The following is a 131,933-nucleotide window of genomic DNA, read 5'->3' as shown; positions in this document are numbered from 1 at the left end:
TTTCGCCTTGAATTCAACCAAATGTAGATCCAAACTAGACGTGAAACTGACATCTGTGCCCTGTGTATAGATAACATATATTGAAAATGTATCAAATCATATGTGAATGTGTCTGTAAATACTACATCATCATTCTCCATCAGCCAGTGTGCTTCAATAGGACAAAGTGAAAAGATTCACTCCATGTGCTACCGTTTGGAATTATAGTGTAGTGTACAATGCACTGCTGAAATATCTGGGATGTTCAGTACATAACAATATATTCCACGAATTATCTGAATGTCATTGATACACTGTAAGCTGATGAATTTCAAGCAGATATACTGGATTACTGTATCAGTTGGCACGTCACATAAAAGTGATCTTGTACAATGTTGCATGGGGCAGAAATGGCATACAATACCGCGCTATGTTTTTACAATTAGCCAACTGCTTTACAATACACTATTTCTGATGATTTGTCCTAGGTATGTATTGTATAAGAATAATTCAACTGTAAGACTGACATATTTCTCAACATGCTCACAACCTGCCAGTGGATACAAATGATTAAAAAATGTGTGCATGTCAAGTTATAGTCAAATACTGAATGTAAAGTTATATTTACCATCTACTATTCATTCTATTCAGCACTTCAAAAAGAACAGTTTTGACATGTGTATCTTGTATATTTTTGCTATTGGATTTAATGGTAGTTAAAATGACTAAATGGTGACTAAACTAAATATTGTCATTGTCTAAAACATTGAATTTGCATGAACAACTCAGGGGTGAAAGATGTGTGAAACCCCAATGAATGCACAATCAAAGGTTCTGGATTTGAACATAAGATAGGGGATATTACAAGTGTTATCAGTTTAGAGTTTTGTACTTTGTTTTTCAAATTCACCACATACTTGTGAATATAGCACCAACGCGATTGAACAAAAACTGAACAGATGTAGGATCTTAATTTGATCACTATTTTTGTTGCTGAGAATTTTCCGATACTGCAGGAAATGTAGATGAGCTTTGTAATTTACATGAATTCACAGAAAACACTCACTAACACACAGTTAAATCTCTAATATTAAGAAACTCGCCTGAGTTAGAATACCTCATGATAAGCTGTAGACCATACTATTTACCAAGAGAGTTTTCATCTATATTTTTCGTAACTGTCTATTTCCCACCACAAAACGATGCTGGCACTGAGACAGCACTCAACGAGCTGTATTGGGCCAGAAGCAAACAAGAAAATGCTCACCCAGAGGTGGCACTCCTAGTGGCCGGTGACTTTAATGCAGGAAAACTGAAATCCATTTGACCTCATTTTTAACAAGAGGTGAAAAAAATCTCAAGATCACCTTTACTCTACACACAGAGACGCCTACAAAGCTCTCCCTCGCTGACCATAACTCTATCCTCCTGATTCCTGCTTATAAGCAAAAACTCAAAAAGGAAGTACCAGTGACGCGATCAATACGGAAGTGGTCTGATAAAGCAGATGCTAAGCTACAGGATTGTTTTGCTACCACAGACTGAAATATGTTCCGGGATTCATTCGATGGCATTGCGGAGTTTACCACCTCAGTCACCGGCTTCATCAATAAGTGCATTGACGATGTTTCAAGCAGATCACCCTAGTTCCTGTGCACCAAGTTAACCTCTCTAAATGGCTATTGCCCCGTAGCACTCGCATCTGTAGGCATTAAATGCTTTGAAAGGCTGGTCATGGCTCCCATCAACACCATCATCCCAGGTCAAATAGCCCTTACACAGCATGGAGGTGTGTTTTGGGTCATTGTCCTGTTGAAAAACAAATGATAGTCCCACTAAGAGCAAACCATATGGGATGGCATATGGCTTCAGAATGCTGTGGTAGCCATGCTGGTTAAGTGTGCCTTGAATTCTAAATAAATCACAGACAGTGTCACCAGCAAAGCATCCCACATCATCACACCACCTCCTCCATGCTTCACGGTGGGAACCAAACATGCAGAGATCATCCGTTTACCTACTCTGCATCTCACAAAGACATGGCGATTGGAACCAAAAATCTCATATTTGAACTCATCAGACCAAAGGAAAGATTTCCACCGGTCTAATGTCCATTGCTCGTGTTTCTTGGCCCAAGAAAATCTCTTCTCCTGGTTGGTGTCCTTTAGTAGTGTTTACTTTTCAGCAATTTGACCATAAAGGCCTGATTCTCCTCTGAACAGTTGATGTTTATTTTTTATTTTAATTTAACCTTTATTTAACTAGACAAGTCAGTTAAGAACAAATTCTTATTTACAATGACAGCCCACCTATGTTGAGATGTGTCTGTTATTTGAACTCTGTAAAGCATTTATTTGGGCTGCAATCTGAGTTGTAGTTTACTCTGATTAACTTTTCCTCTGCAGCAGAGGTAACTTGGCCTTCCTTTCCTGTGGCGGTCCTCATGAGAGCCAGTTTCATCATATCGCTTGATGGTTTTTGTAACAGCACTTGAAGAAACTTTCAAAGTTCTTGAAATGTTCCAGATTGACTGACCGTCATGTCTTAAAGTAATGATGGACTGTCATTTCTCTTTGCTTATTTGAGCTGTTCTTGCCATAATATGGACTTGGTCTTTTACCAACTAGGGCTATCTTCTGTATACCACCCCTACCTTGTCACAACACAACTGCTTGGAACAAACACAGTAAGAAGGAAAGAAATTCCACAATATAACTTTTAACAAGGCACACCTGTTAATTGAAATGCATTCCACCTCATGAAGCTGGTTGAGAGAATGCCAAGAGTGTGCAAAGCTGTCATCAAGGCAAATGGTGGCTACTTTGAAGAATCTAATATCTAAAATATATTTTGATTTTTCAACACTTTTTGGGTTACTACACGATTCCATATGTGTTATTTCATAGTTCTGATGTCTTCACTATTATCTATCTATCTATGTAGAAAATAGTTCAAATAAATAAAAACCCTGGAATTAATAGGTGTATACACAGTTGAAGTCAGAAGTTTACATACACCTTAGCCAAATACATTTAAACTCAGTTTTTCACAATTCCTGACATTTAATCCCAGTAAAAATTCCCTGTTTTAGGTCAGTTAGGATCACCACTTTCTGTTAAGATTGTGAAATGTCAGAATAATAGTAGAGAGAATGATTTACTTCAGCAACCCCTTCCGGGTTGGAGCGATCTGGTCGCATCCGCGCTTCGGTCTGCAGGTTGTATAACTTTTTCATTACATTTCATTATAGTACAACGGTCTGATTTGTCTAATCTTAGCAATTTCCTCTTAGCTAGCTACATAGTCGTCGTTGTATCAAAGATAATTGCGTAATTATCGTATTTCGTCGTCTCCTATCTGTCCAACACGTTCACCGTCTACCGTAGCACTGTAGTACTATCACACTCAACTGAACGTCTTGATTAGTGTAGTGTTAGCTAGCTACATAGCTAGCTACATAGTTGTCTTTGCTGTCTTCGTATCCAAGATAATTGTGTAGCTTAGAGTGTGGAGTCTTAGAGTGATAATTGCGTTATTATTGTATTTCGTCGCCCTCCTATCTGCCTAGCAGCTAGCATACGTTCACCGGCTACCGTAGCACTGTAGTAACTATCACACTCAACCGAACGACTTGATTAGTGTAGTATTAGATAGCTACATAGTTGTCTTTGCTGTCTTCGTATCCAAGATAATTGTGTAGTTAGAGTGTGGAGTCTTAGAGTGATTATCTTAATTTACCGAGGTTAGCTAGCCAGCTATTTTGTCGTCCTTAACGTAGGAGACACTCCTAGCTAGCCAATAGCCAGCCAACGTCTACTGAATAGAACTTTCGCATTCGGTCGCATTCCGTCGCTCCACAGGTAGTATCACTTTTTCACTTCATTTCATTACAGTCCCAACGGTGTGATTTGTTTGATCGTAGCTAGCTACATAGCTAGCTACATAGCCGTCTTTGTTTCAAAGATAATTGTGTAGTCTAGAGCGATTTTCTAGGTTAGCTAGCCAGCTATTGTCGTTCTCCTACGCAACGTAACGTAACCAACACTGCTAGCTAGCCAGCTAGCTCCCGATAAGCAGCATTGTAGAAACTTCACACTCAACGGTACGACTTGATTAGGGTAGTGTCAACAACGCAGCTAGCCTACCCCAGCAGTACTCTATCATTTTAATCATTTTAGTCAATTAGATTCTTGCTACGTAAGCTTAACTTTCTGAACATTCGAGACGTGTAGTCCACTTGTCATTCCAATCTCCTCTGCATTAGCGTAGCCTCTTCTCTAGCCTGTCAACTATGTGTCTGTCTATCCCTGTTCTCTCCTCTCTGCACAGACCATACAAACGCTCCACACCGCATGGCCGCAGCCACCCTAATCTGGTGGTCCCAGCGCGCACGACCCGTGGAGTTCCAGGTCTCCGGTAGCCTCTGGAACTGCCGATCTGCGGCCAACAAGGCAGAGTTCATCTCAGCCTATGTCTCCCTCCAGTCCCTCAACTTCTTGGCTCTGACGGAAACATGGATCACCACAGACAACACCGCTACTCCTACTGCTCTCTCTTCGTCCGCCCACGTGCTCTCGCACACCCCGAGAGCTTCTGGTCAGCGGGGTGGTGGCACCGGGATCCTCATCTCTCCCAAGTGGTCATTCTCTCTTTCTCCCCTTACCCATCTGTCTATCGCCTCCTTTGAATTCCATGCTGTCACAGTTACCAGCCCTTTCAAGCTTAACATCCTTATCATTTATCGCCCTCCAGGTTCCCTCGGAGAGTTCATCAATGAGCTTGATGCCTTGATAAGCTCCTTTCCTGAGGACGGCTCACCTCTCACAGTTCTGGGCGACTTTAACCTCCCCACGTCTACCTTTGACTCATTCCTCTCTGCCTCCTTCTTTCCACTCCTCTCCTCTTTGACCTCACCCTCTCACCTTCCCCCCTACTCACAAGGCAGGCAATACGCTCGACCTCATCTTTACTAGATGCTGTTCCTCCACTAACCTCATTGCAACTCCCCTCCAAGTCTCCGACCACTACCTTGTATCCTTTTCCCTCTCGCTCTCATCCAACACTTCCCACACTGCCCCTACTCGGATGGTATCGCGCCGTCCCAACCTTCGCTCTCTCTCCCCGCTACTCTCTCCTCTTCCATCCTATCATCTCTTCCCTCTGCTCAAACCTTCTCCAACCTATCTCCTGATTCTGCCTCCTCAACCCTCCTCTCCTCCCTTTCTGCATCCTTTGACTCTCTATGTCCCCTATCCTCCAGGCCGGCTCGGTCCTCCCCTCCCGCTCCGTGGCTCGACGACTCATTGCGAGCTCACAGAACAGGGCTCCGGGCAGCCGAGCGGAAATGGAGGAAAACTCGCCTCCCTGCAGACCTGGCATCCTTTCACTCCCTCCTCTCTACATTTTCCTCCTCTGTCTCTGCTGCTAAAGCCACTTTCTACCACTCTAAATTCCAAGCATCTGCCTCTAACCCTAGGAAGCTCTTTGCCACCTTCTCCTCCCTCTTGAATCCTCCTCCCCCTCCCCCCCCTCCTCCCTCTCTGCAGATGACTTCGTCAACCATTTTGAAAAGAAGGTCGACGACATCCGATCCTCGTTTGCTAAGTCAAACGACACCGCTGGTTCTGCTCACACTGCCCTACCCTGTGCTCTGACCTCTTTCTCCCTCTCTCTCCAGATGACATCTCGCGTCTTGTGACGGCCGGCCGCCCAACAACCTGCCCGCTTGACCCTATCCCCTCCTCTCTTCTCCAGACCATCTCCGTGACCTTCTCCCTTACCTCACCTCGCTCATCAACTCATCCCTGACCGCTGGCTACGTCCCTCCCGTCTTCAAGAGAGCGAGAGTTGCACCCCTTCTGAAAAAACCTACACTCGATCCCTCCGATGTCAACAACTACAGACCAGTATCCCTTCTTTCTTTTCTCTCCAAAACTCTTGAACGTGCCGTCCTTGGCCAGCTCTCCCGCTATCTCTCTCAGAATGACCTTCTTGATCCAAATCAGTCAGGTTTCAAGACTAGTCATTCAACTGAGACTGCTCTTCTCTGTATCACGGAGGCGCTCCGCACTGCTAAAGCTAACTCTCTCTCCTCTGCTCTCATCCTTCTAGACCTATCGGCTGCCTTCGATACTGTGAACCATCAGATCCTCCTCTCCACCCTCTCCGAGTTGGGCATCTCCGGCGCGGCCCACGCTTGGATTGCGTCCTACCTGACAGGTCGCTCCTACCAGGTGGCGTGGCGAGAATCCGTCTCCTCACCACGTGCTCTCACCACTGGTGTCCCCAGGGCTCTGTTCTAGGCCCTCTCCTATTCTCGCTATACACCAAGTCACTTGGCTCTGTCATAACCTCACATGGTCTCTCCTATCATTGCTATGCAGACGACACACAATTAATCTTCTCCTTTCCCCCTTCTGACGACCAGGTGGCGAATCGCATCTCTGCATGTCTGGCAGACATATCAGTGTGGATGACGGATCATCACCTCAAGCTGAACCTCGGCAAGACGGAGCTGCTCTTCCTCCCGGGAAGGACTGCCCGTTCCATGATCTCGCCATCACGGTTGACAACTCCATTGTGTCCTCGTCCCAGAGCGCTAAGAACCTTGGCGTGATCCTGGACAACACCCTGTCGTTCTCAAATAACATCAAGGCGGTGGCCCGTTCCTGTAGGTTCATGCTCTACAACATCCGCAGAGTACGACCTTGCCTCACACAGGAAGCGGCGCAGGTCCTAATCCAGGCACTTGTCATCTCCCGTCTGGATTACTGCAACTCGCTGTTGGCTGGGCTCCCTGCCTGTGCCATTAAACCCCTACAACTCATCCAGAACGCCGCAGCCCGTCTGGTGTTCAACCTTCCCAAGTTCTCTCACGTCACCCCGCTCCTCCGCTCTCTCCACTGGCTTCCAGTTGAAGCTCGCATCCGCTACAAGACCATGGTGCTTGCCTACGGAGCTGTGAGGGGAACGGCACCTCACTACCTCCAGGCTCTGATCAGGCCCTACACCCAAACAAGGGCACTGCGTTCATCCACCTCTGGCCTGCTCGCCTCCCTACCACTGAGGAAGTACAGTTCCCGCTCAGCCCAGTCAAAACTGTTCGCTGCTCTGGCCCCCCAATGGTGGAACAAACTCCCTCACGACGCCAGGACAGCGGAGTCAATCACCACCTTCCGGAGACACCTGAAACCCCACCTCTTTAAGGAATACCTAGGATAGGATAAAGTAATCCTTCTCCCCCCCCCCTTAAAAGACCTAGATGCACTATTGTAAAGTGGCTGTTCCACTGGATGTCATAAGGTGAAAGCACCAATTTGTAAGTCGCTCTGGATAAGAGCGTCTGCTAAATGACTTAAATGTAAATGTAAATTTCATCACATTCCCAGTGGGTCACAAGTTTAAAAACACTCAATTAGTATTTGGTAGCATTGCCTTTAAATTGTTTAACTTGGGTCAAACGTTTTGGGTAGCCTTCCACAAGCTTCCCACAATAAGTTGAGTAAATTTTGGCCAATTCCTCCTGACAGAGATGGTGTAACTGAGTCAGGTTTGTAGGCCTCCTTGCTCGCCCACACTTTTTCAGTTCTGTCCACAAATGTTCTATGGGATTGAGGTCAGGGCTTTGTGATGGCCACTCCAATACCTTGACTTTGTTGTCCTTAAGCCATTTTAACACAACGTTGGAAGTATGCTTGGGGTCATTGTCCATTTGGAAGACCCATTTGCAACCATTTGCTTCAATATATCCACATAATTTTCCTGCCTCATGATGCCTTCTATTTTGTGAAGTCCACCAGTCCCTCCTGCAGCAAAGCACCCCCACAACATGATGCTGCCACCCCCGTGCTTCAGGGTTGGGATGGTGTTCCTCGGCTTGTAAGCCTCCCCCTTTTCCTCCAAATATAACAATGGTCATTATGGCCAAACAGTTCTATTTTTGTTTCATCAGACTAGGGGAATTTCTCCAAAAAGTACAATCTTTGCCCCGATGTGCAGTTTCAAACCGTAGTCTGGCTTTTTTATGGTGGTTTTGGAGCAGTGGCTTCTTCCTTGCTGAGCGGCCTTTCAGGTTATGTCGATATTGGACTTGTTTTACTGTGGATATAGATACTTTTGTACCTGTTTCCTCCAGCATCTTCACAAGGTCCTTCACAGTTGTTCTGGGATTGATTTGCACTTTTCGCACCAAAGTACGTTAATCTCTAGGAGACAGAACGTGTCTCCTTCCTGAGTGGTAAGACGGCTGCATGGTCCCATGTTGTTTCTACTTGCGTACTATTGTTTGTACAGATAAACATGGTACTTTTAGGCGTTTGGAAATTGCTCCCAATGATGAACCAGACTTGTGGAGCTCTACCTTATTTTGGCTGATTTCTTGGCTGATTTCTTTTGATTTTCCCATGATGTCAAGCAAAGAGGCACTGAGTTTGAAGGTAGGCCTTGAAATACATCCACAGGTACACCTCCAATTGACTCAAATGATGTCAATTGGCCTATCAGAAGCGTCTAAAGCCATGACATCATTTTCTAGAATTTTCCAAGCTGTTTTAAGGCACAGTCAACTTAGTGTATGTAAACTTCTGACCCACTGGAATTGTGATACAGTGAAATATAAGTGAAATAATCTGTCTGTAAACAATTGTTGGAAAAATTACTTGCGTCATACACAAAGTAGATGTCCTAACCGACTTGCCAAAACTATAGTTTGTTAACAAGAAGTTTGTGGAGTGGTTGAAAAGAGAGTTTTAATGACTCCAACCTAAGTGTATGTAAACTTCCAACTTCAACTGTATGTATAATAATGGTGTGTGTAGACAGTATGAACCGTATATGAATAGAAAAGGCATGTACAGCAGTAGTTGTATAGGATGAGCCATTACTAGAATATAGTATCTCTATATATATATATATATAAGTGGGTAAAACAGAATGTAAACATTATTAAAGCGACTAGTGTTCAATTACTCTATAGTGCACAGCAGTCTCTAAGGTGCTGGGTACAGTACAGGGTGGTAGCCGGCTAGTTACAGTGACTAAGGTTCAGGGCAGGGTACTGAGAGGAGGCCGGCTAGTGGTGACTCGTTAACAGTCTGATGGCCTGGAGAAAGAAGCTGTTTATCAACCTCTCGGTCCCAGCTTTGATGTACCTGTATTGTCTCCTCCTTCTAGAGGCTAGGTTGGATGAGGTCCTTGGTGATGCTTTAGATGTTCCCCCCATAATGCGTCGGGCTGACCACACCACCCTCTGGACAGCCCTGCTGTTGTGGATGGTGCAGTTGCCGTACCAGACAGTGATACAGCCCGACAGGATGCTCTCAATTATGCATCTGAAGAAGTTTGTGGGTCTTAGGGGCCAATATTAATTTATTCAGCCCCCTGAGGTTGAAGAGGCACTGTTGCACCTTCTTCACCACACTGTCTGTGTGAAGAGACGATTTCATGTCGTCAGTGACGTGTGCACGCACACACACACACACACAATGTCAAGACCACTCACCATTGCTAATTCAAGATCACACACACCTCTAAACCTCTACTGGGCTGTACTACTGAATTAAAAGTACATCCCACCTAACTCCCATCCCCCAAGAAAATCCCTTTCATACATATGTTCACTCTTTCCAACAAAAAAACCACTCCACACCAATTGGCCCCGCAGACTGGAAAGAGCATGTGGTTTCTGAGGACAGGATCAACAAAAATAGAGCAGCAGCAGCAGCAGCAAGAGAGAGGTAACTCTGCTCTCAATGTTCATGAAGGAGTCTCATAGAGGAGTACAGTATGTGACAAAGCCAGCACTGTGCATTCATAAGGCCATTGTACATGACTATCTATAGCACATAATGTTATGGCTTTGGGACTAAGAGACTGAAAATGGATCTCAAACTAAATTAAATGTTTGTTGATGTAGTGGTTAGCAGGTGGAGTCCGGCGTTTTAGTAACCCAGTGTCACTGCTGCATAGCTTATTAACGTTAAATACTGTATCAGATAAGTTATATTTTAAGTAGTTCAAGGGATTGTGTATGATTCTAACATTACGGCAACGTAATTCATTCCCTCTAATGGGATATTCACATGCAACTCAAACTTTCATGCTTACCTTCCACTGCTTTCAATGCTCTAATCTTGGCTCAAGTACAAGCCATGCATACATATCCCAACAAGGCATTTCTGTCCCTAAACAAACCACTCAAATGAATATATTAGGGAGAGACAACAACCCACAATTTTTCTGTGGCATTGTGCCATGATGCCGAGTACCAGTCAGGGATAACAGGTAACACTAATACCAACCATTCACACTATTGCCCCTGGAACCCAGTTGCTAGGAGACCCTGTCCCACCATCTGCTGCTATGGAGATAGAGTGGGAGGCCCGGGCACAATGGAGAGCCCGGTGATGATAACCAGCTGCGGCTAATATCCTCTTCAGACATCCAATGTTCAAAATGTCTAACCGTATCTACTTTTACACATTATGTACCAGCCTTTTGAGTCAGGCAGATGTTGGAACAAATGCTTTTGCTTCATGGGATAATACATGTATGCATGAACAGTTATCGGTTATGCAGGTTTCTCTGAAATCCATAGTGGTCCAACAGCTGGAAAGTCAAAACATATGTACGATACAATTAACCTGGTTGCCAGATCTGTTTCTGTTTAAGCCAGCTAATTTCTGGTTGTTGTTCATCTCAAAAGCCAAAGTTGGCTCAAGTACAAAACAAGACTGGCAACCAGGTGAGTATAAAACGTACTTTGGCCTTTTTCTTCAGATCAATCAAATAAGAATCTTTATTGAGTCCCATATATTGCCATTAACTTTCCTTCATTTACAAAAGACACACGAAAAATACATTTTCAAATAGTAAAAAAGTAGGAAATCTAACTGTCCCACAAGGTGTCCCAAGACAGACAGCAGAGCATACATAATCATCAATTGAATAAATAAATAAAACATTGAATATGGCTATTTACATGGTGTAATACAGTTTATCGTTATATAATAATAATGCTTATGTTCATAGTGAATATACAAGTATTAACATTGTAATTGTCTCAACCAAACAATGCATTATCTCACAGAGAAAGCCCAGGGTTCGACAGTGGCTCTGGGCCAATCACAATCTTTCATTCTGCAACTTCCTGATACAAGCAATCTAGGCAGGTCCATTGTTTGGTTAATGTATTGTTGATGGGAGAGCCTTTGGTTGTTGTGCTGGGATGTGTGACACCCTCTGATTGGGTATTTCCACTGTCAGTCACATTCTGTTGAATTTCAATTGGTTCTCCTGTTCCAGACTGTAGAAAGTTAATTTTAACTGTTGGTATTTTCTCTAATCTCGTAAAATCAGCAAAACAAATAAGCGAGGAGGCAGTGGAGGAGGCAGAACCAGGTAAACAGAGAACTACCAGTTCACAAACATCAATCTGTGAAGCTCCAGAATTAGCTATAGAAATAGATCTAGAATCAGGTAACCCTCTCCATATCTTCACCTCAACCAATAGGAGGGAAACACAACACTAACTTTAGATCAGTGTCGAGACACAAGGCACTCCACTTGCCTCATTTCATCATCAGTTTGTGTCACCGTTATAATGCCAGCTTTGAGCATTATTTTGAAACCGAAAAGAGCTAAGGGTGCCGTCTCTTTTCCACGGTGACATGAAAACCTCTTGCACTCCGACACTGTTCATTGTACACATCACCATTACTGAAACATTGACAGAGGGTGGTAACAGCACACTCAGAAAGGCAAAAGGACGACAACTTGAGTGACACCTCATTTTTAAGATTGCTACCATTGATTGGAATTGAGGGGTGAGGGAGGAACTAAAAAGCTGCTACCTTTGAACAAAGGGAGTAGAAGGGGAGATTGTCCCCAAACACCAAATAAATTCATAAATAAATCAATACCTTAAACTCATGCTCGAATAAATAAAAAAACAAAGATGAACAGTCAAGCAGTTTTCTGACATTCAGTTTCAATCCCTCAAAGGGAGTTTTGGACGATTTCAGGCTACAAGAAGTCTGGTGATTCTGGTTGATTGTTTGGGTGGTTTGTGTCTTCCATGTGTGTGTGAAGGTGGAAGGATCCACATAGGGCAGTGAGGGTGATCGTAGGTTAAAAAAAACAACAACAACAACCTCATTGTAGTGTTGGTGGGTCTTGGGGGAACATCCTTGTCTGTCCAGTACGATGTTCATTGTCCATCTCATTCACCCCCCAGATAGACCATTACCTATGACCTATAACACTTAGCCTGTGGTCTCCTGTCCACCCTGAGGCCTGGGACAAGCATCAACATGCAGTGTGAATACAAACATGTCTCTGAGCCACTGTGTGTGCAGTTCTGTATATTCTGTACACTGGAAATGATTTATCATTCTTGTAAACACACAAGCACAAACACGCCCTTACACCTATGTATTGTGGGGGTACATGAACTGCATGTCAGGTGGATAGGGTCACGTGGATGAGCTAGCAGTAAACCTTATTGGTGAGTCCAACACTGAGCTGTGCCCTACAGCTAAGCCACGCCTCTCCAACACTCTAGGTCTGCCCACTCAGTCCCAGCCATTGTCCTTGATCATGTGGGCGAGTTCGATAATGAACTTCCCCTCCTTGTACTTCTGACTGCTCTCAAAGGCATGCTCCTGCGGAGATTGGGGGATACAGTGGGGGTAGAAATAAGGGAGGGAGAAGAGGATAGAAAGAGATAGAGAGAGAGACAGGGACCGAGAATGGGAAGGAGGGGAGAGGGACAGTCACAAACATTAGTGAACGGATGAAACAAGCATTTTCATGAATGTAAACAGTGCCTTGATGTTTTCTATCTGGGGTAATCTCTCTTGTTGTTCTATATGTAATCTCAGTGTGAGTGATTGTGTATGTGTGCGCGCGAGAGTCAGTAAGTGAAATTGAATTGTGTGTGTGTGTATTTGAGTGTGTGAGTGATTGTGTGTGGGAGAGTGCAATAGTGTGTTTCTGTGCTGATTATCCCCCCATTGATAAGTGTACTAGGTCAGCAGCAGCACCTTTGGCAGTGTGACAGTGCGGGAACATCAGGCCTCGTGGATGATATTAATAATAATATCACACAGATGGCAGCGCCATAAAACACCACAAGGCTGCGTACCGTCCGGGTTTCTCTCCCTGACCTCCACCCAAGCACGCACACACGCACACACATCTTAACCCACATAGTTAGCCACAAAGCAGAGTCAGGGAACCCAGCAATGTGGAGCATTTATGTCTATAGATGTGTTATACACCTATATGTATACAGAACTGTTTGTAGGGGATTCCTATGTAATTAGCTACTCACGTATTTCCAGCCCAGTGTGGTTTTACAGTTTTCACAGTAGATATCAGCAACCGCATGAAGCCCTGTCAACAGAACCCTCTCTTCTGCTAGTCCACACCCCACGTTCACCCTGAGAGGGGGGGGGGGAATAATGTTATAAATGGAGAGAAAGGCGAAGAAAAGAAAGAATGAGAAATAGAGAAAGAGGGGGAGTCAGAGGAGCGATGAAGTGATAAAATACGTGCTCAGGTACTTACACTGAGTTGAACAGGTACGCTCGGCCTTGACTTCCTTGGAAAGACTGGACGAGAAAGAGAGAGAACAGGATGAGAAAAGCCATACATTACTATCACAGGAGTAGACATTTAGAATGGTTGGTTGTTTTTTTCTTCATTTGTCTTACACAGCTTCAAAGCAGACAGATGGCATAGCACGTTCCTAAAACCAAGGTATCCCATTCTCTATCCCACTCAGAAAAGATTGTTTATATGTTCATTATTGTTAACTCAAGTACAGATAAGTAACTTTTTTCAAATTTGGCACACAGAAACATGAGGCCATGAGTAACTTGGTCAAAAAGATTGGCGCTGCCATAAATAGTCTCACTTAAACCCTAATATTTTTTTCTTTATCAATCTTCACAAAATACCCCATAATGATGAAGTGAAGAAAGGTTTTCAGATTTTTTTGCAAAAAAACTGAAATACCTTATTTACATAAGCATTCGGACCCTTTGCTATGAGACTCGATTGTGCTCAGGTGCATCCTGTTTACATTGATCATCCTTGAGATGTTTCTACAACTTGATTGGAGTCCACCTGTGGTAAATGTAATTGATTGGACATGATATGGAAAGGCACACACCTGTCTATATAAGGTCCCACAGTTGACAGTGCTCGTCAGAGCAAAAACCAAGCCATGAGGTCGAAGGAATTGTCCGTAGAGCTCCGAGCATCTCTTGCATCGAGGTACATATCTGGGGAAGGGCACCAAAACATTTCTGCAGCCTTGAAGGTCCCCAAGAACACAGTGGCCTCCATCATTCTTAAATGGAAGAAGTTTGGAACCACCAAGACTCTTCCTAGAGCTGGCTGCCCTGCCAAACTGAGCAATCGGGGAGAACGGCCTTTGTCAGGGAGGTGACCAAGAACCCGATTGTCACTCTGACAGAACTCCAGAGATACTCTGTGGAGATGGGAGAATCTTCCAGAAAGGCAACCATCTCTGCAGCTCTCCACCAATCAGGCCTTTATGGTAGTGGCCAGACGGAAGCCACTCCTCAGTAAAAGGCGCGACAGCCCGCATGGAGTTTGCCAAAAGGCACTTAAAGGACTCTCCGACCATGAGAAACAAGATTCTCTGGTCTGATGAAGCCAAGATTGATCTCTTTGGCCTGAATGCCAAGTGTAAGGCCTGGAGGAAACCAGGCACCGCTCATCACCTGGCCAATCCCATCCCTACGGTGGAGCATGGTGGTGGAAGCATCATGCTGTGGGGATGTTTTTCAGCAGGAGGGACTGGGAGACTAGTCAGGATCGAGGGAAAGATGACTGGAGAAAAGTACAGAGAGATCCTTGATGAAAACCCACTCACAGCTCTCAGGACCTCAGGCAGGGGAGAAGGTTCACCTTCCAACAGGAAAACGACCCTAAGCACACAGCCAAGACAACACAGGAGTCACTTAGGGACAAGTCTCAGAATGTCCTTGAGTAGCCTAGCCAGAGCCCGGACTTGAACCCGATCGAACATCTCTGGAGAGACCTGAAAATAGCTGTGCAGAGAAGCTCCCCATCCAACCTGACAGAGATTGAGAGGATCTGCAGAGAATAATGGGAGAAACTCCCCAAATACAAGTGTGCCAAGCTTGTAGCATCATACCCAAGCAGCTACATCTGGTAAGACAAGGGGCAGGGGGGGTGTATTTGTCAATAAGTACTGGTGCGCGATGTCTAATATTAAAGAAGTCTCGAGGCATTGCTCGCCTGAGGTAGAATACCTCATGATAAGCTGTAGCCCACACTTTCTACCAAGAGAGTTCTCATCTATATTATTCGTAGCCGTCTATTTACCATCACAAACTAACGCTGGCACTAAGACCGCACTCAACGAGCTGTATAAGGCCATAAGCAAACAAGAAAATGCTCATCCAGAAGAGGTGCTCCTAGTTACCAGGGACTTTAATGCAGGCAAACTTAAATCCGTTCTACATATTTTCTACCAGCATGTGATATGTGCAACCAGAGGAAAAACAAGATCAAGATCACCTTTACTCAACACACAGAGACGCATACAAAGCTCTCTCTCGCCCTCCATTTGTCAAATCTGACCATAATTCTATCCTCCTGATTCAGGCTTACAAGCAAAAACTAAAGCAGGAAGTAACAGTGACTAACTCAATACAGTAAGTGGTCAGATGACGCAGATGCTACGCTACAGGACTGTTTTGCTAGCACAGACTGGAATATGTTCAGGGATTCATCCAATTGCATTGAGGAGTATATCACCTCAGTCACCGGATTCATCAATAAATGCATCGATAACATCACCCCCACATTGACTGTACGTACATTTTCCAACCAGAAGCCCTGGATTACAGGCAACAACTGCACCGAAGGCTTGAGTTGTCGCTTTTCACTAATCCGGACGCTTATAAGAAATTCCGCTATGCCCTCAGATGAACCATCAAACAGGCAAAACGTCGATACAGGACTTAGATTGAATCCTACTACACCGGCTCTGATGCTCGTCGGATGTGGCAGGGCTTGAAAAATATTATGGACTACAAAGGGGAACCCAGCCACAAGCTGCCCAGTAACGCGAGCCTTACCAGACGAGCTAAATGCCTTTTATGCTCGCTTCGAGTCAAACAACACTGAAGCATGCATGAGAGCCGTAGCCAATGTGAGCAAGACCTTTAATCAGGTCAACATTCACAAAGCCGAGGGGCCAGACGGATTACCAGGACATGTACTCAAAGCATGCGCGGTCCAACTGGCAAGTGTCGTCACTGACATTTTCAACCTCTCCCTGACCGAGTCTGTAATACCTACATGTTTCAAACAGACCAACATAGTCCCTGTGCCCAAGAAAGTGAAGGTAACCTGACTAAATTATTACCACCCCATAGCACTCACGTCAGTAGCCATGAAGTGCATTGAAAGGCTGGTCATGGCTCACATCAACACCATAATGCCAGAAGCACTAGACCCACTCCAATTCGCATAACAGATCCACAGATGACACAATCTCAATCACACTCCACACTGCCCTTTCCCATTTGGACAAAAGGAACACCTATGTGAGAATGCCATTCATTGACCACAGCTCAGCATTCAACACCATAGTGCCCACAAAGCTCATCACTAAGCTAAGGACCCTGGGACTAAACACCTCCCTCTGCAACTGGATCCTGATGGGCTGCCCCCAGGTGGTAAGGGTAGGCAGCAACACATCTGCCACGCTGATCCTCAACACTGGGGCCCCTCAGGGGTGCTTGCTTAGTCCCGTCCTGTACTCCATTTTCACCCACGACTGTGTGGCCAAGCACGACTCCAACACCATCATTAAGTTTGCTGACGACACAACAGTGGTAGGCCTGATCACTGATAATGATGAGGCCGCCAATAGGGAGGAGGTCAGAGACCTGGCAATGTGGTGCCAGGACAACAAACCTCTCCCTCAATGTGAGCAAGACAAAGGAGCTGATCATGGACTACAGGAAAAGGAGGGCTGAACAGGCCCCTATTAATATTGACGGGCTGAAGTGGAGGGGGTTGAGAGTTTTAAGTTCCTTGGTGTCCACATCACCAACGAACTATCATGGTCCAAACACACCAAGACAGTTGTGAAGAGGGCACGACAACACATTTCCCCCCCCCATGAGACTGAAAAGATTTGTCACGGGTCCTCAGATCCTCAAAAAGTTATACAGTTGCACCATCGACAGCATCCTGACCGGTTGTATCACCACCTGGTATGGCAACTGCTTGGGCATCTGACCATCAGGCACTACAGAGGGTAGTGTATGTGGCCCAGTACATCACTGGGGCCAAGCTTCCTGACATCCAGGACCTTATATACTAGGCGGTGTTAGACAAAGGCCCCAAAAAATGTGAAAGACTCCAGTCATAGACTGTTATCTCTGCTACCGCACGGCAAGTAGAGCACCACGTCTAGGACCAAAAGGCTCCTCAACAGCTTCTACCCCCAAGCCATAAGACTGCTGAACAATTAATCAAATGGCCACCCAGACTATTTACATTGACGACCACCCCCCTCCCCTTTTGTTTTTACGCTGCTGCTACTCGCTGTTTATTATCTATGCACAGTCACTTTACAAATGATCTCGACTAACCTGTACCCCCGTGTAACAGTGTAGCTTCCGTCCCTCTCCTCGCCCCTACCTGGGCTCGAACCAGGGACCCTCTGCACACATCGACAACAGCCACCCTCGAAGAATCGTTACCCATCGCTCAACAAAAGCCGCGGCCCTTGCAGAGCAAGGGGAACAACTACTTCAAGGTCTCAGAGAGAGTGATGTCACCGATTGAAACGCTATTAGCGCGCACTGCACTAATTAGCTAGCCATTTCACATCGGTTATACCCGCACATTGACTCAATACCAGTAGCCCCTTTATATAGCCTTGTTATTGTTATGTAAATTTCTTGTGTTACATTTTTTCCTCAGATTTTTTAACATTTTGTTTATTTAGTAAATATTTTCTTAGCCTCTTAAGGATCCGCCTCTTCATTCTAATTTTTCACCACAAAATGACCCAAATCTAACTGCTTGTAGCTCAGGCAGTTAGTACCATTGGTACCATTTGAAAGGAAACACTTCGAAGTTTGTGGAAATGTGAAAGGAATGTAGGAGAATATAAATATCTGGTAAAAGATTATACAAAGGAAAAAAACACCATTCTTTTGTAACATCATCTTTGAAATGCAAGATAAAGGCCATAATGTATTTTTCCAGCCCAGGTGCGATTTAGATTTAGGCCACTAGATGGCAGCAGTGTATGTGTAAAGTTTCAGACTGATCCAATAAACCGTTTGCATTTCTGTTCAAAATGTTGTATCAAGACTGCCCAAATGTGCCCAATTTGTTTATTAATAACTTTTCATGTTCAAAATTGTGCACACTCCTCAAACAATGGCATGGTATTCGTTCACTGTAATAGCTACTGTAAATTGGACAGTGCAGTTAGATTAACAAGAATTTAAGCTTTCTGCCAATATCAGATATGTCTATGTCCTGGGAAATGTTCTTGTTAAAATGTTCTTGTTACTTACAACCTGATGCTCACCTTAGCCTAAGTTAGCTCAACCGTCACGTGGATGGGACACTGATGAACTGCATTGTTGGTTAAGGGCTTATAAGTAAGCATTTCACGGTAAGGTTGTATTCGGTGCATGTGACAAATAAAAATTGGATTTCATTTGACTCAAGGCTGTAATCGCTGCCAAAGGTGCTTCAACAAAGTACTGAGTAAAGGGTCTATATATATATTTATTTTTTTAAATTTGCAAACATTTCTAAAAAACAGTTTTTGCTTTGTCATTATGCGGTATTGTGTATAGATTGATGAAGGGAAAAAACAATTTAATTCATTTTAGAACAAGGCTATAATGTAAAACAAATTGGAGGGGGGTCAAGGGGTCTGAATACTTTCTGAATGCACTGTATATATTATATTTTATATTATGTGATGGGATGTATAGACATTATGGACAGTATGAGGATAGAACAAATAGTATATCTGAAGAATTTGTGGATAGAATAGTATATGTACAGAAATTGTTGAATAGGATGGCCTTGACTAGAATACAGTATATACATATGAAATGGGAAAAACACTATGTAAACATGATTAAGATGACCAGTGTTCCATGTCTACAGTATGTACATAGGGCAGCAGCCTCTAAGGTGCAGGGATGAGTAACCGGGTGGTAGCCGGCTAGTGACAGTGACTAAGTTCAGGGCAGGGTACTGGGTGGAGGCCTGCTAGTGATGGCTAATTTAATAGTCTGATGGCCTTGCGATCGAAGCAGTTTTTCGGTCCCAGCTTTGATGCACTTGTAATGACCTCGCCTTTTGGATGATAGCGGGGTGAACAGGCCGTGGCTCGGGTGGCTGAAGTCCTTGACGATCTTCTTGGCCTTCCTGTGACACCGGGTGCTGTAATGTCCTGAACGGCAGGCAGTGTGCTCCCGGGGATGCGTTGGGCTGTCCGCACCACCCTCTGGAGAGCCCTGCGTTTGCGGACGGTGCAGTTGCCATACCAGGCGGTGATACAGCCCGACAGGATGCGCTCAGTGGTGCATCTGCAAAAGTTTGTGAGGGTCTTAGGGGCTGTTCACCACGCTGTCTGTGTGGGTGGACCATTTCACATTGTCAGTGATGTGTACGCAGAGGAACTTGAAGCTTTTCAGCTTCTCTACTGCGGCCTCTTCGATGTGGGTGTGCTCCCTCTGTTGTCTCCTGAAGTCCACGATCAGCTCCTTCATTTTGTTGACATTGAGGGAGAGGTTATTTTCCTGGCACCACTCTGCCAGGGCCCTCACCTCCTCCCTTTAGGTTGTCTTGTTGTTGTTGTAATCAGGCCTACCACTGTTGTGTAATCTGCAAAATTGATGATTGAGTTAGAGGTTTGCGTGGCCATGCGTTCTTGGGGGAACAGGGAGTACAGGAGAGAGCTGAGCACGCACCCTTGTGGGGCCCCTGTGTTGAAGATCAGCGTAGTGGAGGTGTTGTTGCCTACCTTCACCACCTGGGGGCTGCCCGTCAGGCAGTCCAGGACCCAGTTGCACAGGGTGGCGGTTCAGAACCAAGCCCCCCGAGCTTAATGATGAGCTTGGAGGATACAATGGTGTTGAAGGCTGAGCTGTGGTCAATGAACAGCATTCTTACATAGGTATTCCTCTTGTCCAGATGAGATAGGGCAGTGTGCAGTGTGATGGCGATTGCATCTTCTGTGGACCTGTTGGGGCGGTGTGCAAACTGAAGTGGGTCTAGGGTGGCAACTCATTCATAACGTTTGCAGATGACACAACAGTAGTGGGCTTGATCACCAACAATGACCAGACAGCCTACAGGGAGGAGGTGAGGGCAGTCGGAGTGTGGTGTCAGAAAAACAACCTCTCAATCAATGTCAACAAAACAAAGGAGATGATCGTGGACTTCAGGAAAAAGCAGAGGGAGCACCCCCCTATCCACATCGACGGGACAGCAGTGGAAAAAGTGAAAGGTTTTAAGTTCCTCGACATACACATTACAGACAAACTTAAATGGTCCACCCACATAGACAGTGTGGTGAAGAAGGTGCAACAGCGCATCTTCAACCTCAGCAGGCTGAAGAAATTTGTCTTGTCACCCAAAACTCTCACAAATTTTTTACAGATGCACAATTGAGAGCATCCTGTCAGGCTATATCACCGCCTGGTACACCAACTGCACGGTCCTCAACCGCAAGGCTCTCCAGAGGGGGGTGAGGTCTGCACAACGCATCACCGGGGGCAAACTACCTACCCTCCAGGACACCTACAGCACCCGATGTCACAGGAAGGCCAAAAAGATCATCAAGGACAACAACCACCCGAGCCACTGCCTGTTCACCCCGCTATCATCCAGAAGGAGAGGTCAGTACAGGTGCATCAAAGCAGGGACCGAGAGACTGAAAAACAGCTTCTATCTCAAGGCCATCAGACTGTTAAACAGCCATCACTAACACAGAGAGGCTGCTGCCTACATACAGACTCGAATCATTAGCCACTTTAAATAAATGGATCAGTAGTCACTTTAAATAATGCTACTTTAATAATGTTTACATATCTTACATTACTCATCTCATATGTATACCGTAATTTCCGGACTATAAACCGCTACTTTATTCCCACGCTTTGAACCTCGCGGTTTATACAATGACACGGCTAATTTATGGATTTTTCCCGCTTTCACAAGATTCATGCCGCCAAAAAACTGAGCACCGTCACATAATGTGACGTAAATCGAGCGCGCTCAAACTTCCCATCATTCTGATTACGGTAGTAATTTTGTCACCCTCATCATGGCAAAGACACAGAGAAATGCATATGATGCAGCTTTCAAGTTGAAGGCGATCGATCTGGCTGTTGGAAAAGGAAATAGAGCTGCTGCACGGGAGCTTGGCCTTAATGAGTCGATGATAAGACGTTGGAAAGCAGCGTGAGGAACTGACTCAGTGCAAAAAGACAACAACAGCTTTCAGAGGGAAGAAAAGCAGATGGCCCAAAGTATTTGCAGCCACTCGACATCAGTGTAAATCGTGCATTTAAGGTGGCGCTCCTTGTTCAGTGGGAGGCTTGGATGACAAGTGGGGAGAAATCCTTCACTAAAACGGGCCGCATGCGAAGAGCAACTTATGGTCAAGTCTGCCAGTGGGTCCTGACAGCGTGGAGCATTGTCAAAAAATCCACTATCATCAACGGGTTTCGAAAGGCTGGACTGCTGCGTGTTGAAGGGGCAGCATGAGCTCAGCGGGGTATTTGCCTCCGGATGAAAGTGACGAGAGCGATAATGAAAACGATCCAACATTGGATGAAGCAATTCTGAGGCTATTCAACTCCGACACCGAAGGAGATGGCTTCAGTGGTTTCAGTGCACAGGAGGAAGATAGTGACCAATGACTTTCTTGGTAGGCCACTGTTTAATTTTTGTTACAAGCCGTGTTTCGTTTAAAGGCTGTGTAAAGTTAATTTGTTTCAATGTACCGGTAGGCACCTGCGGCTTATAGACATGTGCGGCTTATTTATGTACAAAATACATATTTTTAAATAATTCAGTGGGTGCGGTTTATATTCAGGTGCGCTTAATAGTCCAGCAATTACGGTATACTGTATTTTATACCATCTATTGCATCTTGCCTATGACGCTCGGTCATCGCTCATCCATATAATTATATGACATATTCTTATTCCATCCCTGTAGCTTCGTGTGTATTAGGTAGTTGCTGTGGAATTGTTAGATTACTTGTTAGATATTACTGCACTGTCAGAACTAGAAACACAAGCATTTTGCTACACTCGCATTAACATCTGCTAACCATGTGTATGTGACCAATACAATTTGATTTGATTTGAGCTGTTCTTCCACAAATGAACTTTTAACAAGGCACACCTGTTAATTGAAATGCATTCCAGGTAACTACCTCATGAAGCTGGTTGAGATAATGCCAAGAGTGTGCAAAGCTTTCATCAAGGCAAAGGGTGGCTACTTTGAAGAATCTGAATATGAAATATATTTTGATTTGTTTAACACTTCTTTGGTTACTACATGATTCCATACGTGTTATTTCATAGTTTGATGTCTTCACTACGTAGAAAATAGTCCAAATTAAGAAAAACCCTGGAATGAGTTGCTGTGTCTAAACTTTTGACTGGTACTGTACCTTTAACATATATCAACTCAAGCTTTTGTGTGTATTTTCTTTAACTACAAGGGAACTCCCAGGAGGCACGTAAAATTACAAGCCTCCTTTTGACTGGATGAGCCAGAACTCTGCCCTACAACATGGCCATAATGAAAACAGACTTGAGGGAGGAGGCTTTATGACTGGCTGCTTTTTCTAAGGGTAGTGTGCTCGCACTGTGACATGTGGGAAGCTTTGTAGCCACCAGGTGTCATTCATGAGGGTGATGTACACAGAACAGGTCTGCACTGGGCAACTGCCACATCACAGTCATAGTCAAAGGGAGGGATGGCTGTGCTCCACACCAGAAACTGAACACTAGTCAATCAGGACAGGGCTAGAGGCTAGAGCCCAGACAAAGGAAGTGGGTTGACCCCTGAATGAGACCTAGTGGTGTCTTTAATACCTGCTGGGACAGAGGTTATGATGAGAGAGTGGAGCTGAGAAGTGGCTATCTAATATACTGCAGACAAACCTCTATGGTTTAAAAAGCAGCTGCCTTTAAAAAGTAACAAATCCATGTGAAAAGGGCCTGTGGCATCGATATGAGTCAGAAACAGTTATTCTGGTGTCAAACTTGACTACCAAGTCTAAATAGGACACTTTTGGTCATAAAGTCAGTCTCGTCTAAAACGGAGTTTGGAACATCTTTGCATCACAACAGGTAAATAATGAAGGTTGGGTTTTGATTTGACTATGTCCATTTGCCCAGTCACATGGGGTGAAGCTCTGCGGCGATTGCCCTTGATCCAATTAAATCACATGCGCCAAATATAACAGGTGTAGACCTTAACGTGAAATGCTTACAAGCCCTTAACCAAAAATGCAGTTCAAGAAATAGAGTTAAGAACATATTTACTAAAGTAAAATATTAAATAAAAAGTAACGAGGCCATAATACAGGGGGTACTGGTACCGAGTCAATGTGAGGTGGTACAGTCGAGGTAATTTGCACATGTAGGTAGGGGTAAAGTGACTATGCATAGATAATAAACAGCAAGTAGCAGCAGTGTAAAATCAAAGGGGGGCCAATGTAAATAGTCCGGGTGGCCATTTGATTAATTGTTATGGCTTGGGGGTAAAAGCTGTTGAGACGCCTTTCGGACCTAGACTTGGCGCTCCGGTACCGCTTTCCATGCGGTAGCAGAGAGAACAGTCTATGACTTGGGTGACTGGAGTCTTTGACAATTTTTTGGCCTTCCTCTGACACCGCCTAGTATATAGGTCCTGGATGGCAGGAAGCTTGGCCCCAGTGATGTACTGGGCCGTATGCACAACCCTCTGTAGTGCCTTACGTTTCGAGAATCTGGTGACCCATGACAAATCTTTTCAGTCTCATGAGGGGGAAAAGGTGTTGTCGTGCCATCTTCATGACTGTCTTGGTGTGTTTGGACCATGATAGTTTGTTGGTGATGTGGACACCAAGGAACTTGAAACTCTCGACCCGCTCAACTACAGCCCTATTGATGTGTGGGGGGGTGTGTTCAGCCCTCCTTTTCCTGTAGTCCACGATCAGCTCCTTTATCTTGCTCACATTGAGGGAGAGGTTGTTGTCCTGGCACCACACTGCCGGGTCTCTGACCTCCTCCCTATAGGCTGTCTCATCGTTGTCGGTGATCAGGCCTACCACTGTTGTGTCATCATCAAACTTAATGATGGTGTTAGAGTTGTGCTTGGCCACGCAGTCGTGGGTGAACAGGGAGTACAGGAGGAGACTAAGCACACACCCCTGAAGGGCCCCCAATAGCATAGACAGTGAGACAGACCTGCCCAGCAGCTCCAACTTTCATTACATAAGACAACACGTTGCACCAAACACCTTAGTTTGATGTAAAATTGCGCAACAAAAACATCTTCGGCAAAAACATAGAAAATTAATTACAGATTTCATGAGTTATCTTAGATTCATTCTGGGGATTTTGAGGAAGTGAAATAGGCTTCCGCATCTACAGTGTCTCATGGGGGACAAACATCATTAACCAAATGTGGAATCGGTCAGGAAACACACTTCCAAGACTAAAATATATATTTTGTAATGAGCAACAGAAAAACACGTGTGCCAATAGGCTTGTTCAGTGGCTCTTTAACACGGAAACACACTTTTCCTCCTACATACACACACTAACTCTCATTCCTTCCTTCTTTCTTTCCCTCACTCTCTTTCTCTTTGATTCTCACATACACATACACAAAATCATCCATCCACACATACAGTTGAAGTCGGAGGTTTACATACACTTAGGTTGGAGTCATTAAAAAAAAAATTCAACCACTCCACAAATGTATTGTTAAAAAACTTTAGTTTTGGCAAGTCAGTTAGGACATCTACTTTGTGCATGACACAAGTAATTTTTCCAACAATTGTTTACAGATTATTTCACCTTTAACTCACTGTATCACAATTCCAGTGGGTCAGAAGTTTACATACACTAAGTTGACTGTGCCTTTAAACAAGCTTGAAAAATTCCAGAAAATGATGTCATGGCTTTAGAAGCTTATGATAGGCTAATTGACATAATTTGAGTCAATTGGAGGTGTACCTGTGGATGCATTTCAAGGCCTACCTTCAAACTCAGTGCTTCTTTGCTGGACATCATGGGAAAATCAAAAGAAATCAGCCAAGGTATTGGAGTGGCCATCACAAAACCCTGACCTCAATCATATAGAAAAATTTGTGGGCAGAACTGAAAAAGTGTGTGTGAGCATGTAGGCCTACAACCCTGACTCAGTTACACCAGCTCTGTCAGGAGGAATGGGCCAATATTCACCCAACTTATTGTGGGAAGCTTGTGGAAGGCTACACAAAACATTTGACCCAAGTTAAACAATTTAAAGGCAATGCTACCATATACTAAATGAGTGTGTGTAAACGTCTGACCCACTAGGAATGTGATGGAAGAAATAAAAGCTGAAAAAATCATTCTCTCTAAAATTATTCTGACATTTCACATTCTTAAAATAAAGTGGTGATCCTAACTGACCTAGGACAGGGAAGTCTTGCTAGGATTAAATGTCAGGAATTGTGAAAAACTGAGTTTAAATGTATTTGGCTAAGGTATATGTAAACTTCCGACTTCAACTGTATGCTATCATTGCCCTCTTTATTTTAGTCTGACACAAACATGCTGCTTCCATGGAAACTGTGTGTTTGCAGAGTGAATCTAGTCAATCTGATTTGATGTGCTGCTGGCTTACACTAAAAGCCCACTAGTGTCTATGAAAAGCCGGGAGAGGCCGTGTGTGTGTGTGTGCGTGTGTCTTTGTGTGTGTGTGTGTGTGTGTGTATTAGGGAGCTTTGTAGCCAGGGATATTATCCAGGATGCTCTAGTCTTGAGAGTTCCAGGAGGGGACAGTATGCTGATCTCTCTCGTCCCTCTCTTTTATGGTTTCTTTTTCCTTCTTCATTTCTCACATAGTTGCACACAAAGCTAAATGGACTAAGGGCTATCCCTTGATCCCGCCATGTGGGTTAATTAAGTCAGGGCTATATACTGTGTTTATGACCCAGAGTTTCTGTGCCCTCATAATCACAATTGGAAACAACTGGTGGAATAAAGTGAACCCTGGTCATCCTGGTGCAACACGATGAACATCTGATGTTATGGCAAGCAAAGGAGCAAATGGAAGCAATCACGTTGAGGCAGAATCTACTCTCGGTTGCAACCGTACAGATACAAACACACTGAGGCCCTGCAGTAGATGCTAGGCAGTGTGCCATCAGTAGGATTTACAGCCGTGAAAATATGGAGTATAACTACCACTGGCCTATAGCTTCATACACGACATAAAGCTTCATACACATGACATAGCTTCCCTATTCACAGTTGTATTTCAACTTTTTTTGTCCTTGCAGAAAAAGCCTACCTTGGAGATGAGCTCGTCATGGTTGGCCAGGTGTGCTCGACAGTGGATGCAGCTGTAGGTGCGGTGACAGTTGGGCAGGTAGGCCTGGAAGGTCTTGGAGCGCGTCATGATGATAGTTGCCTGGGAGACGGTGGTAGTTGCAGGGGCAACGGCGTTGCTGTTGCTGGGTGGGGTGGGGGGGCGGTGCAAGAAAGGGCTTCCAGCCCAGGACGGTTCGCAGGGGAAGCACCGCAACACACAGGTGAGGGCCGTGGTGGGGCGTGGGGGCGGGAGGCACACACCTGGGACACACACATAAACACTTTAATATGGATCCATGACGACGGATCATGTTTGTCGTGAAGGCCGCAAAAATAGTTTGTGTATGTTGAGTCTACCAAATATGAACATTTAATGTTGAATTTACCATTTTTGTCATTTAGCATACGCTCTTATCCAGAGCAATTATGGTTAAGTGCCTTGCTCAAGGGCACAGACAGATTTTTCACCTAGTCAGGATTGCGCACACAGACACAACACACGCTAGAAACCCCTACTACTTTAAGATATAGTCTCAAAAGAATTTCATTGAAACTCCCATTTTTGGGAGTTGCTGGATCATTAACTTATCACTCTCTCTCACTCTCTCTCATACATAAAGCATGGTGGAAGGCGTTTATGTGAATCATGACACAATTCAATACAATGCTCTCTATTGTATCATGGTACAACTATGATAGATCCTATGGCAGCAACACACACACAACACAGACAATAAAACGCACACACACACAGGGTCAGTGGGCCAGAATTGGACTATCAGAAGTCTGGAACCCTGCCAACCGTGTGGGCTCCACTAGAAAGACACTACTGACTGACTCAATGTAGCCACACGCACATCTGTGTTTTCGTGAAATGTCAGGAATTTTTGAAGTGTCAAATGTTTTCCATAACCCCTAACCCTAAAACCTAACCCTTAAGCTTAAAATAGCATTTTAACAAATTCAGGACCTGCAAAAGTCAACTTTTCAAAAAAGGTTTTGTTTTCCTACCTTTTCAGGACATTAAGGTGAAATGTTAGTACATTGGGGTCCTGGTCGTGTAGGAAAACAAGTGTACACACGCACAAAGAGTATGAGGGAAGCAAAGGTGTGTAGGACAGGATGTATACGGCAGTAGAGAGTGAGCTAGTAAATGCTTCTGGCCTCAGTGGCCTGCTAGTGAGCCAGCACCAAAATGGTAAACATTGATGTACATTATCATGGTTTTTACGATACCAGTACTGCAATATTTTTTGCATGGCAAAAATGAAAACACAAAGCAGACCCAACTCTTTGGTCCTTTAAAAACATATATGTAAAATATTGTGAGCTATAGCTTGGAAAATAAATCAAATATGACTCTGGATGCAACATTAGGGCTGTTTTCCTAAAGAAATTAAATCCGCTATGTGTTTTGTTTCCTTGCCATGATACTAACGAGTATCGCAATACTGGTATCGTCCGGTCTCTAGTTTTTATGTACACAGTCTCATAACCTAGTTTTTCTTAAATTCTTTCGCTGGTGTTGCACTTTTTCATAGCTCTGGAATGATATCCAGCTGTATAATGTTGGCAGTGTGAGTGCCTTTGAATTCTTCAACAGGCCTAATTAAAACATAACAGGCTGCACAAAAGACTATGCTAACATTTGCCAAAACAGGATATGGCAAGCTATGAAGGCACAATTACATTCACTATTCTGTCATGTGACAGTGAATGCTCTGAACTTAGGCTACGCTCTCTGTCAGCTGTCATGAACTGTCAAACAGTTATGAAAAGTGTTCATGTCAATCCATCCTTCTATCGAGTGTACAGTGGGCAATATACCAAGCATCCAAAACTGTCAGTGAAGCGGAAAGAACATGATAATGAAGCAGAAACAAACTCATGTAAGGTTCCAGATTTGTGCAATTTTGGGGATGACTTTGGATGATTCCATCTTGTGAAGAAGGGCTACCTCATTTGCACCTCTGGCCACATAAACAATGGCCGTGCCCATATATTGTCCAATGACTTCCCTCTACAGGGGCCTATACTGTTAACACACTAGCCATACACAATGCGCACTCCTGTATCCCCACTCAGCAGTTCACGCTAGGTAAGCGGCTCATGCCATGTAAGCTTGCTGTAAAGCCTGCTGACTAAGGACCCAGTGGTCTGGCACAATATGGTGGGGCTACCCACCACCCCCTGAGAGAAGAATGGAAGTGCTGAGCGCTCTATCTCTCTCTGGGCAAGGCGTGTGGGCAAGGTGTGTGTGCACCATTCCAAATGGCCAATCAAACAGACCAGCACAATCTCAAATTATTAGGAGGCACTAGCTGGATCAGTCGAGCCTTTTCAAATAAACAGACATCCCCTCTTGATGCAATAAAGCTTGGGATGACAAATTATAATTTACTTTGTGGTTAGCTGGGCTGTATAAGCCATTCATTGTCAGATTTGTCTATGGGCAACAGCTGCAGCACCTCACGCAGCCTGCAGGTGTGTGTATGTGTGTGTGCCCACCAGTGACACAGTGGGCAGGCATCACTAACTATTCTCTATCCTACCACATGCAAACGACAGACTCCATCTTGGGCAAAACCAATGAAAACAAAAAGCAAGCCTCTCTACACGATTCATTAAACAGAGCCTTAATAACAACTCTGCCTTCACCTCAGCACAAAGGTTAAAAAGAAAGGCAAATATCAATATACAAAAGATTAAACGCAGAAACAACAGCCAGCTCATAAAGATAAGAGACGACAAGCTATCATGGTGGGGTAATTTCAAATAGACCTAAAAGCCGACTCGGCAACTATTTAAATAGATCTTAAAGCCATGAAATGACTGCCTGGCTACCAATGAGCCACAGTCAATCAACCATGCCATGTAGAGAAAGATAGTCAGCTTCCTTCGAACTTCATGTGGCTCAAATTAGTGTCTCGGCCCATCAAAGGAAATTGGAGAGTTCTATCAAAGTATCTGGATTAATCTACTATAGGCCTAGGAGTCACATTTCAATTAGCTTCCATAGCAACTGTGCATAACCCCAGTGGGAAAAGTGTCACCCTCGAAACATGCATCTGCATCTCAACTAACCTGGTATGAACTAGCGTTGTTAGATAAAACCCTCGGATAGTGTCCTTTTCGATATTGGAAGAGAGGAGTCTGAAATTATTTTCAGGGAGTGAGACTGTTTGGCGATATAGCGTTCACCACCAGCGCTTGTGCAGGAGCTCACTGGAGCTGAGTACCGGCACCTCAAAGGTTCTACTGCTTGAGCTCCTGTTCCTCTTATAGAATATTATCTCAAAGTATTGTGGAGCTCCTGCACCTAAATATAAACAGTATCGGCACCCAAAATGAGTACCGGCATCTATTTCAGTCTGAGTCAAGCCCTTTCACAGCTTTTTGGTCTATGTTGTCATTAGCGAACTGACAACGAGTTCAGTTAAGAATACATCTGTTAGTGTTTGTGAAGTTTTGTTCAGCCAACTAGCTAGAACAAAACAGGCATCTGTGCCATGGGGATGGAGATAAGGCTGGCATGAGTGATGGGCATGAGACAGAGAGAACACAGGGGTCAGAGATACTGGAAGAATGAAAGTGGAAGAGAGAGAGATAGGAGAGAAAGAGATCATCTAAAAAAGGGCAGGGAAAATGAGGACAGAGATGCAAAGAGAAATGGCAGCAAGAGCAGGAGGAAGAGAAAGAGAATAACAGAAGGAAAAGAGAGAGAATGAAATAAAGACAATGAAAGACAGCAGTAGCATGAGAGAGAGAGAGAGATACACACATTATAAAAAATTGTAAATTAAGAAGAGTGGGAGAACCAGGTCAGTGGCAGCAGTAGCAGCAGCAGTACTGGTGTGTGTGAGTGTGACAGTATACGTCGAAATGACCAGACTAGGATAGGCTACTAGTACATTTGTATTTATTAAGATGCCCATTAGCTACTGCCAAGCTAAGCTAACTTCTTCAGGTCCAAACAGGATTAAAACAATTACATCACAACAAAATGTAACAACAGCCTGCAAAAATAAAACAATACATCATACAATATATTATGATATTATTACAAATGTACAATATAAAATGAACAACACTACAACAATATTACAATGTTACAATATGTAGGCCAGGGACGTCACCAGATTTCACAAATAGCTCCACTAACTCAGCACCACTTTGCTAACTAGCTACAGTGCCGTGCGGTGAGGTCAGTGGCTGGGGAAGCACTGGTTATTATCAAAGCCAGATTTACTCACAAATAAACCTTGATGAAGCCCAAGTTCACCATACAACATATATCTCCAACATCCAGAGTGACATATGCTATTAACCTAAATTAACAAACAATTTTCACCAAATGTAAATACCAATGTAGCCAAGATACACATGCGATAGCCTCCGATGACAGCATATTTCATATCATCCGACAAAATGACACACTGCTCAACTCAGCCATAGAACGATGTATGATCCACACTAAAATACCAAAATATGGACACATTTCATCCGAATAATTCCCAATATGAACTCCATAGCCTTTAAAAATGGATTTTAGGGGGGCCTCTCGAGTGGTGCAGCGGTCTAAGGCATTGCGTCGCAGTGCTAGAAGCATTACTACAGACCCGGGTTTGATCCCAGGCTGTGTTGCAGCTGGCTGCGACCGTGAGACACATGAGGTGGTGTACAATCGGTGCACAATTGGCCCAGCGTCTTCCGGGTTAGGGAGGGTTTGGCCGGCTGGGATCTCCCTGTCCCACCACGTGCTAGCGACTCTTTGTGGCAGGCCGGGCGCATGCATGCTGACTCGTGTCGCCAGTTGTACGGTGTTTCCTCCGACACATTGGTGCTTCTGGGTTAAGCAAGCAGTGTGTCAAGAAGCAGTGTGGCTTGGCACGGTCGTGTTTCGGAGGATGCATGGCTCTCGACCTTTGCCTCTCCTGAGTCCGTACAGGAGTTGCAGCGATGGGACAAGACTAACTAAATTGGGGAGAACAAGGGGGGTAAAAACAAAGTGTCTTAATAAGGCGTTGGGCCAGAACAGCGTCAATGCACTTTTGCATAGATTCTACAAGTGTCTGGAACTCTACTGGAGGGATGCGACATCGTTCATCCACAAGAAATTCCATAATTTGGTGTTTTGTTGATGGTGGTGGAAAACACTGTTTCAGGCACAGCACCAGAATCTTCCATACGTGTTCAATTGGGTTGAGATCTGGTGACTGAGACAGATATACACATCCTTTAAACCCCCATGCTCCTTTGAGACCCCTCGTTCAAAGGCACGGAGATCTTGTCTTCTAGCAAAGGTAGACCAAATAATGGGCAACTGGGCATTTTTATACATGACCCTAAGCATGATGGGATGTTAATTGCTTAACTCAGAAACCACACCTGTGTGGAAGCACCTGCTATCAACATACAGTGTTACCCTCATTTAAAGTTTTTAAATGTCACATGCACAAGTATAATCAACCAGACAAAAACACAGATAGTACCTGTTTTTCTAAAATGCGTTAAGAGAAGTGCTTTTCAGTTTTGTTTTGGTGAAGAAATTCTGGAGTTTACTAGCAATTATAAATATTTGGGTATTTTTATTGATAAACACATGACCTTTCTATACGGCACATCTGCCCTGGCCGACTCAGCAAGTAGAGCTCTTGGGGGAGTTATAGGAAAAACAAAAACACTCAAAGATATTGGTTATTCTACTTATTCCAAACTGCATCAGACGTGTGTCCTGTTCTGGACTATTCAGCAGGAGTGTGGAGTGTCCATAACAGAGCAGTACGTTACTTTTTAGGTGTCCACAAGTTTGCACCTATACTTGCAATAACTGGGGACATGGGCTGGGAACCCTGTGAGGTGAGATGGAAGCTGTGTATGGTGAGACTTTGGAATAGACTGTTGGATATGCCAACTGCCAGAATAGCTAGTAACGTTTTTCAATGGGATCTATCCAAAGGGGGAGCCTGGGCATCTGAAATGTCTGACCTTTTTCAACAGTCTGACTGTGAACAGCTGCATAATGGCACTGGAAGGGATAGCTGCTACCGTCTCTTATGACCGAAAAGAGCTTCTGGACATCAGAATAGCGATTACTCACCTCGAACTCGACAAAGATTTTTTCTTGAATGAGTCCGACACAAAGGATATACTGCTTCCCGGAGACCAGGTCCAAATCCCTGTCATTCACGTGAGAAAAGACCGAAATACAGGAGGCGGAGGTCTGGGTGCCTTGTGAGAATTCGTTGGCAAATGAGTAAATCATCACTACCCTCTGTATAATTGGCTAACGTGCAAACAAACTGGATCAACGATTAACACTATCCTACCAACGGGACATTACAAACAGTGCTTCTACACCTGCATTGCTTTCTGTTTGGGGTTTTAGGCTGGGTTTCTGTACAGAACTTTGTGACATCAGCTGATGTATGGACTTTATAAATACATTTGATTGATTAATATCTTGTGTTTTACAGAGACTTGGCTGAACGATGACACTAATAATATGGAGATGGCAGGCTTCTCCGTGTTTCGTCAGGACAGAGCAGCTATGTCTGGTAAGACGAGAAGGGGTGTCTATTTGTCAATAACTGCCGGTGCGCAATGTCTAATATTAAAGAATATTCAACGTATTTCTCACCTGAGGTAGAATACCTCATAATAAACTGTCGACCACACTATCTACCAAGATATATTATATTATACTATATTATTCGTAGCCATCTATTTAACACCACAAACCGATGCTACCACTAAAACAGCACTCAACGAGCTGTATAATTGTGAAAAAAATCATATTTAACTAGGCAAGTCAGTTAAGTTCAAATTCTTATTTACAATGACTGCCTACCGGGGAACAGTGGGTTAATTGCCTTGTTCAGGGGCAGAACAACAGATTTTTACCTTGTCTGCTCGGGAATTCGATCCAGCAACCTTTCAGTTACTGGCTCAACGCTCTAACCACAAGGCTACCTGCCGACTTGTATAAGGCCATAAGCAATCAACAAAATGCTTACCCAGAAGCGGCGCTCCTAGTGGCTGGGGTCTTTAATGCAGGCAAACTTAAATCCGATTTACCTCATTTCTACCAGCATGTCACATGTTCAACGAGAGGGGAAAAATCTCTAGACTACCTTTACTCCACACACAGAGATGCATACAAAGCTCTCCCTTGCCCTCCATTTTGCAAATCTGACCATAATTCTATCCTCCTGATTCCTGCTTACAAGCAAAAACTAAAGCAGGAAGTACCAGTGACTCGCTCAATACGGAAGTGGTCAGAGGACGCTGATGCTACGCTACAGGACTGTGATGCGGATGCTACGCTACAGAACTGTTTTGCTAGCACAGACTGGAAAATGTTCTGGGATTCATCCAATGGCAATAAGGAGTATAACACCTCAGTCACCGGCTTCATCAATAAGTGCATCTACGACGTCGTCCCCACAGTGACCGTATGTACATTTCCCAACCAGAAGCCATGGATCACAGGCAACATCCACACCGAGCTAAAGGCTAGAGCTGCTGCTTTCAAGAAGCAGGACACTAATCCGGGTGCTTATAAGAAATCCTGCTATGCCCTCAGACGAACCATCAAACAGGAAAAGCGTCAATACAGGACTAAGATTGAATCCCACTACACCGGCTCTGACTCTCGTTGGATGTGGCAGGGCTTGAAAACTATTACAGACTACAAACAGAAACCCAACTGCGGAGCTGCCCAGTGACACAAGCCTACCAGACGAGCTAAATGCCTTTTATGCTCGCTTTGAGGCAAGCAACACTGAAGCATGCATGAGAGCACCAGCTATTCCGGACGACTGTGTGATCATGCTCTCTGTAGCCGATGTGAACAAAACCTTTATACAGGTCAACATTCACAAAGCCGCGAGGTCACACGGATTACCAGGACGTGTACTCAAAGAATGCGTGGACCAACTGGCAGGTTTTTTCACTGACATTTTCAACCTCTCCCTGTAATACCTACATGTTTCAAGCACGAAGGTAACCTGCCTAAATTAATACAGCCTCGCAGCACTCACGTCGGTAGCCATGAAGTGCTTTGAAAGGCTGGTCATGGCTCACATCAACACCATCATACCGGAAACCCTAGACTCACTCCAATTCACATACCGCCCCAACAGATCCACGGATGACGCAATCTCAATCACATTTCACACTGCCCTTTCCCACCTATGTGAGAATGCTGTTCATTGACTACAGCTCAGCATTCAACACCATAGTGCCCACATAGCTTCCTGACGGGCCGCCCCCAGGTGGTAAGGGTAAGAAAACAACACATATGCCATGCTGTTCCTCAACACGGGGCCCCTCAAGGGTGCGTGTTTAGTCTCCTCCTGTCCTGTATGGCATGGCCAAGCACGACTCCAACACCATCATTAAGTTTGCTGACGACACAACAGTGGTAGGCCTGATCACCGACAACAATGAGACAGCTTACGCGGAGGAGGTCAGAGACCTTGCAGTGTGTTGCCAGGACAACAACACCTTTTGCCCCTCAAGAGACTGAAAAGATTTGGCATGGGTCCCTGGATCCTCAAAAGGTTATACAGCTGCACCATTTAGAGCATCCTGACCGGTTGCATCCCCACCTGGTATGGCAACTGCTTGGCATCCGATCATTAGCCGCTACTGTCTGTAGTGCGTACGGCCCATTACATCTCTGGGGCCAAGCTTCCTGACATCCAGGACCTATATACTAGGCGTGTCAGAGGAAGGCCCAAACAATTAATCAAATGGCCACCCGGATTACTTACATTGACACCCCCCCTGTTTGTTTTTACACTGATGCTACTCACTGTTTATTATCGATGCATAGTCACTTTACCTTTATCTACATGTACAAATTACCCCGACTAACCTGTACCCCCACACACTGACTCGGTACCGGTACCTCCTGTATATAGCCTCGTTATTGTTATTTTATTATGTTACTTTAGTTTATTTAGTAAATATTTTCTTAATTATATTTCTTGAACTGCATTGTTTTGATTTGATTTGAAATTAAAGGAGACATAGATATTATTAAAAAAACACAGTTGATGCAATATGAAAAAATATATAAATCATAATCCCAAATTGAGAACCTTTTAAGGATGAATTCGTGTGCGAGAGATATATTATGTATAACCTACTTAAAAGCAAGAGATCGCTATGTGCACAGTTAAGATCAGGGATATTGACTCTGGGTATTCAAACAGGTAAGATCAGGGATATTGCCTCTGGGTATTCAAACAGGTAAGATCAGGGATATTGCCTCTGGGTATTCAAACAGGTAAGTTCAGTGATATTGACTCTGGGTATTCAAACAGGTAAGATCAGGGATATTGCCTCTGGGTATTCAAACAGGTAAGATCAGGGATATTGACTCTGGGTATTCAAACAGGTACGATCAGGGATATTGACTCTGGGTATTCAAACAGGTAAGATCAGGGATATTGCCTCTGGGTATTCAAACAGGTAAGATCAGGGATATTGACTCTGTGTATTCAAACAGGTAAGATCAGGGATATTGCCTCTGGGTATTCAAACAGGTAAGATCAGTTATATTGACTCTGGGTATTCAAACAGGTAAGATCAGGGATATTGCCTCTGGGTATTCAAACAGGTAAGATCAGGGATATTGCCTCTGGGTATTCAAACAGGTACGATCAGGGATATTGACTCTGGGTATTCAAACAGGTAAGATCAGGGATATTGACTCTGGGTATTCAAACAGGTAAGATCAGGGATATTGCCTCTGGGTATTGAAACAGGTCGGTATTGTGTTGAAATGGAAGAGGAAAGACTATGTAACTATTGTGACCTCAGAGAATGAAACTCATTTGATCCTCTATTGCCCTTTCTACCATGATATACGCTTGCTCTTATTCCAGAAAGCACACCAGATATACTCTGGGATTATATGGATGAGCGATGAGGAGAAATTGAAATGTTTTTTTGTCCATTGTGTATTTCAGTTTGCGGAATATTTAGATAAAGCCTGGAATAGAAGAAAAAGGGCTACCTAAAAATATTTAGCTTCTAAGTGGTAAATGGCACGTGTGTAGACACAGTTGAAGTCGGAAGTTTACATACACATAGGTTGGAGACATTAAAACTCGCTTTTCAACCACTCCACAAATTTCTTGTGAACAAACTATAGTTTTGGCAAGTCGTTTAGGACACCTATTTTGTGCATGACACAAGTAATTTTTCCAACAATTGTTTTACAGACAGATTATTTCACTTACTTTCACTGTATCACAATTCCAGTGGGACAGAAGTTTACATTCACTAAGTTGACTGTGCCTTTAAACAGCTTGGAAAATTCCAGAAAATTGTCATGGCTTTAGAAGCTTCTGATAGGCCAAATGACATAATTTGAGTCAATTGGAGGTGTACCTGTGGATGTATTTCAAGGCCTACCTTCAAACTCAGTGCTTCTTTGCTTGACATCATGGGAAAATCCTAAATAAATCAGCCAAGACCTCAGAAAAAAACATTGTAGACCTCCACAAGTCTGGTTCATCCTTGGGAGCAATTTGCAAATGTAATAAGGTACCACATTCATCTGTACAAACAATAGTACGCAAGTATAAACACCATGGGACCATGCAGCCATCATACTGCTCAGGAAGGAGACGCGTTCTGTCTCCTAGAGATTAACGTACTTTGGTGCGAAAAGTGCAAATCAATCCCAGAACAGCAACAAAGAACCTTGTGAAGATGCTGGAGGAAACAGGTACAAAAGTATCTATATCCACAGTAAAACGAGTCTAATATCGACATAACCTAAAAGGCCACTCAGCAAGGAAGAAGCCACTGCTCTAAAACCGCCATAAAAAAGCCAGACTACGGTTTGCAACTGTACATGAGGACAAATATCGTACTTTTTGGAGAAATTTCCTCTAGTCTGATGAAACAAAACTAGAACTGTTTGGCCATAATGATCATTGTTATGTTTGGATGACCATCTTTATGTTTGGAGGAAAAAGGGGGAGGCTTGCAAGCAGAAGAACACCATCCCAACCTTGAAGTACAGGGGTGGAAGCATAATGTTGTGGGGGTGCTTTGCTGCAGAAGGGACTGGTGCACTTCACAAAATACATGACATCATGAGGCAGGACAATTATGTTGCTTCAATATATCCACATCTCAAGACATCAGTCAGGAAGTTAAAGCTTGGTAGCAAATGGCTCTTCCAAATGGACAATGACATTTACATTACATTTAAGTCATTTAGCAGACGCTCTTATCCAGAGCGACTTACAAATGACCCCAAGCATACTTCCAAAGTTGTGGCAAAATGGCTTAAGGACAACAAAGTCAAGATATTGGAGTGGCCATCACAAAGCACTGACCTCAATCCTATAGAAAATTTGTGGGCAGAACTGAAAAAATGTGTGCGAGCAAGGAGGCCTTACAAACCTGACTCAGTTACACCAGCTCTGTCAGGAGGAATGGGCCAAAATTCACCCAACTTATTGTGGGAAGCTTGTGGAAGGTTACACAAAACGTTTGACCCAAGTTAAACAATTTAAAGGCAATGCTACCAAATACTAATTGAGTGTATGTAAACTTCTGACCCACTAGGAATGTGATGAAAGAAATAAAAGCTGAAAGAAATCATTCTCTCTACTATTATTCTGACATTTCACATTCTTAAAATAAAGTGGTGATCCTAACTGACCTAAGACAGGGAATTTTTACTAGGATTAAATGTCAGGAATTGTGAAAAACTGAGTTTAAATGTATTTGGCTAAGGTGTGTGTAAACTTCCGACTTCAACTGTATGTATGTATGTATGTATGTATGTATGTATGTATATTTTTTTACTGCTCTAGGGATATAGTTATTGTTTGGATAACTTTATTTACCATTATGTATTGATTTACTATGTTTTCACTCTTTATGCGATGCGCACTGCAGAGAACATCGGAAGAAGAATTATCACTGAATTATCACAGTGAATTATTGTAATGTTTGTTAATGTGTCAATTAATCCCATAAGGGATGGGTTGCCAACTGGTGATTTGACACGAAAATAAAATGTAATTCATTCAGTCAGCACAGTGAAATGGAGTTTTTGCAAACTCTAATCCCAACAATGCAGTAATCAATAACAATGTAATGCAAAAAGTAACAAGGTAAAACAAACCAAAAAATATATAAATAAAAATAAGAACACGATAAAGAAAGCATACTATATACAGGGTCAGTTCCAGTACCATGTTTACAATGTGCAGGAATACTGGATCAATAGAGGTGCGTATGTACAGACTCCCGAGTGGGGCAGCGGTCTAAGGCACTGCATTTTAGTGCTGGAGATGTCACCACGGACACCCTGGTTCAATTCCAGGCTGTATCACAACCGGCCTTGATTGGCAGTCCCATAGGGCGGAGCACAATTGGCCCAGCGTCGTCCGGGTTTGGCCGGTGTAGGCCGTCATTGTAAATAATAATTTGTTGTTAACTGACTTTCCTAGTGAAATAAAAGGTTAAATAAAAATGTGTAGGGGTAAGGTGACTAGGCATCAGGATATATGATTAACAGAGTAGCATCAGCGTGGTTGTGTGTTGGAGTGTCAGTGAGTGTGCATGGAGAAGACTAAAATACAAGGGTCAACTCAGATATCTAACAAAATGGCTACACATACTATTTAGCAGCCTTATGACATGAGGATAGAAGCTGTTCAGGAGCCTGTTGGTGTCTGTTTTGAAGCACCGGTACCGCTTGCCATGCGGAAGCAGAAAGAACAGTATGTGGTTGGAGTCTTTAATGATTTTCTGGGCCTTCCTTTCATGCCGTCTGATAAAGAGGTCCTGGATGGCAAGGAGCTCGGTCCCAGTGATACATTGGGCTGCCTGCACCACCCTCTGTAGCGCCACACACTGTTTCCTTTATTTTGGCAGTTACCTGTATATAATAAAAAAGGTTCTGGGCTTCCTGAGTGGCACAGCGTTCTAAGGTACTGCATCACAGTGCTAGAGACGTTACTACAGACCCGGGTTTGAGCCCAGGCTGTGTCCCAGCTGGCTGTGACTGGGGAGACCCATGAGGCGGAGCACAAATGGCCCAGCGTTGCCCATGGGAGGGTTTGGCTGGTGGGATGTCCTTGTCCCATCACGCTCTAGAGACTTCTTGTGGTGGGCCGGGTGCATGAACACTTACTTCGGTCGCCAGTTGTACAGCGTTTCCTCTGACACATTGATGCCACTGGCTTCCTGATTAAGCGAGCAGTGTGTCAAGAAGCTGTACAGCTTGGCAGGGTCGTGTTTCGGAGGACGCATGGCTCTTGACCTTCTCCTCTCCAGGGTCCGTACAGGAGTTGCAGCGATGGGACAAGACTGTAACTACCAATTGGATATCATGAAAAAGGGGTAAACATTTTTTGTAATTATTTAAAAAAAAGATTCTAACAAAATTTCCACATCAACAATCGAAATGACTGAAAAATGCTGTTCAAACATCAAAAAGTGTCTCATGAAATTGTAGCTTGATAAATCAAATGCATTCAAAGGGTCGTTGTCTATTCTCATGATTAAACAGTAGCCTAACCTGCAGATTTCAAAGGAAAGTGCATTAAGACCTACCTTTTCTTGTAAATTAAGTCCATCCGTCTGGTGAACCTCTGTGTGACAGTGTTGTAGAAGTTTCAGCAGAATGTTATTCTGCATGCACACAGCAGGCCCCACAGTCATGAGGGATTGGAGACGCATCCGCAAGGCCTCATTCGGTTTTATTTTCACACTGACACAAAAAGTCACACACAAACAGTAGCTGGTAGCACAGTTCTTCTCCCACACAGCACACAGGCAGCTCCATCCATTAGGGGATCATGCTCTCTGACGGGCTGAATCCTCCCGTGCGTGTGCGTTGCCATGCAGCCACACATGTAGAATGGTTGTAGTGTAGTGAGTTGCATCTATCTTGTAGAAGCCAAGGCTCTGGCCCGCATTAAGTGGCGGGAGAAGCTCCATTCCCAAACCGTCCACAAAGCAAAAGTAAATGTCCAAGAGGTGTAAAACCCAGCTAAAAGGTATTAATTGGTAATGATGTTTCAGACAAGTGGACAGCACAGGAGGTTGGTGGCACCTTAATTGGGGAGAACAGGCTTGTGTTCATGAGTGGAGCGGAATGGTATCAAATACATGGTTTCCAGGTGTTTGATGCCATTCTGTTTGCTCTGTTTCGGCCATTATTATGGCTGGAATGGCGCCGCCAGTGGTGGACAGTCCAGTTCTCTTCGCCTGCCCAACAGCTAGCAGTGAGGGAGATGGTGGTTGCCATGCCTGTCATGAATAAAGTCACATCTTGTATGCTTTATGCTGCCTTTGCCTCATCTTAACTTTCATTATAGTTGACTTCCACTCTTCGAACCCTCCAAAATGTACATTATTCCAACTTCGAAAATTGTTTGTACAGTATAGTAACGTTAGTGTCCTTTTGTCAGGTTGTTTTGCTAGCTAGCTTTGTTAATTTCAAGAGATCTGAGAGCCAAATTATATAGACACGCACAAATGTGCACAGCTTACTCCAGGCAATACCCACAAAACATGTTTAGGCAATACGCATGCGCAAAATATGAAAATCGGTTCAATACAACAAATAAAGCTACTTCAAGCTAGGCAAGGCAGCAATGCCAATATAGTGACCCTGTCCATTAACAGTGACTGGAGTCATGAAATGCTGCACTCTTAAGGATTTTAATGGCATTGAATGGATGGAAAGAAAGGCATGAATACCCTGGCACCTTTTCTGAGGTTGTGATGCACTTTTAGCAAATGTACAGTTGTGGCCAAAAGTTGAGAATGACACAAATATTAATTTTCACAGTCTGCTGCCTCAGTTTGTATGACGGCAATTTGCATATACTCCAGAATGTTATGACAGATGAGTGATCAGATGAATTGCAATTCATTGCAAAGTCCATATTTGCCATGCAAATTAACTGGATCCCCAAATAAACCTTTCCACTGCATTTCAGCCCTGCCACAAAAGGACCAGCTGACATCATGTCATCAGTGATTCTCTCGTGTGAGTGTTGACGACGGCAAGGCTGGAGATCACTCTGTCATGCTGATTGAGTTCGAATGACAGACTGGAAGCTTCAAAAGGAGGGTGGTGCTTGGAATCATTGTTCTTCCTCTGTCAACCATGGTTACCTGCAAAGAAACAAGTGCCGTCATCATTGCTTTGCACAAAAAGGGCTTCACAGGCAAGGATACTGCTGCCAGTAAGATTGCACCTAAATCAACCATTTATCGGATCATTAAGAACTTCAAGGAGAGCGGTTCAATTGTTGTGAAGAAGGCTTCAGGGCACCCAAGAAAGTCTAGCAAGCTCCAGGACCGTCTCCTAAAGTTGATTCAGCTGCAGGATCGGGGCACCACCAGTACAGAGCTTGCTCAAAAATGGCAGCAGGCAGGTGTGAGTGCATCTGCACGCACAGTGAGGCGAAGACTTTTGGAGGATGGCCTTGTGTCAAGAAGGGCAGCAAAGAAGCCAATTCTCTCCAGGAACAACATCAGGGACAGATTGATATTCTGCAAAAGGTACAGGGATTGGACTGCTGAAGACTGGGGTAAAATCATTTTCTCTGATGAATCCCCTTTCCGATTATTTGGGGCATCCGGAAAAAAGCTTATCTGGAAAAGACGAGGTGAGCGCTACCATCAGTCCTGTGTCATGACAACAGTAAAGCATCCTGAGACCATTCATGTGTGGGGTTGCTTCTCAGCCAAGGGAGTGTGCTCACTCACAATTTGCCTAAGAACACAGCCGTGAATAAAGAATGGTACCAACACATAGAGCACCTTGCCATAAGGCAAAAGTGATAACTAAGTGGCTCGGGGAACAAAACATCAATATTTTGTGTCCATGGCCAGGAAACTCCCCAGACCTTAATCCCATTGAGAACTTGTGGTCAATCCTCAAGAGGCGGATGGACAAACAAAAGCCCACAAATTCTGACAAACTCCAAGCATTGATTATGCAAGAATGGGCTGCCAGCAGTCAAGATGTGGCCCAGAAGTTCTTTGACAGCATGCCAGGGCAGATTGCAGAGGTCTTGAAAAAGATGGGTCAACACTGCAAATATTGACTCTTTGCATCAACTTCATGCAATTGTCAATAAAAGCCTTTGACACTTATGAAATGCTGGTAATTATACTTCAGTATTCCATAGTAACATTTGACAAAAATATCTAAAGACACTGAAGCAGCAAACTTTGTGGAAATTAATATTTGTGTCATTCTCAAAACTTTTGGCCACGAGTGTATATACTGAGCATCAAAGCCACCAGAATCATTGAGAAAACATACACACACCTGGAAACACTCAGTCACATGCATGCACTGTCTCTAGGCTTTTCATCTCAATCAGATCCTGCTTAAAACATAGACATGGAATGTGCCACATCCTTCACAACACAGGGCAGTCTCCTGGATGCGAGGAGGCCAGGGGTGTAGAACGTTCTGCCAACGTCCCAGATGGTGTGAATGACTGGCAGGAAATAGGTGTGACCAGTTGGATAGAGGTGTAAACATCCCTGCCATGCTCCCTCCCTCTGTTTATTAGCATTGGATGAATGCAAGAGCTGGTCTCTGAATTGGTGCCAAATGAGCACCCAGCAATGACCTTTGAATAGCACTCTTTTTGCACACACACACAAGATGATAGGAAGCAGTGAAAACACGCTAATACTTGATCCATTTCAGGGACTGTCTTGTAGTGTTGCATTATCTGATGTGCATTAGGGAACGTATACCATAGTTACCTTACAAGGTGCAAAAACAATGGAGTAAACACTGAATAATTTAAACCGTTCACTCTTCAGGGGAAATGAACTTTTGAATTGTAAGACATTCCTGACTATCACCAGGTTTATTATACATTGTATTGTACTTGTCCTGGCTATACCTATAGGGACATTATGCCCAGATTTTTCCCTCCAGCATCTGTGATGGCAATTGATTCCAAAGTGTGCTACCATACTAACCTCAGTCTAGCCATACACAGCCATTTGTATGCCGACTGACAGAGAGAAAGCCTCCTACTCAGGCGGCCCCAGGGCTCACAACCTTTTTTAAAAATAAAAAAAACGACATTTCAGTCATTTAGCAGATGCTCTTATCCAGAGGAGCAATTAGGGTTAAGTGCCTTGCTCAAAGGCACATCAGATATTTCACCTAGTCGGCTCGGAGATTCGAACCAGCGACCTTTCAGTTACTGGCCCACACAACACTCCCACACAGCTATATCTCTGTTGCACTAATTGACATATTGGCACTGATTTCATGCTTACGCTGGAATTTTGTGCTTACGCTTACAATGATTTAAAAGGTTGTTTTGGTCATGGTACTGAGTGGCTAAGAAAGAAGATGACAAACATTGAGCTCTTGACCATATCACGTGATGCATCTGCTATGATGTGTTCCATAGGTAGCTTCCTTTGGGTGGTTTTAAAACTACCTGTTAAGTGGTTGAATTATTTATATGCCAGTTAAGGTCATTATGACTAAATAGGAAACCAAGTTAGATATCAATGAAAATGTCAAAATGAACAGAGATGTTACTGTGGGTAAAAATAGCTACCCTTTTGCTCTCTGCCAACTTAGTCGAGATTTAGAGTAGACTAGTCAAGGGGAACCAGCTGTCATCCGTTTGTGGCCCGACCTTAACTGTATTCACTATTTTTGTTATGGTCTTTTAGCAAAAACTATAGCAAGATAGTGAGAGGCCTCTATCGGGTCACAGAGTAATTTAGGAAAGATTGTTAAAGGTTCAAAATATTGATGACAATAACAGATGTTACATTTATTACAGCATTTGTTACAACCACTAAACGATGGTAACATTTTGAATGACTGTTAAAACAACCAATACAAGCTTGTCAATTATATTAATAATGGCATAAGTAATGACAAATGATTGTCAACAAAAACATGTCAGAACCGAAACAATTTCATAACGGATTCCTCTTTGCAACTTCTACTTCCATCGTCCGCATGCACCAAAAGCAATGTTTGGATTCGGTGGTGCAGAATACGACACTGCCAACTTTGTGTAATCTAAAACCAGCGCATGTAGTGCCACCGCGTATATTTGACATCAATCCTACTCGCATCATATACTATACATGTAGGTTATACACTAAGCACAGTCGGTCAGAATCGTATTATCGTTTAATTGTTATCAAATAGTTATAATCTAGTCTCAGGCCCCATTATAAACTTTCGGACAAGATGCAGTCAGTTTTAAAATGTACCGTTACAGTTGCGCAATAACAATAAGCATTGACTTTACCTTTGGATAGAGAAAATTCAATCGTCGCCTCTAGTGCTTTGCCGATCACATCTTTATGTGGCAAATCCTTCTCATTCAGTTTAGAGGGTTAAGGTTTGCTTCTACGAGTTGACTTCAATGCTCAATAAGTAACGAAGGAGGTCCATCTGATACTGAGCGCACCGCTTGAGTTGATGTTATTGCGCAAAGACAGTACCCGTCTGAGGCAGACTGACAGTCAAGGGAACCAATCAATGTAACATTACAGCATAGCAACATTGTGCCGATTGGCTACAGATGGTAATGGCTGACCAATCGTTGCGCGGAGAAAAGTAGGTGCCTACTGTCCATTTCGCATACGTGTGGGGGTCCGCAATAGCAGAGTTCATAAACAGAAACGCATTGCACACTTTGTGTCTCAGTAAGCCTACCAATTACATTTACCAGACAACACGGACAAATTGCAAGATTGTTTTTTTATGTCATGATGGATAAATAGGCTACATACATGACGGGTAGACTGCTCAACAGCAAACATTGTACCTGCAGAACAATATATTTATTTAAGCATTGTAATACAAGTTGGAGGCATGCATGATCATGCCACCCATAATACACACCAGGCCTGAAGGACAAACGGATATTAAAAAAGATACACATGCCAAGCATTTTAAATTACAGGATTATTAATCTTTCTGCAAGGTAAATAAAAATAAATTTGTTAGGGGCCCATGTAGAGAACTTTCTCATGACGCCACACTCAATAACTTGGTTAATAGCGACATCTAGTGCTGTGCATTCATCTAAGAATTCTGTGGCTAGGCTTCACATAAACGTTGCATGCCATTTAATTTATTGATGACTAACTGTAATGTGTGATATCACCCTTATATGGTGGTCTGAACAATGATCCTAGCACAATAACAGTGAATAAAGCCAACAAACAAGGATCAATAAAATGTCATTTATTCTCTCCTTAAAGGCCCAGTGCAGTCACAAACGTGATTTTCCAGTGTTTTATATAGATGGCCCTTTAAGTGTAAGAGCTGAAAATACAGCCTGACAACCCTGTTAAAAAGATACCATGAATAACATAAGATCAGAGAACAAGATCTTAATTTGAAATATATCCAAGTGGAGATGCAGTTCTATGCAGATCAACACCTTTTTCCTTTTGAGATTGTCATTCATAATTAACTAACCCAGCACAATTCCATTTAACTCAAAATAGTATTTTAGGGGGATGAAACAACACTACGCAAGAGAACACGGTCCAACTGACTCAAAGTCATTTTTAAACTAACCTTGCAAATAAGTGCGAGAGTCACATTGCGGTGCTATGGTGTGAGTAGAGATTACTGTGGAGGAAGAGGGCTGGCACGCAGGATGCCTCTGAGGACCTTGTAGCTGGCCAGGGGCTGGTTCTCTTTAGGTGGGTAGCATGGGCCACGGTCTGTGACATAGGAATAGGGGAAACGTAGGACCCACAGGCCATCGGAGGGCAGCACCAGCTCTGTCCGCTCGGGGTGGAACACTGGACATGGAGGGGGGCCGGGTTGGACCTAAGAACAAAAAGAAGAGGGGCAGCGTTTTACAGTTAACATTAATCAAGCATTATCTCTCATTAATCAACAAAGGGACTATTTGCCAACACAAAATGCATCTCTACACATCATATTGCTACACTAAGAACTCACAATGAGTTCAGTTGAAATTGTAATGACAGTTTAGCATAACAGCTTGTCTATCAAGATAGGTAAGTCAATTCCTCTCAAATATTCCTGGTGACAAACACCCGTTGATAGGGAAATATATGTCAGGGAAATGTATGCCAGGTAAGTGTACCTGTGGGTTGAGTGTTATCTCCAAGGGGGCGTCAGGGACCACAATGTAGAGGCGCGCCAGCTGGGCGTAGTGGGTCTTTAGGCCACGCCCCTGGGCTGGAGAGGGAATGTACAGGGGCATGTCTGTGTTCAGGGCCCTGGTGGCTGGCTCTTTGGCCCCTCCAGGCCCCAGCACTTTCACCACTTTATCAGGTCCTGAGCTGAGGAAACGCCGGCCCCTACTGTCCTCATACTCAAAGCCCACAAAGGCCCGGGCCACGTCATCCCGCCTGCGTCCCCGACCAAGGCCCCCTGCACTCCCTCGCTTCCCCGCCACGGTTTTGTTGGGGGCCGGCCAGGAGGAGGGTCCCCCATCCAAGGGCTCAGTTAAGCCCACCTCCTCTTCAGAGCGGGAGCGAATCACCACGTCCCAGGGAAGGAGGAAGGAGGAGCCAGGCAGGAAGCCTGGCTGCTCCAGGCCAGTGTGGGGGTTGTAGGTCTTAGCAGGGCCAAGCTTGACCAGCGACCAGCTGGAGAACTTAGGCAGCAGACCTTTGGAGCAGCCTGAGTGGAGCATGCCTGGAAGGTACTCCACAGTGGAGGCCTGGCGATCCACCAGGCTGGGCCTCTTCTCCTGGCCCTCACCGCCCCCTCCATCTCCATAAGGCCCTAGGCTGTCAGTGGAATGGCCCAGGCTGAGGGCCAGGCTGAGGCTGGTGCTCTCTCCGGGGGTGTGGGACACTGGGTGGGACGCTGGGATGCTCTCCTTTAGCCTCTCCCCCTCTGATGGCCCTGACCCAGGCTCTGACGGTGGGACTGGGACTGGGGCAGCCACCTCAGTGGGTCTGGGTTCTTCTTCACAGGCCGGGGCTGGGTCTGGGGTGCTTGGCTGGAAAACAGGAAAGTCGATCCTCTCCAGCTTCCCGCAGCATTTCTCCTCAAACATCTACAAGGCAACAGAGTGAGACAAAGTGTAAACAAGACTGGAGTACAATTGAATAGATTTTAAAAGAGATCATGGGGTTATACTGGTGTCCTCTGTAGAGATCGGTTAAAGCGGATACTAACTTGGTAGAAGTCGTAGTTGGCAGCTTGGATGTCAAAGGGGTCCTCACGAGGGGCTTGCTTCCGGCCACAGTTACAGGAGCTAGTGGAACGCCCCCTGCTGTTGTGGTTGAGGATGGGCGGGTTGCGGTCCATCTCTGGCTTCTCATCTGCAGATGACAATGGCCTTTTATCAATTGATTTGCTCACCTCATGCATCCTCTCACAACCCAAAATAAATGTGTAACGTCATCAAAACAAATTAAGTTGTGCAAGATATTATATAGGCAACAATAAGTAGCATATTGTTTTTTATATATATATATATATATATATATATATATATATTTTTTTTTTTTTTTTTTATGTGTGCATGTTTTTCTCCTCTGACAAAACAAACGCTGATTCAAAGGGGGTGTGGCAGATTTGAAAACTCTTACACGGTAAGATACATGACTATCCCCGATGAAAGGTGGATATCGAGGAGAGGCGGACACTTCCGTTTGCCTACTAACAAATTGACACACTCCTCGACCACTTATCAGTTTTCGTGTCACATCGGACAGCCTTTTGCCCAAACGAGAAAACCCCATAGAAGACAGTTTGCCATAATAAACACCACAATTCAACATTGATATTCTGAGGTACACTGACCGCCAACTCTGTTGATACCTGTTATGATACATTTCATTTGTGTAATAAATAATACATATTTTAGAAATTATAGTAACAGTAGTATGTTCTGTACAGTGATTGAGGCTTTACCTGGCTGAGGCAGCAGGTGAAACTTATGCACACAGTGTTGGTCTGTCAGACTGCGCTCTTCACATAACTGATGCCCATTACTCCAGAACTTGTAGCAGTCCTCATGCAACTGCAAGGCATAGCGCTGAAAAGCTACACCGCGTGCATGCTGGCTGTAGACCCGAAGTGCTTGTGTCAGTTGGTTTTTATGCACAGTGGTGGTATAGTTATGGGGAAGGTTAGACTGGTAGGCACTATGTGCCAGTGGCAGGGCTTTCTGGCAGCGGTTCTCAGAGAACTTGGCATCTGCGTCCAGGAAACCTTCCAAAAACTTAAGCTGACTCTGCACTTTGACAGCCAGCTCTGCAGTTTCCTCCTCTGTGTTGGCTATCATGACCTGATGCAGCCTGTAGGCCACTTGTGCCCATTTGGAGTAGGTTGGCAGCTCAAAATGAGAAGGCTGCGGATTGCGACCAACGCTGTCATCAAAGCCTTTCTTGGTCAACACCAGTTCGACATGCTGCCAAAGGAACTCCTTCAGATTACAGTCTACTAGTTGCCCCCCTGAGAGGCTGCTGCTTTCTACATTGAAGGATGGTTGTCTTGCAGAGTGACGCATTTGTTGGTAGCGCCTGGGTCCAGACACAGAGGTGCTGGTGTCATTTTCCCTCAGGGCACAGTTGGAGCGCAGCTGCCCTAGCACGGCTGCCACTGGGTCCTCCTCTGGCCCAGGCACCACGTAAACAAACGCTTGGTTAGCAGGGACAGTGAATAAGCAATTACTGCTCTGGTTGGTGAGGACCCGACTTTTCCGGAAAATGCGATATATCTGGTCTTCCAATGCATGCTGGAGGCGTCTCCTTGGCGAGTGTTTCTTGGGCTTATCAGCATTTCCCCCAGAAGGGTCTGAACCATTTCCACCATAGCTTCGCAGGGCTCCATTCATCTGGAATACGAATAGCAGGCGAGGAGGACAGGGCCGGCAGTTCACCTTCCATTCTTTGGATATGGTGGAATCCTTGATTGCAGCACGTAGTAGTGGCAGAACTTTCTGGCGAAGTGCATCCAGAGCACGGAACAATCGGTCATAGGTGACATCAAAACAGCATGTAGGATGGACCAGTAGCAGGACATGGCACAACGAGAATAGGTAAAGCAATGCTAAGCAATGCTGTTTATCCGCTCCTTTCCAGAATTCGTGCGCCTCCGAGTGCCCGACGCCCGTACTCAAAGACTCACACGCCCACAAAAGCTGTCGGTTGTCACAAACTGAAGTAAGCACCAGATACAATACGCGGTTTTCTTGGCTGTAGTACGCCTGAATCAAGCTTCCACTGTTGTGATTGTCTGTCTCGTCCAGTCCAAATAGTGGATAGATGTGCTTGTCCGCGAGCGTGTTGATTAGAAACCCTTTCGGTGATCCGGGTAGCATTGCAGTCTTACCGAATATACCAAGTACACAGAGACCTTCATCTTTGTATAATGGATCCTCTATTACTTCTGATTCTAGAAGCGCTCCCACACTCACGGGCAACGCCATTTTTTCCGCTCATATCATGGGGAAGATAAACAGCTGCGCACAAGGCCACTTTCCGTGAACACAAGTAAAATGTTCCGTATAGAAACCTTATACTTCTGTGGTAGAAACCAGATACATTTTCTGTGTGACTTTTTACCCTTCCAGCAACCAAAACCGGTACATTTTTTGTTGTTGTTAATTTATTTGGTGTTTCCTAAACATGTCTAGGAAATCACAAATGAAATTATATTCTTATAAACACAATATTGGTTCAAATACTTTAAAAAACAATGTGCTCAATGTGAAAAATAAATAAATCAAAAGATAATGCAAGAAGCTTTTTGGAAAAAGTAACAAATAACGTGAAATAGCTCAAACATAGGGTCCCCAGTCAATGTGCAATTTCCAAACATAGACCCACAGATACATTTACAACGGTTAAAATCGACTTCCTCATAGAAAATATTAAACTGAAACCACATTCAAACCAAGTGATGCTTCTCACTCATTCCAAGTAACAGATTGTTTCAACTACGTGTTCAGATTATCTCAACTACTGCCTTTTAAATCTCAGTATCGCTCACTTAACACCCTCCTTGGTTTCACTGTTCCAAGAAGCATGCAGGCCGTGTTGGGATTGACCAAACCTGTTTGATACAGTGGGGTGGTCAAGGCTTTTACAGAAACCTGTCTGATACAGTGGGGTGGTCAAGGCTTTTACAGAAACCTGTTTGATACAGTGGGATGGTCAAGGCTTTTACAGAAACATGTTTGATACAGTGGGATGGTCAAGGCTTTTACAGAAACCTGTTTGATACAGTGGGATGGTCAAGGCTTTTACAGAAACCTGTTTGATACAGTGGGGTGGTCAAGGCTTTTACAGAAACTGCTTGCCTTTAGAACTTTTATGTCCTTTTTAAAATTGTGGTCCAAGACAAGTGTTTCCTCTTTTCATCCTCAATCTACCTAGCACTTAGTAACTCATTCAGCAATGGAAAAAGTATGAAATAACCCATTCAGCAGTGGAAACCAGAAAGTGCTAGAGAATGTGCATTGTGCCAATAGTTACATCTATAGCTTGCGTTCCGTCCTCATTACAACACTGGAACTTTTCATCGTGGCAACTGCCTTTCCGTTACATTTGAACTAGTCTCGGTCGACATCTGTGTATACATCAACAAATGTCTCAGTTTTGATCAGAGCTTTCGTTGAGATTCTTTGCCTTTGGAGACAGTCCTCGTGGTAAGGCACTCTGAGGGGATAAAGAACAATATAAGTGGTGACAAAGGGGACACACCTTTAAACCACACATGCATAAGACACACAGGCTCTGTAAAGAGTGATCTACCTGGAACTTGCGTCGCAGGGCCTGAGTCATGATGGGGGCGAGGCCAGTGCCCGTCTCCATATTCTCCTTATCAAACAGAGGAGTGCCACCAGGACTCCTAAAGAGTAGAGAGAAACACTTATAGTCAGACTCAGCTCTCACTTGATGACAGTCCTTTGACTTCCTGTTCAGGTAACACAAGAATCCCAGAATAAAGCACTTAAGTGTTGAAATGCATAACCTATTGATTTGAATCCTTTTCAGCTGTGTACGCAGATTCATAGGGCTTTTGGTAGGTGTTCTAGAGTGGGAAATAACATTTGATAATCTCCACAATAAGACTAAATAAATCCAATCAAGAAAACAAATGTTTCAAAAACTGTTCTTCAATCCTGGTGTGCAGGCTTTTGTTCCAGGCCTGATAAACCTTATTAAATTATCATAACTGGCCTGGGGGAAAAAGCCTGGACAACATGTGGTGGGTCCCCAGGACCATGATGGAGAGCAAATGGCAGCCAATTAAGAAATATGGGATTGGTTTACCTGCCAAAGCTAAGGCGTTTGAGAAGTTTAGGGGGCAGTTGGCAGTGGGATTGTTTCAGACGGACATTCTGCAGATCTGCCACAGTGACCAGAGGGGCATGCATCTTCTCTAGAGTTCTCTAAAATAAAAGACAGGAAATGCAAGAAAGAGTCAGGCACATTACTGCATGCTATGTGGGAGTGTCCTGTGGAGCTTCCATTTTGTACAGGTGGAAGCAGAAATTACTTTTGAGTATGCTAAGGTATATGCATTGCTTACCTTTGATTTCACACTGCTGACAATAACCTTTCTCAGTTTAACAGCCTGTAAATCCCTGAGGGTCACGGCCACCAGTATGTCCTGCTTCTCCTTAGTGACAGAGGTCAGATCATAGGAGAGAATACATTTTACATTTGAGTAATTTAGGAGACACTCTTATACAGAATGACTTACGGTAATGAGTGCATACAGTACATTTTCGTACTCGTCCACAGTGTGGAATTGAACCCACAACCCTGGCGATGCAAGCACCATGCTCTACCAACTGAACCACACGGGACAGAAATCTATGACCACCAAATAAAAAAAATTATGAAAGATGAGTTATTCAATTCTTACCTGTTGAGTATTGGAAGCCACTCTTTTTTTTAGGGATGTAGGGTTGCAGGAAAGTGTTGGATGTAGGAGGAAGAGGTGGTGGTGGTGGTGTGAGAGCAGGGAGAGGGTCCACACTGGAGCCACAGCCTAATGGAAGAAGGGTAGGAGGAAACATTGGACAGACTGAACTACCAGCAACAGTCCCATGGCAGTGGCATCCAGTCTTACCACCCTGCTGAAACAAGATAGGCTTTGGTGATGTAGTACTGCATGTGGCTTTTTGTCACATGATCATACCATGAGGTATGTTCAGATGAGTGGTGGTTGGTGTCTCACCTGAAGAGCAGAATGCAAGGCACCCATCTCCCTCTGCATCTCAGCCATTTGATTCTGGAGGGTCTCTATTTGTTTGGCATACCCCCACCAGAATATTTGTTTTCCAAAATCCAGCAAATGACTGCAATAGATACATGAAAGTAGAAATTGGGTCAGTGTAACTGACATAGAGGCACATGTTTGGGAATTAAATCTAACATAACATTTTCCCTCAACCAAAACAGCCCTGTTAGAAACATAGCCTTGCTGTAGAAACTTACCTGGCTCAGGTTGTTCCTCCAGATTTGGAATATCCTGCCAAATGCCAGCAGCAGCATTCTGACACCCAGTAAAGGAACCCATTTCTTCACATTCTTTACAGGGGGGTCTTCTAGTTGCGCTGGACTGGTTTGGGTGATTGGGTCACAATTTCCAAGTCTAAAGAAAATACACACAGAATGATAAGGGTTATGAGTTGATAGGATTGTCCACCCTCTTGTGCATGATCATTCAGCCAGCCATAGATTAATGTTGACTTTGTAGATAACCAGTGTTTCCCCTAGGATTTTTTTCCAGCAGTGGTGGGGTAGTGGGGTGCATTGCTACTAGTGTTAGCACAATGACATGCTAGCTGTTCCCACAGACTTCCAGTCATTGAGTTAACAACTATCTATTTAAAAGCATGTGTTTGCAGGAATACATTATATATATATACAGTACCAGTCAAACGTTTGGACACACCTACTCATGAAGGTTTTATTTTTTACTATTTTCTACATTGTACAAATATAGTGAAGACATCAAAACTATGAAATAACACATATGGTGTCATGTAGTAACCCCCCAAAAAGTGTTAAACAAATTCTTTGAAGTAGTCACTCTTTTCCTTGATGACAGCTTTGCATACTCTTAGCATTCTCTCAACCAGCATCATGAGGCAGTTCCTTGGAATGCATTTCAATTAACATGTGTGCCTTGTTAAAAGTTAAACACGAGTAATGGACATTAGACAGGTGGAAATCTGTCTTTTCGTCTGTTGACTCCAAATTTGAGATTTTTGGTTCCAACCGCTGTGTCTTTGTGAGACGCAGAGTAGATGAACGGATGATCTCTGCATGTGTGGTTCCCACCGTGAAGCATAGAGGTGGTGTGATGGTGCTCTGCTGGTGACACGGTCTGTGATTTATTTAGAATTCAAGGCACGCAACCAGCATAGCTACCACAGAATTCTGCAGCAATACGCCATCCCATCTGGTTTGCGCTTAGTGTCATTATCATTTGTTTTTCAACAGGACAATGACCCAACACACTTCCAGGCTGTGTAAGGGCTATTTGACCAAGAAGGAGAGTGATGACCTGGCTTCCACAATCACCAGACCTCAACTCAATTGAGATTGTTTGGGATGAGTTGGACCGCAGAGTGAAGGAAAAGCAGCCAACAAGTGCTCAGCATATGCGGGAACTCCTTCAAGACTGTTGGAAAAGCATTCCAGGTGAAGCTGGTTGAGAGAACACCAAGAGTGTACAAAGCTGTCATCACGGCAAAGGGTGGCTACTTTACACATTTTCTATATGATTGAGGTCAGGGCTTTGTGGTGGCTACTCCAATACCTTGACTTTGTTGTCCTTAAGCCATTTTGAAACACAACTCTGGAAGTATGTTTGGGGTCACTGTCCGTTTGGAAGACCCATTTGCGACCAAGCTTTAACTTCCTGACTGATGTCTTGAGATGTTGCTTCAATATATCCACATAATTTCCCTACCTCATGATGCCATTTATTTTGTGAAGTGCACCAGTCCCTCCTGCAGCAAAGCACCACCACAACATGATGCTGCCACCCCCGTGATTCACGGTTGGGATGGTGTTCTTCGGCTTGCAAGCCTCCCCCTTTTCCCTCCAAAACATAACGATAGTCATCATGGCCAAACAGTTCTATTTTTGTTTCATCAGACCAGACATTTCTCAAAAAAGTACGATCTTTGTACCCATGTGCAGTTGCAAACCGTAGTCTGGCTTTTTTATGGTGGTTTTGGAGCAGTGGCTTCTTCCTTGCTGAGCGGCCTTTCAGGTTATGTCGATATAGGACTTATTTTACTGCACCAAAGTACGTTCATCTCTAGGAGACAGAATGTGTCTCCTTCCTGAGCGGTATGATGGCTGCGTGGTCCCATGGTGTTTATACTTGCGTACTATTGTTTGTACAGATGAACGTTGTAACTTGGAAATTGCTCCCAAGGATGAACCAGACTTCTGGAGGTATACAAAAAAAAAAAAAAACTTATTTTTCTGAGGTCTTGGCTGATTTCTTTTGATTTTCCCATGATGTCAAGCAAGGAGGCACCGAGTTTGAAGGTAGGCCTTGAAATACATCCACAGGATCACCTCAAATTGACTCAAATTATGTCAATTAGCCTATCAGTAGCCTCTAAAGCTATGACAATTTTCTGGAATTTTCCAAGCGGTTTAAAGGCACAGTCAATTTAGTGTATGTAAACTTGTGACCCACTGGAATTGTAATACAGTGAATTATAAGTTAAATAATCTGTCTGTAAACAATTGTTGGAAAAATAACCTGTGTCATGCATAAAGTACATGTCCTAACCAACTTGCCAAAACTATAGTTTGTTAACAAGAAATTTGTGGAGTGGTTGAAAAACGAGTTTTAAATGACTCCAACCTAAGTGTATGTCAACTTCCGACTTAAAGCTCTTTTGTGGGGGAAAAAAACTAATTCTGATTGGCTGGGCCTGGCTCCCAAGTGGGTGGGCCTATGCCCTCCCAGGTCTACCCTTGGCTGTGCCCCTGCCCAGTCATGTGAAATCCATAGATTAGGGCCTAATGAATTAATTTAAATTGACAGATTTCCTTATTTGAACTGTAACTCGGTAAAATCGTTAATTGTTGCATTTATATTTTTGTTCAGTATATTTTACACACCAAACTTAAATTCACACACACTTGTAATGTTGTGGGTGCAACACACACACTTTTAATGTTTTGGCTGCCATGGTATTTGGGCAAGATCTAATTTTACAAGCTATGTTTTCTTTAGGCAGCCTATAACCTAGGTCCAATAATTGAGTATCTTAATTGTAACCACAACTCGCTAACCTAACAACTACAAACATACTTGCCTAGTTATATAAAAGAGTAAAAAACATTATCTATATATATATATATATATATATATATAGATAATGTTTTTTAAATATTTTTAAACAGGCTAGCCGATTAAACTCAACTCCACGATTGGCGACTAGTGTGGACAGACAATAGCTCCGACGTCACATCCAATTCCGTTTTTATTAAAAACTACATGGTTCAGCACCCAAAGAATAGCCCGCAATTACACACAACATTGTTGATTTTATGTGACGTCGGCGCTCCAGTGCGCCCACACTAGTCACAGCTCAACTCCATCATACATCGTGGAGTTTAGTCGGTTACAAGCAGGCTGGACTAACTGCTTTTTTTATACCTACATCTACAAAACTGTTTTAAAGAATCAATATAAACTGTCAACACATTCTGCTTCATCAGCCAAACGAATGCCTAGCTATACAAATTAGTTTTGCTGCCAGCAGAGCTTTTGCAACACATAATGCTAGCTAGCTAACGTTATTCGTGGCGGTAGTTTAATCCAGATGTCTCATATTTTTTGGCTATTCACGCAAATGAACGTTAATGACATTTATATCTGACGTTACATACCCATTGATCCAGCCATAAAACCGTATTCAAACTAGAGAATACAAAATATATGTGTACAATCTTTGCTCATAAAAACAAGCAAAGATTTTCAAAATATAGTAATAAATTCGCTTCAACAAATCAGGAAACGTATTACAAACAGCTGGATGAAGACGTACGTGGATAGGCTACTGAATACGGATTGCGTTAGTAAATTCCCTCTGACAATCTGCTCCGATTTCTGAGCGCTCTCGTCTGAGTGTGCGAGAGCGCAGAATATAATAACTGATGAATTTACGAACGCTCAACACCCGTTGAATACGGCCGGTTTCAGTAAACGTCGGCAAAAGGGGTAATTAAATTGTTGCCAACAGCATGGTTACAGCCACCAATGCTCTGGATAACATGAAAACACTCTAACTAGCTCTGCTAGGGCGAGTAAAATGGTCGTAGTGCGATTTTTCTGAAATTGTAAAGATAGGCAGAGTGAATTTACGAACGCACCCGAACACATCCCAACAACATAGATAGAATGTCCAATCACAGATTAGTACTGTACAGCCAACCGCAATGCCCGTTATTGTGTTACCGAGCAACAAAACATAAACAAACATTTCCTTCATATTACGTGTGTTTTGCTCAGATATGTTTCAGAAATGTTGTAGCTAAGCGCCTTTGGATCGTTACCTTGAGTGGAAAAATTCATTTAGTCATTTTCATTTTAACCAGGTAATATTTTGCCCTAACCCTAACTACCTGCAGGTTTTTACTAGCAACATCAGTGAATTAGTTAGTCAAGCATGTGTTGTTAGCAGAAACCATACGATATCTTATTAAATTACTAGATGGGCTATGTCATAAACCTTCAAAGTTCCAGAATGGGGTACAAATGGGAGTCATATTGCGATGGTCAGGGAAAATCCAAAGTAGTCTAATTGGAATGATTGGCAGTAGATACATAATCCTGATTATACTTATACAGGAAAATAAAAGTAAGGCATGTGATGCATCATAAATTGTCAATCTAAAATATTGTCATATAACTATAAATACAGTTTATAGGGGTTTTATACCAATTTTATTATAAATAGCATCTAAAATATATGTAAACATACCATAAATGTCTACATTTTTGTTTTCTTAGAAATCTGTGAGTTTATTGTCATGGGTTGTATGTTTAGTCACAATATTGTTTCGAACATTCATTTTGAAAAAATATGTATTGGAAAGCTGTGAGTGCTTTTATATGATACAATATCAATACTTGTTGCATATACAACTTGTATCTAAATCCTATAGTCAACTGATTACAGCCAGTGAATGGCTGTGTGGCTGCATTGTTTGATTGGAATGTTGGCATATTGGTAGTTAATCTGAAAAATGTATTGAATCATTAATCCCTCTAAAACTGTCTGGCTAGCTAGCTAACAAACATACAGTGCAGATATTTTACACAATATCTTATCACAGCACTAGTTGACCAACTCCCTGACCAAAATGGACGACCTTCACCCTGTCATAAAATTGTTCATGGCCATTCTAGTATTCTAGTTCCTAATTCATATATGGCAGAGACAAACATTAGGCTCAGTATTTTTTTGTGCTAACTAGGGTTCTCTACGATTTCTGATGTTCGTTTGCAAACTCGACTAACTAGCTGCAGAAATATGTTGATGTTCGGCGAAAACAAATCTGTGTATTCTTCACAAATTAGTATTTGAAGCATGAGGTGAACGAGCTAATGTTAGCTAACTAGCTAGTAACTATGTAGTGACGTGGAAATTTCCTCTATTTACCAAATCATGAGCGCAAACCACAACACAAGTCAGAGTTAGTTATCAAAGTCCATCTTTAATTATATGAGCTCTATCACAACCCTGTGACTCTCAGATCAATTCAGTGTCTATCAATGAATTCTCTGAGAGCCCCCTCTACATTGCAACTGAGATCCTTTAATAGCAAAGAACACACATAGTCAGACAGCATAGACATAATCAATCATTCAGCTTTGTCTCCTTACTCAAACCCAGAACCATAAACCAATCCTCCATATCAACAGGCATGTATATCAAATTGTCATTTAGATACAACCAATTCTAAATACAACCAATCCTGGACAAGATCACGGAGAGGAGAGTGAGGCTATAGGTTAAGATAAGAGGGAGCATAGAATGATTCCAGACACTGCCATCCTCCTCTCCCCGATGGGAAAAGTAGGGAGTGACTGGCACACAGACACAGTGGAGCAAAAGATATGTTTACACATGATGACACCTTGACCTCTCCCCTCTCTGCGGCCCATGCAACTTAGTCTTGACATAGAACAGATAACTGCAAACCCTGCCACAGTATTATACAAAAATAACATTCTGATGAGAAGTAATTTACAAACATATGATGAATATAAAACATCTTACCTATGTTACCACCTAATTCTGATATTTCCCCAACAGTAGTCCAATGCAGGGTTTTCAAAACACTGACTTTTTATTTTCAGGTTGTCAGGTTTCCTACAATGGCTGGAACAACCTTTTGTGAGGCGTCTGAGCTTTACAACATTCTCAACCAGTACACTCGGCTGTCCAGACTGGCAGAGTTCAACTTCCTCTGTTTGATTGGTAAGAGCTAGGTAGGGGCAAACAGTCATATCAGTTCAACACAATTAAAACAAATCTATTGTGTTGATAAACGTTACTTATTTCTAAGATTCAGTCCAATATAATACACTCAAAGTTGCCTGGTGGACAAATGGTTATGCTGTGTCCTCAGATGCCCGTGCTAAAGGACAGTACAATGCCAGCCATATCATTACTGCCAGAAATGCAAAATGGGTATGCGTGTCAAATCAGTTATTAACACATTACAACACTAGCTTATCCCACCTTAGGATGACAATACTGTGCTTCAATTATTTTGCCATTTTGAAATACACGTTGCAATGTTCGGCAGTGTAATAAGTAAGATGTCATTGTTTTACTCTACAGGACTCTAAAGGCAAACTCATTATGCCTGTAGGCGTGGAGGTGGAGAGTATGAGGTATATTGTGGTTTATGACAGCAGCACCAGTTCTTTACAAGGTTCAGGTGAGCTGAACATCACCAGCCTGGTCACTGACAATTTTTTAATTAACCTTTATTTAACTAGGAAAGTCAGTTAAAAACAAATTCTTATTTATAATGAAAGCCTACCCTGGCCAAACCCTAACCCGGACAACTGTTTTTGATTGAATTGTCAATGATTGAATGAACCAGTCAATAATATTCGATCCATGATATCCCATTAGGGCGATTTAATTTTAAAAAATGTATTTAACTAGGCAAGTCAGTTAAAAACAAATTCTTATTTACAATGACGGCCTACCCTGGCCAAATCCTAACGACACTGGGCCAATTGTGCGCTGCCCTATGGAACTCCCAATCAAGGCCAGTTGTGATACAGCCTGGAATCAAACCAGGGTCTGTAGTGATGTCTCTAGCACTGAGATGCAGTGCCTTAGACCGCTGCTCCACTCGGGAGCCTGAGTGGGGTAAGAATGGTTTGTAGTTATTCTGTGTATGTGTGTTTGTAGCTGAGGCTATTGAGTGCGCTGAGGCCCTGACAAAATCAAGCCACTATCCTGTCCAGATTCTGAAAGGAGGCTATCAGAGGTTCTCAGCCTTTTATCCTTTCTTCAGGACACAGAAAATCCTTTACACCATAAAGGTAACGCCTCCATTGCGTCAAACCTTTGCTAAATATTGTGAGAGCCTGTTGAGAAAAATAAAACATACTCAGGTGATAAGAGTATTTCAATTTGTAAGTCGCTCTGGATAAGAGCGTCTGCTAAATGACTTAAATGTAAATGTAAATGTCAATGTGCTGATTTACATAGATTGTGCTGCTGTCTGTTTCATTATTGTGACTTTGTAGGAATTGGAGAGCTTGAGGCCTTATCCAGTGGAGCTCTTGCCAGGTCAACTCTACATGGGCAATTACAAGCAGGCCATCAATCCCCATGTCCTAAAAGATCTGAAACTGAGCGCCCTTGTCAATGTCTCCGAAGACAGTTGTCACATGTGCGTGAGGACTCATATTTACATGTCAAAGTAGCAGGTACTATGGATGATTGTTCATAAAAAGATATTATGTTTGAATACAACTTTTTTCTTTTTGAAATTAGGTTTGAAAAAGGAAACCACACCATCCTTCACATCAATGTGTCAGATTCAGTGGAGGCTGATCTGTACTCCAGTTTTGAGAGGATTTGTGTTTTTATTGGTGAGCTGAATGTGTTTTTTCCCACTTTTTTTTAGCTGCTACTTGTTATTACTTGTTGTTACTATTTGTTTATTAATATTATGTTTATTATCGTGTTGCAAATGTTTCCCTTTTAGCCTCTCGTCTCAACACTGGATCTGCAGTTTTGATCTTTTCAAGTCATGGAATAAGCCGCTGTAGTGCTGCGGCCATGGCTTTTCTTTTGCACCACTTGAAATATACACTGGGGGCAAGTTATGTTTATGTACTTTACGGTCTTTTTTGGAATATGTAATAGAAATAGAAGAAGTTCAGGCTGTTCCAGTTCCTGTTTTTGGAATCTGAAAAAATGTTTGGCTTCGTAATGAAAATACTGCGTGTTTACTGTATAAGATTTTGTTGCTGAATTTGGTGAGCTGCTAATTCTTCTGTTATTCCTCCCACTTCATTATGATATCGATGGCACTTTTTTTCACTGAAGGAGGTCTGGGAGCATGTCCTGCAATGTAAAACGAACATGAGGCCAAACCGAGGGTTTGTACAACAGCTGTCCGACTGGGAGCTGCACACACTGGGTAGAAGAATCACTGATATTGCAGAGCCCCGCTATTGAGATGATGGATAATAGTTCATTTCAATGAGTCTAGAAGAGCCCTGTAATTCACTGGGACTATAACTACCCAATGCAAATTTAAAAAATACATGGATATTTTTGTCATGAAGTTGTCTACCTTCTTTATATGGGCCTTCTTGGGTGGTTGATAACATTTGTATGCACTGAGCACCAACTTCTTCTGACAAATATTTGAAGTATGCTCATACACACACACACACACACTTATGTAGTACTAAGAACCAGCATGCAAGCATCGCTTGTCAGGCCATTGCTGGTGAGGCTTACTGATCACAATTTCATTGTCAGATATTCACTTACCGTATGCATTGTAATACCATACTTTCTGAAGATTCAGGGATCATCTAAAAACACATACACATTGATACATTTGCCCTGCTGATTTTCTGGAATGATAGGTCCTGAGAATTTTATTGGAATGATGAATGATAGAAGGACAATGTTTCTTCTTGCAAGTGTCAAATTTTCAGGATTATGCAATCAATGTAATGAAAAGAACGGGACACACCATGATCTTGCTCTAAAAATACATACACTATATATATACAAAAGTATGTGGACACCCTTCAAATGAGTGGATTCTGCTATTTCAGCCACACCTGTTGCTGACAGGTGTATAAAATTGAGCACACAGCCATGCAATCTCCATAAACAAACATTGGCAGGAGAATGGCCTTACTGAAAAGCTCAGTGACTTTCGAAGTGGCACATTCATAGGATGCCACCTTTCCAACAAATCAGCGGTCCCATTCTGTGAGCTTGTGTGGCCTACCACTTTGCGGCTGAGCCGATGTTGCCCCTATAAGTTTTCACTTCGCCATAACAGCACTTACAGTTGACTGGGGGAGGTCTATCAGGGCAGGGAAAAAAATAGCTAACACTTACTTACAAGGATTTCGAAATCATTGCTAAGAATGATGAAAATGACTGTATTGGCGCTAGCTAGGTACCAAGCTAAAGCTAGCTACCCCAGAAGTTGCGGTAGAACAAATGATGCTTTATTACCAATGCGGTATTGTAAACACGTAGTTCATGGCCGGTGTTTGCTTGTTTGCAGACTGTTTTGTACAGCTTTGACAGTGCTACTGTATCTTTTTTTGACACGCAAAGGCCCAAACGGCATTCCATAGTATGTATGTCGTGAAGCTAATAGCAGTGACGCTATTACTGTAACTCCAGTAGGGCAACATCTGAAAAATAGCGCTCTTGGTAGTGTATCCCACTGCTCGACCAGTCAGCGAAAGCCAACATCACCCACGACAGAGAACAGTTTTTAATTTTAATTTTACCTTTATTTAACCAGGCAAGTCAGTTAAGAACACATTTTTATTTTCAATGACGGCCTGGGAACAGTGGGTTAACTGCCTGTTCAGGGGCAGAACGACAGATTTGTACCTTGTCAGCTCGGGGGTTTGAACTCGCAACCTTCCGGTTACTAGTCCAACGCTCTAACCACTAGGCTACGCTGCCGCCACAGAGAACAGTTGATTGTCAGGGGCAATGAATTCCATTATCTTGGCTTGGAAGTTGCCTTTGAGTTGTCTTGCTGAAATGTTCTTACCCTTTCAAATGACTGCTCCAATTGTTGACAGCTTGATCCACACAGCATACATTGTGGGCTAGGTTAAGAATGCTGTGTTGCACGTGTAGTGCAAAGTTTTACGTGGCGTCATTACGTCATGTAACTACAGTTGAAGTCGGAAGTTTACATACACCTTAGCCAAATACATTTAAACTCAGTTTTTCACAATTCCTGACATTTAATCCTAGTAAAAAGTTTACATACACTTAATTAGTATTTGGTAGCATTGCCTTTAAATCGTTTAACTTGGGTCAAACGTTTTGGGTAGCCTTCCACAAGCTTCCCACAAAATGTTGGGTGAATTTTGGCCCATTCCTCCTGACAGAGCTGGCGTAACTGAGTCAGGTTTGTAGTCCTCCTTGCTCGCACACGCTTTTTCAGTTCTGCCCACAAGTTTTCTATAGGATTGAGGTCAGGGCTTTGTGATGGCCACTCCAATATCTTGACTTTGTTGTCCTTAAGCCATTTTGCCACAACTTTGGAAGTATGCTTGGGGTCATTGTCCATTTGGAAGACCCATTTACAACCAAGCATTAACTTCCTGACTGATGTCTTGAGATGTTGCTTCAATATATCCACATAATTTTCCTTCCTCAAGAGCCATCTATTTTGTGAAGTGCTGCAGCAAAGCACCCCCACAAAAGCACCCCCACAACATGATGCTGCCACCACCGTGATTCGCGATTGGGATGGTGTTGTTCTGCTTGCAAACATCCCCTTTTTCCTCCAAACATAATGATCTTTATGGCCAAACAGTTTATTTTTGTTTCATCAGACCAGAGGACATTCTCCAAAAAGTACGATATTTGTCCCCATGTGCAGTTGCAAACAGTAGTCTGGCTTTTTTATGGCGGTTTTTGAGCAGTGGCTTCTTTCTTGCTGAGTGGCCTTTCAGGTTATGTCGATGTATGACTCGTTTCACTGTGGATATAGATACATTTGTATGTTCATTTTTCAAATGTTTACCTTTATTTAACTAGGCAAGTCAGTTAAGAACAGATTCTTATTTTCAATGACGGCCTAGGAACAGTGGGTTAACTGCCTGTTTAGGGGCAGAACGACAGATTTGTACCTTGCGACCTTCCGGTTACTATTCCAACGCTCTAACCACTAGGCTACCCTGCCGCCCCAACCACTAGGCTACCCAGTCGCTCATCTCTAGGAGACAGAACGTGTCTCCTTCCTGAGCGGTATGATGGCTGCGTGGTCCCATGATGTTTAGTTGCGTACTATTGCTTGTACAAACGAACGTGGTACCTTCAGGCATTTGGAAATAGCTCCCTAGGATGAACCAGACTTGTGGTCCACAATTTCTTTCTGAGGTCTTGGCTGATTTCTTTTGATTTTCCCATGATGTCAAGCAAGAGACACTGAGTTTGAAGGTAGGCCTTGAAATTCCTCCACATGTACACCTCCAACGGACAAAAAAAATGGTTAATTAGCCTTTCAGAAGCTTCTAAAGCCATGACACAATTTTCTGGAATTTTCCAAGTTGTTTAAAGGCACAGTCAACTTAGTGTATGTAAACTTCTGACCCACTGGAATTGTGATACAGTGAATTATAAGCTAAATCTGTAAACAATTGGTGGAAAAAGTAGATGTTCTAACCGACTTGCCAAAACTATAGTTTGTTAACAAGAAATTGTGGAGTGGTTGAAAAACAAGTTAATGACTCCAACCTAAGTGTATGTAAACTTCTACTGTATGTTATATAGGTGTGCATGGAAGTGTCACGATCGTCGTAAAGGGGAGACCAAAGCGCAGCGTGATTAGAATACATTATTTTATTGAAGGAAGAACACAAACAGTTAAACAAAGACAACAAAACGAACATCACGCTATGACCAACGAGTGCAGACACAGGCAACTTCACATAGACAATAACCCATGAAACAAAACAGACTACCTAAATATGGTTCCCAATCAGAGGCAACGACAAACACCTGTCCCTGATTGAGAACCATATCAGGCCAAAACACATAGAAACAGACAAACTAGACATGCAACATAGAATGCCCACTCATATCACACCCTGACCAAACAAAACATAGAAACAAACAACGCAAATAATGGTCAGAGTGTGACAGGAAGACTTCGGCCCATACCGATGCTGACATTTTTAGCTAATATCGGCTGATCCCGATATGTTCACCGATTATATCGTGCATCCCTAGTTTTAAATATACTTAAGAGTCAAAGTAAATGTAATTGCTAAAATATACTTAAGTATCAAATGTAAAAGTATAAATAATTTCAAATTCCTTATATTAAGCAAACCAAACGGCATCATTTTAATTCTTCTTTTTTTCCCCGGATAGCCAGGGGCACGCTCCAACGCTCAGATATAATTTACAAACTAAACATGTGCTTGAGTCCACCAGATCAAGGGCAGTAGGGATGACCAGGGATGTTCTCTTGATAAGTGTGTGAATTAGAGCATTTTCCTGTCCTTGTCACACCCTGATCTGTTTCACCTGTCTTTGTGATTGTCTCCACCCCCCTCCAGGTGTCGCCATCTTCCCAATTATCCCCTGTGTATTTATACCGGTGTTATCTGTTTGTCTGTTGACAGTTTGTCTTAATGAGGCTATCATTATTCAAAACAAATGACACTATTCAACTTTTTAATAGAAATGTAAATTAAAATGGGATTGACCTGAAACCTGGGGAGAAGTAGAATAGTGTCACTATTAATACACTACCATTCTATTGTGTTTTCTGTGCAAAATAGGTTTTGTCCAGTTTCTCCAGTACTATTACCAGAGTGGCTGTCTGTACAGACGTCGAGCCCTGGGAGAGAGTCATAACATGGATTTGACAGTTGGTGAGAGAGAAGTCGCACATCGTTGTGTGTCATCATGACTACTCACTGATCACGTGTTTAAGAGGAACATGACCAAAATGGCAAAAAACGCATCCTCCTCCATCACTCCTCATTGACCTGATATCAGGGGCGTCATCAACACATAGATTGCAGCTGTATACATAGTACATATTTACTGGTATAGTATAGTACATGTTTATTATATATGTATTACATATATTTATTTATGTAAACAAACATTCCTCCACCTCAGAGGGTTTCCTGTCGTGGATGTGGCGTGTCCTGACCTTCCTTCTACCCTTCCTGTTCTTTTGTTCTCAGCCAGAAGAGGACTGGCCACCCCACATATGCTTTCTCTAATTCTCTCTTTCTTTCTCTTTCTCGGAGGACCTGAGCCCTAGGACCATGCCCCAGGACTACCTGACATGATGACTCCTTGCTGTCCCCAGTCCACCTGACCGTGCTGCTGCTCCAGTTTCAACTGTTCTGCCTTATTATTATACGACCATGCTGGTCATTTATGAACATTTGAACATCTTGGCCATGTTCTGTTATAATCTCCACCCGGCACAGCCAGAAGAGGACTGGCCACCCCACATAGCTTGGTTCCTCTCTAGGTTTCTTCCTAGGTTTTGGCCTTTTCTAGGGAGTTTTTCCTAGCCACTGTGCTTCTACACCTGCATTGCTTGCTGTTTGGGGTTTTAGGCTGGGTTTCTGTACAGCACTTTGAGATATCAGCTGATGTACGAAGGGCTATATAAATAAATTTGATTTGATTTGGTCATGTGAGTATCGGGCACATCGACCCCGCCCTGTGCAACTGGGTACTGGACTTCCTGACGAGCCGCCCCCAGGTGGTGAGGGTAGGCAACAACATCTCCACCCCGCTGATCCTCAACACTGGGGCCCCACAAGGGTGCGTTCTGAGCCCTCTCCTGTACTCCCTGTTCACCCACGACTGCGTGGCCACGCACGCCTCCAACTCAATCATCAAGTTTGCGGACGACACAACAGTGGTAGGCTTGATTACCAACAATGACGAGACGGCCTACAGGGAGGAGGTGAGGGCCCTCGGAGTGTGGTGTCAGGAAAATAACCTCACACTCAACGTCAACAAAACTAAGGAGATGATTGTGGACTTCAGGAAACAGCAGAGGGAACACCCCCCTATCCACATCGATGGAACAGTAGTGGAGAGGGTAGCAAGTTTTAAGTTCCTCGGCATACACATCACAGACAAACTGAATTGGTCCACCCACACAGACAGCATTGTGAAGAAGGCGCAGCAGCGCCTCTTCAACCTCAGGAGGCTGAAGAAATTCGGCTTGTCACCAAAAGCACTCACAAACTTCTACAGATGCACAATCGAGAGCATCCTGGCGGGCTGTATCACCGCCTGGTACGGCAACTGCTCCGCCCACAACCGTAAGGCTCTCCAGAGGGTAGTGAGGTCTGCACAACGCATCACCGGGGGCAAACTACCTGCCCTCCAGGACACCTACACCACCCGATGTTACAGGAAGGCCATAAAGATTATCAAGGACAACAACCACCTGAGCCACTGCCTATTCACCCCGCTATCATCCAGAAGGTGAGGTCAGTACAGGTGCATCAAAGCTGGGACCGAGAGACTGAAAAACAGCTTCTATCTCAAGGCCATCAGACTGTTAAACAGCTACTACTAACATTGAGTGGCTGCTGCCAACACACTGACTCAACTCCAGCCACTTTAATAATGGGAATTGATTGATGGGAAATTATGTAAAATATATCACTAGCCACTTTAAACAATGCTACCTAATATAATGTTTACATACCCTACATTATTCATCTCATATGTATACGTATATACTGTACTCTATATCATCTACTGCATCTTCATGTAATACACGTATCACTAGCCACTTGAACTATGCCACTTTGTTTACATACTCATCTCATATGTATATACTGTACTCGATACCATCTAATGTATCTTGCCTATGCCGCTCTGTACCATCACTCATTCATATATCTTTATTATACATCTTCTTTATCCCCTTACACTTGTGTGTATAAGACAGTAGTTTTGGAATTGTTAGTTAGATTACTTGTTGGTTATTACTGCATTGTCGGAACTAGAAGCACAAGCATTTCGCTACACTCGCATTAACATCTGCTAACCATGTGTATGTGACAAATAAAATTTGATTTGATATGTTGACAGCATTACTTTCTTCTTCTTGATTTATACTATTTTGTGGATGGATATTGTTCTTCATGATGATTTGATATGGCGGCTGATATCAAAATGAGCTCTAGGAGTTTTCAGGGACATGGTGGTATCACATTTAACTGATTCTATTATATATAACATAATGTACATAAACCACGAACACGTGAGAGGCGTGGCGCGTGGTCGCACAATAATGACGTAGAAGAAATTAGACTCCGATATTGTACTGGATACAGTCAGGAGCAGTTTGAAGTAAGTAATAATTTTGTTAAGACTTAAATTAGTATTGAATTGTACTGCAGTGTTATGCTATGTTGAAATATGGTTAAACGTTATGAATTTGACGTCGCCTTCCTAGCAGACAACACAGCCAAGAAATAACAAGATCCTTTAGGCTAAGTTTAGCTAACGTTAGCTGCTTTGAACAGATTACACAACTGTGCTCCAATCTTTTGTAAGGTTTTTGGGTTACCTAAATGGGGGAAGACAAAGCCAGAATTAGTAAACTCAAACTTGTCAACTGTCTTATTGATAAATTGAACATTATAGCAGAATGTCTTTTTGCTTATCTGACTAATTTTTGGCAATATAAATTGTATCTGCCACACTTAATAAAGTGCATGGGAGTAGCCGCAATCTTGCCGACTAATATATCCATCGAGGTTCCAACCAACCACAGATATTTGTGGAAGTGTAGGAACCAATGTATTTTATCAATACAGTAGTGAAGTGTGCACAAATTGTTTTCTATTAGTTGTAACTATTATTAAAATAATAATTAAATTTTTTAACAGTTATGTCAGTTTGCATTTGTTTTCATTGAATTGACCCCAGACAACAACATACTTGTACGCTATAATACGGAAAATGTGATTCATGCAGCATAAGTCATCTATGAAAACTGACAACTTAATGGAAGTACCAGGTTTATGAGACGAGCTTTGTTGTTATCTTTATCCATGGCATGCTGCATGTATGGACTGTAGTTCAAAATAACAATGTGTACATTTAGCTCACATTTGTCTTTATGCTAGAATGCTCTCTTGTGGTAAACTTGAGAATTTAGCCTCAGGCTTTCAATGCTTTTTTGGTGTATGTGACAAGACATTTTGAAAGACAAAAAAGGTTTTCAGAACTACATGAGTCTGGAGCACAACATTCTGCCATTCGTTTTGTCATACCCATGGAGAGAAATGCTGGCAAAATCCCAGTTGTCACTCATCTCTGCATGACAGAACCTCAGCTATGAAATGTTAATTTCACTAACTATGCTCCTGCTGATTAAATGTGCCCTACATAGCCCTAGTCACCTGTTAAAGGTCCAGTGCAGTGAAAAACAGGATTTTTGTGTGTTTTATATACAGTACCAGTCAAACGTTTGGACACAGTTACTAATTGTAGAATAATAGTGGACATCAAAACTATGAAATAACATATATGGAATCATGTAGTAACCAAAAAAGTGTTAAACAAATCTAAATATTTTTGAGATTCTTCAATGTAGCCACTCTTTGCCTTGATGACAGCTTTGCACACTCTTGGCATTCTCTCAACCAGCTGCATGATAAATGCTGTTCCAACAGTCTTGAAGGAGTTCCCACATATGCTGAGCACTTGTTTGTTACTTGTCTTTCAATCTGTGGTCCAACTCATCCCAAACCATCTCAATTGGGTTGAGGTCTGGTGATTGTGAAGGTCATGTAATCTGATGCAGCACTCCATCACTCTCCTTGGTCAAAAAGCCATTACACAGCGTGGAGGTGTGTTTTTATGTCATTCTCCCATTGAAGAACAAATGATAGTCCCACAAAGCGCAAACCAGATGGGATGGCCTATCACTGCAGAATGCTGTTGTAGCCATGCTGTTTAAGTGTGCCTTGAATTCTAAATAAGTCACCAAAAGTGTCACCATCAAGCACCATCGCACCTCCTCCATGCTTCACGGTGGGAATCACATATGCGGAGATCATCCGTCCACCTACTCGGTGTCTCAAAGACACGGCAGTTGGAACCAAAAATCACAAATTTGAACTCATCAGACCAAAGGACATATTTCCACTGGTCTAATGTCCATTGCTCGTATTTCTTGGCCCAAGCAAGTCTCTTCTTATTATTGGTGTCCTTTTACTAGTGGTTTCTTTGTAGCAATTCGGGCATGAAGGCCTAATTCACACAGTCTCTGAACAGTTGATGTTGAGATGTCTGTTACTGGAACTCTGTGAAGCATTTATTTGGGCTAGTAACTCTAATGAACTTATCCTCTGCAGCAGCGGTAACTCTGTGTCTTCCTTTCCTGTGGCGGTCCTCATGAGAGTCAGTTTCATAGCACCTGATGGTTTTTGCGACTGCACTTGACGAAACTTTCAAAGTTCTGGATTGGCTGACCTTCGTGTCTTAAAGAAATGATGGACTGTCATTTCTCTTTGCTTATTTGAGCTGTTCTTGCCATAATATAGACTTGGTCTTTTACCAAATAGGGCTGTCTTCTGTATACCACCCCTACCTTGTCACAACACAACTGATTGGCTCAAACACATTAAGAAGGAAAGAGATTTCACAAATTAGCTTTTAAAAGGGCACACCTGTTAATTGAAATGCATTCCAGGTGACAACTTCAGGAAGCTGGTTGAGAGAATGCCACGTGTGCAAAGCTGTCATCAAGGCAAAAGGTGGCTACTTTGAAGAATCTCAAATATATAACACATTTTAATTTGTTTAACACTTTTTTTTGTTGGTTACTACATGATTCCATATGTGTTATTTCATAGTTTTGATGTCTTCACTATTATTCTACAATGTAAAGAATAAAAAATTAACTAGAATGAGCAGGTGTGAATTTTTCACTGGTACTGTGTATGTATGTATTTTCGTGGGGAAAAAAAATATATATTAAAAAACTAAATGTAATTTCTTCAGGTCCTCTCTCTGCCCTGGCTGCAGCCGGTGTTGACCTGTCAGACAGCGAGTGGCCCCATCGAGGACATGGAGGTAGAGCATGTAGCCCCGGAAGGCCCTGACGTGGCCCCTGTGGAGGAGGAACCTCTCTTCACTAACTTGGACATATTCCTTTTTTCTCTCATTGTTGGCCTACTCATCTACTGGTTCCTTTCTCGCAAGAAGACTGAGGAGACCATCCCAGAGTTCAAGAGGCTCACCCCTGTGTAAGTGTTTTCCCACCAAAATTCTATCATTTGATGTTTTGATACAGCCCTTGCCTAGGTACGCTCATTACATTCTCATTTGTAAAATCCCAAGGGAGTTTATCTTATTGGAACAGTGTTAGTACGTTTGCTTACGGGCTGAGAGACACCATGTTCTGGACCAGCAGGGGACGTTGCATTATCGGTATCCTCTATATTGGTGTCAGAAGTGGGATAGTGGTGCTGATCTTTAAAGATTGTTGTGTGCTTAGTTGTTAATTTATTTCATCAAGAATGATTCAACATTAGTGTGTATTTGCTCAGGTTTTCACCTTATTAGCCCAAGAAGGTTAATCAGAACACTCCCATTTTGTCATCCCTTGGTGATCAAAAGTCATTTGTGTTTTCTTGCCCTGGAACTTGGAGCTGAGTGGGAAGCAGGGATTGGCAGTGTGTTTGTGCATGTGTTGCTTTAGACCACACTGTGGTTGGCCTGGGCAGGGGTTCCAGCATTTGAATGTGTTGACTTCATGTAGGCCTAACTGGGGGAATGTGTATGGTCACATTAGTTTACATTTGTTGTTTATTCAAAAGGATAATAATTGGAAGTGGTTTGGGTGACTCTGTAGCTCATTTTAACATACCCTAGAGACTAGGCTGCATCGCCCAGGCCACCTGCAGAAAGGTACTGTAGCAATTGTAGTGGTTTTAATTGTTTTCTCACCTTTAATTTCCTGTAACTTCCTGGATTAGGCCTATACATGCGGTCATCTGTTGAATAGATGCTTGAAACATCTCACACCAATGTTACTGAGAACCTTGTTGTTTCAATGTATCCACTTTGCTGCTGGCAGGAACTTGGCATGGGGCTTAATCAGTAACAGTTGCCTATGTTCCTTTGTTGGCGTCACTTGGATCAATTCCCCCCACAGGGAAAATGCCAGCTCTGCCGCCCCCCCCCCCCCCAAAACAATGGAAGTGAAAGAGGTTTTAATTGCTGGAAATGTTAACCATAAACATCGCTCTCTCTTTCTGAATGGGAACACTGTAAAGAGAAGGACCTCAAACATACTGGTGATTAATTACTGATCCCCTGGCTCCCCTCTGCACCACCAAACCTCATTGAAAGAAATATGCAGGAGGAGGAAATGGCCCACAACTGAAGCTATGAAAATTCCAGGAAGAGGTTTGGGGTGTGCAGGAAAAGAGAGAACTACCTTGGAGTTTCCTTGTGTTTTGCTGGCTTGCATTTCACTGTGATCCTTTTTTGTTGAAGATTCCCCTGTCTTTGTGCACTCTTTTTGTGTTTAGTCTTCTACACAGCCAATTTTGGACACTTCTTCAGCGCACCAGAAGACCCAGTGGATGCTTTTTCTCTTTGAATGATCTCCGAGGTGGAAAGTTGAGGCCAAAGTCCAGCAGTATTCTCTGTTCAGCCTCTCTTCTGCGGAAGCCGTCCCTAATTTGCCTTTGAGGGAGCATGAATGGAGCAGAGCCGTGTCACAAATGGCAACCTTTTATGATAGATTAGGTAACCATTGTGACACACTCCCTCGGCTCGGGGGTTTGAAATGTGCTTTATTCAGCTCTGCCTTGCCTCGTCTCTTTTAAAAAGAAAAAAAATACACATTTACGCTGTTAATAGTTGCCAGGGTGACTCGGGTAGTGTCGTCCCTACAGATTGTATAGGAAAAGAGGAGGGATGTAGTAGTGAGTGGATGTGTATGTCAGTGTTGATGTGTGTGCGTGCGCAGGGGCATGTCCGTTTTTCTTTTTTTTTTCTTTTTTCGTTTATGCGTATGTCGCCGGCAGCTCTGCTTGAAAGGCTTTTAAGGGAAATGTCATGCTATATTGTCGTTGTCTTCCCAGCCTTGCTGCCAGATGTCGGTGGTGTCTGTGTTGAGTGGTGGTGAGAGCGGGTAACAGCAGCACGTCCATCCGCGTCTCTGACTGCTGCTCTGAGCAGAACACAAGCCCTGGAGTTGCCTGGCCAACCAGTGAGAGGCTGCTGCGGCTGAATAACAGCCATGGCTGCCTGCGTGTTTTGATTCCACCACAGAGAGAGAGAGAGCGCTCGGGTGGGGTGTTCGTGGGGGGGGGCTGTATGTTCAGTGAGAGACTGAGAATCTCTCCCGCATAATGCACTTTGGAGAGGCCAGCGGATAGTCAGCCCTGATGGGCTTCTTCTTCACGTGCTTTTTCAGATTGTGTCCAATTGTGGATCAGACAAGTGTGTTGTGGGGTGCTGGAGAACACTGCCTGTAACCATGGGATGTGTGTTCTCTCTGCCCAAAGAGAGACAGGCAGCGGCAGCCAGGTCAGTCTCTCTCTCTCTCTCTGTTTCTCTGTCTCTTTCTGTTTCTTCTCTCTCTTGGTCTCACTGTGTGTGTGTCTGAGACAGCTTGTTCTACTGTGCTCCATCCACTGCCTATCATGTTGATGCTCTTCAGGGAAATGTGTGTTACTGTTGGGAAAGGCAAATGATTGGACTTGACTTGCTTTTCAGCTTCCCAGGCTGCTTACCAGCGTTTTTAACCAGCAATGTTAAACAAAAGGAAAAGAAATCATTTAAAAGATTAGAATCAACTTTGCAGATTGTTATGATTATGATAGCTTGTCATCAAAAAGGCTGTAGCCTGAATTATGGCTGTGTGCAGTACATGTAGCCTAACAATTGATTTAAGATACTGTCACCACATGCAACGTTTGTCACTTCTTTACTTCCTCTTGATACCTCCTATGTTCTTTGCTAAGGAGCACATGTTTCATTGACAATTGACATGTTATTTTTATTAGTGAGTTTCACATGCATTTACTGTGTTTGTTCAGGGTTTTTACCAATGATCAACTTAGCTATTTCTGTGCTCCGTTTCCATGACTTGTAAAGGGATTGGGTGTGACCCATACGCAAATCTCTCCCATGGGGGTCAGAAGGGGATGAGAATGCCAGAGTAAAGAACATTTTCTGCCTTCTCAAATGGTCTCTACTTTTCGAAGGCAGTGTAATAGCCATTTAGTAGACTAATTAAGTTACCATGGTATGCTAATGTTTACCTTTACCATCTGCTTTGTGTCTTTTTCTCCAGAGTCACTCCGCAGCGAGAAACCAGCTTTATTGAAAAAATGAAGAAAACGGTCAGTAGCTTCATGCTAAATTCTGTGTAATAAGTAGAAACTAATTATTTTATACAAAATTATCTCTATTTATTTAGTAAATGGATATGTAGGCTATATGCCACTTAACTTGTTTGGGTGACTAGCTAAGGAACTTTAAAAAGTCCTCTATAATTTAGGATTATTACTGATGATGCGTCTGCCTCTCCAGAACAGGAACATGGTGGTTTTCTACGGCTCTCAGACAGGCACGGCTGAGGAGTTCTGCGGCCGACTGTCCAAAGACGCCCAGCGCTACGGAATGAGAGGCATGTCAGCTGACCCCGAGGAATATGACATGGTACTGGTCTTAATCCGGCTGATTTTATATGTGTACACTATGTACATTGTCTCAGTCTTTTACATACCACATGTAACCTCCAGCAGCTTTGTGGTGATGAATATTTATATTTGTTTGGATATTTATTAAATGTATAACATTAAGAGTGCTAATGACTGCATTGTTGTGTCCTGAGAGCTGTTTGGTGAACGAATCCTGTTTGCAATTAGTGTATTTCCAATGTCTTTTTCTTCCTTCCTCTCCTCAGTCGGAGCTGCCTCGTCTTGCGGAGATCGACAACTCCCTGGCTGTGTTCTGCATGGCCACCTATGGGGAGGGGGATCCCACAGACAACGCTCAGGACTTTTACGACTGGATGCAGGAGAACGACGAGGACCTGAAAGGAGTCAACTTCGCGGTTGGTATTTTGCTCAGCGAGATAGGTCTGTAGTAGGTGCATCAAGGTGGTTGAGAGTCAACATTGGTGTGCAGCGCAGCACATTTAGCTTTGACAGAATCCACACAGAATGACTCATATGGCATCTCCATTCCCCATTGAAGGAGAGGTAGGCATTGAGATGTCCGTATGTGAGGCTTTCCCATGCGAAAGGCACTGGTGGAATGCACACTTTGCTACATTGCCCCACTTCCCTCCAAACTCACTCACCAAGTGGAAACATGTGGTCCTGCCAAACAAAGCTCCAGGCCTGGCCAACCTCAAGGCTGGAGCTGGAGAGCACTGGCAGTTTGTGGCTTGGAGATGTCGGGAGTCTCAATTTTGAAATGTTTTCTCATTGACATCACTACTGAACAATGTTAACCATGGCTTCCTCCGGGTTTCGCTGTGCGACTCTCCTGAGACAGCATTGTGATGTGGTTGTGGCTTTTTATCTGGGAAATCCATGTTTTCTTGTTCTCAACATCTGTAGTGCATTCAGCCATATAAATCCACTGAAATTACAGATCTGATCCAAATGGTGTAATTGAGTAAATGTACAGCTTAGACATATGTAAGGATATAGTGTATTGCTGCATTTACAGTGTCTTCAGAAAATATTCACACCCCTTTTCCACATTTTGTTGTTATTAATATGGATTTAATTGTCATTTGTTTGGTTAACAATCTACACAAAGTACTCTATTTGGGAAAATAATTCTAACATTTATTTCAAAAATCATGAAAAATATAACAGTCATATGTTGATTAGATAAGTATTCAACCCCCTGAATCAATACATGTTAGAATAACATTTGGCAGTGAGTACAGCCTTGAGTGTTTCTGGGTAAGTCTCTAAAAGCTTTCCACACCTGGATTATACAATATTTGCACATTATTCTTTAAAAATTGTTCAAGCTCTGTCAAGTTCGTTGTTGATCATTGCCAGAGCCTTTATCAAGTCTTGCCATAGATTTAGAGGACGGTTTTAAGTTAAAACTGTAACTAGGCCACTCTGGAACATTCAATGTCATCTTGGTATACAACTTCAGTGTATATTTGACCTTGTATTTTAGGTTATTGTCCTGCTGAAAGGTGAATTTGTCTCCCAGTTTCTGTTGGAAAGCAGACAGAACTAGGTATTCCTCTAGGATTTTGCCTGTGCTTAGCTCTATTCCATTTATTTTTTTATCATAAACTCCCTATTCCTTGCTGATGACAAGCATACCCATAACATGATGCAGCCACAGCCATGCTTGAAAATATGAAGTGGTACTCAGGGATGTGTTGGATTTGCCCAAATATAACGCTTTGTACTCAGGACATTTCTTAAGTTAATTTCTTTGCCACATTTTTTGCAGTTTAACTTTAGTGCCTTATTGCAAACGTGATTCATGTTTTGGAATATTTTTATTCTGTACCGGCTTCCTTCTTTTCACTCTGTCAATTGTTACTATTGTGCAGTAACTATAATGTTGTTGATCCATCCTCAGTATTCTCCGATCACAGCCATTAAACTCTGTAACTGTTTTAAAGTCACCATTGGCCTCATGGTGAAATCCCTGAGTGATTTTCTTCTTCTCCGGCAGCTGAGTTAGGAACGACGCCTGTTGTAGTGACTGGCTGTATTGATAGCCCATCCAAAGTGTAATTAATAACTTCAACATGCTCAAAGGGATATTCAATATCTTCTTTTCTTTTTACCAATCTACCAATAGGTGCCCTTTTTTGCTAGGCACCGGAATACCTCCCTGGTCATTGTGGTTGAATCTGTGTTTGAAATTCACTGTTCGACTAAAGAATCTTACATATAATTAATTGTGTGTGTGGGGTGCAGAGATGAGGTAGTCATAAAAGAAATGTTAAACACTGTTATTGCACCCAACTTCTATTTGACCTGTTAAGCAAATGTGTACTTCTGAACTTATTTATGCTTGCCATAACAAAGGGGTTGAATACTTATTGACTCGAGACATTTCAACTGTTCATTTTTCATTAATTTGTATAAAGAAAATCTAAAAACATAATTCCACTTTGACATTATGTGGAATTCTGTGTAGGCCAGTGACAAAACAATCCTCTATTTAATCCATTATAAATTCAGGCTGTAACACAACAAAATTATCAAGTCTAGGGGTGTGAATACTTTCTGAAGGCACTCAGGTTTGCATCATGATATAGGCCCTAGAAGTAGAGGAATCTTTACATTTATATGCAGGTCATTAACTTTTATCTACTGTGATAGCTGATCGCATCTGCCTTTGAACTCTGCAGGTGTTTGGCTTGGGGAATAAAACATATGAGCACTTCAATGCAATGGGAAAGTATACTGACAAGAGACTAGAAGAGCTGGGTGGCAAGAGGATCTATGACCTGGGAATGGGAGACGACGATGGCAAGTGAGTACTGAACTCAATACAGTGCAAACATTGCCACAATGTCCATAAATTAATCCATATTCATAAATATGTATGTATTTCTCTTATTAAAATATAATGCGATGACTGTTCTATGTATGTCTTACCCTCTTCCCCAGCCTTGAGGAAGACTTTGTATCATGGAAGGAGCAGTTCTGGCCTGCTGTGTGTGAGCACTTTGGGGTGGAGGCCACAGGAGATGACACCAGGTAATAGCTAGTTGGCTACCACCTCTCGCTCTCCTGGTCAGACTAGTTGTCAACTAGAGATATTTAGTACGGAGATTCAGGAGCCGATGTACTTCCTGTATAGAGAAGGTATTTTATATATATTTCTTTTTAAAGACACAGAGAGCTGGTTTCCCAGACACAGATTAAGCCTTGTCCATTGAAACCGCTTTTTAGTCCAGGACTAAACTTAATCTGTGTCTGGGAAACCGCCCCATAATGTTTTACTTTTTATTCAAATTCAATGCAGAACAAGGGATATTTTCCATGGTAATATCAGCAGCTATAAATACTGGATGTATCAAATAATTGATACCACCTGGCATTGTTTGCATGTTCTCAGAAAACACTATAAAGCTTCATCTGCAAATAACAAACCTAAATGACCATCAACAAGTAAAATAATTTTACATGTGCTTTAAGACCTTTCACTCACTATGGCATCTGACAATTTTTACCATGCATCATCACATTTGCATCACAGAGAGCAAACTCCACTAGAAGCATGCATGGCGTGCATGGCGTCACAGTTGTGTCGTCCGCAAACTTGATGATTGAGTTGGAGGCGTGCGTGGCCACGCAGTCGTGGGTGAACAGGGAGTACAGGAGAGGGCTCAGAACGCACCCTTGTGGGGCCCCCGTGTTGAGGATCAGCGGGGAGGAGATGTTGTTGCCTACCCTCACCACCTGGGGGCGGCCCGTCAGGAAGTCCAGTACCCAGTTGCACAGGGCGGGGTCGAGACCCAGGGTCTCGAGCTTGATGACGAGCTTGGAGGGTACTATGGTATTGAATGCCGAGCTGTAGTCGATGAACAGCATTCTCACATAGGTATTCCTCTTGTCCAGGTGGGTTAGGGCAGTGTGCAGTGTGGTTGAGATTGCATCGTCTGTGGACCTATTTGGGCGGTAAGCAAATTGGAGTGGGTCTAGGGTGTCAGGTAGGGTGGAGGTGATATGGTCCTTGACTAGTCTCTCAAAGCACTTCATGATGACGGAAGTGAGTGCTACGGGCGGTAGTCGTTTAGCTCAGTTACCTTAGCTTTCTTGGGAACAGGAACAATGGTGGCCCTCTTGAAGCATGTGGGAACAGCAGACTGGTATAGGGATTGATTGAATATGTCCGTAAACACACCGGCCAGCTGGTCTGCGCATGCTCTGAGGGCACGGCTGGGGATGCCGTCTGGGCCTGCAGCCTTGCGAGGGTTAACACGTTTAAATGTCTTACTCACCTCGGCTGCAGTGAAGGAGAGACCGCATGTTTTCGTTGCAGGCCGTGTCAGTGGCACTGTATTGTCCTCAAAGCGGGCAAAAAAGTGATTTAGTCTGCCTGGGAGCAAGACATCCTGGTCCGTGACTGGGCTGGGTTTCTTCTTGTAGTCCGTGATTGACTGTAGACCCTGCCACATGCCTCTTGTGTCTGAGCCATTGAATTGAGATTCCACTTTGTCTCTGTACTGACGCTTAGCTTGTTTAATAGCCTTGCGGAGGGAATAGCTGCATTGTTTATATTCGGACATGTTACCAGACACCTTGCCCTGATTAAAAGCAGTGGTTCGCGCTTTCAGTTTCACGCGAATGCTGCCATCAATCCACGGTTTCTGGTTTGGGAATGTTTTTATCGTTGCTATGGGAACGACATCTTCGACGCACGTTCTAATGAACTCGCACACCGAATCAGCGTATTCGTCAATATTTCCATCTGACGCAATACGAAACATGTCCCAGTCCACGTGATGGAAGCAGTCTTGGAGTGTGGAGTCAGCTTGGTCTGACCAGCGTTGGACAGACCTCAGCGTGGGAGCCTCTTGTTTAAGTTTCTGCCTGTAGGCAGGGATCAGCAAAATGGAGTCGTGGTCAGCTTTTCCGAAAGGGGGGCGGGGCAGGGCCTTATATGCGTCGCGGAAGTTAGAGTAATAATGATCCAAGGTTTTACCACCCCTGGTTGCGCAATCGATATGCTGATAAAATTTAGGGAGTCTTGTTTTCAGATTAGCTTTGTTAAAATCCCCAGCTACAATGAATGCAGCCTCCGGATAAATGGTTTCCAGTTTGCAAAGAGTTAAATAAAGTTCGTTCAGAGCCATCGATGTGTCTGCTTGGTGGGGGATATATACGGCTGTGATTATAACCGAGGAGAATTCTCTTGGAAGATAATGCGGTCTACATTTGATTGTGAGGAATTCTAAATCAGGTGAACAGAAGGATTTGAGTTCCTGTATGTTTCCTTCATCACACCATGTCTCGTTAGTCATGAGGCATACGCCCCCGCCACTCTTCTTACCAGAAAGATGTTTGTTTCTGTCGGCGCGATGCGTGGAGAAACCCGTTGGCTGCACCGCAACGGATAGCGTCTTCCCAGTAAGCCATGTTTCTGTGAAGCAGAGAACGTTGCAGTCTCTGAAGTCCCTCTGGAATGCTACCCTTGCTCGGATTTCGTCAACCTTGTTGTCAAGAGACTGGACATTGGCAAGAAGAATGCTGGGGAGTGGTGCGCGATGTGCCCTTTTTCGGAGTCTGACCAGAACACCGCCTCGTTTCCCTCTTTTTCGGAGTCGTTTCCTTGGGTCGCTGCATGCGATCCATTCCGTTGTCCTGTTTGTAAGGCAGAACACCGGATCCGCGTCGCGGAAAACATATTCTTGGTCGTACTGATGGTGAGTTGGCGCTGATCTTATATTCAGTAGTTCTTCTCGACTGTATGTAATGAAACCTAAGATGACCTGGGGTACTAATGTAAGAAATAACACGTAAAAAAACAAAAAACTGCATAGTTTCCTAGGAACGCGAAGCGAGGCGGCCATCTCAGTCGGCGCCGGATGACTGACTGCGTGGCCACGCACGCCTCCAACTCAATCATCAAGTTTGCGGACGACACAACAGTGGTAGGCTTGATTACCAACAACGACGAGACGGCCTACAGGGAGGAGGTGAGGGCCCTCGGAGTGTGGTGTCAGGAAAATAACCTCACACTCAACGTCAACAAAACTAAGGAGATGATTGTGGACTTCAGGAAACAGCAGAGGGAACACCCCCCTATCCACATCGATGGATCAGTAGTGGAGAGGGTAGCAAGTTTTAAGTTCCTCGGCATACACATCACAGACAAACTGAATTGGTCCACTCACACTGACAGCGTCGTGAAGAAGGCGCAGCAGCGCCTCTTCAACCTCAGGAGGCTGAAGAAATTTGGCTTGTCACCAAAAGCACTCACAAACTTCTACAGATGCACAATCGAGAGCATCCTGGCGGGCTGTATCACCGCCTGGTACGGCAACTGCTCCGCCTCAACCGTAAGGCTCTCCAGAGGGTAGTGAGGTCTGCACAACGCATCACCGGGGGCAAACTACCTGCCCTCCAGGACACCTACACCACCCGATGTTACAGGAAGGCCATAAAGATCATCAAGGACATCAACCACCCGAACCACTGCCTGTTCACCCCGCTATCATCCAGAAGGCGAGGTCAGTACAGGTGCATCAAAGCTGGGACCGAGAGACTGAAAAACAGCTTCTATCTCAAGGCCATCAGACTGTTAAACAGCCACCACTAACATTGAGTGGCTGCTGCCAACACACTGTCATTGACACTGACCCAACTCCAGCCACTTTAATAATGGGAATTGATGGGAAATGATGTAAATATATCACTAGCCACTTTAAACAATGCTACCTTATATAATGTTACTTAACCTACATTATTCATCTCATATGCATATGTATATACTGTACTCTAGATCATCGACTGCATTCTTATGTCACTAGCCACTTTAACTATGCCACTTTGTTTACTTTGTCTACATACTCATCTCATATGTATATACTGTACTCGATACCATCTACTGTATGCTGCTCTGTACCATCACTCATTCATATATCCTTATGTACATATTCCTTATCCCCTTACACTGTGTACAAGACAGTAGTTTTGGAATTGTTAGTTAGATTACTTGTTGGTTATCACTGCATTGTCGGAACTAGAAGCACAAGCATTTCGCTACACTCGCATTAACATCTGCTAACCATGTGTATGTGACAAATAAAATTTGATTTGATTTGATTTGGCTGTCCATGTCGGCCCTTAGCTGCACGGACAAGGGTTATTTTTAGACTTCATGAGTGGTCGGGATGCAGAGCAGGAAGTAATCACCTGTCCGTTTCTTCCTCTTTAGCATCCGGCAGTACGAGTTGGTGGTTCCAACTGACATCAACATGAATAAGGTGTACACTGGGGAGATGGGTCGCCTCAAGAGCTTTGAGACCCAGAAACCGTGAGTTGACAGCTTCACACACACATAGGAAGTGGTATAGGCAGCTCAGCTATCAGGCGTAATGACCGAGATGTGTTGTCATCGCTAATGGAATGAATAGATTATGGTTGTTTTTCAGGGCAACAAAGGGATGACTGTTGTCATGACGCTGACCTGATTCTCACCTACTCCCCAATGTCAGAAGTCCAACAGCAAAGTCTGGGTGCTGTTAGGGTGCATCTCAATAGTCCAAAGTGGCCTCTCCTCATCTCTTTTCCTTGATAGAACTAGACAGGTGTAAACTAAATCCCTGTGTAGGCCTCGGCCTTAGCGCTTTCACCTGTCTTAGATCAGTAAAAAGAAAAGTTAATATTAGAAATCTTCTTTCAAATGTATTGGGATGTCAATTATTTATTGGAACTTTCAACAAACCCATTTTACAACATTGGCACCAATTGTCTGAAATGGCTTTGTGATATAAGTATATCTGTCATTGCAGGCCTTTTGATGCTAAGAACCCCTACTTGGCCACAGTGGCTGTCAACCGCCAGCTGAACCAATCCGGCGACCGCCATCTGATGCATCTAGAGCTGGACATCTCAGGTTCCAAAATCAGGTATCTGCTCTGCTCTAATATGTAATATTAAAAGTCCTGTGCCTTAGAATATCATACAGTCATACACTTCTGCCTTCCAATGTCTGCTGCATTTCTTCTGTCTGCCAATAAGTGTCGAGTTGGATAATCATTTATTTATTTATTTTCCCCATTTTCACACACTGGCAACAAGCATGTAAATATGTTCTATATGTAATGACATTAGCGTGCTAGATAAAGACATTGGAAAGTCTTGTTCATCCACCTCCCCCCGTCTCCCCCCCTGTAGATATGACTCTGGAGACCACGTTGCTGTTTACCCCGTTAATGACGTGTCAATAGTGAACAGAATAGGCCAAATCCTGGATGCCGACCTGGACACTGTTATCTCTCTCAACAACCTCGACGGTCAGTTGTAAATCATGGCTCAGGGATATATGATTTCAGCTGCTTTGTGTCTGAGCAGATTTCCATTGGCTTTTTCTGTACTATTTGGTTGCAATGAAATGCTCATGATGTCATCCTCATGGCTATTCACTCACTGTACAGTAATCTAGAGGTTGAGAAGATATTACTGCACACATAATCAACTAAATCATATAGTCTACCGTTAACATCGAAAATGTGTACCGTGGCCTCTAAATAAATGGAACTTGAACATTAAATGATGATGCTGATAAGATTTTTCCTCTGTGTCTTTTAGAGGAGTCCAATAAGAAGCACCCGTTCCCGTGTCCGACCACATACCGCACAGCTCTGACCCACTACCTGGACATCACCAACCCCCCTCGCACCAACGTACTGTTTGAGCTGGCCCAGTACGCCACCGACCCCAAGGACCAGGACACCCTGCGCAAGATGGCCTCCGCCTCCCCCGAGGGCAAGGTTGGCATCCCTGACGGACCTCGAACTTCTGACCCTTCACCACTAGCTGACTGACTGACATTCTACTGCCTGCCCAGAAATGCATGTTGTCAATGCGTTTGAATGGCTGTAAATGATCCGTATCAGTGGAGAGTGAGTCTTAGTCTGTCTGTGTCTCTTTGCCAGGGTCTGTACCAGAGCTGGGTGCTGGATGCTCAGAGGAACATCCTGGCTGTGTTGGAGGACATGCCGTCCCTCCACCCTACCATAGACCACCTGTGTGAGCTGCTGCCCCGCCTACAGGCTCGCTACTACTCCATCGCCTCCTCTGGCAAGGTGAGACCCACTATTAGAATAGTAAAAATACTTAGTCCATCTTGTGAGAAACAGCAGCACCCCTGGATGGAGAGCATTTTAAAGGTTATGGACATGTACCTGGGATCAGAGACCAGCAGACCTCCGGTTGCAGGTTCAGTTCCCACTTTTTCAGTTTCTTTTATTTAGTTTTTTATTTGATTACTTTATAACTGTGTATTGTCTTGTCAGGTGTATCCCACTATGGTGAGCATATGTGCGGTGGTGGTGGAGTTCCAGACCAGCACAGGGCGGACCTTCAAGGGTGTGGCCACCAACTGGCTGAAGAACAAGGTTGTGGTGACGGACAACGGCCACAAGGCCACTGTGCCCATGTACGTCCGCAAGTCCCAGTTCCGGCTTCCCTTCAAGGCCAGCAACCCGGTGGTGATGATCGGGCCCGGCACGGGCATCGCCCCCTTCATGGGCTTCCTCCAGGAGAGAGGCTGGATGAAGGAACAGGGTACGGAGCAAGAAGGCCTGGTCCTCATCTAGCATCTAAGTCTGGTTTTGCTGATTATTAAAACCGAACAGTGTTTGCCTAGTGCATAGATGGAGTTCACTGCAAGCAAGTCTCCATTACTCTACAATAAATTAGGTTCACCTGAGTTTGTTGCCACAAGTATATTTGTATGTTTTAGCATAAGGGAGGGAAAGGAAAAATAGGGTGAGTGTGACACCGCTTCACATCCAGTATGTGTTTCGCTTTCAGGGAAGGATGTCGGCGAGACGATACTGTACTTCGGCTGTCGCCGCAGAAACGAGGACTTCCTGTACCAGCAGGAACTGGAGGAGTTTGAGAAGGCGGGCGTGCTGACTCAGCTCAACGTTGCCTTCTCCAGAGACCAGGAAGGGAAGGTAACACATCACACCAAACCTCTCTGTCAGCTCCTCACTATGTGAGAGTTCATGTGTCTAGCACTACTACCAAGTTCGTATGTACAGGATACACATGGTATACAGCATCCAATGAAATGCTTACTTGTAGGTTCCTTCTCGACAATGCAACAACAATTTGAAATAATAAAAAACGAGAATACGAAAATAAAGTCAATGGCTCAGTAGAATAGAAAAAAACATTTTAGCGTTAGTATAATACAGGAAGGCACAATTTATAGTTCAATATGTACACGTGTTTTGGGGAAGGGGGGATTGGGGGGCAAGTGTTTCAATTGTGCAGTATTTAGCAATCATAATATGAGTCTGTTAGCAGCAGTTGTGATGTGGCATGAATGTGTGTGTGTGTGTGTGTGTGTGTGTGTGTATATATATATGTGTGTGTGTATATTTTTTTACTTATTTTACCTTTTATTTATACAGGTTTTTTCTCATTGAGATAATATCTCTTTTCCAAGAGAGACCTGTTCCAATAGCAGCAGCGTTAACAACGTTTCAGACAAAATAACTTACATACACTAACACAACATTAAACAAAACTATAAACACACATACAGTACCACAATTGCATATTACATTAAAAACAAACATCTTGACTAAAAACAGCTGGCCTAAAAACAATTACACTCTTCTATAATATATATATACAGTGGGGCAAAAAAGTATTTAGTCAGTCACCAATTGTGCAAGTTCTCCCACTTAAAAAGATGAGAGGCCTGTAATTTTCATCATAAATACACTTCAACTATGACAGACAAAATTAGAAAAAAAATCCAGAAAATCACATTGTAGGATTTTTTAAATGAATTTATTTGCAAATTATGGTGGAATATATGTATTTGGTCACCTACAAACAAGCAAGATGTCTGGCTTTCACAGACCTGAAACTTCTTCTTTAAGAGGCTCCTCTGTCCTCCACTCGTTACCTGTATTAATGGCACCTGTTTGAACTTGTTATCAGTATAAAAGACACCTGTCCACAACCTCAAACAGTCACACTCCAAACTCCACTATGGCCAAGACCAAAGAGCTGTCAAAGGACACCAGAAACAGAATTGTAGACCTGCACCAGGCTGGGAAGACTGAATATGCTATAGGTAAGCAGCTTGGTTTGAAGAAATCAACTGTGGGAGCAATTATTAGGAAATGGAAGACATACAAGACCACTGATAATCTCCCTCGATCTGGGGCTCCATGCAAGATCTCACCCCGTGGGGTCAAACTGATCACAAGAACGGTGAGCAAAAATCCCAGAACCACACGGGGGGACCTAGTGAATGACCTGCAGAGAGCTGGGACCAAAGTAACAAAGCCTACCATCAGTAACACACTACGCCGCCAGCGACTCAAATCCTGCAGTGCCAGACGTGTCCCCCTGCTTAAGCCAGTACATGTCCAGGCCCGTCTGAAGTTTGCTAGAGAGCATTTGGATGATCCAGAAGAAGATTGGGAGAATGTCATAAGGTCAGATGAAACCAAAAATATAACTTTTTGGTAAAAACTCAACTCGTTGTGTTTGGGGGACAAAGAATGCTGAGTTGCATCCAAAGAACACCATACCTACTGTGAAGCATGGGGGTGGAAACATCATTCTTTGGGGCTGTTTTTCTGCAAAGGGACCAGGACGACTGATCCGTGTAAAGGAAAGAATGAATGGGGCCATGTATCGTGAGATTTTGAGTGAAAACCTCCTTCCATCAGCAAGGGCATTGAAGATGAAACGTGGCTGGGTCTTTCAGCATGACAATGATCCCAAACACACCGCCCGGGCAACGAAGGAGTGGCTTCGTAAGAAGCATTTCAAGGTCCTGGAGTGGCCTAGCCAGTCTCCAGATCTCAACCCCATAGAAAATCTTTGGAGGGAGTTGAAAGTCCGTGTTGCCCAGCAACAGCCCCAAAACGTCACTGCTCTAGAGGAGTTCTGCATTAAGGAATGGGCCAAAATACCAGCAACAGTGTATGAAAACCTTGTGAAGACTTACAGAAAACGTTTGACCTCTGGCATTGCCAACAAAGGGTATATAACAAAGTATTGAGAAACTTTAGTTATTGACCAAATACTTATTTTCCACCATCATTTGCAAATAAATTCATTAAACATCCTACAATGTGATTTTCTGGATTTTTTTTCCTTCTCATTTTGTCTGACATAGTTGAAGTGTACCTATGATGGAAATTACAGGCCTCATCTTTTTAAGTGGGAGAACTTGCACAATTGGTGGCTGACTAAATACTCTTTTTGCCCCACTGTACATCGATCAAGTGTTTTAAACTCCACCAACGAAACTAGATCATCACATTTGAAAATGTTCAGGAGAGAATTCCAGGACCACGGTGCTAAGTAACTAAAACTATTTCTACCAATACCTGTTATAATTTTTGGTACTGTTAGAAGCAAATCAGAATGGGACCGTAATTGATATTTATTTACTGACCTGACTAAAAAAGAACAGAGAGATAATGGAATTTTACCCAATATGGCCTTATAAATCAGTGTATACCAGTGTTTAAGCCTACGCAAGGTCAATGACGACCAGCCAACAGCGCTGTAGAGATCACAATGATGTTAGACGTTTCTGATTTGTAATGAACCTGAGGGCTGCATGATACACTGAATCAAGTGCTCTCAGGGTAGTGGCTGAGGCCTGCATATATATAACATCACTAAAATCTAAAACCGACAGTAATGTACATCGTACCAGCTCCTTCCTGACCTCAAAAGAAAAACAAGCCTTATGCCGGTAATAAAATCCTATTTTCAGCTTGAGCTTCCTTATCAAGTTCTCTACATGCACAGTGAAGCTCAGCTTATCATCATCCCACACACCCAAATATTTGTGCACTTTAACTTGCTCTATAGTATGTCCAGCCAATGTAGCAATGACATAACTTGTAACATGCTTGGCATTTGAAAATACCATGCATTTTGTTTTAGCCGAATTTATAATCAGCTTCAAATCATACAGATTCTGTTGTATGATGTTAAATGCTCTCTGGGCATTTTCAAAAGCTAAAGATAAATTACTACCACTTGAATAAAGAACAGTATCATCTGCATAAAAATGAACATCCGCTGTTTCAATAAGATCCCCAATGTTGTTGATATACAAAATGAACAACAGTGGGCCCAAAATAGAACCTTGCGGAACACCTGAGCACACCTCTATGGACTCCGATTTACAACCATCCGCCATTACACATTGGTTTATAAATTATCTATCAAATCGTACACAATCTAGAGCATGACCAGTAATTCCACAACATTTTAACCTTTGCATTAACAGCATGGTCCACGGTGTCAAAAGCCTTCGACAAATTAATAAAAACAGACACACAATGTAACTTCTTATCAAGAGCACAGTGGATGTCATTTTAAACCTTCAATGTTGCTGAAACAGTGCTGTGGCCAGACCTAAAACCTGATTGCATTCCATTTAAGATGTTGTTTACTTGGAAGTAGGTCTTTAGCTGCCTACTAACTAAGGACTCCAGTACCTTTTGAGGTTAAAAATACATGTTAAGGGGGATCACGTGACCCTTGAACGAGATGGCCGCATGAACTAAGAGCTCCGCACAAGTAGTTTCCAATTCCTAATCTTACCTCCACTCCAAGTTCAAACTCATTTAGCTTTAGTAAGAAAAAGTCATGGCGGCTACAAAAGGCGACACTACAGGTGACATTTTTACCCGGACTCGAGTATTAGCGACGGAAAAAGCCTCCAAGAAGAAGCTAGCTTCAGAAAAAACTAGCGCCATTAGCCAGGACCAAGAGAACCCGCTCCCCCACGAGGCACAACGAATGCCAACATCGCACTCTGTCGAAGACATCCTTTCTGAGTTGAGATCCCAACGTACAGAACTAAACACTAAATTAGATGCCATTAACTCTCAGCTCAGTGCGATAGGGGGCAAGGTGACAATCCTGGAAAACGCTTTGCCTGACATCAACAACAAGATGTTCAGGCGCCCCGCGTTTATGGTTGAGGCAGAGGGGCGAATCCTATCCATGGAAAACTTATTGACAGATGCCATGGAAACAATAGCATATGCTAAAAAGAAAATTGAGCATCTGGAAGAGAAAACAGGGGGTGAAGGAATAATTGTGTTCTATTCAATCTGGGCGAAAAAGAAGAGGGAAACATGCCACTGATCCGCTACCTACAAGACAAACTTCCCGAGTGGCTCCACGTGTCCACTGACAGGCCCATTGAACTCGAGAGAGCTCACCGAGCACTGAGGCCCCCACCAGCAGCCAGACAACCACCGCGCCCAATCACCATACGTTTCCTGAGATTCACCGACAAGGAACGAGTCCTACAGGCGGCGAAAAACAATACCATCACAGTGGGAAAAGCCAAACTCTCTCTACACCAGGACCTGTCAGCTGGAATACGCCGAAAGCGCCAAGAATTTGACGAAGTGAAGAAATACTCCATTGACCGAGGCATCTTCAGGGGATTCAAATACCCAAACGAGCTCAGGATTCTTCACCAAGGAGCCTTGCGACACTTCAAAACTCCCAAAGAGGCAAAACGTTTTTTGAAAGACAATCCTGGCCAATGAGAAACAGACCAATGACTAAATGCGATTAATGCCATTACTAAAGGAGGTAAGACGACATATAGCCGATATCCAGAGACCCACCCCCTAAATGTCATTATAGCCGTCCAATTTATATTTATTTTCCTTTAACTGAGAGGGATGGGCTGTATAGCCTAACCTAGGCCTACTAATGTTTCAGCCTACTTTTATTTCCCTGTTTTTTTTGTTGTTGCTATTATTACTTGGGGTTCCCTATGTCCCTTGGGGGAGGTATATGTAGGCTGGGCTATTGATTTTATTTTTCTCCCCTCTTTTACTGTGGTCTGGACGAGGGCAACTGTTATTTACTCAATGCGGGGTGGAGAGGATGAGGCATTTCTTTGGTGGGGAGAGGGAGACGTTGTGCGTTGCTAACTGTTCCCGGTTTTTGTTTTATTCGGAACACAGAATTGAGACTGAGCGGGGGGGTAATAGATCCAACGGGATGTGTCGAGTTGTTTGGGAACTCGGCTGGGGTGTTCAGAGATTATTATTTTATGTACACCATTTATTTTCCTTTTATGTGAACGCAGCTGTAATTACTATCCACTTTTACCCAGTGATGACTTGCACTAAAGTTCGATTACTGCTCGATGACGATAACTAGTACCTTAAATCTATTGACATGGAACTGCCATGGTCTAGGGCATGCAATAAAACAAAAAAAGATACTATGTGCTCTAAAAAAGGAAAAAGCAGACATCGCGCTATTACAAGAGACACACCTCTGTGATGCTGAACATGCCAAACTCCGCAGAGCTTGGGTGGGACAGGTGTATTTCTCATCTTTCAAATCAAACAGTAGAGGCACAGCCATACTTATCCATAAAAATGTTCCATTCATAATTGACAAAAACATATCTGATCCGGAGGGGAGATTTATTTTGATAACTGGGTCACTATATGGTCAACCAATTACTATATTAAACATATACGCTCCTAACACAGATACTCCTGCCTTCATGTCAAAAATTATAACCCTGTTCAATGAGCTTTCTGTCTCCTTTGGCGTGGTGGCCGGAGATTTTAATTGTACCCTTAACCCAACCCTAGACAAATCATCTCAAGTCCCCACCACAAATCCTAGATCTGCAAAGATGTTGAACTCTCTTACTAAAGAGATGGGACTGATAGATATCTGGAGAGAGACTAATAGCTCATCTATGGACTATACATACTACTCTAATGTCCATAACACCTACTCCCGTATAGATTACATTTTTATCCCAAAGAGTTTCGTAAATTCAGCCACTTGTACAATCGGACCCATAGCACTTTCAGATCACGCCTTTGTCCACCTCCGCTTTGGCCTCTGCAAAAACATCCCGAGGTCAAAGAGCTGGAAATTCAACACCTCCATGCTATCAAATGACGTGTTCCATACATTGGTAACTACATGGATAGACAACTACACACAAGACAATAAAGATTCTCCTGTTTCTCCGGCCACAATGCTGCTAAAGCCACACTAAGAGGTCATCTAATTGCATATGCTTCCTCTAAGAAAAAAGCAATGGAAGCACACAGGCTAGATCTTGAGAGGGAGCTGGAATGCTGTGAAAAAATACATAAACAATCCCTAGACAGCACCTCCTGGAGTCATCTTAAAGCAGCCAAAGCCAAACTGAATTAAATTAAATTAATTATAAATAATGTATTGCCATTTTGGAGTCACTTTTATTGTAAATTTAAGAAGATTATATGTTTCTGAACACTTCTACATTCATGTGGATGCTACCATGATTATGGATAATCATGAATGAATAATGATGAGTGAGAAAGTTAAGAGGCATAAATATCATAACCCCCCAGAAAATGCTAACCTACCCTGTTATTGGTAATGGTGAGATGTTTTGGGGGTATGACCTTTGTGCCTCTAACTTTCTCAGTCATCATTATTCACAATTAATTCATGATTATCCGTAATCATGGTGTTTACACTGAACAAAAATATAAACGCATCATGTAAAGTGTTTCACGAGCTGAAATAAAAAATCCCAGACATTTTCCGTACGCACAAAAAACATATTTCTCTCAAAGTTTGAACAAATTTGTTTACATCCCTGATAGTGAGAATTCCTCCTTTGCCAAGATAATCCATACACCTGACAGGTGTGGCATATCAAGAAGCTGATTAACGTTTTAAGGCTAGGGGCAGTATTCGGAAGTTTGGATGACTGAGGTGCCCAAAGTAAACTTCCTGTTACTCAGGCCCAGAAGCTAGGATATGCATATGCATGGTAGTATTGGATAGAAAACACTCTAAAGCTTCTAAAACTGTTAAAATAATGTCTGTGAGTATAACAGAACTGATTTAGCAGGCGAAACCCCGAGGGCAATCCATCCAGGAAATCTTTTGTTTTTTTAGGTCATTGGATTTCTCAATGTTTTTCTATGGGAAAGCCTAATTATTAGGACCCATATTGCAGTTCCTATGGCTAGATATCAGCGCTCCTTGGTGTTTTTCTCCGGAATTGAAAACAGTTTATTCCGTCTTAAATTTGAGCAATTATTTACATATTAGGGTACCTGAGGTTGGATTAGAAACATTGTTTGGACAAAGTTTACAGGTAACTTTTTAGATTCCTTTATAGGCATGTTGGGTGAGTTGGAACAGGTGTATTTTTTAATCAAACGTGCCAAATAAACCAACATTTTTGGGATATAAAGGACTTTATCGAACAAAACCACCATTCATTGTGTAACTGGGAACCTCGGGATTGCAAGAAAGATGATCTTCAAAGGTAAGCAATTTATTTTATCGCTTTTTCTGACTTTCGTGATGCATCTGCTTGATTGGAAAATGTTTGACGCTCTCCGGTGAGGGCAGGGCGCGCACTTGGTTATTTATCTCCGGTATTGAAAATACTATTTTCCGTCTTAACATTTTTATTGTTTATTTACATATTAGGGTACATGAGAATTGATTAGGAACGTTGTTTGACATGTTTGGACCAAGTTTATTGGTAACGTGCTGAGGAGTATATCTGTCTGTATTAAAGTCCTTTTGCGGGGAAAAACTGTTTGGCTGGGCCTGGCTACCAAGTGGATGGGCCTATGCCCATGGCTGCACCCCTGCCCAGTCATCTGAAATCCATAGGTTAGGGCCTAATGAATTTATTTCAATTGACTGATTTCTTTATATGAACTGTAACTCAGTCAAATCTTTGAAATTGTTGCATTTCATATTTTTCTTCAGTATACATTAATTTCGAAGTGTTCAGAAACATATTCTATTTTTATTTACAATAAAAGTGACTCCAAAATGACAACATTATTTACCATTATTATCTATTGGACGCATCATAATCTGAAACACAACCAAAACTGCAAATGCATCCAACAAGTTTGTAGTCACAAGCTTGATGTAGTCATTGCATGCTAGGAATATGGGACCAAATACTACACTTTTAACTACTTTTAATACACAAGTGAATTTGCCCAAATACTTATGACACCTTGAAATGGGGGGACGAGATGCATAAAGTGCTTTCATTTCTAAATAGTAAAACAGATATGTATGAAAATACCCTAAAATAAAAGGTGACATTCTGTACTGTCACCTCGTATGAAACATTTGATCTCAAATCCAAAATGCTTGAGTACAGAGCCAAATTAAAAGTTTTAGCTTCCCTGTCCAAATAAATACGTAGAGAAGTGTATCTATGACTTTGGTAAGGTCCAATATTTGATACTGCCAGTGCCTATAATTTGTATTGCCTTGAGAACCTGCAGACTTCAAGAGAACGTATTTTGTATCAGTTAAATTATTCAAATGAATTGTTCATAATTGTTAGATTTTTCATGCTCAGGTGTATGTGCAGCATCTCCTGAAGAAGAACAAAGAACATCTGTGGAAGCTGATCCATACTGACAATGCTCACCTCTACATTTGCGGGTAAGAACCAATTCAGACCACCTGCATATGTACACGCTTTTAGAGGGTTTTCTGAAAAGGCAAATCCATCATCGCGTGCCCTCTGTAAATATGGCTGCCACTTGTCCTTGCCTAGGGATGCTCGGAACATGGCACGGGACGTGCAGAACACCTTCTATGACATCGCTGAAGAGGTCGGAGGCCTCACACACACACAGGCTGTGGCCTACATCAAGAAGCTGATGACCAAGGGCCGCTACTCTCTGGATGTGTGGAGCTAAAGAAGATGAAGCTTACTTGCAGGACACCCTCACAACCCCCTAGATGTTACCCCTCACCCAAATGAAATAGGTTAACGGTAAACACCTTTTTAAACAGTTTTTGGAGGTAACACGTCAGCACCTAATCTCTAAATGGAAAGACGTATGTCTGAGTTTTTGTTGTCCTTATTATTGGATTTGTTTGTAATCTTACTGAAAGCCTTTTGTGGTGACTCGTACTGAGAAGTAGTGCTGTTTATTTAGGATTGTTTGGGAATTGGCTCATACTCTAACTTGACCCCTAACCCCCAGGTCTTTCATGTAGATTTGCTCTACATTCTCCTTTAAGGTTATGGGGGAAAAAACATCTTTATTGTGGAATAAATCAATAGATTTTTTTATTAAGTGCAGGCAGACCTTCATTGTTTCACATCAGATTAGAAAAGTTGGAGATGATAATTTACAGTACCAATCAAAAGTTTGAACACCTCCTCATTCAAGGGTTTTTCTTTATTTTAAATATGTTCTACATATTAGTGAAGACATCAAAAATATGAAATAACATATATGGAATCATGTAGTAACCAAAACAGTGTTAAAGAAGAATCTAAACTATTTTTATTTGTTTAACACTTTTTTTGGTTACTACATGTTTCCGTATGTGTTATTTCATAGTTTTGATGTCTTCACTATTATTCTACAATGTAGAACATATTTAAAATAAAGAAAAACCCTTGAATGAGGAGGTGTGTTCAAACTTTTGACTGGTACTGTAAATTATCTCCAACTTTTGTACATGTTGTTTTTGGTAAGTGAAACTAGGTGAAAACAGAGGTGATTATGAAATTAAATATTGTGTCAGGACGTTTGTCATGCTGTGAAGATCCCCACAAGCATTTTTTTTCTTGTATATTAACTAATTTCAAATGTAAAGCATTCTATATTTTCCATCTGTAAATGTAATTCAGATGCTCTAGGAAGGTTGTGTAAACTTGTAGCGTATTCATGTTGTACCAGGTACTGTTACATTTGTACATTTAAATTTCAGTAACTATTTAGTAATTGAGCCTTGTTCTTCATCAGTTCATTAAATAATAGGTCTTTAAGTGGTGGTCAAATGTAAAAATGTCCAGGTGTTTTTTTTCTTCTCACGCTCTCTGACTGTAAGGCTTAGTGCCAACTAGTTACGTTTAAATGGACACTACCACAGCATATAGGCAATGCAATATGTGTTGGTTATATGTGCACTTGCAGTACAAAATGAATCTGTCTACTAACTGTCATTTATGTGTGTTCTGATATCACTAATTCTGGGATGTGTACAGTATACACTGATTGTACAAAGCATTAGGAACACCTTCCTAATATTGAGTTTCCCCTGCCCTTTTGCCTTCAGAACAGTCTCAATTTGTTGGGGCATGGACTCAACAAGGTATCAAAAGCATTCCACACAGGGATGCTGGCCCATGTTGACTCCAATGCTTCCCACAGTTGTCAAGTTGTCTAGATGTCTTTTGGGTGGTGGATAATTCTTGATACAAATGGGGAAACTGAGTGTGAAAACCCCAGAAACGTTGCAGTTCTTGACACAGTCAAACTGGTACACTTGGCATATACTACCATATCCCATGTAAAGGCACAAGTCTTTTAACTTCCCCATTTACCCTTTAAATGGCACACAAACAATCCGTGTCTCAATTGTAGCAAGACTTAAAAATCCTTCTTTAACGTGTCTCCTCCCCTTCATCTACACTGATTTTGAAGTGTATTTAACAAGTGGCATCAATAAGGGATCAGAGACAGACCTGGTGAATCCAGATGAAAGCTATGTCATGGAAAGAGCACATGTTCCTAATGTTTTCTACACTCAGTAAGTATTTTATCTCGGTGTCTTTCTATGCTGATGGTTGGAGGTCTAATACAAAATATTTACTTAAACGTGAGGTTCGCTGAACATTAACTGTATGAAGTGGATGATATAAGGGTGATGTTCAGCAGTCCTTTTGGTGTTTATTTTAAGAGAAACCCCTAAACTATTGTAGTGATATGGCAGGGTTCATGTTTTCATTTGTGTGCCTTTGAACTTTTTATCTTGCATTACTGATATTGAATAACGTGTTCCATCATGACCTGTTACATTACTTTTACCACTTGATCCAGTTGTTTATGCAAAATAGCTATTTGTATATAAACAGTGTAACTTGAAAACATGCATTTGTAAAGAAATAATAATCATTGATTTGCTATACTTAGTCTTGGTTGTCATTTATGGCTTCTCTTTACTGTGCACAACAACTTTTTTTTTTTTTACACTTTAATCAAATTTTCATGTTATTCAATTGGTAGTTAGTCTTGTCCCATCGCTGCAACTCCCCTATGGACTCGGGAGAGGCAAACGTCGAGAGCCATGAGTCCTCCGAACAAATCTGCACTGCTTCTTGACACACTGCTTGCTTAACCCGGAAGCCGCACCAATGTGTTGGCTGGTGACCGAAGTCAGTGGGGCCAATTGTGTGCCGCCTCATGGGAGTCACGGCCGGCTGTGAATCAGCCTGAGATCAAACCTGGGTCTGTAGTGACGCCCCAAGCACTGCGACCGCTGCGCCACTTGGGAGGCCTAACTACCTAATTTTCTAAAGATGACATCATAATCTGCCCTTGTAGCCCACACTCTTGATAACCTCAACCACTGCTCCAGAATTTACAATGATGTTGAATGATGCATTGCCAAACATACTGCATGTAATGGATCTAATTTACTGGTGAGTGGATGCTATTTCATTTCATTGCTGTGAGTAGTTAAGGAAAGAAAAACGAAATACATAGGTGTAATATAAATTGCCTGATTTATAAAAGTTGTATAAATCAAGAGTGCCAAGAGATTGCTTACATTCAAATGACAATCAAAACCTTCTTGCATTGATTTAACCCTGAACATTCAGAGTTTGATTGACTCTTCAAACCAAAATCATCCGTGAAGAGACCATGTACCTTTTTAAGTACTGCCTCAAACCCCATGTCCAAGTATATTACATTTCAACGTATAACAAATGAGAGAGCTGTCATTGAATGACTTTTCTATATCAGCAATCTGTCAATGAAGACACCGGTGCCCCTGGGTAAACCATCATAGACCCTAGTGTAACGGATGTGAAACGGATAGCTTAGTTAGCGGTGGTACGCGCTAAATAGCGTTTCAATCGGTGACGTCACTTGCTCTGAGACCTTGAAGTAGTAGTTCCACTTGCTCTGCAAGGGCCGTGGCTTTTGTGGAGCGATGGGTAACGATGCTTCGTGGGTGACTTGCCCGGGTATGGGCGAGGGGACGGTCTAAAGTTACACTGTTACACTAGCAGTGACTCGGGCATGTTTGCTGTGAAACTCTGGGGGGCACTGACAGACACAGACTGGAGAAAATGTTGAGAATGTAGATGTTGAGCCACTGGAGCCCAGTGACTGCTGGTTTGAGAGGCAGAGCTATGCTTCAGGGCATATCCATGGTTGTGAACATAATAACCTGAGAACTGAACAGGGCTCCCCTGTGTATAGTAGGAGTGGGCCCGGTCTTTGGTGTGGTCTCGGTAGCCTGTAGGTTGGAGGAAACTGGAGCGTAGGCTTGGACTGGGTAGGAATGATTCTGCAACCAATGAGAATGTGGAGAGATTACAGAGAACTTATCTAACTAAACAGTGATTCTATATCGAATCATGGGGGACCACTAAGTGCCTATTGTACAGTATTTAATTACAGCTGAGGATCATCTATTGAAACTGCCAATGGGGTTGCAGAGGAAGAGAGTGTGGGACCAAAAGTGTTACTATGACCAGAAACAGCCAGGCCAGGGATAACATGGGTACACTGATCCCAAAAAGAAAGCCCTTAACCATAAGTGAGTACACTGTGGCCATACCCAGAAGGGAGGGGGATACAGGAACTAACCCCTCCACTTGATTCTGGCCAGATGCACCAAACAGTACCAGCCCCACAGTTGTGTACAATACCCCTGTGTTGATAGAGAGCAGCTGAAACATGAGGAGGAACCAAAAAGTGCCCACACTCTTCTCAATCCCACCACAGAGGAGCACCAGAACCCCAATGCTGAGGAGTATCTGGGTCTCTGTCTGGTGGTGGAAGGAGTATGTGATGAGCTTGTGTACCGCAAAGGAAGAGGAGAGGATTAAAACGGATATTATCGGGTTGACAGACATCAGCGCCATTGATGTGTTGTGCTCTAGCTTGCTGCTGTAGCCTACTGGCACCATATGTTACGTCATTAACGTTAGCTACACGTTGTAGCAAGCTAGATAACGTTACAACAGTCCCATTCAAAGTAGCTAGCTACAGAGCATATGATTCTTAAATCACTCAATCCCTCCTTGCTAACGTACCATGCCCATTGGCAAAAACTGTAGTTCCAAGACTGTCTCTGGTAAACCGAAATATGTAGTGACAGTAAACAAAACAGATGACAGCATGATGACAGCACCAATGACACATGTTAGCCTGAACTCAGGAGTAAAACTCTTGAACCTCTGAACCACATCTTTCTAAACTATTCGGGTGATCATGTTGATGCTCAGTACATACTTGTCAAACTACTAGAGGATAATCAAGCACAATACAAAATGTCAGTTACGACACTTTTCCTCCAATATAGCACAACACTTTAGCCAAGAGTTGAGTAGCTAGCTTGCTAAACCAAAACAAATGTACTGGACTTCCGCATTTGGATTAATCACTATCACAACCACAAAAATACTGTTGCGCAGATCATGAAGTGCGTTAAAGGCAGTGTTGCATTTAAAGACACTTCCACCTGCTGGCTTGTGCCTGAAATGTGATGACCAAAGAGTCCTCAACAGCTCATATGAGTTAGATAGAAAGCTATATAGATATATTTGATTGGACAGTTTAATAAAATAATAAAAACCGTTTAATTAAATAAAACGTGTCAGGCCAGGGGACAACACCATAAAGTAAACGGCTTCCATTGTGGTCCCTTAATGTTACTCAAAGTAAAACAATAATACAAAAAACATTTGGCAAGGAATGGTTTCTTCCTATTGATATCATGTTGGCCTATCTATGTAAAACGTCCAACCAACCATCGATACAACCATTACTCAGTCAGTAAGATATAATAAGCACATCACGTTCGTTATTCAGCTACAACCAGTGAAAAGACGATACCACCAGTCCGGCTCCAAACAAGCGTTTTTCTTGTGACGCAATAAGCGCAGTCATAAAGCTGTGACCCATAATGACGTACCCATGCATTCATTCACGACATAAACTGTGTTCAGATTTGATTTAATCTGTACAATAGTTTTCTTCACTCAGGTTGTTGCAGGTAATCTTTGGCCTTTTGGGGCACCTCCTTCCCAACATATATATACATATATAGTGAATAGGGTGCCATTTGGGATGCCATCTTTGTGTGTGTGTCTGTGTGTGAGTCAGGATGTGTTTTGTGTCAATTAATTGATGGAAATGTTTCCCTCAGAAAGAAAGATGGATCGTAATGATGAGAGAATAAAAAGAGCTTTAAGACGCCGCCCTTATGTGGTAAATATAAAATATTTATTTGTTTTGTCCTGTTTTTGTTATATTATCACATTTTAAATTGAGTGTTGTGTTGACAGTTGAAACCAGTGAGGGTGAACACCCCTGAATCCGTGTTGTGGCCAACCGGCAAGGTGCACAGAAGGCCAAAGCCTGTAAGTCATATCTGACTGAAACAAAAACATACACATTAGTTATGCATTCTGCATGTACAAACTGCAGTTATCAGAATTAAAGCAATGCAGATGTCCCTATGTAACCTCATTGAATGCTGTCTGAACAGTCTACTTCAGTGCAGACCACTCAGATCCACAAAAAACCTGTAAGTAACATTCAAATTCAACCACATAACACTCCTTATATTATTTATTGATACACAATTCAAGGCCAAAATGAGCAAAGCAGTGTTGAATTCATTCTTTACTGTTAACAGCCAATCATTGTGAGCTATGGGCAGGACCAGACATCTGGGGATGGATGGAGCATCAATCCAGAGCCTCTCAGCCAGGTCATCTCTGCTGTTCCCATAGAGACACACCAGTTAGATCAATCTGTTGATTCATATGGCCATTTTGGTTGGCTTGGTTGAATTGACAATCATCCATTCAAAATGCTAAATAATCCTATTCTATGGAAGGTCTTTTGCCCCAACCCTAATGTTATGGGAGTTGCATTTATTGCATTTTCAGTTACCCATGTATTACTCACTACTTGTACAACCATGTTGGATTGCCTACATATTCTACATTTCCTTGAGGGTCAATGCCAGTGTATTCTATGGCTGCCATGATTACATGCCTTTCTCTGTCTCCTCAGTCTGGAAGGGTCACTCGGCTGATAGAGAGAAAATATGATGACGTGATCTCATCCTCCAGTTCTGATGACTTTTCCGTCTACTCCTTCACTGACTGTGAATCTGAGGTAAAATAGTTGTACCCTACCATCCATGTCTTTCTTGAGTGACATCACTGTGAGGAGGATGGTCTCTGACTAGTTGACTCTGATACACAGTGTGATGATGAGGATCATGAAAGGAGGACACCACCGCTGAAAATTGAGAATGGAAAGGTGACAAAGCTTGATGTGAGGGATATGGACGAGGATGACGATCTGTCTCTCCACTCCTTCGATGAGTCAGACTTCCTGGTAAGTTCTGCATATTAAATATTTTCATATATATACATGGGGGATTGGAAATGATGCAGACAATTACTTATTGAGTGTAGTCATGTATCTGCAATGTGTACAGAGTAGTTATAAAGTATTTCTACAGATTGTGTTGAACATAGCACTTTCCTGATATGTTACTTTACTTTCTGGTCCTACAGAGCCCAGGGAAGGTCTCAGGTCCTGTATCTGTCAGGAATGGCCAATCTCCTCTTATGACCTCAGCACACCGGACCCTGGCTGAAGCCCTACGGGCCCTACCCTCTGCTGTAGGCTCTCCCTACCCAGTAAATGTCCCAAGGCCCTGGACTCCTCTCAACCCTGTCATTATCGCTCCACCCCGAACAGAGAACTTTCCATACCGCCACAGCCCTCGCCTGGCTCCCATCACCAACCTGAGCGAGACAGGCAGGAAGCTGCTCCAGGAAATGGCTGGAGTGGCCCCACAGGTGAGAGGAAATACAAGAAGGGAATATTGGCCGTAAATCCTGCTATAGTATAGCATAAGTCCTTCTCTAGTATAGTATAGCTCAAGGTATAGTAGCTCAAGAGAAGAGAAAACCCATAATCTTATATTTCTTTATCTCCTTGTCCAAAATATTCAGGAAGGGAAGGTCAATAAGAAAAAGAAGGGCAAGGCCAAAAAAGTAGTGAAGCAAGAGAAGGCCAGTAAAATGCAACAGATGGGAAATGTTGGAGAAAGTAAGAACGAGGACAAGAAAGAGGAAAAGAAGAGTCTGAGGAAGAGGTGAGGAAATAGAGGAGGGAGAAGTGGAACATAACCAGGCAATACTAGACTAGAGAATTATAGAAATATGATGAGGTAGCAGAGAAAGAGCAGCTATCTGATGTGTAAGTGCAAACTTAAGCAATAAGGCACGAGGAGGTGTGGTATATGGCCAATATTTCACGGCTAAGGGCTGTTCTTAAGCACGACACAACACGGAGTGTCTGGATACAGCCCTTAGCCGTGGTATATTGGCCATATACCACAAACCCCCGAGGTGCCTTATTGCTATTATTAACTGGTTACCAACATAATTAGAGCAGTAAAAATAAATGTTTTGTCATACCCGTGGAATACGGTCTGTTATAAACTGGGTGGTTCGAGCCCTGAATGCTGATTAGCTGACAGCCGTGGTATATCAGACCGTATACCACAGGTATGACAAAGTATTTAATTTTACTGCTCCAATTACGTTGTTAACCAGTTCATAATAGCAATAAGAAACCTTGCGAGGTTGTGGTATACGGTCAATATACCACGGTTAAGGGCTGTATCCAGGCACTCCGTGTTGTGTTGTGCGTAAGAACAGCCCTTAGCTGTGGTATATTGGCCATATACCACACGCCCTCGTGCGTTATTGCTTAAATATACCACGCCTTTCAGCCAATCAGCATTCAGGGATCGAACCACTCAGTTTATAATACTGTTTATTCTCCTGTGGTTTTTGATTGACAGGTTTCTTCAGTGGCTGCTGTCCAAACTGAGATGTTCAAAAAAATAATGGCCAACTATTACTTCTACCACACACACACACACACACACACACACACACACACACACACACAGATTTTGAGTATTGGTTACTCCTACAACACACACAAACGTAATTTTAGAGACAGGAACTATGATTAGCAAAATACATATATTGGTCTCATTCTTATATTTTGAGACATGCAGCATTCTTTTTTTTAAATGATATTGATCCCCATACAGCCCATGATAATGAGTTGGATTTACATGCTTAGGCTTGGAAATATAGCCAGGAGAAGCAGGGTCAACACCTCTACTCATGTCATAAGTGCCATGACATCTTTAGTAACCACAGAGAGATAAGACCTCTGTCTCCACAGTCTCATGCAAAGGACATCACCAACCTTAGGGCAGTGTCACTGGTATTGGGGTCTTCTTTGGCCAAAGTGAAGAGTTGAGTACCCCTTACTGGTCTCCTTGCAATATCTGGTCTCCCACACAGAGATGGAAATCTACACCTGTTTAGACCCTGGAGGATATGGCTTCAGATGAAAGACAGCAGAGAGATACAGAACGTAAAAGCTTCAAACACATTGATATGCAAATTCAGGACCATTGTACACTGAAGTGGCACATGCATCTGGTCTGAATCATGTCAAAAGAGTAGAAATGAACTAGGACTGGAGGACTGCATCACATTTAAACTAAATTAGCATGTATCTGATTTAGCTACACTCATCTGTACTTGAATTGTGCTGTTTGAAACGTGCATTTCCAATAAAGCTTTTTAAATTGCAATTATTTGTGTCAGACAGATTCTTCTCTTAATTAATTACATCAGGGGTTCTTAAACTTTTTACATCAAGGGAATATTATTGTACTGATATTATCCTAACTGTTATCAGTGGGGGGGGTATTCTGCTGCTCTAGACTGTATCCCACGGTTGGTGGCGGTAGTGAACCAATAAATAGTTGTATTGCTCGCCAGAAACCCAACCAGGCTGGCAGACAGTTGTTACCATGCAACGAGCAGACACTTGTGAAAAGTACTAGTTCCAAAATAGGCAAAATTGCCTGCTGCTGAATACATAGCGCGCGTGTGTGTATGTTGCTAACCTAGCTAGTTAGCTAGCCATCAATAAAGTTCCCAATGTTACAACATGGCAGACGGCTGGAGCACCGACACCGGAGAGGCTGCCTATCGTTCCCTGGATACTGTCAAAAACCTTACAATTAAGTAAGTTGCAGTTGGCGTTTGTGTGGCTATTAGTCCTTGCATTGCCATACAAGCAAGACACTGTCGTTAGCTAACGTTAGCTCTCAAAGCAGATGATGATAAACACCCAGTATATTGCTTGACCTTATCCCTGAGTTTGCCCTGAAAACATGGCATTTAGCTAGCTAGAATCCTGTTTACTTTGTTTATATTTACAATGCTGTTTACAGGATCCGTATTCAGAGAATCACCTCCACAGCAGCCCTCTCCCAACACCTTCAGCAGCAGGTTTGGACTCAACAGGAGAGGGGAGGCATTGAGCTGGACACCCTCAACTCACAGGCTCAATCAGGTGTTAACACTATTTTGAAACAGCAAGATGATGTTAGGTGTTTTGAAACAGAAAGATGTCAGATGCTTCTTAGTTGAATAGATGTCATTTTCGTGGTGACTAGATATGGACCACACCATCTTGGTTTTGTTTCAGCCAGAAATTATGAGGAGTTAGTGGTAGGCTGGCAGGTGTTGGTAAAAGGATATTAGAAGGGTGAGCCGGTTAAGGATCGATTCAGACCAGGTGTTAAAATTGTACGACAAGCGACAGTTTATTTCAGAGGGAGAATATCTGGTACACGTAAATACGGCTCTTCCGTTAGTTCGTGTTGGAACAGCAGGCAGAGAGCGCGTAAACAGTCAGCACAGCCCTTATATACGTCACAGAAAGTAGGTTGACTCTAGGAAGATCGGATCTCCGGATTGGTTCAGCTGGTTGTAGTCTGTAGTCTTCCGCCATTGGCTCAGTTGTCTGTCCGTCATCGTAGAATCTTCTTCGGGCACATAGTGTTCGTTTAAAAGGGAGATTATGTGTGTAATATGGGAGCTATCCTGTAGGGGACCCCACAGGCTTTACTGTGAAAATACGTTGCTATGTGTTGTCTCAGTTATAACAATGCAATAGCCACGTATTTAGCAGTAGATTGGTCTCCTGCATAATAGCAATTCTTTACAAAACCCTCTCTTCACGTCTCACCAGAGACGTGACACAACCTAACTAGGTCCAGACACAAAGAGAATCTTCTCCCAAAAGGACTATGAAATAAGGCACGGTATTAAACAGAAATAGATATTTATGTATTACCATCATGTTCTCCATTCAATCCCACTATGTACTAAGTTGGCTACCAGCCACCTAGGAACTTACAACCCTCATTTAACAGAGCGGAGAACATCTCAAAATAAAAGTAAAAATTATTGTCCACATTAGCCAGCTTTTTCCAGCAGGAAAAAGTTGTGATACCCTCTCTTCACATCTCCTAAGAGATGTGATATAGTCCAGATACATTACTCCAAGCAAAAACGAAGACATAATCCAAAAAGGAAAAATATCCTAAACTAGGTATGTCTATCCGGAAATGGCCCACAAAGAAAAATAATTTCCCCCTCTTCCCATCCCAGATGGGACACGACATACAATGGAGAAGCTTAATCAATAAAAGCAACTGGATCCCCCTCCTAAACTTGCTGCAAAAACTGAGATGGGTCTCATGCTCCATACCGTTATCTCGCACCTGGCTCCTGTTATCTAACCAAAAAGACCGCTTGTTCTCGCAACCCCACACTCTGAATGTGCCCTTCCTTCTGTATTTTTCCAGCATGAGAAAGTTCCATGGCCCTGATACTTTTAACAATGTTTCAAATCAGCTAGGTAGCATAACACATACATACATCCACACCAGGCAACAGCAGATAATATTCAATCATATATATGGTAATGGCTATAATGTAAAATAACCCCAAGGGTGTGAACAAAAACTCAGCAATGAATCACATAACAGTTACAAAGTTTAAACTACCCTCATGTCAAAAGAGAACAGCTCATTCAAAAACAGAACAAAAGAAAATAGTGTGAAATTTAGGTCACCCTTTTGACTCCCGCTAGGGTGTCACTCAATTATCCTTTATTTCAGCAGTCATAGCATTTCATGAAAATAATAAAAAGTTTATTACTAATAACAAGTTATATATGCCTTTGTTGTATGCCTTTGTTCCCCCCAAGGGTGTCACTCATCAAAAACAGGATACAACTTTATTGTTATTGACATGTAAGATGTAGGATAAAACTTTGGTCATGGATAACAGAGTAAAGAATTATTAGAAACCATCTGGTCCTCTCAGCTACTCCTATCCTGTACCAGGTGGGCTCCTTGCCACCCAGGGACTCCAAACCATGTGTCATCATCAGTCAGTCCCATCCTCCCCTGAAAGCATGCGTCCGTATCAGCATCGCCAACTGGAGCATCAAGCAAAGGCATATGCCTGAAGCCCTCACCACATCTGTAACAGACTTCTCAAAACAAGGTATGATGCAAGCAGCACACCACATCAATAACAAATAATACAAGAATTAGGGTCAGAAATCCAGTAACCATTATACCAGTGCACTTACCAAACCAGGCCAAGAGAACAGACTCCCCCCCCCCCCCCCCCCCGTGGACCTCATCTTAGCAGACAGTGCATCAAGCCCGCCTTAGATTGTGAAGTTTAAAAACTATCATCTGAACTGGTATTATTAGGAATATATGTGCAACATTGTTTACCGAACATCTTGCAGACGTCCCCTGACTGGCAAGAAGCATATTCAAGGCAAATCTATTCTGTCTGGAAACCCCAAATGTGGCCTCAAGCTGTTCAGACATACTAGTGAGTGCATCACGGGAGTAATTCACAAAACGCTGTTGATTATAGTAGATATAATTAATCCATGCAGTCTGTCTAGCATCCACCATGGCTGGACCAATAGTAGGTAGTAAGTGCCAGAGTCCATCATTCCTACCCAAGGCCTGAAACTCATGAGGAATCCCCACTGGCACTCCCAACAGGTTAGTGTGTATGTCCTCTGTCCATGGAGCACTACTACATCTATGTCTCCCATGGGATGGAATGTTTTCAGGTCCCCTGGTTACAGAACTCAGCAGCTGTTCAGCAACAACATCAACAATGGTCAGTGGAATTATCAAACTGGTCAGACCACACGTACCTTGCCATTCTCCTCTAAGAATGGGTCTCAGCACTCTTTTGGCTCCACTCATCCAACATACATCAGCCAGACCACTAGTTTGGTTTAGGCCTGTAACTGGCCAAGTGGAATTAATGGTTATGTTACTCCTGCAATCAGCTTCAGGCAATCTCCCATAATCATTACCTGTACCCGTGATGCACTCGTAATTGCCCCCATATGCCTCAACACCCCAAGAGGCCCGATGAGGAGGTACTGCAGGAAACACAAGGCTCAAAGAGGAACAGAGGGTTGAATTGGGCTTAACCTGGTAAAAACTTCTCAGAATACACAACCACCCCTCTCCTTCTCCTACTGCAAATGGGTGTGTAGCCAGAACAGGTCTAGCATAACTACAAATAATACAGTCCTTTCTTCTCAGGGTTTTAGCTGTGTACCTCATATAAGACAGCCACAAATTGTCCCTACTATCAAAACCAGTCTCAGTTTCTAATTGATCCATAGCCGAATAGTCTCTAACATTAATTACCTGAATGGTATTTTTAACACAGTGGTGGTAGAGGAGTGTGTCCGGCTACCTCTGGTCTTGGCAGTACCTTAATAGAAAACACACCCATCATGTCTGTCCTCGTCCTTTGTAGTCCGAGGGTGTGAGTGCCTGCATCAGAGAGCTTAATAGTTTTGATGGTTAGTAGGATTTCATCACCTTTACAAAGTTCAACATTGCTCCCAGGTTTCCCCATATCATGGAAAACCTATCCACCCTTGTGGGATCCCCCATGCTATAAGGATACCCTCTTCTCCAATCCTAGAACTGTCCGAAGTCGGTTATCATGTAATCTCTACTCTAACTTCTTGTCTACCCAGATCTAGGGATCTCTTATGCTTATTTTGGAACAAAATACACATCGCTTAGCCAGAGCCAGACACATCTTCACTTCTATGAACAAAAACAGGGGTGATAGGACAGGTAGGGTTGCTTCATTCGAGAGTTGGCCCCCGGAATTCTGTTAATTCCAGTTCTTCTCCCGAACTCTGTTTATTGTCCGACAGTGAAAAAAGTGTCTTACCCTTCTGCCGTGCGATATGAATCTGGGTAGCTCTTTCAGCTAGCTGTCACCAGGGGTCTTCTATGGTCCCCAAGCCTCTGGGGACTGGATTGAGTGACTTCACCTGTAGTTCACCTGTAATGCATAAAATCCTGGACATACAGGCTTGGTTAACAAACAATTTCTCATATGTTTTATCTGATTTTATCTTTAACTTCTATTCCCAATTGTTAGCTTACATATTTTTTTTTTTATTAGTTTCTTATCCAATAAGCCCCATCCTATCCTAGACCACAATTTACCCATCCCCCTTTTGATACCTGACTCTGCCCAGGTATCAACCTTACCTACTCTAAATAATGACTTAGGTAAGATTAGTATATTATCCTTATGTCTGACATCATCATGAAGGAGCCCCTTTTAGTTTTCCACATGTCCAATTCTCCCTTGGGCGTCAATCCAGTACCAATTCCCTGTCAAGTTTCTTATCTACTTAAGAACTATCTGCGCTACTTATATATTTTCTTAAATATATATTTACCAATTTAAACCCTTTCTCTCATATTTCTCAAATACCACTAAGCTTCTAACTGTTTGACTTTATCTAAAATCATGTCTATGAGTGTCAATCTCTAAAGTCCTTACATTTCCTTAATCAACCTAACAATAATCCTAAATCATCACAGATGTCCTATATACCTGTTAATTTTAATACTTTTTTTTTTTTTTTTAAACCCCTAATGGTCAAAAAAAAATCAAAACAAATGCTTATCATATCAAAATCCTTCCTTCAAGGACCCTCAGTATTCTATCTGACAATAACATGAATTTAATATATGTTGCAGAGTGCAGAATTCCTTATCTACAGTAATTTATCACCCCTAAGAACTGAAACTTATTTTTCTATGTAATTCCCTGCCCTATTGGCTTAATATATCTCCTATCCTAACCTCCTAACCTAAACTCCTTTATAATGAATTTACCTTAAAACTAGTATCTCAATATGACCACATTCATTATACCAATGACTCTCCCCCAAGGCTGATCAGACCTTAGAAGACAGTCATGATAAGGTCCATGAGTCAACCCACCCTTTTATAGTCAAGTTCTATACTACATTAGACATATCAAAGAACCCTTTATCCTTAAAATCCAAATTCACTTGTGTAATTTAAAACTCATAAAATAAAAACTCATAAAGTTCCATATTTGAGCGTGTCTCTTTAAAATACCTTTGCACCAAAACAAATAGTCCTTACAAATGTTTTATGTGTATATATTTGCAAACCTTAATGATTAATCAAAACTTCCAGGCCTTTCCAATTTGGTCGTTTATGGCCTCATTCTCCCCATGATTATAATCCCAGATATTTAATAAAAATAACGTATTTTCCCTTGGCTCCTTCAACTCACATTTACATCTCAATAAAACAAAACACCATCTGTGTGTTCCTCAAGGAAAAACAACAACTTGCCCCTGTTACGTATGTCTACGTATCAAGGGAAATGTTCAAATAACCAAATTCAACCTCGCTAGTTTACCGAAACATGTACAATTATGTTTTACCATAGAGGTTGCTTTTCACCATTAATACCCTGACACCGTTCCACATAATGGAAACAGTGCTCAAATTCACTGGTGCTATTCAAACGATCAAACCAAGAATCAACAACCATCAGAATCCACCATCGCGATGTTTTATGACTCAGACATCCAATCCCTCTCTCTCACGGCACAATTACAGTCCAAATAAACGCCACAAATCAATGATACCCACCCAGCGAATCAGCTGCTAGTTTTTAGCATCTTTCCTGACGATTTACATACTCCTTTTTTTTAAATGTATTTCGAAATGTTTATCATCTTCTGAAAAGTGACTCAACATTAACGCCCTCACCTTCTCTAAAGGACACTAACCATTTTCTCTGTCACCCCCAGTCAAGACATTATTTCCGTGGCGACGGAAACCTCGCAAGTGATGTCATCAACAAGCGCTCAATCTTGACTCATTTCGCAACGATTTTCAACTCATTGTAAATAATGGTTGGCTGTCTGCAACAACAGTATTTCGGGTTCGATAAACCAAACCTAATTTATCACATCTGTTGAATCCTGAATTAGAGTTTACAACATCAATCAACATCTCTCAATTCGCTAATCTTATAAAAACATTTCGATGGACACAAATCTATCGTAATTGTTCCCCCGTTATTATTCAGAATTAATTTGATTTAAGTTACTGTCTCGTCTTTGAATTAGCATTTTTAATTACGACTCTTTTCCCAATGTATTATTCCCAACAAATAATTTAGTGAACAGACATCGCCTTGCATCAAAATCTCCGTTCTTATATTAAGTTGAATGAATTAGTCTTTCAATTTGAACCAAACAAACTATTTAAAACGTTCAGTTTATATCTTATACCAATACTAGTGACTATAACTTTCTCTGCAAAACAATTAGTTTAATTAAAACCAAAAACTCAGACATATATAACTACTCTTTACACCTCAGCTGGGAACCGAACCCCGGCCTCCCACGTGGCAGGCGAGAACTCCACCACCAATGCTATGGAACTGAGATTCTCCGCAAATAGACCCAATTTACAGTTATCTGTATTTGTTACTCCGGCATCTGAACAACAGAAAATAGCACTAATTTAAACGCCCAAAGTTTTCCCTCAATTAGGATTCTCATTAATCTCACTCCCTTCGTATCTGACCCTTCTTTCTTAAATACGTGAATTTTGTTCTTTTCTGCCTCTTTCTCTCTTAACCCACATTCCATTGTTTTCAACTGGACCCCGGTTGGCAGTCCCCCTCCTAGGTAACCTGCTTGCGTCCATCTTAACTTTACTCCCTCCCAGACTTTCTTTATATCCTTCCACTGTCCCTTTCCCCCTGATCTATATTCCATTTTTTTGTCTAGGAACTCATTAAACTTCAGCTTTGGAGTATTGGGGGTCGCCATTGTGAATTTTTAATCGTGATTCAATTTAATTCAATCGGAAATTAATCGTAACTTAATCGAATTTTACCAGACTACTTGAATATAATTAGAATATACTTAGCCCGTCGTTAGTTAATAACAACGATGTATTCGAGGAGACACTATTGCTCACACTCTGCCTTATCTCAGAGCTTTTCCTTGTATATTCAGTTCGAGAAAAACGATTGGGTTGGTATAGCTTTCGTGGAGCGCGCAACCAAGGGATCTATTCGACTATATAGTCGCAATATTAAATATTATATTCAGATCTTATTTCAATTATACATCAGTCATTTTGTTCCTGATTATACATTTTACACAGAAGTTATAGATACATACAACATGGAAGTTTACATACAACACAGAATTTTCGGATTTATTCAATAACCCTTCTTGAGTTCTCTCTCTCTCTCTCTCTGTCTCTCAAACCATCAACAATCTTAATGGAGACGATTGCAACCACATTACATTTTAATATGAACAGTTACAAATACACGTTATCTCTCTGACCCCTATCAGCTTATCTTTATCATTGGACCTCTTATCAGACTGGACTTCGACCGAGTCGCGGGACAACCTCGGCGCCAGGTTTAATGAATAGCAATTAGCTATCCCCTTACTGATATCTATCCCTAATCTCTATCGTGCTGATCCCTATCAGAATTATACACATGTCGACCCCTATTAAAATTATCTCTGACCCCTATCGAAACTAATAATTACACATGTTCGATCCCTATCAGAATTATCTTTAACCCCTATCGGAACAACAGGCCTCAAAAGTGATCCCTCATCATTGAAAGCTATCAGACTGCGCTGACCGGGTCACGGGACAAAATTACAATTTATCCCCTCGGCGCCAGATTTAATGAATAGTAATCAGCTATCCCCTTACTGATATCTCATCAATGATTTAATCACCCGGCCGTCGCCGGTTTGTACCACATATGTTCACTCTACTGTTCTTTGACTCGTCAGCAAATTATACATTTACACAAGAATTCATACTTACTCGGAAATACTGATCAGAATTTAGACAGACTGGGTGGCTGGAGTCTTTGATAGTTTTTAGGGCCTTCTTCTGACACCGCCTGGTATAGAGGTCCAGGATGGCAGGAAGCTTGGCTCCAGTGATGTACTGGGCCGTACGCACTACCCTCTGTAGTGCCTTGCGGTCAAAGTCCGACCAGTTTCCATACCAGGCAGTGATTCAACTAGTCAGGATTCTCTCGATGGTGCAGCTGTAGAATATTTTGGGGATCTGAGGACACATGACAAATCTTTTCAGTCTCTTGTGGGGGAATAGGCTTTGTTGTGCCCTCTTCATGACTCTTGGTGTGTTTGGACTATGATAGTTTGGTGATGTGGACACCAATGAACTTGAAGCTCTCAACCTGCTCCACTACAGCCCCGTCGATGAGAATAGTGGCGTGGTTTGTCCTCATTTTCCTGTAGTCCACAATCATCTCCTTTGTCTTGATCACATTGAGGGAGAGGTTGTTGTCCTTGCACCACGTTGTCAGGTCTCTGACCTCCTTATAGGCTTTCTCATCATTGTCGGTGATCAGGATCACTGTTGTCATCGGCAAACTTAATGATGGTGTTGGAGTCGTGCCTGGCCGTGCAGTCATGAATGAACAGGGAGTACAGGCGGGGACTGAGCATGCACCCTAGAGGGGCCCCCGTGTTGAGGATCAGCGTGGCGCGCCCGTCAGGAAATCCAGGATCCAGTTGTAGAGGGAGGTGTTTAGTCCCAGGGTCCTTAGCTTAGTGATGAGCTTTGAGGGCACTATGGTGTTAAACGCTGAGATGTAGTCAATGAATAGCATTCTCACATAGGTGCTCCTTTTGTCCATGTGTGAACGGCAGTGTGGAGTGCAATAGAGATTGAATCATCTGTGGATCTGTTGGGCCGGTATGCAAATTGGATTGGATCTAGGGTTTCTTGGATAATGGTGTTGATGTGAGCCATGGCCAGCCTTTCAAAGCACTTCATGGCTACAGACGTGAGTGCTACGGGGTTTTCTTTTAAAAAAAAAAAAGTTAAATCACCTTTATTTAACCAGGTAGGCTAGTTGAGAACAAGTTCTCATTTGCAACTGCGACCTGGCCAAGATAAAGCATAGCAGTGTGAACAGACACCATAGAGTTACACATGGAGTAAACAATTAACAAGTCAATAATACAGTAGAAAAAAGGAGAGTCTATATACATTGTGTGCAAAAGGCATGAGGAGGTAGGCGAATAATTACAATTTTGCAGATTAACATTGGAGTGATAAATGATCAGATAGTCATGTACAGGTAGAGATATTGGTGTGCAAAAGAGCATGAAATAAAATAAATAAAAACAGTATGGGGATGAGGTAGGTAAAAATGGGTGGGCTATTTACCGATAGACTATGAACAGCGGCAGCGATCGGTTAGCTGCTCAGATAGCAGATGTTTGAAGTTGGTGAGGGAGATAAAAGTCAGCGAATTTTGCAATTCGTTCCAGTCACAGGCAGCAGAGAACTGGAACGAAAGCCGGCCAAATGAGGTGTTGGCTTTAGGGATGATCAGTGAGATACACCTGCTGGAGCGCGTGTTACGGGTGGATGTTGCCATCGTGACCAGTGAACTGAGATAAGGCGGAGCTTTACCTAGCATGGACTTGTAGATGACCTGGAGCCAGTGGGTCTGGCGACGAATATGTAGCGAGGGCCAGCCGACTAGAGCATACAGGTCGCAGTGGTGGGTGGTATAAGGTGCTTTAGTGACAAAACGGATGGCACTGTGATAAACTGCATCCAGTTTGCTGAGTAGAGTGTTGGAAGCAATTTTGTAGATGACATCGCCAAAGTCGAGCATCGGTAGGATAGTCAGTTTTACTAGGGTAAGTTTGGCGGCGTGAGTGAAGGAGGCTTTGTTGCGGAATAGAAAGCCGACTCTTGATTTGATTTTCGATTGGAGATGTTTGATATGAGTCTGGAAGGAGAGTTTACAGTCTAGCCAGACACCTAGGTACTTATAGATGTCCACATATTCAAGGTCGGAACCATCCAGGGTGGTGATGCTGGTCAGGCGTGCGGGTGCAGGCAGCGAACGGTTGAAAAGCATACATTTGGTTTTACTAGCGTTTAAGAGCAATTGGAGGCCACGGAAGGAGTGTTGTATGGCATTGAAGCTCGTTTGGAGGTTAGATAGCACAGTGTCCAAGAACGGGCCGGAAGTATATAGAATGGTGTCGTCTGCGTAGAGGTGGATCAGGGAATCGCCCGCAGCAAGAGCAACAGCATTGATATATACAGAGAAAAGAGTCGGCCCGAGAATTGAACCCTGTGGCACCCCCATAGAGACTGCCAGAGGACCGGACAGCATGCCCTCCGATTTGACACACTGAACTCTGTCTGCAAAGTAATTGGTGAACCAGGCAAGGCAGTCATCCGAAAAACCGAGGCTACTGAGACTGCCGATAAGAATATGGTGATTGACAGAGTCGAAAGCCTTGGCAAGGTCGATGAAGACGGCTGCACAGTACTGTCTTTTATCGATGGCGGTTATGATATCGTTTAGTACCTTGAGCGTGGCTGAGGTGCACCCATGACCGGCTCGGAAACCAGATTGCACAGTGGAGAAGGTACGGTGGGATTCGAGATGGTCAGTGACCTGTTTGTTGACTTGGCTTTCGAAGACCTTAGATAGGCAGGGCAGGATGGATATAGGTCTGTAACATTTTGGGTCCAGGGTGTCTCCCCCTTTGAAGAGGGGGATGACTGCGGCAGCTTTCCAATCCTTGGGGATCTCAGACGATATGAAAGAGAGGTTGAACAGGCTGGTAATAGGGGTTGCGACAATGGCAGCGGATAGTTTCAGAAATAGAGGGTCCAGATTGTCAAGCCCAGCTGATTAGTACGGGTCCAGGTTTTGCAGCTCTTTCAGAACATCTGCTATCTGGATTTGGGTAAAGGAGAACCTGGGGAGGCTTGGGCGAGTAGCTGCGGGGGGGGTGAGGCTGTTGGCCGAGGTTGGAGTAGCCAGGCGGAAGGCATGGCCAGCCGTTGGGAAATGCTTGTTGAAGTTTTCGATAATCATGGGTTTATCGGTGGTGACCGTGTTACCTAGCCTCAGTGCAGTGGGCAGCTGGGAGGAGGTGCTCTTGTTCTCCATGGACTTCACAGTGTCCCAGAACTTTTTGGAGTTGGAGCTACAGGATGCAAACTTCTGCCTGAAGAAGCTGGCCTTAGCTTTCCTGACTGACTGCGTGTATTGGTTCCTGACTTCCCTGAACAGTTGCATATCGCGGGGACTATTCGATGCTATTGCAGTCCGCCACAGGATGTTTTTGTGCTGGTCTAGGGCAGTCAGGTCTGGAGTGAACCAAGGGCTGTATCTGTTCTTGGTTCTGCATTTTTTGAACGGAGCATGCTTATCTAAAATGGTGAGGAAGTTACTTTTAAAGAATGACCAGGCATCCTCAACTGACGGGATGAAGTCAATGTCCTTCCAGGATACCCGGGCCAGGTCGATTAGAAAGGCCTGCTCACAGAAGTGTTTTAGGGAGCGTTTGACAGTGATGAGGGGTGGTCGTTTGACTGCGGCTCCGTAGCGGATACAGGCAATGAGGCAGTGATCGCTGAGATCCTGATTGAAGACAGTGGAGGTGTATTTGGAGGGCCAGTTGGTCAGGATGACATCTATGAGGGTGCCCTTGTTTACAGATTTAGGGTTGTACCTGGTGGGTTCCTTGATGATTTGTGTGAGATTGAGGGCATCTAGCTTAGATTGTAGGACTGCCGGGGTGTTAAGCATATCGCAGTCTAGGTCACCTAACAGAACAAACTCTGAAGCTAGATGGGGGGCGATCAATTCACAAATGGTGTCCAGGGCACAGCTGGGAGCTGAGGGGGGTCGGTAGCAGGCGGCAACAGTGAGAGACTTATTTCTGGAGAGAGTCATTTTTAAAATTAGTAGTTCGAACTGTTTGGCTATGGACCTGGAAAGTATGACATTACTTTGCAGGCTATCTCTGCAGTAGACTGCAACTCCTCCCCCTTTGGCGGTTCTATCTTGACGGAAAATGTTATAGTTGGGTATGGAAATCTCAGAATTTTTGGTGGCCTTCCTGAGCCAGGATTCAGACACGGCAAGGACATCAGGGTTAGCAGAGTGTGCTAAAGCAGTGAGTAAAACAAACTTAGGGAGGAGGCTTCTGATGTTGACATGCATGAAACCAAGGCTTTTTCGATCACAGAAGTCAACAAATGAGGGTGCCTGGGGACATGCAGGGCCTGGGTTTACCTCCACATCACCCGCGGAACAGCGGAGGAGTAGTATGAGGGTGCGGCTAAAGGCTATCAAAACTGGTCGCCTAGAGCGTTGGGGACAGAGAGTAAAGGGAGCAGATTTCTGGGCATGGTAGAATATATTCAGGGCATAATGCGCAGACAGGGGTATGGTGGGGTGCGGGTACATCGGAGGTAAGCCCAGGCACTGGGTGATGATGAGAGAGGTTGTATCTCTGGACATGCTGGTTGTAATGGGTGAGGTCACCGCATGTGTGGGAGGTGGGACAAAGGAGGTATCAGGGGTATGAAGAGTGGAACTAGGGGCTCCATTGTAAACTAAAACAATGATAACTAACCTGAACAACAGTATACAAGGCATATTGACATTTGAGAGAGACATACAGCGAGGCATACAGTAATCACAGGTGTTGAATTGGGAGAGCTAGCTAAACAGTGGGTGAGACAACAACAGCTAATCAGCTAGCACAACAACAGCAGGTAAAATGGCGTTGACTAGGCAGGGAGGGTCGGATTAACTACACATAGAGCCTGAGTGCGGCTGGGGCCGACAGATAAAACATAAACAAGCAGAATGGAGTACCGTGATTAATGGACAGTCCAGCATGCATCAGCTATGTAGCCAAGTGATCAGTGTCCAGGGGGCAGCGGTGGATGGGACTGGCGAGTATTATCCAGGTAAAAAAAAAAAACTGGCTGGCTGTCCAGAAGGTAAAGCCGCTAGCAGTGGCTAACAATGACTAAATAGCTTGTAGCTAGTTAGCTTCTGGAGGTTCTTGAATGTGTTCTAAAAATGTAAAATAATAGCGATTCCGTATCACATTGGGTGAGGCAGGTTACCTGGAAAGGTATAATCGAATTTAGGCAGGTTTGCTTCGTGTTCTTGGGCACAGGGACGATGGTGGTCTGCTTGAAACATGTTGGTAGTACAGACTCAGACAGGGAGAGGTTGAAATTGTCATTGAAGACACTTGCCAGTTGGTCAGCGCATGCTCTGAGTATACGGTCTGGTAATCCGTCTGGCCCTGCGGCCTTGTGAATGTTGACCTATTTAAAGGTCTTACATCGGCTGCGGAGAGCGTGATCACACAGTCGTCCGGAACAGCTGATGCTCTCATGCATGTTTCATTGTTACTTGCCTCGAAGCGAGCATATTAGTTATTTAGCTCATCTGGTAGGCTTGTGTCACTGGGCAGCTCTCGGCTGTGCTTCCCTTTGTAGTCTGTAATAGTTTGCAAGCCCTGCCACATCTGGCGAGCGTCGGAGCCGGTGTAGTACGGTTCAATCTTAGTCCTGTATTGACATTTTGCCTATTTGATGGTTCGTCTGAGGGCATATTGGGATTTCTTATAAGCGTCCTGTTGTATAGCACACTGTATTACTTATACAACTAATATAAGTACAGGACATGAGACTGGAGTAGAAATTAATGTGGGAATTGTTTAATGCGTTTCACAGGAAGAACATTCCAAGCATTTCAATGTAGGTAAGCAAGGGGGGTTACAGGTGCCCTAAAAGGGACAAAACTAGAATATCAATACACAACATATTCCTCCCCCTCTACCTCTGGTGACTCATTAGGAAAAAGTAAATATTAACTGTTTTGCCTATTGTCTTATTTTTAATATAAGTTATCTTAATGTAAATAAATGAACTTTTCAGAATAACCTTTTCTAAATTAGGAATAGAGGGTAGACTGCCTCAGTCCCCACACTTAACCCTGGGGTGTATTCTTCCCTGATGTTGGAGGTTAGTCTGAACTAAATAGTCAACCTGTCAGGGGGTATTCTTTCTCTTGCTGGGTAATGACCTACAGTCACATTATCTCTGAGTCTGAGTGGTGATGGTGTATTCCCAGACTGGGGTGCAACAGTGCCCTGAGTAGGCACTCTGGCTGGTTCAGGTGAGTCTGGAGCACTTTCCACATTTGTAGGTTGCTGCAGTGGATGTTCAGGTGATAGCTCGTAGTCATGTTAGGTCTCCAGTAGCTGATCTTGGTTTGTCACTTGACAGGAGTCATCTCTTGAGGTTGGTTCCTGGCAACAGTTGATCCACTTGTATCCTCCAGATGATGTTTTCCGGTGTGTGAACTGTGTAGGACACAGGTCCTGTTTGTGCAACCACTGTGGCTGGTATTTGGACCTTTGCAGTAGTTCCGAGCAAGAACTCTCTCTCCAGCTATGAAGCTTCTGTCTTTTGCTTTGCTCCGTCTCTCCACCTGTGCTCTCTGTTGTGTCTGTACAACCTGTCTCGTCTTTGGAGGTCTCAGGAGGTCGAGTCGCGTGCGAAGCTGTCTTTTCTTCATGGCTGACGCGGGTGCCACTTTGGTTGTAGCGTGGGGAGTGTTTCTGTAGGTTAACAGGAAGGTGTTTAGACACCTATTGAGGGAGTCGTTCCCTTGTGATGATTTTAAAGCTTGCTTCATCGTTTGGACATACCTTTCAGCGAGGCCGTTCGTTGCAAGGTGATACGGCGCTGACTTGATGTGCTGAATTCCATTTGCTTCCATGAATGACCGGAACTCTTCAGACACCAGTTGGGGGCCATTATCACTAACGAGTTGCGTTGGCAAGCCGAAGTGACTGAAGATTGACCGTAGCTCTTCAATGGTTCTCTCCACTGAGGTGCTCTTCATCACTGTGACCTCAGGCCATTTGCTGTGTGCGTCAACTGCGACTAAGAACATACGATCCTCCAATGGGCCTGCATAGTCCATGTGGACTCGCTGCCAAGGCTCCTCTGGGAAGTCCCATGGGTGTAGTGGTGCTAGCTGAGGCATTTTCCTCATATTTTGACATGCAGAACATGACTTGACCTTGTCTTCGGTAGCTGCGTCCAGACCTGGCCACCAAAAGTAGCTGCATACAATCTCCTTCATTCGCACCATGCCACAGTGCCCTGAATGGAGTTCTTCAAGCACCTGCCTTCTCAGTGGCGTCGGTATGATGACTCGAAAACCCCATAGCAAGCATCCAAACTGAACTGTGAGCTTGTTTCTCCTCACTAGGTAAGGTTGTAGGCTGTCCGACATCTCTCCTTCTTTTCCACGAGTGACAATGTCCACGACCTCAGACATCACTGGATCCATGTGGGTGAACTTTTTCACTTGGACAGATGTAACTGGGGTGCTCGTCACTTCCTTGAAGTAGAAGATTTCAGCCTGGGAGTGCTCCGTGTGTGCGACAGGTAAGGGAAGCCTTGAGAGGCCGTCTGCATTGCAGTGCTGCTCAGACCTTCTGTTCTTGATATCGTACTGGTGAGCAGATCACAATAACGGCCATCGCTGCATGTGGCTGGTTGCAAGCGACGGAATGCCGGTGTGGGGACCAAAGATGGAGGTGAGGGGTCTATGGTCCGTCAGCAGTGTGAGTCGTTGGCAAAATAGAAACTGATTCAATTTCTTAACTCCAAACACAATGTTGAGTGTTTCACGCTCTGTCTGTGCATAATTGCTCTCAGCTTTACTCAAGGTCCATGATGCGAAAGCAATTGTCCTTTCTTCACCTGATGGCATGATGTGTGAGACAACCGCACCAACACCATAAGGCGATGCATCACACGCCAACTGTAATAGCAAGTTGGGGTTAAAGTGGGTTAGGGCCTCTGACTGAGCTAAGGCTGTTTTTTGGCTGTTTTTGGGAGAGGTGTGCACATTTCATGGGCAGGATCTGTACCTGGGGCTCCCATGGGAAAAACCAGTGTCCTGGGGCGGCAGGGTAGCCTAGTGGTTAGAGCGTTGGACTAGTAACCGGAAGGTTGCGAGTTCAAACCCCCGAGCTGACAAGGTACAAATCTGTCGTTCTGCCCCTGAACAGGCAGTTAACCCACTGTTCCCAGGCCGTCATTGAAAATAAGAATGTGTTCTTAACTGACTTGCCTGGTTAAATAAAGGTAAAAAAAGAAAAAGAAAAAAAAAGACCAAGATGTAATGCCCTCTTGAGCTGAGGGTGACACTGCTTTTAAAGTTGCACGCAGGACTACCTCATTAACAGGTCATGAGACAGACTCAGACACCTGAACGGGCCCTCATCCCCGTCATTTGTAGGAAAAAATATGTAGATTTTGCAGAAGGAGATCGGGGTGGCATGTTATGTAGTGTTTTTTTGCAAACAGCAATGGTGTAATCCCCTTTTTGTCTCAAACCCGGGTCTCCCTGCCCGTAGGCAAACAAATATATTTTTGTGAATTCAGGCGGTAGCCCCAAACAGGTTTTGGAATGGGGTCCATCAACTGTCAAGCCAACACCTTAAGTGCTACGCCAAGATGTCCAAACCTCTCGATGTTGTCGCTCCGTGTTGGATTAAAGTTGCTACAGAAGAACGTGAGTCAGCTGAGACCTCCTTCCTTTGGGAGAGCATGCCCTCCCCACACTTCTTTATAGCAAGTCTCTCACGTGTACACAACCAATTTCTTACTGGTAGATTTTGTACATGATCTGTCAATCCTGAGAGTGACGCTCTCTCTCCTCCCCATCTCTCTTTTGCATGTGCTGGTGCGAAGTTTTCCCTAGATCCAGATCTAGGATCAGCTTCCCCTCCCCAAACCTAACAAGGACCATTCGCGGGGGGAATTCAAACCTGATCCAAAGCCAGGGTCTATTTGGGGAACTTGTCCCCTCCCCCACAACACTACACGTGGATGTGGCTTCCTCAGTTCACCATGCTCATAAAGAAAACAGCAGTGTATTTCAGCTGTAAGTATTTTGCAGTTACTAGCGATATTATTTTAAATGAATTTACCTAGCTTCGTTATTATTCAACAATAACTCGGCCAATGTAGCTGTAGCGGGCTACTGTTATATAAATATTCATACACATAGCTTATATATTATACAGCGCTAAGCTAATCCGCCTGACTCAAGTCATTTCACGTACCCCTGCTAAAATAGGAACCAGGTCACTCTCCCTGCAATAAAACTACCCCCCTAACACTATCCCCTCAGCTCTGTTGTCTTACCACCCCAGGAAACAAAGACATTCCATCGCAAGAACACATACACCCAGCCATAAAACTGACCCCCTCTGTTCTCTTCTTTCACGACCCCCTCTGCTCTCCATTTCGTAGATGCATGGAAAAGTATTAGCTATGTTGAAGCATTATGTTAGCTTGCTAGCAGGTAGCTAGCGAGCCATTTTTCCTGGCTATACTGATAGGCTAATTAGCCAGCTAGCTACTAAAGGTTGCTGGAGTAGACATTAATACATTTCGGAATGGATTATTATTGCATTGCTTATCTTTGCTATGATGTCTTAGATGTTCTCAAATGGAAGAATGTTGTGTTGTGCATAATGTTAAATAACTCCATAGGAGTAATGCTAAACTAGCTACTGGTAGCTAGCTACATTGTAATGCGGCAGAGTAGCCTAGTGGTTAGAGGACTAGTAAACCGGAAGGTTGCAAGTTCAAATCCCCTAGAGGTGACGAGGTACAAATCATGTAAATCATGTCTATTTTAAAATTGTTCTGCCCATGAACAGGCAGTTAACCCACTGTTCCTAAGTCGTCATTGAAAATAAGAATTTGTTCTTAACTGACTTGCCTAGTTAAATAAAGGTTAAAACATGGTTAAACATGGATCAATCCACTAATGGGAGGGAAATGTAGTCTCAAAATGAGCTGTTATTGGCAGAGAGATTTCAAACTCTTTGTAATTGGTCTATTAACTTAGACTACCTGGTGATGTCACCAAGCAAGCCAAAACTCCACCAATACAAACCCTGCTGATTTAGAATGTCTTATGTAGATTGTATTTTCAATCAGCAACTATCAGGAAGTTACACTGATAATATTTTTTCATAGTTTCATCAGCTGTTGTACAAATATGATACAAAACACCAGCTGAGTGACACCGGCTGCATCAGTGAGTATGAACCTGACAGCGAAAGCTTGAGTGACAGGTGTTCAGAACTCACTCAGCCTGGTAATTCTGTGACGGTAGACACCGGCTGCTTTCGTAAGCAAGGGAACATCCGCAGTCTACCGTCAGACTTACCAGGCTGAGCAAAAATGTAATGTCGTTGCTTGCTAATATGGGGATTTGTTGTTACTCTTATGTATGTTCCATCCTTTTGTGTTTTTCAGGCAAGCCTGGGAAAGAACTGAGAAAACGTACTAGAGAGTCAAAAGAGTCAAGACAGACACCAGAAAGAGGCCCAAGAAGACTTGGACGCAGGAACAGAGGACAGCGAGGGATGTTCAGAACTCACTCAGTCCGGTAAGTTGGTGAGGGTACACTTCGAGACTGCTTACCTGACACGGAGGAAGTCTTTTCTTTTTATCTCCTCTCCTATACCTTCCCTATGCCCCCTCCCCTATTGTGTTGGACCGTCATGTGGTTTAATCTTTTCTTTGTTTGCGATTAGGTTTGGAGAATGACTTCTCAACCCAAGACTAAGAGCAGCTGTAAGAAAGCATCAGTTTGGAAGAATTTGGGAAAATGTAAAGTGCTAAAGAAGGTTCCCGGCAAAGAGGATCGACTGTTATGGGTCAGAGCCAGCTCTCACAAACAGAACATGGAAAGACATGAAAACCTGGTGCACAACAAAATGCAAACAGAAAAGGCTCTCCGCAGAAAAGGCTAGCATGCCACGAAGCTGAAGTTCACACAGGTGAATGGGAGAGTTGTAAAAGACAAAAAGCTTTTTAGACATAGCTCCAAAATGCAGGTGCTAGTTGAGCTCGTGAGCTAGTTCTGTTTTGTGGTGGAAAACTTAGTGTGTCGAGCATAATACTTCAACCCTGTTACCAATAGATAAGGCTAGACATTTTTTAGCAATTTCATTTTTTGTCTGAAACGTCCAATTCAAAAGCTTCCATTCCCCTTGTCACAAGGAATTTATGCATGATTTAATATGAAACCCTGCCTCCCGAGTGGCGCAGTGGTCTTAGGCACTGCATCGCATTTGCTAGCTGTGCCGCTATAGATCCTGGTTCGAGTCCAGGCTCTGCTGACAAAGAACAAATCTGTCCGGCTGCCCCTGAACAGGCTGTTAACCCATGGGTTGGCGAAAATAAGAATTGTCCCAGCGTCTTGCCTGGTTAAATAAAGGTAGGGTTTGTCTGGCAGGGATGTCCTTGTCCCATTGCGCTCTAGCAACTCCTGTGGGAGGGCTGGCAGGGCGCAGCAACTCCTGCATGCATGCTGACACGGTCGCCAGGTGTACGGTGTTTCCTCCGACACATTGGTGTGGCTGGCTTCCGGGTTTAGTGGGCATTGTGTCAGGAAGCAGTGCAGCTTGGCAGGGTCGTGTTTCGGAGGACGCATGGCTCTCTACCTTCGCCTCTCCCGAGACCGTAGGGAGTGTGCAGCAATGAGACAAGACTGTAACTACCAATTGGATACCACGAAAATTGGGGAGATAAAGGGGTTAAAATAAAAAATAAATAAAAATATATATAACATTTGGTCAGCCTTTACTTAATAGGCACTTATTGTAGTCATTTTTTTATTTAATCTCTTGATTAAATAACCGTTTTCTATTTTTGTTTTTATTCATTTGAATATGGTCTTTATTTTATTTATTTATTTCACCTTTATTTAACCAGGTAGGCAAGTTGAGAACAAGTTCTCATTTACAATTGCGACCTGGCCAAGATAAAGCAAAGCAGTTCGACACATACAACGACACAGAGTTACACATGGAGTAAAACAAACATACAGTCAATAATACAGTATAAACAAGTCTATATACGATGTGAGCAAATGAGGTGAGATAAGGGAGGTAAGGGCAAAAAAGGTCATGGTGGCAAAGTAAATACAATATAGCAAGTAAAACACTGGAATGGTAGATTTGCAGTGGAAGAATGTGCAAAGTAGAAATAAAAATAATGGGGTGCAAAGGAGCTAAATAAATACAGTAGGGAAAGAGGTAGTTGTTTGGGCTAAATCATAGGTGGGCTATGTACAGGTGCAGTAATCTGTGGGCTGCTCTGACAGTTGGTGAGGGAGATATGTGTTTCCAGTTTCACAGATTTTTGTAGTTCGTTCCAGTCATTGGCAGCAGGGAACTGTAAGGAGAGGCGACCAAAGAAAGAATTGGTTTTGGGGGTGACCAGAGAGATTTTCCTGCTGGAGCGCGTGCTACAGGTGGGTGATGCTATGGTGACCAGCGAGCTGAGATAACGGGGGCTTTACCTAGCAGGGTCTTGTAGATGACATGGAGCCAGTGGGTTTGGCGACGAGTATGAAGCGAGGGCCAGCCAACGAGAAGAGCGTACAGGTCGCAATGTTGGGTAGTATAAGGGGCTTTGGTGACAAAACGGATGGCACTGTGATAAGACTGCATCCAATTTGTTGAGTAGGGTATTGGAGGCTATTTTGTAAATGACATCGACGAGGTCGAGGATTGGTAGGATGGTCAGTTTTACAAGGGTATGTTTGGCAGCATGAGTGAAGGATGCTTTGTTGCGAAATAGGAAGCCAATTCTAGATTTAAATTTGGATTGGAGATGTTTGATGTGGGTCTGGAAGGAGAGTTTACAGTCTAACCAGACACCTAGGTATTTGTAGTTGTCCACGTATTCTAAGTCAGAGCCGTCCAGAGTAGTGATGTTGGACAGGCGGGCAGGTGCAGGCAGCAAATCGGTTGAAGAGCATGCATTTAGTTTTACTTGTATTTAAGAGCAATTGAAGGCCACGGAAGGAGAGTTGTATGGCATTGAAGCTTGCCTGGAGGGTTGTTAACACAGTGTCCAAAGAAGGGCCAGAAATCTACAGAATGGTGTCGTCTGCGTAGAGGTAGATCAGAGACTCACCAGCAGCAAAAGCGACATCATTGATGTATACAGAGAAGAGAGTTGGTGATCCAGGCGAGGCAATCATTTGAGAAACCAAGGTTGTCGAGTCTGCCGATGAGGATGTGGTGATTGACATAGTCGAAAGACTTGGCCAGATCAATGAATATGGCTGCACAGTAATGTTTCTTATCAATGGCGGTTAAGATCGTTTAGGACCTTGACTACACTCAATAAGTAGGAGTAACTTACAAAGCTCTGGACATTATTTTTTCATGACTTGAGGAGCCTGTTCTCGGCTATACTGGTCTGCATTTCTGCCATGCTGTCTATAATTTCCATCTCCTGTGCATTTCTTGAATGCCACTTTCAACCTCCAAGTCATTCAGCCAACTGTCCAGGTCTACTGCCTTAAGATCAACATCACTGCAGTTTCTCTTCATCTCTTGGATCAGTGCCCTCACCTGCTCGCCCATCCTCTTGACCTCCCTAGCCACGTCTTCATCCCTCAGTTTCTCCTTCCTCCTCCCCATCCACTTTGCAATCCATCCTCTACAGCATCCCTCATTCTTCTTCTGCCTCTTGGTTGATGTCCTGACCATCATTGTGCGTCTTCAGACCTTCCTCCAGGTTGAGTTCTATTGAGGTCAGGTTCTCTTTGATCCTCCTCAGACTCTCCTCGTTGGTGTTGGTCCACTGTGTCTTCTTGTCCAGCTGCTGCCTGCAGGGCCGGACAGTGGGGACCACCTCCATCTGGCGTGACACCTTCTTCAGGTCACTCACAGAGGCAGAGAGGAGGATGTTGGGCTTGGCCACAATAATCTCAACAGATATAGGGTCAAAACACTGAGATGTGACACACACAAATTTAAGAGATGCCTACCAGTCGAAGGTCCTTGTGGTTCCTTTGGAGGCTCTGGACTGTCCTCAGTAGAGGCGTCATTGCCATCATCAAGCTGTGTGTCAAGAGAGCTAGCTGGTCATAGTCCATTCTCCACATTCAGTGAAAGAGTTACTCAAAAATATGCGTGTGTAAGTGGGGGGGGGAGACAGACAGGTCATCATCCTCGTCCATTTCCCTCACTTCAAACTTTGTCACTTTTCCATCCTCAACTTTCAGTGGTGGTGTCCTCTTTTCATGATCCTCATCATCACACTGTGTATCAGAGTCAACATGTCAGAGACCATCCTCCTCACAGTGATGTCACTCAACAGACATGTACAGTAGGGTACAACTCTTTTACCTCAGATTCACAGTCAGTGAAGGAGTAGATGGAAAAGTCATCAGAACTGGAGGATGAGATCACGTCATGATATTTTCTCTCTATCAGCCGAGTCACCCTTCCAGACTGAGGAGACAGAGAAAGGCATGTACTCATGGCAGCCATAGAATACACTGGCATTGACCCTCAAGGAAATGTAGAATATGTAGGAAATCTAACATGGTTGTACAAGTAGTGAGTAATACATGGGTAACTGAAAAGTGCTCCCATAACATTAGGGGTGGGGCAAAAGACCTTCCATAGAATAGGATTCTTTAGCATCTCGAATGGATGATTGTCAATTCAACCAAGCCAACCAAAATGGCCATATGAATCAACAGATTGATCTAACTGTTGTGTCTCTATGGGAACAGCAGAGATGACCTGGCTGAGAGGCTCTGGATTGATGCTCCATCCGTCCCTAGATGTCTGGTCCTGCCCACAGCTCACAATGATTGGCTATAAACAGTAAAGAATGAATTAAACTCTGCTTTTCTCATTGCAGAATGTATAACTAATGTGCGTGTGTTACTGATTTCAGTTTGAAATGACTTACAGGTTTTGTTCTTCTGTACACCTTGTCGGTTGGCCACATCACAGAATCAGGGGTGTTTACCCTCATTGGATTCATCCGTCAACACATCACTCAATTTAAAAGGTGATAATATAACAAAAACAGGACAAAACAGACATGTATTGTATATTTACCACATAAGGGCTGCGTGTTAAAGCTCTTTTGATTCTCTCATTATTACGATCCATTGCTTTCTGGGGGAAACATTTCCATCAATATTGTATGTATATATAATATATATGTGTGAGTGTGTATATACACCGATTTGGATAACATTAACTTAAGAGACCACTGCAAAATGATCCGTTTCTCTGGGTTGACTATTTATAGGTATGTGTTTGGGTAAAATTAACATTTTTGTTTTATTCTATAAACTACTGACATTTCTCCCAAATTCCAAATTCAAATATTGTCATTTAGAGCATTTATTTGCAGAAAATTACAACTGGTCAAAATAACAAAAACAGATGCGGTGTTGTCAGACCTCTAATAATACTAATATTTTAACTTAGGAAGAGTTCTGAAATCATTATTTGGTGGAATAACCCTGATTTTCAATCACAGCTTTCATGCGTCTTGGCCACCAGTCTTTTATGTTGGTGTTGGGTGACTTTATGCCATCCTGGCTCAAAAATTCAAGCAGCTTGGCTTTGTTTGATGGCTTGTGACCATCCATCTTCCTCTTGATCACATTCCAGAAGTTTAATGGGGTTCAAGTCTGGAGACTGGCCATGACAAGGTCTTGATCTGGTGGTCCTCCATCCACACCTTGATTGACTTGACTGTGTCGCATGGAACACATTGTCCTACTGGAAAAAACAATCCTCAGAGTTGGTGAACATTGTCAGAGCAGAAGGAAGCAAGTTTTCTTCCAGGACAACCTTGTACGTGGCTTGATTCATGCGTCCTTCACAAAGATAAATCTGCCCGATTCCATCCTCCACCAAATTTCACAGTGGGTGCGAGACACTGGCTTGTAGGCCTTTCCAGGTCTCCGTCTAACCATTAGACGACGAGGTGTTGGGCAAAGCTGAAAATTGGACTCATCGGAGAAGATGACCTTACTCCAGTCCTCTACTATGGTATTTTGAAAACCTCAGCTTGGCACTTCTTTGCTTCTCATTGATGAAGGGCTTTTTTCTAGCTTTGCACAACTTCAGCCCTGCCCCTAGGCGCCTGTTTCAAACCATCCTCACCGTGCACTTCACCTCAGCTGCATTTGCCATTCTTTTTGTAGGTTAACTGCCTTGTTCAGGGGCAGAACGACAGATTTTTACCTTGTCAACTCTGGGATTCGATCTTGAAACCTTTTGGTTACTAGTCCAACGCTCTAACCACTAGGCTACCTGCCACCCCAATGAACTGCTGTCTTTGAAATTTTAAGGATGGAAGCATCCTGTATCCCTCTGCCAGTAAAGCCCTTCTTTTCCTCACTCAAAATGTTCCTTTTCAAGTCTTCTGGCATGGTTAATAGTTATTTTTGGATTCCAATTACTTTTGAGGTACTACTAGCACTGATTTAAACATCCAGCTGGTCCTATTACAAGAGGATAGTGATGACCACAGCAGTGGTTTTTATACTTTTCCTCGTTAAATAAGATTTGGTTCAGGTGATCACCTAATCAGTACCCCATTCAGTAGAATGAGGTGTGCCTGTGTTGGAAATCAACAGACACTGGAATGGAATTTCTGCCATACATGTAGAGATGCTGATTACAGAAACATTTGTTAATTATTTCCAGAGCTCTGAGTGTATGTGGTACCCTGTATACAGGTTGGGAAGGCTGTGCACCAAAGGCCAAAGGTTACCTGCAACAACCTGAGTGAAGAAAGAGATTATACAGATGAAATCAAATCTGAACACAGTGTATGTAGGGAATTAATGCTTGGTTACGTCATAATACGTCACAGCTTTATGACTGCGCATAATACATCGCAAGAGAAAGGCTTGTTTGGAGCCTAACTAGTGGTAATGTCTTCTCACTGGTTGTAGCTAGCTGAATAACGAAAGTGATGTACATATTTCCTACTGACTGAGTAATGGTTGTATCGATGGTTGGTTGGATGTTTTTTTTTTTACATAGATAGGCTAACAGGATATCAATAGAAAGAAACCATTCCTTGCCCCCCAAAAAATTATTTTGCACTTTGAGTAACAAGCACTAAGGGACCACAATGGAATTCGTTGATTTTATTGCGTTGTCCCTGACACATTTTATTTTATTAAACAGTTTCTTTTTTTTTACTAAACTGTCAAACATATCTATCTCACTTTCTATCTAACTCAAATGGGCTGTTGAGAACTCTGATCATCACATTTCAGGCACAAGCCAGCAGGTGGCAGTGTCTTTAAATGCAGCACTGCCTTAGTGCACTTCATGATCTGCGCATCAAATAACTTTGGTTGTGAACGTGATTAATAAAATTGCGGAAATCCATTACATTTGCTTTGGTTTAGCAATCTATCTACCCTGTCTTAGTTAAAGTGTCGTGCAATATTGGAGGACAGGTGTCGTAACTGACATTTTTGTATTGTGCTTGATTATCCGCTGGTATTAGTTTGACATATGTACTGAGCATCAAAAATCAGTTTTGAAAGATGTGGTGGAATAATTTGGGGTGAGCTGTTGTAACTTCTCAAGGGATATGTTCTGTGTTGGACTGTGATGTTATGCGTTTCATAGACTACTGGTATGTCTGCGTCCTAACACAAGGCCATTGTGTTCCGGAACTATTGATTTATAGAAGAAACTGTTGTGTGAATACAATATGATTGTATTATCACCTCCAACTATATAAGGGACATGTAACCATTTCATCCTTGCTGTGAAATTAGAGGTGGCTCTCTGCAGCTGCTTGTATTAAATATGTTTATTACATTGTTAAATATAGGATTATCACCACAGCAAGCAAAGTACTTTTAGGTCAGGGCCCTCCGCAAGTCTCACAAAATCATTTTAGACCCAAGCCACCCCTTGTACCCGGACTTTGAACCACTCCCCACTGGGCACAGGTATAGGGCACCCCTCAGCAAGAAAAACAGAACTAGACAATCATTTGTGCCAGGTGTGATATCCCTCCTAAATAGCTCGGGCTGATGTTCCTATCGAATCAGTAAGGCCAGCAGGCTAGTCATTTTTTACATGTTTTATTGGTATGTAACTGTTATGAAAGTTGCATTGTAAATTTTGTTTTGTATTTAAACGCCACTTTAAACGTGTACATGACACTGCAACAAAATTTCCCCATGGGGACAATAAAGTCAGTAAGTAAACCCTGCCTTAATCTTTGAATAGAATTTTCCACAACTGTGGTTCAGAGGTTCAAGAGTTTTACTCCTGAGTTGAGGCTAACGAGTGGCATTGATCCTGTTATTATCATGTAATTTGTTTTGTTTATTGTCAATACATGTCTCAGGTTATCAAAGGATTCCTTCAGTCTTGGAACTACAGTTTTTGGCGATGGGCATGGTAAGTTAGCAAGGAGGGGCTGAGTGACACAAGCTCATCACATACCCCTTCCAGCACAAAACAGTGACCCAGATACTCCTCAGCATCGGGCTTCTGGTGCTCCTCTGTGGTGGGATTGAGAAGAGTGTGGGCACTGTTTGGTTCCTCCTCATGTTTCAGCTGCTCTCTATCAGCACAGGGGTGTTGTACACAATTCTGGGGCTGGTAGTGTTTGGTGCATCTGCCCTGAATCAAGTGGAGGGGTTTGTTCCTGTATCCCTCTCTCTTATGGGTATGACCACAGTGTACTCACTTATGGTTAAGAGCTTCCTTTTTGGGGTCAGCGTACCCATGTTAGCCCTGCCCTGGCTGTTTCTGCTCATAACATTTTTGGTCCCACACACTGTCTTACTCTGCAACGTCATCATCACAGGGCAGGATCTGTATCCTTACTCCAAATAACTGATGCACTCTGCAGTCGCCAGTTTCCTCCCAACACATTGGTGCGGCTGGCTTCTGTGTGAAGAAGCAGTGTGGCTTGGCAGGGTTGTGTTTCGGAGGACGCATGGCTCTCGACCTTTGCCTTTCCCAAGTCCGTAGAGGAGTTGCAGCGATGGGACAATCTAACTACCAATTGGATGTCACAAAAAATGTTTAAAAGCACCAAAACATTTTTATAATTAATTGGTCGTTGTGCACAGTAAAGAGAAGCCATACATTACTACCTAGTCTAAGTATAGCAAATCAATAATTATTATTTATTTATAATTGCATGTCTTCAAGTTATACTGTTTATTTACAAATAGCTATTTTGCATAAACAACTGGATCAAGTGGTAAAAGTAATGTAACAGGTCATGATGGAAAACGTTATTCAATATCAGTAATGGCTTCTCATCTTTTTAAGTGGGAGATCTTGCACAATTGGTGGCTGACTAAATACTTTTTTGCCCCACTGTATCTGATCTAAAAACAATAACACATAAACATTAGTTATGCATTCTGCAATGAGAAAAGCAGTGTTTAATTCGTTCTTTACTGTTTACAGCCAATCATTGTGAACTGTGGGCAGGACCTAACATCTGGGGATGGAGCATCAATCCAGAGCCTCTCAGCCAGGTCATCTCTGCTGTTCCCATAGAGACACAACAGTTAGATCAATCTGTTGATTCATATGGCCATTTTGGTTGGCTTGGTTGAATTGACAATCATCCATTCAAGATGCTAAAGAATAATATACTATGGAAGGTCCTTGAGAGTAAATGCCAGTGTATTCTATGGCTGCCATGAGTACATGCCTTTCATGCCTTTCAGGTGGTGGTAGAGCACCAATAAATAGTTGGATTTTTCACCAGAAACCCAAGAAGGCAGGCAGAGACTTTTGTTACCATGCAACGAGGAGATACTTGTGAAAAGTACTAGTTCCAGAATTGGCTGCTGTATACATAGCGTGCGTGTGTGTATGTTTCTGGTATCTGTACTGTGTTGGTATCTACTGTACTGATGGCGCAAAAGCCATGACATGGAGACCTAGTGGAGTGGTAATGCGCATGCAAGCAGTTGCTCCCGATGCCACTTCGGTACACTGCAGCATCCACCGAGAGGCTCTTGCTGCCAAAGGAATGCCTGACAGCTGAAATACATTTTGGACACTACTGGGCAAATGGTTTACTTTGTTAAAGCAAGGCCCCTGAACTCTCGTGTATTATCTGCACTATGAAATGATATGGACAACAAACAGAAGTGCGCTGGTTATCAAGGGGCAAAGTATTGACACGTTTTTTTTTTTATTGAGAGACGAGCTTAAAGTTTTCTTTACTGACCATCATTTTCACTTGTCTGACCGCTTTTGGACAAAGAGGAAGAGAAGAGGCCCTTTACTGCATGATGATGAGTTTCTCACACGACTGGCCTATCTAGGTGATGTTTTTTCTCTCCTGAATGATCTGAATCTAAGATTACAGGAACACTCCGTAACAATTTTGAGGGTGCGGGACAAAATTGAGGCTATGATTAAGAAGTTGGAGCTCTTCTCTGTCTGCATTACAAGGACAACACACAGGTATTTCCATCATTGTATGATTTTTTTGCGTGCAAATGAACTCCAGCTTACGGACAATGTCAAATGTGATATAGCGAAGAACCTGAGTGAGTTGGGTGAGCAATTAAGCAGGTACTTTCCCGAAACGAATGACACAAACAACTGGATTCATTATCCCTTTCATGCCCTGCCTCCATTCCACTTACCTTTATCTGAACAAGAGAAATTGTAACAACTGGTTCTGTGAAAATTGAATTTAATCAGAAGCCATTGCTCAGTATCCTGCCTTGGCAAATCGCCTGTTAAGACACTGATGCACTCTGCAACCACGTACCTATGTGAGAGTGGATTCTCATCCCTCACTAGCATGAAAACTAAATACAGGCACAGACTGTGTGTGGAAAATGACTTAAGACTGAGACTCTCTCCAATACAACCCAACATTGCAGAGACAGTGCATCCTATCAAGCACACCCTTCTCATTAACCTGTGGTGAGTTATTCACAATTTTCGATGAACAAATAAAGTTTTATATGTAAGATAGCTAAATAAAGAGCAAAATGATTGATAATTAATATATTCTTATTTGTGCCCTGGTCCTATAAGAGCTCATTGTCACTTTCCACGAGCCGAGTTGTGACAAACTCACACTCGTTCTTATGTTTAATAAATGTATCGTTTAGTGTGTGTGTGGCAGGCTTACAGTGATGGCAAAAAACAACATTTGAGAGTGCGCTGACCCTGATGCTAAAGGGGGTACGTAGCTGGAGGTTGAATATTTGAAGGGGTACGGGACTATAAAAA

General features: G+C 43.1%; 6 protein-coding genes, 2 long non-coding RNA genes and 1 pseudogene across 14 annotated transcripts; 5 read left to right on the top strand and 4 right to left on the bottom strand.

Annotated features, from left to right (window-relative positions):
- Positions 1-10,756: 10,756 nt before the first annotated feature.
- On the bottom strand, positions 10,757-45,763 carry LOC115105450 (protein yippee-like 1). The gene is made up of 7 exons (XM_065007300.1): positions 44,930-45,763; positions 40,215-41,786; positions 39,793-39,974; positions 26,599-26,879; positions 13,546-13,589; positions 13,310-13,418; positions 10,757-12,638 (listed from the first exon to the last, which is right to left on the bottom strand). Exons 3-7 carry the CDS (start codon positions 39,827-39,829, stop codon positions 12,549-12,551), a joined length of 561 nt encoding a protein of 186 aa, XP_064863372.1. The 5' UTR covers positions 39,830-39,974; positions 40,215-41,786; positions 44,930-45,763; the 3' UTR covers positions 10,757-12,548.
- A 95-nt stretch (positions 45,764-45,858) lies between these two features.
- LOC115105448 (nonsense-mediated mRNA decay factor SMG8-like) lies at positions 45,859-50,103 on the bottom strand. Its single transcript, XM_029627519.2, has 4 exons — positions 48,541-50,103; positions 47,800-47,945; positions 46,754-47,677; positions 45,859-46,470 (listed from the first exon to the last, which is right to left on the bottom strand). Exons 1-4 carry the CDS (start codon positions 50,057-50,059, stop codon positions 46,264-46,266), a joined length of 2,796 nt encoding a protein of 931 aa, XP_029483379.1. The 5' UTR covers positions 50,060-50,103; the 3' UTR covers positions 45,859-46,263.
- A 125-nt stretch (positions 50,104-50,228) lies between these two features.
- LOC115105449 (proline-rich protein 11-like) lies at positions 50,229-56,971 on the bottom strand. 3 transcript variants are annotated; one of them, XM_029627521.2, is made up of 9 exons: positions 56,514-56,970; positions 53,082-53,238; positions 52,822-52,942; positions 52,507-52,632; positions 52,168-52,257; positions 51,909-52,027; positions 51,607-51,666; positions 51,387-51,483; positions 50,229-51,290 (listed from the first exon to the last, which is right to left on the bottom strand). In XM_029627521.2, the coding sequence occupies exons 3-9, from the start codon at positions 52,867-52,869 to the stop codon at positions 51,225-51,227; spliced, it is 606 nt and encodes a 201-aa protein (XP_029483381.1). In that variant the 5' UTR covers positions 52,870-52,942; positions 53,082-53,238; positions 56,514-56,970; the 3' UTR covers positions 50,229-51,224. The 3 variants fall into 3 exon arrangements, with proteins under 3 accessions (XP_029483381.1, XP_029483380.1, XP_029483383.1); XM_029627520.2 differs by having other exon boundaries at positions 51,387-51,666; positions 56,514-56,971; XM_029627523.2 differs by lacking the exon at positions 51,607-51,666 and having other exon boundaries at positions 56,514-56,968.
- Positions 56,972-57,125: 154 nt separating this feature from the next.
- Positions 57,126-61,451, top strand: styxl1 (serine/threonine/tyrosine interacting-like 1). Its single transcript, XM_029626006.1, has 9 exons — positions 57,126-57,221; positions 58,990-59,110; positions 59,262-59,323; positions 59,477-59,576; positions 60,062-60,195; positions 60,403-60,548; positions 60,653-60,750; positions 60,867-60,979; positions 61,211-61,451. The coding sequence occupies exons 2-9, from the start codon at positions 59,008-59,010 to the stop codon at positions 61,340-61,342; spliced, it is 888 nt and encodes a 295-aa protein (XP_029481866.1). The 5' UTR covers positions 57,126-57,221; positions 58,990-59,007; the 3' UTR covers positions 61,343-61,451.
- A 6,715-nt stretch (positions 61,452-68,166) lies between these two features.
- On the top strand, positions 68,167-95,559 carry LOC115105446 (NADPH--cytochrome P450 reductase-like). 4 transcript variants are annotated; one of them, XM_065007299.1, is made up of 17 exons: positions 68,218-68,236; positions 70,590-70,653; positions 70,901-71,145; positions 74,211-74,259; positions 74,450-74,578; positions 74,826-74,975; positions 77,268-77,392; positions 77,530-77,619; positions 81,806-81,904; positions 82,383-82,499; positions 82,768-82,886; positions 83,182-83,363; positions 83,529-83,678; positions 83,889-84,159; positions 84,409-84,554; positions 92,987-93,072; positions 93,188-95,559. In XM_065007299.1, exons 3-17 carry the CDS (start codon positions 70,967-70,969, stop codon positions 93,330-93,332), a joined length of 2,037 nt encoding a protein of 678 aa, XP_064863371.1. In that variant the 5' UTR covers positions 68,218-68,236; positions 70,590-70,653; positions 70,901-70,966; the 3' UTR covers positions 93,333-95,559. The 4 variants fall into 4 exon arrangements, with proteins under 4 accessions (XP_029483375.1, XP_064863371.1, XP_029483377.1 ...); XM_029627515.2 differs by lacking the exon at positions 70,590-70,653 and having other exon boundaries at positions 68,167-68,236; XM_029627517.2 differs by lacking the exons at positions 68,218-68,236; positions 70,590-70,653 and adding an exon at positions 73,329-73,441 and having other exon boundaries at positions 71,071-71,145.
- A 602-nt stretch (positions 95,560-96,161) lies between these two features.
- Positions 96,162-97,998, bottom strand: LOC135563891 (rhomboid domain-containing protein 2-like; annotated as a pseudogene).
- Positions 97,999-98,759: 761 nt separating this feature from the next.
- On the top strand, positions 98,760-102,307 carry LOC115105444 (uncharacterized). 2 transcript variants are annotated; one of them, XR_010460637.1, is made up of 5 exons: positions 98,760-98,876; positions 98,954-99,794; positions 99,885-100,019; positions 100,202-100,489; positions 101,503-102,307. XR_010460637.1 is itself a non-coding variant. In XM_065007737.1 (5 exons), exons 2-5 carry the CDS (start codon positions 99,636-99,638, stop codon positions 100,790-100,792), a joined length of 729 nt encoding a protein of 242 aa, XP_064863809.1. In that variant the 5' UTR covers positions 98,760-98,876; positions 98,954-99,635; the 3' UTR covers positions 100,793-101,206. The 2 variants fall into 2 exon arrangements, 1 of the variants encoding a protein (XP_064863809.1); XM_065007737.1 differs by lacking the exon at positions 101,503-102,307 and adding an exon at positions 100,646-101,206.
- Positions 102,308-119,678: 17,371 nt separating this feature from the next.
- LOC135563799 (uncharacterized) lies at positions 119,679-121,644 on the top strand. The gene is made up of 3 exons (XR_010460528.1): positions 119,679-119,764; positions 121,153-121,285; positions 121,434-121,644. It is a non-coding gene; the product is annotated as an uncharacterized LOC135563799 (long non-coding RNA).
- Positions 121,645-121,647: 3 nt separating this feature from the next.
- LOC135563800 (uncharacterized) lies at positions 121,648-128,914 on the top strand. Its single transcript, XR_010460529.1, has 2 exons — positions 121,648-121,679; positions 125,441-128,914. It is a non-coding gene; the product is annotated as an uncharacterized LOC135563800 (long non-coding RNA).
- Positions 128,915-131,933: the final 3,019 nt, after the last annotated feature.

The sequence above is a fragment of the Oncorhynchus nerka genome, linkage group LG22 (genome assembly GCF_034236695.1).
Source record: "Oncorhynchus nerka isolate Pitt River linkage group LG22, Oner_Uvic_2.0, whole genome shotgun sequence".
Classification (NCBI taxonomy): domain Eukaryota; kingdom Metazoa; phylum Chordata; class Actinopteri; order Salmoniformes; family Salmonidae; genus Oncorhynchus; species Oncorhynchus nerka.
This window is presented reverse-complemented; position numbering and strand designations above follow the sequence as displayed.

Coding starts and splice junctions, on each gene's coding strand:
- LOC115105444 (XM_065007737.1), top strand. CDS start 99,636: ATGCCAGTGTATTCTATGGCTGCCATGATTACATGCCTTTCTCTGTCT. Junction 99,795..99,884: donor TCACTGACTGTGAATCTGAG/GTAAAATAGTTG, acceptor TCTGATACACAG/TGTGATGATGAGGATCATGA. Junction 100,020..100,201: donor TCGATGAGTCAGACTTCCTG/GTAAGTTCTGCA, acceptor CTGGTCCTACAG/AGCCCAGGGAAGGTCTCAGG.
- LOC115105448 (XM_029627519.2), bottom strand. CDS start 50,059: ATGGCGTTGCCCGTGAGTGTGGGAGCGCTTCTAGAATCAGAAGTAATA. Junction 47,946..48,540: donor TCACCTGCTGCCTCAGCCAG/GTAAAGCCTCAA, acceptor TGTCATCTGCAG/ATGAGAAGCCAGAGATGGAC. Junction 47,678..47,799: donor CCAACTACGACTTCTACCAA/GTTAGTATCCGC, acceptor GTTGCCTTGTAG/ATGTTTGAGGAGAAATGCTG.
- styxl1 (XM_029626006.1), top strand. CDS start 59,008: ATGGCTGGAACAACCTTTTGTGAGGCGTCTGAGCTTTACAACATTCTC. Junction 59,577..60,061: donor CAGTTCTTTACAAGGTTCAG/GTGAGCTGAACA, acceptor GTGTGTTTGTAG/CTGAGGCTATTGAGTGCGCT. Junction 60,196..60,402: donor AAATCCTTTACACCATAAAG/GTAACGCCTCCA, acceptor GTGACTTTGTAG/GAATTGGAGAGCTTGAGGCC.
- LOC115105450 (XM_065007300.1), bottom strand. CDS start 39,829: ATGTGTCAGAGGAAACGCTGTACAACTGGCGACCGAA. Junction 13,590..26,598: donor ATGACGAGCTCATCTCCAAG/GTAGGCTTTTTC, acceptor TTTCTCGTCCAG/TCTTTCCAAGGAAGTCAAGG. Junction 12,639..13,309: donor CCACACTGGGCTGGAAATAC/GTGAGTAGCTAA, acceptor CAATCTCCGCAG/GAGCATGCCTTTGAGAGCAG.
- LOC115105446 (XM_029627515.2), top strand. CDS start 70,967: ATGGAGGTAGAGCATGTAGCCCCGGAAGGCCCTGACGTGGCCCCTGTG. Junction 74,579..74,825: donor ACCCCGAGGAATATGACATG/GTACTGGTCTTA, acceptor TCCTCTCCTCAG/TCGGAGCTGCCTCGTCTTGC. Junction 77,393..77,529: donor ATGGGAGACGACGATGGCAA/GTGAGTACTGAA, acceptor CCTCTTCCCCAG/CCTTGAGGAAGACTTTGTAT.
- LOC115105449 (XM_029627520.2), bottom strand. CDS start 52,869: ATGGCTGAGATGCAGAGGGAGATGGGTGCCTTGCATTCTGCTCTTCAG. Junction 52,633..52,821: donor CCTTGCATTCTGCTCTTCAG/GTGAGACACCAA, acceptor TTCTTCCATTAG/GCTGTGGCTCCAGTGTGGAC. Junction 51,291..51,386: donor CCCTGCGACGCAAGTTCCAG/GTAGATCACTCT, acceptor TTATCCCCTCAG/AGTGCCTTACCACGAGGACT.